The 110,553-nt window shown below is 43.3% G+C and overlaps 3 protein-coding genes and 2 non-coding genes across 15 annotated transcripts; 4 read left to right on the top strand and 1 right to left on the bottom strand.

Moving 5' to 3' along the window:
- Positions 1–9,798: 9,798 nt before the first annotated feature.
- Positions 9,799–9,899, top strand: mir27b (microRNA 27b). Its single transcript, NR_107089.1, has one exon. It is a non-coding gene; the product is annotated as a microRNA 27b (primary transcript).
- A 2,271-nt stretch (positions 9,900–12,170) lies between these two features.
- mir24a-1 (microRNA 24a-1) lies at positions 12,171–12,271 on the top strand. Its single transcript, NR_107090.1, has one exon. It is a non-coding gene; the product is annotated as a microRNA 24a-1 (primary transcript).
- Positions 12,272–27,771: 15,500 nt separating this feature from the next.
- s1pr4 (sphingosine-1-phosphate receptor 4) lies at positions 27,772–30,840 on the bottom strand. Its single transcript, XM_004068454.3, has 2 exons — positions 30,727–30,840; positions 27,772–29,424 (listed from the first exon to the last, which is right to left on the bottom strand). Exons 1-2 carry the CDS (start codon positions 30,823–30,825, stop codon positions 28,072–28,074), a joined length of 1,452 nt encoding a protein of 483 aa, XP_004068502.3. The 5' UTR covers positions 30,826–30,840; the 3' UTR covers positions 27,772–28,071.
- Positions 30,841–37,780: 6,940 nt separating this feature from the next.
- Positions 37,781–91,903, top strand: myo9b (myosin IXB). Of its 9 annotated transcripts, none has more exons than XM_023954634.1 (45): positions 37,781–38,272; positions 58,361–58,584; positions 59,093–59,312; positions 59,477–59,986; positions 70,367–70,461; positions 72,722–72,784; positions 74,956–75,055; positions 75,420–75,520; positions 75,750–75,879; positions 75,950–76,039; positions 76,170–76,286; positions 76,357–76,491; positions 76,682–76,803; positions 76,884–77,025; positions 77,413–77,608; positions 77,815–77,890; positions 78,310–78,402; positions 79,460–79,573; positions 80,176–80,215; positions 80,330–80,452; positions 80,540–80,620; positions 80,702–80,812; positions 80,969–81,094; positions 81,181–81,330; positions 81,444–81,604; positions 81,689–82,705; positions 82,809–82,884; positions 82,949–83,070; positions 84,513–84,631; positions 84,711–84,892; positions 84,959–85,066; positions 85,161–85,331; positions 85,402–85,443; positions 85,526–85,637; positions 85,714–85,787; positions 85,901–86,093; positions 86,888–87,016; positions 87,123–87,228; positions 87,382–87,513; positions 87,617–87,740; positions 87,899–87,949; positions 89,079–89,194; positions 89,276–89,424; positions 89,532–89,586; positions 89,864–89,980. In XM_023954634.1, exons 2-44 carry the CDS (start codon positions 58,424–58,426, stop codon positions 89,543–89,545), a joined length of 6,294 nt encoding a protein of 2,097 aa, XP_023810402.1. In that variant the 5' UTR covers positions 37,781–38,272; positions 58,361–58,423; the 3' UTR covers positions 89,546–89,586; positions 89,864–89,980. The 9 variants fall into 9 exon arrangements, with proteins under 9 accessions (XP_023810402.1, XP_023810403.1, XP_023810396.1 ...); XM_023954635.1 differs by having other exon boundaries at positions 89,276–89,412; XM_023954628.1 differs by lacking the exon at positions 89,532–89,586 and adding an exon at positions 38,974–38,976 and having other exon boundaries at positions 37,783–38,272; positions 89,276–89,412; positions 89,864–91,903.
- Positions 91,904–94,546: 2,643 nt separating this feature from the next.
- On the top strand, positions 94,547–100,349 carry use1 (unconventional SNARE in the ER 1). Of its 3 annotated transcripts, none has more exons than XM_023954637.1 (8): positions 94,547–94,690; positions 97,351–97,400; positions 97,508–97,586; positions 97,657–97,809; positions 97,897–97,912; positions 98,019–98,049; positions 98,117–98,279; positions 99,706–100,349. In XM_023954637.1, the coding sequence occupies exons 1-8, from the start codon at positions 94,592–94,594 to the stop codon at positions 99,886–99,888; spliced, it is 774 nt and encodes a 257-aa protein (XP_023810405.1). In that variant the 5' UTR covers positions 94,547–94,591; the 3' UTR covers positions 99,889–100,349. The 3 variants fall into 3 exon arrangements, with proteins under 3 accessions (XP_023810405.1, XP_023810404.1, XP_023810406.1); XM_023954636.1 differs by having other exon boundaries at positions 94,585–94,690; positions 97,894–97,912; XM_023954638.1 differs by lacking the exon at positions 99,706–100,349 and adding an exon at positions 98,402–99,052 and having other exon boundaries at positions 94,585–94,690; positions 97,894–97,912.
- Positions 100,350–110,553: the final 10,204 nt, after the last annotated feature.

Genomic DNA, 110,553 nt, shown 5'->3' on the forward strand with positions numbered 1-110,553 from the left:
CCAAATAGGTTTTGAAGCTAGGCGACAAGCAGAAGGCAACATGATGAACCAACAGGCCATTGGAAAGGCAAGGGCACCCTTCATCACCATGAAGCACATCTGGAGATCCCCCCTCATCACAACAGGCACCACGATTGACCTGTTCAACTCAAACATCATGCCTGTCCGTCTGTACGGAGCTGAAACAAGGACAACAACAAAAACCAACAACCAGCATCATCCATCAGGCCCTGGCCGGGAATGCCCAGAGGAAGAGAAAACGAGGAAGACCAAGGAAGACACGGTGGAGAAACTTGGAGGCTAACGTCTAGCCAACCGATCACAAACGAAGATCCACCAGGAGCTAAGACAACGGTGGGGAGTTGTTGCTGGCCTAAAACTGACTAACTCAATGGATTGGAATTGTTTTATGCATAGTTTAATGCTCATAAGACTGGTATGCTGTCATGTAAAATGTTTGGGTGTTCTTGGGTGGGTTAAAATGTTCTGAGATTTGGCTGAGACTGTTAGTGCGACGAACGACTCCCCTCATTTCCCATCATCCATCTGTTTACGTGCTCTCCTGCTAGCTTACAGCCCCTCACAACCCAACATAACTTTAGATCTATCCATCCAGTTCTGATCCAGATTCCAGCTCAGACCAGGAAAACAAAGACCTTCATGGATCTGTTGGTCTGACGGGGGATGACCAGAAAGGGGCGGAGCATTGTGGCCCGCCAGTTGTAGCACCTACATCACTGCTGGGCTTTTCGAATTTTTTGACTGCTCCTGATTTAGGGTTTAAATTAAAAAAATACTCAGAATTTTAAGCTTAATTTTCTTAATAGATGTCCTCCATCATGACAAAACCTCCGTAGGAACATGTTAAAAAACAAAAAACAAGAGTTTTTATTGGAGTGGGTCTTTAAGGAAATTGGAAAGATCAAAATTTCTAATCTCAATTTATGGTCAGAACTTTTTAAATATGTCATTTTCAATTTGTCTTGTGAAAAAGTTCTTCCTTTTGTATTTTGTTCCCCTCTGGTTCCAAAACATTTGCCTGGATGCTGCACCTCCTGAACCCTGAAGCAAACGGACGATTCTTATGGATCTGCACATGAACGTCCTGAGAGGAGCACCTGCACACAGAAACGCCACAGACGGTGTCTCTTTAAGGGATAACTCGCAGAGGAAGATGAGAAACTGCAAGGAAGGAAGAACAGGAGGTGTGCATGCATACGTGGACATGTCAAACTAATGGAGGGGGTGGAGGAGGGAAGAAAGACGGGGGTAAGGTAAAGACAAAAGCACAACACTGCATTAGACTCTAAGAGCCATTCCTTGCTCACTAAAGGCTAATGCAATTGCCACACAATAAGTGTGTCTCAGCAGAGGCTGTAAAAAGAAGTCGAGTAAGAGGAGAGGCAGGGAGGGAGGAAAGAATGGAGGGAGGGAGGAAAGGAGGAGGACTGGCAGCTCTGCCCTAGACTCTCAGATGGATCTCCTGGGACAGTGCCTGAAAGTCTCTCTCTGTCTGTACTGTAACTGTTGGTTGACTGAGTGGCTCGCCGCTCGCCGCCTCTCTGGGGGGATTTGTCAGCTTTGCCAGGAGGAGAGGCTGAGAGACACAACTGTGGTGGCAGACCGGCAGCTGGCTGCTGTGTTAACTCTGCATCTGACCTCCATGGGAACAGAGCAGCCTCCTCTGCTGCCCTGGAAGTCTGTGGGAACAAGGAGGACGGAGCCTTTCCTCCACAGTCTGCGCTCCTTTCTGGCCTCCTAGGCTGTGGGAACAAGGCAGGACCGGCAGACCTGGACTATGAGGAAACTGGATCACTCAAGCTGTTTTTGGTTAATAGCTGTTTAATGCTTGGTTAGTTGGTTAATTTATAACTGGCGTCCCAAGCAGGTCTTGGATGTCCTGTTTGTGCATCGCCTCATCTAAACCCTGAGGGAACACCAGGACCTGTGGACACGGTGAGTCAGTTTCTCACTCTGCTTCTTCCTCCTCTGAGTCTTCCTCTCTGTGCCGCATTCTTCTCACACATTTTGATCAGATTTGGATTGTTGTGCCTCGTCTTGTTCTTGTTTTTTGCAGCATGTCACGAGCACAGAACGGCAGATCTGATCAAAGTTCCTCTCTGCCTTCTCTGATTTTGTACTCGTCACACTCCAGCTTTGATCTTCTGCTGATGACATTTGGGAAGACGGCGCATCTGCTGGCGTGACGTGTTGCCGATGTCTCGGTCTCAGATACTTTGGTTGAGAGTTTAATCGCGTTGGTTTATGGAGAATTAAGGCACCAGTTTGTCCTGTTGAGCTGAAGCAACACAAATGTCATAAAGTTTGAATGAACCTGTATTAGATTCTGATCCCCGTGACAAGAAAAACAGAGAATTCACGCATACCTGCACACGCATACCTGCACACGCATACCTGCACACGCATACCTGCACACGCATACCTGCACACGCATACCTGCACACGCATACCTGCACACGCATACCTGCACACGCATACCTGCACACGCATACCTGCACTTCTGGCTGCTCGACCGCTGAACCTTTCCAGCAGTCTCCTGACTCCAAAGGGGGTTTTGCTGTGGGCCATCACCTCACAACTCTCCAAAAAAAGAATTTAGGTTGAAAAGCTTTTTAAAAGTGATTTTTTTTCAACAAATGGTGCACATTCTTGAGCACTTTCCAAGGACTTTTTTCTCACACATAAGAGACCTGTTACACAAGAACAACAATAATGGATTTAGCGGTTTAATGGACAGCCAGTGTAAATGCAATACTTGTAATGAAATCATCAGAAGTGATATATATCTGGATTTCTGATGTTGCTCCCCTGAAGGCCTGCATCTCTGCTCCCCTCATTCACAGAGTACTCTCACATTTCGAGTGTGAAATCAAACGCGGGACACATCGGGACACATCGGGGCATCAAAACAACAAAGTTCAAAAGCAGGAAATGCTAACATGTTGGCCAAAATGCAGTGAACGCCATGTTTCCATCCCGATCCTCCACAGATGCTGGCAATTACGCCGTCTCACAGACAACAGCTGTTTGCCATTTGGTTACAGGCGGCTATATTTGTCATTGATGCAGGTTTTGTGTTGCATGGAACACTCGGCCGTAGTTTGTTGCGTGCGTTCCAGCTTTGTGTGCAGCTGGACGGGCCTCTCTCATGGTTTAGCAGCGCGGTTCTCCTCAGCTGCCTCACCCGGGCCGTACGTCGACCACAGAGAAGTCCTGTCTGAGCCCAGGCAATCCCATCCAGAGCCGTCTCTGCCAGCAACCAAATGAAGGAGCCTTTGAGCTCCAACTGTCGAATATTTACTTTTTACGACCAACCAAGCAGTAAACAGCTCGCCTTGTTGGCTGAAAAACAGGCAAGTCCACAAAAACGTGCATAAACGCATCAGTGAAAAAAACACACAAAACTGGAAAATAGTTGGAAAAATATCAAATTAAAGGGAGCGTAAATCTCCAAAAGTGAGCGACAACCAGACATCGCTTGTGTTTGTTGATTTCATGATGGGGTTTGTTGTGCTTCGCCTGTCTGCAGCACAGGCAGCAACAGCAGCAGCAACCTCCAATTGAAGCCATGTGTGGTGGAAAAACAAGCCCGGTTTGTGGAGAGATTGCATGCTTGAAGTGGGAGGGAGCCTGTCGGTTACAGAGGTCACAAGCCGAACACGCCAACTCCTTTTGGGGGGTGCTGACAGATGCATTTCAATGGTTTCTCCCCAAAGCCACTTTACTCCCTTTGTACTTTCATTTGCAGCAATCGTTTCTTTTTTGCCGCCTTTTTAGATCAGATCAAAACACAGAGGAAAGAGTTCTTGAAGGCACAATGGAGGAGGGTTGTTCAGGGTGTGCAGAAAGGGCTTTGCTGAGTGGAGTGCTGCAGGAGACGTTTTATTGGCGCTGGCTGCGCTAATAGCCCAGTTGACACATGTTCTCCTAAGATGAACTCGGAGAACTTCACATTCTGAGTTCGGTTCCCTGTGGGTTACATCACACTATCACAAAAGCACCAAATCTTTCTCACAAACTCACTTATGCCATCCCGTGTTTCGTCACTTTGCTTTCTCTTCCGTTTCTCAGCGTTCTCTCATTTTCTTTCCCTTCTTGCCCAAATGTTATCAGCACAGCGATTAGCTAATAGCTGCAGCAGCATCTGCTATCAGGTTCAGAGATAGCCCCTGCCAGGCTGTAATGCGGCCGTGCCATTTCCCCTCATGCATTACCATCGATCACGTTCCTGTCAGAGGAGAGCCGGATCATTTCTTCAGGTCTCCATTCTTCCTGTGAGCTCTGACTCATTGGCTCTTTAAAGATTTACCTTTCTGCCCTCTTTGGGATCAAATTCCCAAATCTGTTTGGTCTCCTATGCTTTTTGTTCCTTTTCTTGTCTTTTTTACAGAAGTTTAGTGAAGATTGATTTAGCATCAAATTACATCCCTGGGAAATCCTATTAATGCTGTGTAACGTGAATCCTTCATATTAGTAGGCCACGTGAAAGGAGCTCCTGCGTCACGCCGGCTCTCTTCATCATGAGGTCCGAACTGAATGAGTGGAAATGAGTTTCTACCCATTTTTGCTCTTTTTCAACCCTCGTTCTTTAAAGACATTTTCTGTCTTTGCTGTTCCTCCTGCTGACAGAAGCAATGTGGCGTTCCTGCTTGGACAGCCTAAACCGGGGGTCTGCAACCGGGGGCTCCGGAGCCGCATGTGGCTCTCTCACCCCCCCACTGTGGCTCTCTAGCTTCATTAAAATAAAGTAAAAAGTAAGTAAGTAGTAAAGTAAAAAAAAAAGTAAAGTAAAGGTACCCACCCAAACTGTTTTTAAATGATTCAAGCACAGTTGAAGGAAAGTACCGATCACAAGTCAGACCAAAACCTTTGGACAGATTTTTGAGGTCTGTGTTCCACAGAAAACCAATCGGAGGTCACCAAGAACAACCGCAATCCATTTTTAAGGCAGAAGTTCTAAATTTGGACAAATTCAAGCATGTTAAATACAGTAAGGATCATTTACCTACGCTGGATCTGAAGTGCAAAACACTTCAACAAACCTGGAAGATTACAAGGAGAAATCAAAGAAGCAGAACAAACATTAAAAAACAGAAACCAGAACGTAAAAACAAAAAAGAAAAAACGTTCAGGAAAAAAAGTTTTCTTCCAGAAACCAAAGTGTGATGCGAAACAAAAAGGGAGGTATTATGGGATATCGCTGCTGATGTCCAGTATCGTTTGAAATGATGGACAAACGTCATCATGCAATCAGCGACATACTGACCTTTTTCTACTCTCTGACTGTGTTTTCTTTTGGAACATTTCAATTTGAATTCTGGAAATTACTTCTGTTTTCCGAAATGTTTTTTTTTTCGTTTTTGTTTTTTTACGTTTTGGTTTCTGGATTATTATTTTTTTTGTTTTTTTCTAAAATGTTATGTTTTCCTTTTTTTATTTAATTTGCTTTTTAATTTCTTGTTGCGATCTTTAAACTGTTTTTGCGTCGAGTGATTTGTTGTTGTGATTCCCACTTCTGGGCCACAGTACTTAATTAGCTACTTTTGGCTTTTATTAGTTCGATTTACACAATTTTGGCTGAGTTGCACCTCAAACGGTAAATAAACTGTGTTTTTTACTTTATTTTATACTTTCTACTACATTTTCTGGATTGAGAGGATCCTTTTTGACCCAGGGTGTCTTTTATTTTGAGAGGAAACTGCGTTGAGAGGTATAAACTATTTCATTTTTAGAAAAAGGCTATTTTCTCTTTATGTTCATGATTTATTCATGCCAAAAAATCCTGTATAGTTATCATAATAGTAAAAATGACATATTGAAGTGAGAAATTGCCGGAATGGCTCTTTAGACGTTAAAGGTTGCTGCCCGCTGGCCTCAAAGGTGGAGCGGACGGCTGTGGTTGTGGCTCACATCACGACATCTAAAAACAGAGAGGCTCATGCATTATGAAGACATCCATAAAAGGGCTTTTTCCTTTGCATTGAGCATGAAAGAGACCCAACGTGACGTTTAGCAGCACTCAAAATGCAGTGAAACACTAGACGTCTGTGGTATTTGTGTTGAAAAATGGAATCGGATGGAAAAAGTATTCACAATTATAAAATATTCTTTAAATTATACTGCCACAATGGTTTAACAAAAACACACTTTTTTAAAGGTGCACATTAAAACGTGCAAGAACAAAACTATTTTAGAAGTCCCACATCCCAGAATGTTCTTGCATTTGAACCACTTCATTTGTCGTTTATTAAAAATCACAACTCATTCCTCTCAAGAATATTAAAGAAAGTTTATTTTTCTAAGGAAGTCCCGCTACCATCTAAGTGTCTTTCTCACGCACACACCTTGTGTTCTGCCGGAGCGGGATGACGGATGGCAGTGGCGCAAATGTGAGAAATGCAGGATGACGTCAGCACAGCTCGGGCGCCACGTTTGCCAGCCGCAGATATCTCACCATCTCTGGCGTGAGGGAGATGAGGCTTTGCAGCAAATGGAGCGTGACGACTGTTGTTCTTGGAGGAAAGTTGGCGGAGGTGGAGGTCAGGCATTTAAGGATGTTTGTCTTCATAAATGTGAGCTCCATGGTTTTGGCAGCAATGTTATTTTTATTTATTATCCTTTAACTTGTCACCTACAAACAGACAGCATGACTGAGCTCAGTTTGTTTAGTCAAAAATCTCTTATTGCAATAAATTTCCTTTATTTTAAACCCTTTTTGTGACTTAAACTCACTCCTGATATCAGTTTTGCAGGTTTTCCTTTTCTTTTTTTGTGAAACACCTGATTCCATGCTCCTATGAGTAAAATTGACCCCCCCCTAAGAAGAAAAAGTTTTTTAATGTAGGTAAACTAGCACTATTTTATCTCCCACGACAGGTTTCATCCCATGAAGCCCAGCCGCTCCCTGCATTCACTCACACTTTCAACTTTCCCTTCCTTTATGTTAAAGCCCCACATCGTCCAGGCAAACGAGCAACCGGCTCAGGCGAGCCTCATTCCTCGTTACTCCTCACTGACGCCTAATGTCCCAGATTTCACAACCAACACAGACACATTTATTTGTGATTCCCTTCCAGGGAGGGGCTGACTGTTAACACAACAGTACAGAAATCACATTTTTCTGTCTGGGAGGATTCAAAGGCCATCATTAAGTTGTCCAACATGCACTGAATACGGGATCGTGCTTTAAGACGAATGCACAGAAGTCACTCTAGATTGGACTCTACTTTATTGTGAGTACACCTGTACAGGTAATCAAAGTGTGTGTCTAAAAGCAGCAAGTGCAGCATATAAACATGTAGGAAAGCTGGATATGAATACAATTCACAGCATAGTATTACCATAAACAGTCATGTACATATTTACAGGTTTGCTGGTTAGAAATGCACAGACATCAGTATATATTTGCATTTACAGATGAGTGTATTATCAGAGCAGTGAGTTTTTATCAGTGCTGTCTGTCATTAACAAAGGTTCGCTGTCAAATATCAATATCACTAAATTAAAGCAAGAAGCGTGAAGGTTGCGGGTTCAAACGCTACTTCCCAGCTCAAAAATATGCGGGCATACATGCTTTTTATTTTCAATTCATGATGAATTTAGCAGCTTTAAATTATAGTTATATGTAACAAATGAATCTATTTAATGTACCTGAAGTAAGAAAACGATGGGTAATGTCCAGAGCATGGCGGCCCATCACTCCAGGTTGCCAGGTTGGATCCAAATGTTCACAGAAAACAAGAATTTTCTGCTGCATAAAGCTATCTTTGTTAAGAACTGGTTCAGTCGCACACTGCAAAAGAGTTTTGTCTGGTTTCCAGTTTGAACATTTTATTAAACGTGATCAAAGACAAAACTAACTTCCTGTAACTTTACAATAAGATGTAACAATCTTGAAAATCCTGTTAAATCATTTGATCATGAAAACAACTTAATTTAATTGATATGTCTAATGAGACAAGTTCTTTTTTAACTTTATGTTATATTTTAAAGTTTTATTTGTGAATGGTTTTATTTCAAGAAACATATTTGCTTAATTTAGCAAAACTGAAAAGTTTAATTTGACTCATCAAAATTCATTTAACATCATAGGACAGAAGCTAAACAGTAAACACACATTTTCATATATATTTTTAAGAAAAATGTATTTTAAAATGTCCAGATCTTGTCTTCTTTCACCATTATTATGGTCTGGAAATGGTCTGGGTTGGTTGCAGCTCCTAAAATAGGACATATTTGGGTTGAAAGTATATTAATCAATACTTTAAAGATACAAACTATTTTTTTCTGAGCAATGTTATGTTTTTTTAGAAGATATAATATTTTTAATCACCAGAGTAAATTATACCTAAATGTGAGTGTTTATAGATATTTTTTGATGATTTAATCTTGAAAGGGCAGAACATCAAGACTTATTTTAAGAAATCTTTAGTAGTCAAATTGATTGATTTATTTGATCTATTCATTAATTGAACAGGGACAGTGCACATTAAAGCATACTCAGTCTATTGGCAGATTTTGTTTTACTTATAAAAAGAAAAAACCTTTTGTATTTAATGTTTTTAAACTAGTTTGGATCATTTTTTCAGTGCAGTAAACCTATTGCAATATGAACATGTGCGCCTCCATAAAGACTCATTTCACCTTTGAAACATCATTTAGTGACTCATTTAAATTCATCTAACCATTAAAAACTCCCGTTTTCCAAAGTCGATCCAATTTTAAGAACAAGTCATTTGAGCTCCGATACACAGACGGCGTTTGATAAGTGATCAAGGCGAAGGACCTAACCTCTTCCTCCTCCTCCTCCTCCTCCACACTGCAACACAGTCCTGTCATTATTCTTCCCCTTAAAGGGTGGGGTGTAACTTTCCCTCTAAAATGCTTAAAACTACCACAAAACAACAGATAATGACGTGCCAGAATGTCAACTTGTTTTTTTGTGTCCTCTTTTTGAACTCACCTCAAAATGTTAAACAGGTTAGATTACAAAATGTGTTTTTGCCGACCTGAAAAACGACTAAACTCACCTCTAATACCATGGAATCAAAGAGTGATTGTTGTTTCTGATTTGTAATAACTTTTTGGGGGGGTTTACAAACGGCTGGAGCAAAGGTTCTCATATTTATGACTTGCTGAAGTGCTTTCTAGTTGTGTCAGTCAGTAATGCGGGTTCACACTAAACTGGACCCCTCCTGGATTGTTGCAGTGTCTGATGCAAAGGTTTTGTGTCTGTCTCAGAGAAAATGTTGAATCCTCTCTGTCTGTCTTTCAGGCCTCAGATGCTTCCCAGATGCTGAGGAAGAAGACGTCTGGAGAGCTGGTAGGGGGCAGGAAGGGGCAGCAGACGCCTCCTATGGCGGTGGCGGGGAGGATTCCTGGTGCCGTGATTTGATGCACAAAAAGAAAGAAAAATCACATTGCCAGGGATTTCCACCTCTTCACAGCTCTGCATGGTTCGTGGGATATTTCCACAGTGGGAAACACTTTTTTGACGTTTTTTTAAATTGATTTGAGAGATGAATTTGTCATGAAGCAGTTGATGAGGAAACTCATTTTTTATGTTTCCGTTTGTATTTGTACCAGTTAGAACTCTGTTTTCTCTCTGATATTCCAGACTTTCATGATAGAAGAATAACTTGAAGGCAGTTCCTGTTTCAGCTCAGATGTCACCGTGTCGAGGCTTATTGTTCTAGATGAACGGTCCTCCAGTCGCTCAAATCTTTGAATCTTTGTGTTGAAGCAGGACTGCATCAGTCTGCTCCCACAAAACCCGCCGCTCTCTCGCTAAAGGCACAGAGCTTAGCTAATTGGTGAGCATTGATCCCTGCTGTGTGTTGTTCACAGTGGCTAAGTTCAGTGCCGGAGGTGAAATGATTCAGTTTGGGGGGAGTTGTTCCACTGGATGGACTCAACTTGAACGACATTTGATGGAAGGAAGACGAGATGTTTTTTCTTTTTTGGTGCAGCAAACGTCAGTTTTGCTGACTGACGGACGATTTGCATCTGCCAAAGATAACTGTGCAGATTAATGATGATGGAGCACTTTTTTGGTCGTGACACATGATGGTGATTTATGAAAGAGCATAAAAAGGAGACAGATTTTATCGCAATGAGGTCCTAAATGTCAGAGCAGTCTGCTGTCGCTGTCAGCTGAGAAGTAGTTTTGTAATGTTGGATCAAACCTGGAAAACAAGCTCGGTTCACTATAGTGCACACTGTAGTACTCAGAGAAACTATTGGGTTCACTAGGTCATGGGAAAAGAAAAAAAAAGAATCTGGGTAGAGATATAGATGCACTAGAAAGACTTCACCCTTAAAAAAATGAGAAAAAAAAGAAAATTACAGCAACACACATATAATCAACTGTGATTCTCAATGTCTTCTGCTGTCGCCGTCTTCAACCATTTCTTTTGGTCCTGCTCCTGCATACATGTACATGTATATAAAGTAAATTAAAACACCATCAATACAACATTTTGGGGGGAAACATTATAGGCACCATGAATTATTGTGTACCGGTAAGTTAATTATGGCCGATTTATTTTCTTCTGTCCAATGGAGAACCCATTCGGTCAAATTTGGCCCTGTTTTTATGTTTTTTAATTAATATTTCTACTTATGTATTTTTGTACTTATTTTTAATATCTTGGCTGCTGGTAATTGCTTCCTTCCCCAAAATGAACAAACAAAAACCATTTGTTTAATTAACTTTGAAAGCCCTGAAGAAAACTGTTATTGGGCTTTCCAGGATTCAAATCAAGTTCTAAAACCATTTTTGAAGTAGAACAGGAAAATGCATCCTTCTCTGCAAATATTTGAAAATGAAAAATGAAAACTCCTTTACTCTTTAGTAATAGATAAATACATGTCTTGAAAGGGATCAATCACACAAACATTACAATTCTTCACTTTGAGATGTCAAAACGAGAACTTCACAGTTTAAGATAAACAGTTTCATGAAGTTAGGTCCCTCTATTTTTCACATACTTGGGGAGCCATAGTTCTCTAGATCTTCTCGGTATCTGGGGAAGCCGTGATCTTTAATCAGAGCTGCGCTCTAGAGCTGTTTGGCATCGGATCCCAATTGAATCCTTTGTTCACATCGGCCTCATCAACTTGCGACTGGGCGGCCATTTCCAATGACAAGTCGACGTCAACTAGGGGTGTTGGAAAGAATCGATTCTGCGATATATCACAATGCTTCATTTGGCGATACTTGCATCGATTCACAATGCTGTCAGGACGATATTTCTTTAATTATTTCTGAGCGTCCTTCAGCGTCTGACTCTTGTTGTCCACTTCAACCTCTGACCGCTAGTTGGCAGCAGAGAACATGGTCACTGACCTTTGACCCATGAGGGACACGGCTTTGGTAGTGATGTTTAAGTAGTGTCCTTTTCAAAACACATAAATACCAACCGTATGAAAACTGATCATGGAGGAGAAATTAATAATGGTGGTTTGCGCCCGTCTGGAAACACAACACCAAGTCTTTCATATATCAGAATAGAGCTGTGAAAGAAAATACCTGGATCGTGGTTCACGTGATTTGCTCCGGTTTAACATTTCACTCTAAGACTCTATCAACTGTAGGTACATGCGATGGTATCGGGTGTTGACAGTCCAGTGTGAACACTAAATGCTCCAAACACATTCAAGAACGCGCATCAGATGCCAGAGTGAGCATAGCATGAGAGCTTTTTGTAAAATCTCACTGTGGAGTTGAACCCACGACCTTTCAAGCTCAGAGTGGACACTCCACTCCTTGGCCATTTGCTTCAAAACTTGTCAATAAATGTTCCTGTCACAAGAAATACTGAAATTAAAGCGATAATAAAACGGAGTCAGTTCCTCAGACATGACTTTCTCTGTTTATTTTGTATCTTGTTATTCATTTTAAAATCACGTTCTGGTTTAACTCTTTACTCACCAGCAAGATATTGTTTTTCAAGAGCTTTAGTCCTTTTTAGCTATTTCTTCCTCTTTGTTTACAAATGTGAAAAATCACATCAATCTGAGTTTGAGATTATTTCCGATTCAAACTGACTTTTTGTGCAAAATAAAGCTGGTGACATATGACAGTAATTGTGTGCTAAAATGCACATCCTTTAGGCTGCCGTGGGAGTCATTGCAGTGGACACTAGGACAGACTTGGGGCTGCACCCTCCCGTGCCTACTGAACTGGTATCAGTGTTTGACCTGAAAACTGGCTCAGTTCAGCAGGAACAGGAGTGGAGCCCACTGACCTGGACATTCAATTATTGTTTTTTAACTGAGAAAGGGGCTAAACACCCTATCCCAGACGCCGTTTTGGCTCCATCTCATCGTTACAGGGACGCGTCTAACAAGTCCTTGGCAGAAATCACACTTGAGCAGAAACCTGTCAGACAGCGGCGCTCAACCCTGAGACCATGCAAGGTGGTGCATGTTGAGTATGAAGAGTCCTTTTTTGTTGAAAATGAATCTTTCATGAGTTTCTTCAGAGTTTGATAGATGGGCTCCAGGAATGCTAGCTCTTGTTAAATTGCTTGATCTGCTCATCCTTCATGTTTCTGCATTCCTGCCTCTGCAAGGCTGCGTTTTCCTCTCTTTCGGTTCATCTCGCTGCCCACAACTTCTTCTCCGTCTGTGTTGTCAAAGGACAGACTGAACTGGAGTTCAGCACCAGGTATCCCCACCTGTTCGACCTGCATGATCCGTGTCGCTGTCCGCATCCCCTATTTGGCGACGGTCTGGTCACTGGCGGGAGAAGTCTCCGGAGTACTGAAAGTACTACATCTCCCAGCAACCCCAGCGCACACTTCCTGGAGGCCGCACACCTGACTCTCAGTCACTGAATCAACCACAGCATACTTAAGCTCTGCACTGAGCCTCACTCAGCGTGAAGTATTGTTGGTGCCACTCTGCCTTCCTTACCGAGCCTCATATCTGGATCTGATCTTCTGTGTTCTGACCCGGTTTCTGACTCTGTTTGCCTGCCCCGACTCTGGCCTCGATCCTGATTACCCCTGTCTCTTCTCTGATGCTCTCATGCCTGTTATCGACCCCTGCCTGCCTGACCCTGAATTATCTTTGTGGACTTTTAGCTGAGCTAATAAACCTGCTGCACTTGGATCCAGCCGTCTGCCTGTTCCTATGACACTGACTCTCATTCCTCACAGCTACCAGGAGAAAACTGGAACCTCACTGAATCGGATTATTATGAGAAACCTCTGCTGAGTAGGTAGATGCTAAAAATGATCTCAACATTTCTGAAATGCGTGCACCATAATGCTCCCCTCTGATCCAGAGGATATTACCTGGCAAAAGAGGAGAACCACATGATGGTACTTTGAAAGGGTTTGTTCTTGCCTTTCAGAGAAAACACTGCATATGCTTTTATTTTGAAGAGATCAATTTAATCAGATATTTGATCAAACTGAGATTTTAATTTATGTATTAAGTCTCAAATGGAGTTTCAGAATTTCACATTTTTGTCGTGCAGCTTTCAGTTTCTGCTTTTGCCAAACTGCGTCATGACTTTACTAGTTTTTAGTCACCAATGACCTCAACGGATTTGGTCAAATATTCCCAGTGCTGTAAATAAGCCCGTGTTTTTTGTCTTGTCAACTTGCTATCCAATCATTTTGAGGGGTTTTGGCAGAAGGATTTTATTTAGTTTTGAGTCTTTTTCCATTAATTTGTTAAAGTTGTTTAAAGTTCTGAGCACTTATTTCTTCTCCTTCCTGCATTTGGGGCCTCTGATAAAGCTTGTTTTGCTCGTTGAGTTAACCGTCAGAGGACTAAAGAATAAATTCAGGAATGTTTGTCTTCTTTGACAGGAGAAGCGTCAGCTGGATCTCATATTTAATCTCAATAAACACCTTTCCTCCTTCAGTTCCACGATGATTCTTTCATATCTGAACAAGACAATGTCCCATGGATTTGGTGAGAATAGACATGGCTGTTGTTAGGCACCCAGACCAACGCCTGCAGCACTTCTTTTAGTCTCCATAGTGATGTCAATATCCTTTTCATCTTTGGGCCTCAAAGGCTGACCAGATTTCATGATGTGGCTGTTTTATTAAGCCTGGTCTGCTTTTCTTGGCCCTTTCACCGTTCAATCAGCCGCCATGTGGTTGTGGCCTGTGGCAGTGAGCAGGGCTGCATAATTTGGTTTGCAGCTGAGCGGGAACATTCGCTCTACAAAGCCTCCTTCCGCTCCTCGGGCCTCGTGGAGGCAAACAAAAGGCTGGAATCCAAACCTTCTGAAACCTCAAAAGTGGACGGAAGACTAAAAGGAAATGTATTATTGTTCGTCTGTGAAGAGTTTTCAAATCCATTCATGTGACTTTTAAAAAAAGGAAATAAAAAATCTATTTTCTTTGGCAAAGTTCAGGACTTTGAGAGTTTGTTGTTCTGGAATGTAAAAAATAACACACCCCTTCTCAGATTTTGTTACTTCTCAGACCTTTTTTTGACAGTCAACAACTTTAGATGGCACGATTTTGTTAACTCTTGTTTACAGATCTGTATCAAGCTATAAAAATGGTAAACATTTTCTGAAAAAGTTATGTCAGCGTCACGCTGCACACATTGCTTCTTGTTTGGAGGGAAACTCCCCTGCAGTGTCCCTCCTTTAACCTTTGATCTATCCTATGGGGTCCAGATGACCCCCCCCCCCCCCCCCCCTTTGCATTGACGTGTTCTCCCTACCATGACAAAGGTGGATAAAAGTGGAAAGGATTTCCACTGAAGATCACAAATCATTGAAGAAAAAAGGTTCAGCGCACTGTCTAGTGGGTCTAGATGACCCAACTCCCAACGTTAAAGTGCCTAGGATAGCACAAGGGTTAAGAAAACAAACCTGCGTCTTTATTTGGGAAACTTGCAGAAACCAGTCAAATAATCCCCCTTGAAGCATCTTTTTCATCATCAGCATGATTAGTTAAGTGGTCACGATGCCGAGCCCAAAGCTCAACAAGAGTGAGGGATTAAGAGAGGAGGGAAAAAACATGCTCGCGTTTATTCCCAAGGTTGACAACAAAGTCAGCGCTATGGCAGGCATCCAGGCCTCCAGAGGAAACGTGTGCTGTCGTGTCTAATTGTGCTCTAAGTTTACAGGGTAGAAAGAACAAAAAAAAAGCACTTTTGTAAGCTTGGGGTAATTTCTTCTTTCTTTTTTAGGGGGGACGTGTTATTTTTAAAATCAGAATCCGTGTGGACAGTCTGTCACTTTCCATCACTTTTCTTATATCCGCAGCATGTTATCCAGAATCTGGTAAAGAGGAAACAGCTGGTTCCAGGGCTGGGGTAGATTTCTGCAGCCTTGCCTCTTCAGACAGAAGCTCGTCCTTCTGTAGACCTTCCTTGTTTTCCTCCTTGTGATGAGCTAACGATCCTAACAGATTCTGGGGATTATTTTCATTCATCCATCCATCTTCTAAACCCGTTTTGTCCCTTTCGGGGTCACAGGGCTGCTGGAGCCTATCCTGTGGGCGAAGGCAGGGGACATCCTGGACAGGTCGCCAGTCTGTCAGAGGACCACAATCACACACACATGCACACTCACATTCCCACCTACAGTAGGGGCAATTTAGAGTAACCAATATGAAGCATGTTACTAGCTACATTTAAATCATAAAGTTCATGAGACCCAAAGGCGATGCTGGATTCTAAGGAGGGATTCCTCGGCAGGTTCAGACGTGAACATCTGGGGTTTATGCAAATCAGTGTTAAACGCATGCCTGGAGAAAGGTCTAAACTGATAACACTGACATTTTTCCCAATGTATTTTTGACGTCTGACATCAGTCTGCTGGGCTGGAAAAATGTTTCCTGAGCGTCTGGCTGTCTAGACAGGACTACATCTACAAACAAGCCAAATGTAAAGCTGTTGTAATTTCAATAAAGGACTATCTATCTATTTGTTCTGGAGTGAGCGGTACAGGTGTGAGGTGTGAAGTGAATTTGCTCACTTGCCGACTCTTTTTCAACATCCGCTGAGGTTTATAGGGTTTTTCAATCCAGAAATTGGAAATGATGGTTTGAACAGGTTGTAGTTCGAGTCACACTCGACATGATCCTAAGCGTGGTCAAAACCGTCTTTATCGCTCAAATTCTGATGTTGATAAAGTCTTCACATGCACCTGTTGACCCATACGGATGCTGTAGGTTCTGGGGTGTACGGCCCCGCGGAGGGTCTTAGACAGGTACGGCTGCACCTTAAAGGGAGCACAGGTGTGTCTTGAGGATCCTTTGAGGCTTTTCTGGCTACCTCAAGGGGCGTCATGAAAATGGAATGTACCATTGTTGTGTGTGTGGTAAGTGTATCGTGAAGTACTTCCAAGGATCATACAAGTACAGGTGATGCCGTCATGCAGTGTCTTTAGCCACTCTCTAGTTGTTAGTAAGATGTGAGTCCTGGGTCCTTACTGACCCTGCACAAGTGCTGCACGCATGGGGTATGCCCGTGGTCCATAAGTGCCTGTAGGATGTCCACTCAAACTGCACTCTGATTGTCCAATTTCTTCATTTCTAACAGTCAGGCTGCGTACGAGGAGCATGCACGGATCACATGCACGGATCACATGCACGGATCACATGCACGGATCACATGCACGGATCACATGCACGGATCACATGCACAGATCACATGCACGGATCACGTGAACAGCACTAACAGGCTCCTTGCGCGGCCCGTTGGATTTAGGGACATCAAAATAAAGAAAAATCTGTACGCCTCATCTCCATCTCACCCTGTTCCCCTTTTCTTACTCTTGTTTAAGTGTCACTACGACCTGTGGCCCATAGCCTGCCTGTAGAAAACATGGGCAGTTGTGACTGAGACTTTATAGGCTTCAGTCACAAGCTGACAGATGAGATCAAATTAACTTGAATAAAAGGATAGTTTTGTTATTTTTACCATTGGATCACCGTGGGATTTACCTCTTGTTACCTCTAGTTTGTTTTTCTGATTTTCCTCCACAGACATCAGGCTGTAAATATTCCTGATTCATCCATAGATCAGAATTTTTGTTCAGTGACATTTCTGTCCATCTGGATGAAGCTCGTCTGCTGGACTATTTAAACATGTAGTTGTAGATTTAGATAAGTTAATTCTCTCTAAGAGTTCTGGTAAATCGCCTGTCCGTCCTGGGGGAGGATCCCTCCTTCATGTGGACGCCCCTGAGGTTTCTGCTTTTTTTTTTCCTGGAATGTGTTTTTTTTAGGAGTTTTTCCTGAGAAGGAGGGTCTAAGGGCAGGGATGACCAGTTTAGTTTAGTCTGTTTGGTTCAGTTTTTTTTGTACTTTATGATTTTATGTTTACTTTACAATTACCGGAACGAAGCCCATTGAGACGACTGCTGTTGTGATTTTAGACTAAATAAATAAAATTGAACAGAATTATTCATTAATATTTCCTAGTTTTTGGTAGACTGCTTTTCCTTTTTCAGACACAGAAAAGGTTTTAAAGAAACAGTGTAACAGTGTTGAGCTGTGCTGTTTGATGAGAAACAGGAACAGACCCTTCAAACAGGACAGGATCAGCTAATCTGGAAGAGGAATCACCAATCATCAGTTCTCTGAATCAATCAGCATATTTCCCTGAAGAAGGGATTCTCACTTCTTCCATTCCTCTTGTGCCCTGGCACATTTGCAAATGAGACATTTTTCAGATTAAGAGGAACCCAAAATTGGATCCAGTCTTTCATAATTTCCTAGGCTCTTATTAGATTTTTACGAGTTTTTTGCCAAACGGTGTGGAAGCATGATCACAAAGCAGTGCATTTATCCATTTGAGGTGGAATTTCAGGCACATTTAGACAAAACAGAGACAGAGATGCTGAGGGGGAGTTTGGAACCTATTGAGCTGTTTTTTTTGATGAAGGACCACAGCACAGACTTTCCAGAGTCCAGATAAAGCAGCTCAGTGTTTTTAGAGGCTCCTAAAAGTCTAGTGGTCTACTGACTGGTACAGATGTCTATTTCTGCCAGAAACTGTTCACAAAAGGAGGAGTATCCTTCAACACCCCCCCCCCCCCCAATTTCCTAATTCAGGTAATAGTCAGAGTAGAGCATTGTGGGACTGCTAGTAAATCAAAATGCGATTCACTTGATTTTATTGGAGTTTTATTGTTATTCATCAAGGCAGTTATAATGGTTAATTTACATTTCCCACCAAGCTGATGAATGATGGTTTGAACATGTGGCTCCTTGCCCTCACCTGTTGTCTTTCTCTCCTCCCAGACAGTTTATCGCTGGCTGTTCTGTAGCTGCACACCTGGAAGCAAAGCCAGCTGGGTAATTACAAAGGATGCAGTCGGGTCTGCACACATCCGTCATCAGTCACAGGAGAGAAAAGCCAGTGTTGATGTAGGAACAGAGAGCAACAAACTGGGCCGGTGATTATCCACCAACATGTCATGTATGATCCAACAAGCAGCTCCAAGCTTTCTGCTAATAAAGAATCTGCTGCTTCTCCATAACACGCCACACCTGGAGCTGTGCCAGACGCACAAGCGAGGAAAGTCTGTCCTCTTCACCGAAGAAGGAAGAGTCTGACACTGAACACCTACACACAAACACACTTACACACAAACACACCTACACACAAACACACCTACACACACACACACCTACACACACACACACAAACAAAACATGGACACTAGGAAGTAACCTCTTAACCCTTGTGTTATCCTAGACACTCTAACATTGGGAGTTGGGTCATCTAGACCCACTAGACAGTGCTCTGAACCTTTTTTCTTCAATGATTTGTGATCTTCACTGGTGTCCATGGATTACATGAAATCTTTCCACCTTTATCCACCTTTGTCATGGTAGGGAGAACACCTCAATGCAAGGGGGGGGGGGTCATTTTGACCCCATAGGATAGCACAAGGGTTAATAAATATCCCTATTTGAAAAAAAAGCCCCAAAACATCAAAATCATGGAACCTGCATATTTCTGCAGGTTCAAGATTCAAGAGCAACTTTATTGATCCCTGAATGTTTGCAGCTTTCTGCAATATCTGGGAATGTAACAATAATAAAATGTAATAAAAGCAGATAAATAACATTTACAAATGTATATGTATTCAATTAAGTCTAACACAATTCATTTAGCTGTAAATCCTTTTCTGCCTTCCTGAAAGAATAAAAATAATTTTTAGTTCTTTGATTCTATTTTTTTTCTTCTTTTTTTTTAGCACATTGAAAAGCATCTCTCCAAACGTGCGACTTAACCAAAAGGCTATTTTTCATCTGTTGCCCCCAGTCAGGGGTTAAAGTTGTCCCCCTAAAAACAGTGAAATTCAACAGAAACAAATACAATTAAATAACAAAAAAGTTAATTTCAAATGTTTGGTTTTAATGGAGGTTTAGAGAAAACATAAAGACATAGTCAGAAAAGCCAATTGAAGTCACTCTGCAAGGAAATGCTGAGACATTTTGGTATAAATGTCATTTGTATGCCGTTTACACAAAATACACATTTATTTTCAAAGTGACGAAAGGGTTTAGTTTTACTATCATGATTACAAGAACTTGTAATATTAATTGTAAATCCAGTCTTCCCCGTGAGAATATATTTCACAAATCTACACAAACATGAACAACATTTGAACCTTTTGAGCAGACTTGTTTTGGTGCATTGTGTGTGTAGGCAGGTCACCGGCAACCAAATAAAAACTGCAATAAAACACCAAGGCCTTTTAGATTGTCGTTATCATTTCATATCAATAGCTTCTTTTTTTTTGGTTGAACTTTTGATTTCTGCTTTCTCATCACAACAAATAACAAACAACAATTCCCTGAGATACATTTGACCATAAGTCCACATCCAATAAGGTGTACTATATTTCTTTTCAAGTTGAAACAAAAAATTGCATTCCATTGTTTCAATCTCCCTCTTAATATTTTTTCCAAAATTCACTAATAACCGGGCAGTCAAAGAAAATATGTGTATGATCCCCAATTTTTCCGCATTGCCTCCAACATACGGCTGTAGTTGAACCCTAATAAACTTAGAGATTGACAGAGGAGTGAGAAAGAATCGCATTTTGATTTTCCAATCAAATTCTTTCCATATTTGGCTTTTAGTTCCTTTATGGATTTCCTCACACAATTTGTCCCATTGTTCGTCTTCTATTATACAGTTGGATTCTAATTCCCATTTTTCTTTGATATTATATGTATTCTTTTTAGCAGCAGTTCAGAGTCTCTTATACAAGTTGGAAACGTGTTGTTGAGTTGGAAGTTTTTTTCTGCAATTGTAATAAAATATTGTTCTATGCAGTTTTTTTTTAATTCTGTCTCTCTCTTTGTGGTTCATGATGAAATGCCTGATTTGTAGATATTTATAAAAATCATTCATCAAGAGACCAAACTGTCCTTGAAGCTGTGAAAAAGACTTAAATTCTGCTCCATCCAACAGCTGTTTAAGAGTAATAAGGCCTTTAGTGGCCCATGTCCTGAAACCGGGTTCCTGTGTTGAAGGCAGAAACTCTATATTACCGACAATAGGCATTGCTCTGGAAATTGACCCTGTGTCAAGTAACATTTTTTTAACTACATTCCACGTCTTTAGAGTATGTTTGATCCAATCATTTCCAATTCTACCTTTGTTGACAGATTTTAGGTCAATAAGTGGAAGACAACCGCACCCCTTTAGTCTCCCCTTGTTCCACTTTAATCTATTTTACTACCTCGTCCTCTCTGATCCAGGCCACGATAGCTGTCAACTGAACCCAGTAGTGTAACATTAGATCTGGTAGAGCCAGGCCGCCTTTATTTTTGGGTAAAAAAAAATTTTTCAGTTTAATTCTGGGTCTTTTTCACTGCCATATAAATTGAGAAATCATTTTGTTCAACCTGCTGAAAGTTGATACAGGAATACAGGAATGTTTACCGGAAGAGATTGAAACAAAAACAGAAGAAGAGGAAGCACATTCATCCTCGCTGTTTTTACTCTGCCCATTAAAGACAAAGGTAAAATTTCCCAGCGGGTTAAGTCGTTCTTTATCTGGTTTAGTAGTTTTGTATTGTTGGCGTAATAAAGTTGTGTGGGTTGGGGTGTCAGAATGACTCCGTAATATTTGAAACCTTGTTTTGACCAATGGACTTATATCCAGAAATATTACCATAATTATTTAGACATTGCATAAGTTTTGGAATTGTGGTTTGAGGATTTTTCAAAAACAGTAATATATCGTCCGCAAAAAGAGATTTTTATGAATCGTCCCTCCCCCGTCTTTAATTCCCTCGATCTGGTCGTCTTGACGAATCACCTGTGCCAAAGGCTCAATACTAAGAGCAAACAAAAATGGTGACAATGAATCACCCTGTCTGATTCCTCTTTCTTTTTTTTCTTTTTTTTAACTTGTTCTGTCCAACAGCTGAGCAAACAGATTAGAGCTGAAAGCATTTTTGTGTTGGACAGGTTTTACTATCACAAAAAGAGGTTATATAGCTTCGAGAAACTAGAGTGTAGATTTGTATAAACCCCTTTTTGTCGTATTATTTTTTATTTATTTGTTACATTTAGTGTGTGTGGGGAGGGAGAGGGGAAGAATGTGAGGGGAGGGTGGAAGAGAGTAAAAGGAAGAAAGGTGAAAAGGTGGGGGATACAAGCACTGATTTGACTAAGTTATTATTTTAAACTGTAACAATTATACCAGATCTGCTGGAAAGACGAATGTTACATCAAAGGTGAAAATCTGACTGAAATCTGAAATCTGAAAGTCTGACTCCTCTTTCTATGTTAAAGAAATCGGAGCAGTGTCCGTTCACTCTGACTTTTGATTTTGGGTTTTTATACAATAATCTGAACCAATCTACAAACTTCTCCCCAAAGCCCATTTCCACCAATGTGTGTTCCAGGTATTTCCAATTCACCTGGTCAAAAGCTTTTTCAGCAACTGAACTGAGAAGCATAGATGGTTGGGAATTTTTGGCCATTAGTGATTGCAGATTTAGAGCTCTCCTTACATTGTTTGTTCCTTGACGACCTAGAATAAGTCCAGTTTGATCTGGATCTATAAATTTCTTAATGTATTTCTGTATCCGGGTGACTAGGATGGATGTTAGTATTTAACAATCCACACACAGAAGACTGATTGGGCGGTAACTCGAACACTGTAGTGGATCTTTTCACTCCTTATGTAAAACCGTAATGATAGCTTCAAACCATGACTCTGGAGGGCTCACGGAATCTAAAACATAGTTATAAAGTATGGGAGTCAGTCCGTTTACATATATTTTATATATTTCCCCTGCAAACCCATCTGTTCCAGGTGACTTGTTTTGTTTTAATTTGCCTATTGTTACTTTAATTTCTTCCTCTCCAATAGCTTCTGTCAGTCCAGAGGCCTCTTCTGGTGTTAATTTAGTCATTGACATTTTGTCAAAAAACACTTCGATTTTCTTTTGTTTTCCCTCCAAGACTTGGTTTTCAAATAATTGTTTATAATATTTAGCAAATGTTTCTGATATAGTTCTAGGATTGTTTAATCTCAGGAACTACTCGGCTTGCCTGTGTTTTTTTTAACTGAAAGGATCATAGTCGACTGGCTTTGTTACCAAATTCGTAGTATTTTGATTCATAAATCTAAGGCTACCTTCTGCCTTATGGGTTAGTATCTCATCAAGTTTAGTTCTTTTTTCTTTAAGTTTGTCCAGAATCGCTTGACTTCTCTGTTGTTTGTGTTCAAACTCCAATTTCTTTATTTCAGTTTCAATTTTTATTTTGTTTCTGAAGCCTATCTCTCTTTAATGCCCAATGGAAATTAATCTTCCCCTTATAGTGGCTTTTGCTGCGTCCCATAGAACTGAGGGCGAGACCGTTCCCATATCATTAAAATGAAAGTATTCTGCTATAGCTGATCGTATTTCCTCTCTAATTGAAGTATCTGTCAACAGTGAAACATTTATTCCTCAATATTTGAAACATGGTTCCTCCCCCAAATACAGTGTCATCACTACTTGGCTGTGATCTAAGATTGTAATAGGTTCTATTACACAGGTTTTAACTTTATGAATGTCTTTTTTAGTTATCCAAAAATAGTCTAGTCGTGATTAACTTCCATGAACTTGTGACATAAAAATGAAATCTTTATGATTTGGGTGGAGATGACGCCAACTATCAACCAACCCAAGTTCTTTCATCATTTTCAGTACACTTTTAGATGTTCTATTTGGTGTCTCAGAAGACGTAGGTAATTTATTTAATTTATTGTTCAGAACGCAGTTTAAATCATCCCCTGTAATCACAATGCCTTCCCCCTTATCTGCTACAAGATGTGCAGGTTTTTTAAAGAGAAGTGGGCAGTTTTCCTTTGGAGCATAAACATTTTGAATGCTCAGTTTAAGTCCTTCAATGGTTCCCACCACCATAAGGTATCAACCCTCTTTGTCTTGAAATACTTTTTCACAGTTAAAATACACAGATTTGTTAAAAAAAATGCCAACACCTCTTTTTCTTTGGTTTCTACAAAAAACTGTTATAAACGTGGTCCACCCATTCCCTTTGGCTTGAGGTGCTCTGTTTCTGAAAGATGTTTTTCTTGGAGAAACGCTACAGCGCATTGCAACTTTTTTAACTCCCCCAAGATTTTTTTCCTCAGAGACAATTCATTGTGGAGGTCGACGCTTCCAATTCGAAACAAACCTTGTGCTTATTTCTCCCGAAAAACTCTCGCCCGCTGAACAGAACTAAGATGTTGGCAACAGGGAACTCTTAGCTATAAAACTCACTTCAGAAGAGTGGCGACATTGGCTGGAGGGGGCTGAACATCCATTCATCGTCTGGACAGATCACAAAAATCTGGCGTACCTACGCTCGGTCAAACGCCTTAACTCTCGCCAGGCTCGTTGGTGTTTGTTTTTTGACCGTTTCGATTTCATAATCACTTATCGTCCCCGGCAGTTGCAATGTTAAGCCCAATGCTCTCTCCAGGAAATATAACCACTCGGAATCCAACCAGGATCCCAACCATGCTCCCTGTCCCCATGGAACTCTGGACGTACCCTCTTCCCTCAGGTCTGACGTCCTTACTTGGGGGCACTCCTCACGTATTTCCTGTCATGGTGGAGTGCGCAGAACACTCAATCTACTTAAAAGACATTTCTTCTGGCCCGCCATGGAGAAGGACGTACGTGAATACTTGGTGGCTTGTTCCACCTGTGCCCGCTCCAAGATGTCTAACTCACCTCTTGCTGGTTATCTGCATCCACTCCCCTCTCCCAGTTGGCCATGGTCCCCTGGACGGTGCCGCTCTTCTTTCTAGAAACATTTCTGCTAGCCTTAGTCTGTCAACCTGACAATCCAGAGACGAGACCCGGGTGCAGAGCAGCAGTGTAAAACGCTCCTCTGAGCCTCCCTTAGGGTTAGTGCCGGTGCAAAACCCATGCAGGGAAAGTCAAGCAGGTCCTAGTTTTCATTCAAATGAAAGGAGCGCGTCATAGAAACCTTACAGTGACAGACAGCAGTTCTCATAAGCAGAATTATGATGTCATTAAATGCGGTTTATTAAACATTCCATCCATTTCCTCCAAGTCCCTCTTAGTCAACGAGTTAATTACTGATAACAACCTTAGTCTTTTAGCCTTAACAGAAACTTGGCTCCATCAGGATGACTATGTTAGATTGAATGAAGCAACCCCCCCCACTTATGCTAACTATCAGAAATCCAGGATTTCAGGGAAAGGAGGGGGTTTGGCAGTAATATCACAGTCTAGCTTACTTCTCAGCCCTAAAGTTAAAAATGCTTAGAATTCATTTGAAAGCATCATATTGTCTATAAATCACCCAAACAGGAAAACTCCAAAACCTGTTTTACTCATAATTATTTATCGCCCCCCCGGCCCATATTCAGAATTTTTAACTGAGTTTTCCGACTTCCTATCGACTATTGTCTTAGATTCTGATCAAACTATAATATTAGGGGATTTTAATATTCATGTTGATGACCCCAGTGACTGTCTAGGAACGGCTTTTGCAGCTTTATTAGATGATGTTGGTTTCACCCAAAGTGTGAATGAACCCACTCACTGTCATAAGCACACCCTGGACCTTGTTCTAACCCATGGGATAGAGATCAGCCAGCTGAGTGTCCTTCCTCTTAACCCCATCATTTCTGATCACTTTCTGATTACCTTCCAGTTTACACTGGAACATCCTTCTGCCCCAGTGAATAAGAAACAGCTTAGAAGAACCTTAACTGACCGTTCTGTGTCTGAGTTTAAACACACAGTTCAGCCAGTACTTAGTGATATTCTGAGAAAATACTCTGAGACCAGCTCCCATAGTATCAGTCCTAGTATAAATGACCACTTTGTTAATGATGGCTTACAAGCCCTCACTGATACCTATCAGACAGATAGGATTTAAACCACTGGAGAGCAGATCCTCTGATCCCTATGTCCTGCTCTAATCTATGGAGTAAAATACCGTGGTCGATAGTGTCAAAGGCTGCACTGAGGTCCAACAGGACCAGAATAGAAAGTAGTCCCTTTTCTGAGGCCAATAACAAGTCATTAGAGACTCTAACTAGTGCAGTTTCCGTACTGTGGTGAGGTCTAAACCCCGACTGAAAGTCTTCAAAGTGGCTGTTGTCCTGTAGGTGGCAGTAAAGCTGCTTAACTACAACTCTTTCTAGGATTTTAGAAATAAAGGGCAGGTTTGATATCGGTCTATAGTTGGCCAAGATGCTAGGATCCAAACTGGGCTTTTTCAGAAGAGGTTTAACAACTGCATATTTAAAAGACTGTGGCACGTAACCCGTTTCCAGAGAGGCATTTATCATTGTTAATATGGGATCATTAATTAGGGGAAAAGTTTCTTTAAAAAGTCTAGTGGGAATTGGGTCTAACAGACACGTTGAGGATTTGGAGGACGTAATAATTGATGTTATTTCCGCTTGATCCACAGCAGTGAAGCAGTCTAATGTTACAGAGGTTTCTATGGATGCCTCCACTTCTACCGCTTCAGCCTGTTCTGGGCTGATAGTAGGAATAACTTGATTTAACTTATGTCTAATATTTGAGATTTTACTATCGAAAAATGTAAGAAAATCATCAGAGCTGAGAGAAACAGGAACATGTGGTTCTACTGAGCTCTGACTGCGAGTTAATCTAGCAATAGTGCTAAAAAGAAATCTTGGATTATTTCCATTCTCTGATATTAAGGTTGAATAGTACTGGCTTCTAGCTCTACGCAGAGCTTTTTTATAATTTAATAGGCTATGTTTCCAGATATTCAGAGACTGTTCTGAACCGGAGCGGCGCCATTCTCTTTCCAACTTACGGGTTTCTTGTTTAAGAGACCGAGTTTCAGCGTTAAACCACGGTGCTACTCGGTTTTGTCGAACGAACTTGGGTTGGAGGTGGGAGCTGGTCTCAGAGTATTTGCTCTGAATGTTACTAATGTGTGGTGAGAGCAGCCATGTTGTTTCCTAGAGACACTGAGGAAGACAGGAAGCAGAGATGAAGATGCTGAGGGTCTCTTTGGGAGGGACCAGGATGGATCAGGAATGAGGACATCAGAGGGACAGCACATGGTGGTCCTGGAGATCAAGCCAGACTGAGATGGTTGGGACATGTCCAGAGGAGACACTGAAGGATGCTGAGTCTAGAGCTGCCAGAGGTCCAGAGGAAGACCAGAGAGGAGGTTTCTGGATGCAGAGAAGGAAGACATGAAGGTAGCTGCTGGTAGAGGATGAAGAAGACAGACGGAGGAAGCTGATTGGCTGTGGAGACTCTGAAGGGAAAAGCTGAAAGGAAAAAAAGAAGAAGATGCTGTGGTGTGGTGATTGTTGCCTTATTTGCTGCGTGGCGCTTGTGTGAGTTTCTCCAGGTACTATTGCCTCCAAAATGAAGTAGCCAGTGCTAATTGTCCCTCTGTGATGGAGAAAGCCCCTGATGAGGACGAAGTGAATATAGATGAGCAGCTGTAAACAAATATTAAAAGTCAAAAACAGCAAGAGATCCCTCAAGTTGTGCTCTTTAGATGTGAAATACACATGCAAACCAATGCAGGATGTTCAAAACTTTTGTTTGGTGGAAATGCCTTCTGCATGCTCAAATGAAATCAAAGCCAATTGTTCCCCTGTTCAGTTGGCAGCGGAAGGATGGTACAGTAATGGGTGTAGCTCACATGTGTGTACTGTCTCCTAAACCTTATCTCTCCTCCGTCAGACAGTCATAATGAATTTATCCATTAGGCCTAGCTGTGCGTGTGCCCTTGGGGCTGCAGTCCCAGCACTGAACTGAACCTCCATCAGTCATCCTGTCAGAGAAGCAGGAAGCAGCAAAGAAAAGGGACTTTTGAAGCTCCACGATGAGAAAAATAAGCAGAAATGTTTCCTGCTATACCCTCACATGTTGCTTATATAGCAGGTTTTTGCAAGCGTGTTACATGTGGTGCCGTGAGGAAAATCCAAATCTAATTGGAGCATTTTTATAAAAAGGAGATCTACCTCACTTAGGTTTTGTTCAGACTGGAAACACGTGGTTCGCTTACAGTGAGCCAGAGTTCGGTTCCCCCGATTATCAGGGACAAATTTTCAGTCTGATTACACCCAAGTGGACCCTGGTCCGGGACCAAGAACCGCTCTTGGGCCCATCTTTGGAGGTGGTCTTGGTCTGCTTCCAACCGGACTGAACTCTGTGTGGCATTTCTAATATCTCTCCTGATTGAAATGCCAATCAGAGCTTCAGAGATGAACCTCCCCCAGAGGAAAACTGAAGCATTATCTACTGAAGACAAGGGTTTAATGAAAATAAACTTTATTTGTACATCTGCTGGTTTAATACAATCTTTCAACATCTTACAACACATGGTTTTATGTACATACTCAACTAAAGTTCATAAAAATACAGGCTGACATGGCAAAAGGAAACAGATTTTCAATGTTTGAGAAATATTTTGTACTTTTTAATACCTAATGACTGATAATTGTCACATCTTTTAACTGATAAAGTCATCTTTCATTCAGCTTTTACATTTAAAATCAGAGGAAGTGGGTTCACACGTTTCAGGTCTTTCTTGGGAGGGGAAACAACTTGTGGTTTAACCACTTGAAACTGACAAGCAGCTGGTTGTGGTGCTCAGTCGGCATTTTCTTGGTGTCTTCCGGGGCTTGCTGGGGGTGGAAGGCGGGGAGGCCACACTCAGATTCCTGACCTTGCTAAAGCTGTTCCTCAGACTGTCCCTCCTGCTCTCCGAGGTGCTGCTGGTCTCCTTGGATGTGAAGGTGTCGGGGCGACAGAGGCCGGCCCTCAGGCAGCAGCAGCACAGCAGCTCCGCTATGGCCTTTCTCATGTCACTGCTGCCCAAGGCGTAGATGATGGGGTTCAGGCCGGAGTTCAGAACAGCCAAAGAGATGCAAAAATCTGCACTGAAAAGGAGGGCACACTGGCGGGACACGCAGAAAAAGTCCACGATTAACAAGAGGAACAGCGGCCCCCAGCAGAGCATGAAGACTCCCACAATGGTGATGACAGTTTTGAGCAACGCTAGGGAGCGTTTGCGACTGCGCTGAGGACCCAGCTGGGCACTCTTGTGCACGTGGCAATAGATGGCACCATAAAGCACGCCGATAGCTAGGAGGATGAGGAAGAAAATGACAAGCGAGAAGAGAACGTAGGTCTTGGAGTAGAGAGGGAGGAGTGTGGAGCATTCGTCCAGGTTACACACACAGTTCCAGCCCAGCAGAGGCAGGAAGCCAATCGCCAACGCCAGCGCCCAGCACAGCGCCACCAGGCCATAGATCCGATAGTAGGTGTTCCTGGTTGACTTCTGTGGCAGGGGTGTCATCATGGTGGTGTAACGCTCCACAGCAATCAGCAGCAAGCTGAAAATGGAGGCCGCCAGGGCCACGAACAGCATGCCCTCCCGGAAGAGCCAGAGCGCCGGCGTGAGTCGGAACGTCTGCCTGCCAGACATGCAGATGTTGACCAGGTAGGCCGTTCCTGTCAGGAGGTCGCTGAGCGTGATGTTGGCGATGCACACGTAGACCCAGCGGCGACTGTGGCGGATCCGAGAGATGACAGCCAGCAGCACCAGGAAGTTCTCCAAGACGATGAAGAAGCTGAAGGAGAGGAAGACCGCCATGGAGACGCTGATGTGACTCTGGGCGCTGGAGAAGGTCCTGTTCTGCAGGCGACCCGTGTGGTTGTAATGCAGCAGAATCACGTAGCTGATGCCCGCGGAGGCGTTCGGGGAAGTGGTGTTGGGGTAGTTGTACAGATGGGGACAAGAAGACGGCGAGGTGAGGAAGGAGAGGGAATTCATGGCAAGAAGTGAGCGGGTCCGGATGGAGGTTGCTGGTGAACCGAGCCGCACAGAGACGAGTGCAGCACTCCTGTGTTCAACAGGCTGTTCCACTCTGACCACTGGTGCTCGCCGCTGACGCAACCACACCTGTGAAGAGAAAAAAACGGGTTGGCTTTATCTCCATGGCAACCATTTTATTTTTTGGTCACCTGGGGGTGACGAACAGTTCTATGTAGTTTTTACAAGAATCGGCAAAAGTAAACTTTTGGATTTCCTCGGCAACAGAGTTTTTTTGTTAGCCACGCCTACATTCCTAATATGTTCATATAAAATGTCATATTGTTTTAGCTTGAGCCAACGACTAATTTATAAATTTTTACAATATTCCAATAACAAATGTGCGAGCAACAAGGATACGCCGCTTTTTAGAGCTCGCCACGCCATCGCTGTTCAAGATCTACAAACTTTAATTCCAACATTCATCCCAATGATGCTCAAGGAGTTACGAGGCAGGAGATGGAATTCCCTCTGTAGAAGGCACTGAAGGGATTTTTGTTCAAGATCACAACTCTTTCCTGAGGTCAAAGGTCAACGAAGCTTTGAATTTCGTAAAGATCGCTGGAAAAAAGTCTTCTTTTCCCATGGGGGGTGTACCACTGGCGACTTGGTCCTGTGCCCCTCCCCATAAATATTTCAAACCTTTAGTAGATTTGGAATTTGTTTTGACCCCTTTAGGAGTTGTGTACCTGTGATGTCATCATTTTAGGGAGGGGGGGGGTCGTTCTATATGTCAAAAATTCCTTTTTTTACTGGTTACTAGGTGCATGCAAATTTCTGTGACGGGGTGAAATTTCTGTGGTAAGAAAGAAGAAATGCGAAAGGATGGGGTCCTTGGCGTCCAGAACAGAGTTAGCCTGAAACCTCCTGTGTTCACGGAGCGAGAGGGTCGCTTCAGTCTACGTTTAAAGGCATTTAAAAGGCAGTTAAAGCCCCCTCTGTGTGCCCCAATCCTCAACTGTCTGTGGTTAACACAGGATGAGCAAACAGCGAGGGCATTTAAATAAACACGTGGGGAAAACGCTCCACGTGGTTTTTGCAAAAACACAGAAAAACCTCCAAAGTTTGGTTCAGATTATTAATGTAGATTTAACATTTGACAAATCACTTACACATCAACAACTGATCAAAATGACAGTTTTCTTCTACTTTCCTCTGAAAATCCCATTCATCAAAATCAACAAGATGAGAATTCATTATTTTCTATGTACTTTTTTTTAAAAGACATGACAATTTTTGTTTGTTTTTTTAGATAAAATGACACTAAATTGTTTTTTTCTATTTAATTGCTGTAAATGATGTCATCAAATCTATAACAGGTCATTTCAAACTGAAATCTAGGAAACATCCAGACTAGTGAGGTGACACTTGATGAGCAGTGGAAGTACTTACTCTGGCTGCTGCTGCTGCTGCTGCTGCTGCTGCTGCTGGTGATGCTGAGTGTGACAGCAACCTGCTGCTGGCTGCAGGTTGCTGCAGCTCATTCTTCATAGGGAAGTAGGCAGTGGGTTAGGTTAAACGACCACACCCAATTCAAAGCAGCACATGCACAAGTGCACCTCTAGCACAGACTGACACTTCAGTTTGATCAAATGAGACTCAGAAAACAGGAGAGTTGGGCCGTAAATTACAATAAAAAGCTCAAAAATGGCTTGACAGCATATTAAGAAAATGCACAAAAATAGATTTTGATGCCAATAAGCATCATATAGTATTGCTCAAGCTGGACGGTAGTGACTTGTGTGGGAAATTCTGTTTCAAAAGACAGTTTTCAATGTTTTGTAAAGTGTCGTGGCTCAATATTTTTAAGGATATGTTGCAAGACTTTCACTTACATCTACAAGGCAATAGCACACGGATAAAGCTTTCTCACAAAGGCCTCACATTTTGAATTCTTTTCTTTTTTTACCTCAGCGTTTCTCAGAAAGTGCACGAGAAAAACAGGAACTCCCAATCAAATTTGAAAGACGCCCCTCCCTGCAGATAGAGGGTTTCATATGTCTCATCCCGCAGCTGTGGTGGTTGCTTTGGGTCTGCAGGCCGGCCGCAGGCATGGCTCATACTGTCATCATGCATGGCACACTGCACAGCAGGGATCCCTCAACCATCAACAAGCACATTTCACAAGGCAGGCGGGTCATTCGGGGAGAATGGAACCACTTTGGACGTCTTCATTAACGGAGAACAGATTCAGACAAACCAAACCCCAGGATTTGGAAAGAATGCTCAAAAATCAGCAAAACTTGAATTTGTGGTGAACACATGTGGCCTTTATTAAAGGACTTTACAGATTTATGCTAGTAAAGTTCAGCCTATGAACTGTGAAGTTTGTAATGTTGAAAACAGAACTGAAACATGTCAAATGCAACCTTTATCTAAATGCTCAAAAGTCAAAGCATCTCTGTGCATTTCAAAGCAGATCAGAGTGAAACTGATTGTCATGATTGCAATTAAATAAGTTTAAATCAAACATCAGTTTTACTGAGGATAAAAAACATATTTTTGAAATAAAAAAGGCATAAAATGTCTGCCGTTTCCCTAAAATTATTTAGGTCCAAAAGCCAAACAAAAGAATCCTTATCCTTTTCAAAAGCGTCACACATTGGTTGTTACTGAAGAATGACTAAACTTAAGAAGGACAAGACAAGCTAAAGCAACAAAAGGTGAAAAAAACACCCATGACTGTTGAAAACGCCCTGCTCTGAAAATATAACTTTAAACAGTTCTGCAACCGCAAGGTTTAACCACAAGCATGGGCGTGTGCTCATGGAGAAGGTAGACCTCTGCAGCGGGTTTACATCCCCGCGGAGGAAAGGACGACTGTTCGCTTCTCGTTGTTGTTCTGGAGGCTGACAGCTGTGTGCAGGGCGACCTTGGGTTCCTTGAAAGGCGCCTAACAAATAAAATGTATTATTATTATTATTAAAGATGGAGAGCAGGTAGATGAAAAATCCAGAAGAGCCTCTTCTCCATCCCTGAGCATCTCACTGGTTTTACAGGTTCAAAAACACAAACGCGTGTTCTTTTCCCCTGTAGGGTGAAAGTCAGCCACATCCATGATTCTGTAACCCTTGGATTGACTTCAGCAGCATGAATCGTGTTTTCTGCATCCTTCCATCAGCCTCCCGTGTTGTTGGTGGTGTTCTGCTCCACCCTTTGTCGGCTCAGTGAAGTTTGATGTCATTTGCACGGCTGCAGAGTCCAGGGCTGTGGGCTCTGACTGCATCACCTGATTCTTGCAGCTTTGAGCCTTTTGGTGCACTTGGGGTGGGGTGCTTTTGCATGAGTCATTTACCTGATGTTTGGTTTACAGACACATTTTCTTGAAAACTCTGGGGGACAAATATATTCTTGAAAGAGGATCTTAGGGGAAATCCCACAGACTGACGTTTTCAAACCATTGATATTTAAACCTCTGTTTGGTTTGAGGGAAATACTGTAAAATGCAAATTTGTTGCAGTTTTAATCAAAATACATTGGTTACACTTGCAATAAAAAATACATGTGTGGCTTAACTTGGTTGTTAATTATACAAATGATTCCTACAGAACAAAAATGTCCTTTAATTTCTGCATTTTTTGGTGTTGTTTTGTAGAATAACATCAGCGACTGTGTGGAGAGCTCACCTGTGACAGAAGCACCTGTGCAATGGTGGTGGATTCCTATCTGTCAAAAAAAAACTAAATAAAAACGGATTTTAAGATGAAGATTATTCATTTTCAGCTGTTTGAAAACTCCTTCTTTAGCAAAGGAATAAAATTAGCTAGAAGTGACATCAAACTTTACGCTGTTTGTTATGCTTCTAAATTTAAGACAAAAGTCCACGCTGGACTGAAAATGTTATTAAGGAGGTAATTTCATTTAGTTCCTATTTTAGGGAAGGCAGCAGGAGTTGAGGGAGGAAAAGAAAATGAAAACAAGAGTCTGAATGTTTTTTTAAAAAGCAGGTTGGGGGGTTTCTCACCTGTGCATGCACTAATGAAGCAGATTTCATTGATGATAGAAAATGGAAACTTGAAAATAAAAGCATTCAGTCTGTGAAAGATATGAAACTCATCTTTATTCAAACCTCCAAACAAAGCTGGTGCAGCGAAAACATGACAACTTAAACTGTTATAAATCACGCATTAGAACTAATTAACTGCGAATGTGAGTTCTATTTATCGTTCATTACTAAAATATTTAGGGAAACTGCTTATTTTCGTGTTGATTGTCAGGTAAATACACTAAATCACATAGTGACACAATTTATCAAAATGAAGCTCAATTTAATTCATGTAAAATGTACTTTGTCTGACATTACTGTAAAGTATGGATTAAATTAATTTTCATGTTGTGCAGGAAGATTTCATTGAAAAATGCTGGCGTTCTTGTTGGTTAAAGGGCGACACCGCGTGGCTGTAGGGGGTATTGCAGCCCTTCGTTTGTCAGAGCAAAGTGGAGCAGAAAACAGACTTTATAAATATACACTCTTTCCAAAAATGTAGAATATCATGTAAAAATGTATTCATTTCTATAATTCCTTTTAAAAAATCCAACTTTCATAGAATTTAGATTCAGGATCCACTGTTTACAGTCATAGATTTCAAGTATGTATTTGTTAATTGTATTGTAGTAATGTGTATTTAAATTAAGGTTCCAGCTTATTAATATGAAAATATGGTGTTTGATTATTTTTCTTTTGGAAAAGTTCTGTATTTCAGACCTTGACTCGTCAGTCTGGAGCACTTGTTGCCGTGTTTCTGCATCCCAGCGTCTGCAGTCTTGAGTCGCTCTGCCTCTTTCTACGTTAAAGGTTTGTTTTTCTGGCTGCACCTTTTCTATGAAGACCATCTCTGACCACAGTTCTCTGGAAAGTTAGAGGATGGGCCTGCATCCAACTGGTTCCTGCTGGTTCTGATGGACCCGGACATTGTAGGCTCGATGTGTCTTTCTTCTGCTGCATGGAGGTTCTTTTGTTTTCATGCTCCTCCGTGTTTCTTAAACCTTGTGCTATCTTAGATGACCCCCCCCCCCCCCTTCCATTGACGTGTTCTCACTACCATGACAAAGGTGGATAAAGGTGGAAAGATTTCATGTAATCCATGGACACCAGTGAAGATCACAAATCACTGAAGAAAAAGGGTCAGAGCACTGTCTAGTGCGGGGGTGTCAAACTCATTTTCCCAGAGGGCCACATCAGCATAGCGGCTGTCCTCAAAGGGCCAGATTTGACTTATACATGTAACTAACTTGTACTGACAAATAAAAGTAACTACTCCTTAATGTGAAATAACTCATTATTTATTCATTATAACTTTTTGAAGTGACAATTACAGTTGCATAGAAACAAATGTTAGCTTGTTACTTTAGCATAAATCCTTTAACATTTGATTCTGTTAGGTTAGGTTACATGGACAGTGTTTAAGTCCTAAAGGTTAGTTGCCCAATCCGATAGTTTAAGTACAATTCCCCCTAGATATGAATAAATACACACCAATTTTTCATTTTATTTTAAGAAATTAAAAACTTTTATGCTCTTGCGGGCCACAGAAAATGACATGGAGGGCCACATTTGGCCCCCAGGCCTTGAGTTTGACACATGTGGCCTAGTGGGTCTAGATGACCCAACTCCCACTGTTAAAGTGCCTAGGATAGCACAAGGGTTAATGCATCTTCAAAAGATCTTTAACATCTGAAAAGCTCAGTCTGCTGTGAAATTCTTCTCTGCTACAGATGTTGCTGATGCGGCAGAAACTGTCTTTCAGCAGAGTTTAGCCGCTCCTTTCACACATCTGCTTCTGCTTCAGTTCATGACTGAATTCCACTTGTGGGTCATGGATGACCATAAGCACCTGTTTGCTATACCTGGTTGATCACCTGACAATTAACATACGAAATCCCGGCTTTGTGCAACTTGACCTAAAAGAACTGATGCTAGTTTGATGACAAAGGTGGAAACACGTGACATTGACTTGATTTTCATGTTTCTTTTGTTTGCTCACTTTGCATTTTGTAAAAAACATCAAACAACAGTTATTTCTGTTTTTAAAGTATTTCTTGTTGAAAGTGCTAGATTCCCGTGCACAGAACTGCATATTGAATGCACACAAATCAAATGAATTCAAATCAAGCACTTTTCATACTTATGTAACACAAAGTGCTTTACATAGTAAAAGCATTTTTTAATTTAAAAAACAAAATTCAGTTAAAAACCAGAGGCGGGTAGGAAGGTAGGGTGGATGGATGGATAGGTAATAGGGTGGAACGATTCATGTTAACAGCAATTCAATTCCCATCATAATATGTGGTTGACGATAGTATTCCTAGTCATTATTGATTCATTTTAAACTGTCCGATCCTCTGACCTAAAGTGGATCCAGATCCTCTGTCCTAAAGTGGATCCAGATCCTCTGCCCTAAAGTGGATCCAGATCCTCTGACCTAAAGTGGATCCAGATCCTCTGACCTAAAGTGGATCCAGATCCTCTGACCTAAAGTGGATCCAGATCCTCTGTCCTAAAGTGGATCCAGATCCTCTGACCTAAAGTGGATCCAGATCCTCTGACCTAAAGTGGATCCAGATCCTCTGACCTAAAGTGGATCCAGATCCTCTGACCTAAAGTGGATCCAGATCCTCTGTCCTAAAGTGGATCCAGATCCTCTGACCTAAAGTGGATCCAGATCCTCTGACCTAAAGTGGATCCAGATCCTCTGTCCTAAAGTGGATCCAGATCCTCTGACCTAAAGTGGATCCAGATCCTCTGACCTAAAGTGAATCCAGATCCTCTGACCTAAATTGGATCTAGATCCTCTGACCTAAAGTGGATCCAGATCCTCTGACCTAAAGTGGATCCAGATCCTCTGACCTAAAGTGGATCCAGATCCTCTGACCTAAAGTGGATCCAGATCCTCTGACCTAAAGTGGATCCAGATCCTCTGACTTAAAGTGGATCCAGATCCTCTGACCTAAAGTGGATCCAGATCCTCTGACCTAAAGTGGATCCAGATCCTCTGACCTAGAGTGGATCCAGATCCTCTGTCCTAAAGTGGATCCAGATCCTCTGACCTAAAGTGGATCCAGATCCTCTGACCTAAATTGGATCCAGATCCTCTGACCTAAAGTGGATCCAGATCCTCTGTCCTAAAGTGGATCCAGATCCTCTGACCTAAAGTGGATCCAGATCCTCTGTCCTAAAGTGGATCCAGATCCTCTGACCTAAAGTGGATCCAGATCCTCTGACCTAAAGTGGATCCAGATCCTCTGACCTAAAGTGGATCCAGATCCTCTGTCCTAAAGTGGATCCAGATCCTCTGACCTAAAGTGGATCCAGATCCTCTGACCTAAAGTGGATCCAGATCCTCTTCATCCAAACTTCCAGCAGTGAGACTCAGACAGAAATTCCTGCTACTGAACAGTTTTCCAGATTCTTGGATTTCTTCCAGATCATCAAGTTAATGAAATCTGTGTCCAAACCAACCAGTAAACTAGAATGAATGTCAAATCCATTCACATGTTAGTTTCCTAAAGTTCACCACTGTTGTTTTTCCACATCCAAAGAATCCAAAGGGAACATTCTTAGAACATTCTAGACACTGGATGGTCACATGACTTTATTCACAGTCTGTCCACACGTTGGACTGGAATGATGGACTGATCCGTGTTGATGACATCACACGTGTTGTCTGCTGTGATTGGTGGTTTTTTAACAATAATCCTGCTGTACCTCAGTCCAGATGGTATTTTCCCACATCGCTTATCAGTTTATCAGTTTGGTTGAATTGATTTGTAAGTTGCCTCAGACAGATCGATCTGGTTGGATCGTAGGAATGCAATTGATTAATTGATTAAGTTGATCAGTCGTCACTCTTCTAAAAAGTAAGCAAATAAAATTAATAAACAAACCTGAATAGGTGGATATAAGTCACTAAGATTGCAATAAATAGATAAAAAGATCAAATCAAATGAGTAGAAAAAAATCATGAATACATTAAAGAATTTATATCAAATAAATATATTTCGAAATTTCAGCTAGAAGCTAGATTAAAAAGGGAGGTTTTGAGCCTTACTTTAAAAACATTTATATGAAGTTAGACCAATAAATATTACTACTATTACTACTAAACGATTTAAAGGTTCTATTTATGTTTTTAAAGCTTCAATTTAGTTGGATAAATGCATATAAGCATAGAGTATTATTTAAGAACGTAATATTTACTGATTTGAAGCTATTCAACAGTACAATTATGAACCAAAAATGTTTATTGGTATGTTTTTTGTAACAGAAGGGGACGCGTCTCAGTACCGCTATGATCCTTAAGGGGCGCTGTCCTGTAACTAACGCGCCTCAGTACCGCTATGATCCTGAAGGGGCGCTGTCCTCTAACCTACGCGTCTCAGTACCGCTATGATCCTGAAGGGGCGCTGTCCTGTAACTAACGCGTCTCAGTACCGCTATGATCCTCCAGGGGGCGCTGTCCTCTAACCTACGCGTCCCAGCAACAGGGCGCCGTCATTGCTCAGAATCTGCCTTTTCCTCAACTTTTTGTCCGCCGCTGTTATTAGGACGAGCGGAAGGGAAGTAGCGGCAGGCTAGCGCCGGTTAGCCGGTGGAAGCGATTTCTGGTTGGAAACATTCAGCTGTTTTTAAAGCCGTCCTTTTTTAGTCTTTTCTTTGGAAACGACTTCGTCTGACATTTTCCCTCAACGGAAAGGATGCGAGTTCGCCCCCGGCCGCCTCGGTGTTGGCTCCAGCGACCCTCCAGCTTGACAACACCGAGCTTTGTGTGACTCTCCCGGGACTTCTTCGTTTGGGACGAGGCAGCCTTCGGTCAACGGAGGAGCGGAGACCCGGGAGACGCTCCGACCGGCTCTGAAAGCGTTTTTATATAGTTTCCAACGGTCGCGGGCAGAACCGAGGACTCCAGCAGGACAATGAGACAACGACCCGTAGAAGAAGGTATGTCGGTGAAAAAAAGCTTCTAGTTTTCTTTTCTGTAGAATTTCATAGAAATGTGCAGTTTATGCGGAAATAAGTAGCGGCATTCAGAGCCCGGTCTGCTCTAGGAAGTGGCTGAAAGTAGCTTTGCTTAGATCTTCGGGGCGATCCCGGAGGTTGTCGGTGCGATGACGGTCCAGTCTGCTGGTCAGTGACGCACGGTGGGAAGGTCCCGGTCCCGGTCCCGGTCCCGGCTGTAATCTGCACCAAACCTGGACTGTTCCTGTTGGTGTTGGGACCATAAAGGCACACAATGACCCCGTGATCTACCCCACATGGGGCAATATGTGTGTCTGGGTGCAGCTTGATGGACTGGGTTTCTCTGGTTTACCCTGATGTCATAGTTATTAAAACATCAACAGAGGAAATGAGACTTTAGTCAGTAGATGAGTAACATTTAGTAAAAAGTAAAATAAAAAAACTGGATCCTGACAGTATCTGACAGTATTTCAATGAACTATCAGGTATTTCCTCATATTCCTACAGTAATGAAGTCATGTATGGAGGTAAACACATACATTAAAATTAGTCCAGTTTGTCCAGTTGACTGTCACTTTGAGTCCCTCTCTGATCAACTTTGGATCTGGTTCCCTAATTAGGATTATACCATTTTTAGCTGAAATCATAAAAACCTGTGGTTTTCTTGGACATCATTTCTGCAGAAGGTCCTTGAAATATGCACCTCTGAGTTGCGGATGGGGCTGTTGGCACGGAGTAAGCCCACCCCTGCTTCCCGTCATCCATCTGTTTACTGTCCCACATGCTTACAGCCCCTCACACCCGAACCGTTGACTATATAAGAGAGAACTGGACCAGGCGAGTGTGACGTCATCCATAAAGCGTGCTTTCCTTCTGGCTCCAGCAAAATGAGGCCAATTCAGTCACCTTTTTTCCGCCATACGGTCGTCGCCATGTTGGAGCCAGCTGACCACTGGTTGGTCATCCACTGGTTTCTATGGCATCTACTGTCACCAAATCAGAAGAAAGCTTGTCCACACCCCTTCCACTGAAAGGTGGGGGCCAACGGGCACAGGATGCTTTTATTGAGGCATCTGATTGGTTAGCTTTTAACTTAGAAAACAAGCAATAAAAAATATGATAAAGAAGAGGATTATCAAGAACATGTTAAAGAAGTACCAGAGCATGAATGGTTATTCTGAATAACTGAGTAACAGCTGTTTATTTCTCTATAGATATGGGATTTTGGCTGTTGGGGAGGGATCGCTCAGTGCAGTTCTCATATACAGTCTATCAACCCCCACCTAGCATTGCCATAGCAATCAAAATGGTAGCAATATCAGATCCATCCATCCGTACCGTTTAGATCCAGATTCCAGCTCAGACCAGGGAAACAATGGAACTGCTTGTCTGCAGGTGGATGATCAGAATGGAGCAGAGCAGGAAGTAGGGTTGTGCCGATGGACGATACCATCGTCCATCGTGATGGGTGACTGACCTCACGATGGAGAGACACCATCGTGATGCCACGCCCCCGCCACGCTGCAAGTCCACACCATAAGCTGCAGTTACATGTGCAAAATATCTTGATGGGATCAATGGTCGGATTAGAATCCAACCGTGTAGATGGCCCAGAAAAATGTTTTCAGAATATAACAAACGTTCACATGGGTCACACTTTCACTCGACATAAATCATTCGCACATGCGCAGCAGTGTTTGAAATACCGGAAGAGGAAATGAGTTCCGCCGACCGGCTACATACATAGACATGTTTCAGCCCGGTCATATACGAGATGATCTTCTAAACGTGCTTTCATTAATGTTATGAATATTATGAAGCGCCTGTTCGCTCATCATTTTAATTTTAATCCGTGTGGTCAGTGCTTTTTCTGTTGAAGAACGGAGCCGGAAGCCAGGATTAGCAGTATGCTAACACAGGCTAACAACATTAGCTTTGGATGGACATAAATCCATGCTGGAAATCCTGCAATCTGCATCTTGGCTGAACGTAAACATGTGGGAATAACATCAGCCTTTATTTAGTCGGGACACGACTGGAAACACAAATCCACATGATTGTTTGAACGGTTTCTAAGGACTGAGCCACATTTCTGCTTTAAGCTCACACACCGCCCCAAAGCCGCTGTGTGTGCTGGCGGTCCGAGCTCTGCCCGGACACACACGTTTTGACCCGGTTCTCCTGAGTTCGGTAGCTCGTTCACCTAGAGTTGCAGGACGGATCACAGTCCTAAATCTCCCACACATATCGCACACGTAACAAAGCATACTTCCTTCCCCTCAAACACACAGCTGTAAGTCCGCGCTCTACCGGTCCACTTGACTGATTAAATGCAGGAGCGGACCACTTCTTTTCTATTTTGTTTGTTATTTTTTTGTTAAAGTCACTTCCCTCAGTTTAGACTGGATCATCGCGGATGAGTCATTAGTCGGGAATAAAATAAAGTAAAATAACGAATAATAATTATAATAAAAACAATATCATCGTCCATCCCGATGGTTTACTGCAAACATCGTCAACGGCCAATTTAAGGGACATCGTCCAACCCCAGCAGGAAGTTTGGGGCCTGCTGTTCTACATCACACCTACAAGCTTTTTCTTCTGATTTGACATGATGTGAATAATGAAAAACACAGAAACCCAGTTTTAATCCTAATCGTCTCTATATATGGCAGCCATCATCAGAAAAATGCTACACGAGCTTTAAAAACACCAAAAACAGTTTTCATGGGAGTGGGTCTTTAAATAGATGTTCATGCCATCTTTACCCATCAGGCAACATGATTTATTTACTTTGTTGTCTCATTGGTTGTGACATGATGAGACTTGAGCTTTCAGGGGAGAACCAGAGAGGAAATAATCTGTTTATCCTCCGTGACATAGGTATATGTATATAGAGGTCACATGTCACTGTGTCACATTAAAAAGGCAAAACACAATGTGTGAGAAGAACAAATAGCAGTTACACATAAAAGCACTTCTCACTCAAAGGAACGTTGTGTCGTTTTTTTTTCAATCTGATCTTGTGGAATTTTCCTCATGACGGAGGACATAAATAGAGAAAATTAATCGTAAAATTGCATTTCTGAGTATTTTTTTATTCAAGTTGTAAATCAAAGAATGTGATTGGAAAAGCTTGTAGGTGTGAGGTGGAAGCTACAATCGGCAGACTGCAGGCTTCCTGCTTGGCTCCGTTCTTGGAGACCATTGGATCCACGTACGCCTTTGTTTTCCTGGTCTGAGCTGGAATCTGGCTCCAATAGCGCCTTCCATTATTGTAGCACTGGTAATGGTAGGTTGGGAGGGGCTGTAAGCTAGCAGGTGAGACTGTAACAGCAACAGTCGCAGCAGGGAAATTTCTAATAAACTTCTGCTGCCCTGCAGAAACTATGACCTAGAAAAAACCACCCAGGTTTGGATTTAGGCTAAAAACAGCATCATCATCATCATCATCATCATCATTTAAAGAGCACTGGGAAGCTTTTACAATAGATCAAAGAGGATGACTTTAAGTTTCATTGACCTTTTATTCAGAAATTATGAATACTTTAGACTTAAAACTTTTTGCAAATGAAGCAGGATCTCATTAAAAACTGTATTTTCAAACTAAAAAGCAAACTAGTTTTTAAACAAGATAATGACATTATTCTGCACATTAGGACTGACTTTTTCTGCATACCATTCTAAACTCCTGATGTTTGCTAGTAGCCTTCAGTGGAGCACTGTGATGTTTTATTCCTTCAGTTCTGGTGTTTCCAGCAGCACAGACTGCATTCTTTCTCCCCGACACAAAGCCTGTGACGTTAGAGGTGTGGGGCTGAAAGTTTCCTCCCCAGCCTTACCAAATGCAAGAACCTGAAGCTTTCTTCAGGGCAGAGATTACCTCCAGGTCTGCCAAAGAAACCCAACAATCCAGTCATTACCCTGGGAAATGTTTTAAACGTCATAGCTTCTGCATCAGACTCTCTGGGGGCCCACAGAGGCTCTCTGCCATCGCTATTGAAAGAAAAAGACCATATGGCCCCCCGCTAATGGTCTTTACTCTGTGACAGTGGTTATAGAGGGGGTTGGGATGGAGTACCGGTCAACCTTCAGCTCCGTTTTCAGTCAAACCGCTGATGTTGTTGAGAAAGCAGAACATTTTGTATGCCTTTCTCTCAGATCAGACTCTAATTAATCATTACCTATGTGTTACACTTTGCAAGTTTCCTAAATAGAAAAGCTTTTTTTTCCAGTTCTGTAGATTTAAAAATCCCCAGAGCTACTTCTTCTATCTATAAAAGTTATATCCTCTTAATAATCACACAGTAGTGTTTCTGCTACGTTTTGGCCTTTAGTGGATTTGGATCGTTAACCTGACCACATTAGAGGAAGCTTTATTTCCTTTTGCAGAACGTTGTGCTGTGACTCTAAAGCCAGCTGAATATTTTAATGCTAATCTAACAGAAGCGCTTCCTCAAGCGTGGCAGGAATGACATGTTTTCTGAAGCCTTTTTTGGACTCGCTTGCTTATTGACATCGATTTTTTAAAGAACTGTGTTTCTGTGTTTTTGTATTTTTAAATGGGTGATTTCAGAGATGCCGTTTTTTTGACAGCAGTTGAAGCTTAATGGTTGCAGAGCAAAGTATTTCCATTTTTATCTACAAAGAAGTGTTTTGCAGATGTATTTGAAAACAGGAACAGATGCTGACACAATCTACCATGGTACTAGAGTGAAGTTAGCAGAATATGAGCGGCTGGCTGAACTTGTTCAGTCTCGTTTCATTGTGACCACGTGCTGGTTCGATTCCTGTCAGTTCTATTGTTTTCATGGGTTACTGGTTTAGGTTTTACAGAACAAGGACAGGAACCGCTGTGGCAGCACAGTGAACTGTAACGAGTCCCTTAGCTGTATATATTGTCTCTATACTGGTGAAATCTTCTATGTAGGCTACATGTTGAATGATTTAAAGACCTGCAGTCCCTCAGCTTTGGAGTCCAGCCTCACAGATCCACCAGGTCTACTATCTTTAGGCAGAGGTATCATGGGAGTTTGCTAGGACCTGCCCATTCTCCTACTTTCAGCAGTGGACTTGTTGCTTCAGATCCCTTTTTTCACTCCAGGAATGGATGTTAATCTCCTTTAAGATGGTGGAGGTATGTATAACGTTTGAATGCTTTTTATTGGCATATCATTACACCTGTAATGAAAACAGGCTTTGCATATTTATTTGATCTAGCTATTTGAAAGTGAAGTAAATGAAAGTGAAGGAGATATTACGAGTAGGTTTCATACTCAGCTGCTCCTTTATTTTTATTTGTTAAACTGGATTTTTACCTCAGAAATCATGAACCTTTAAAGGCTGCGGTGTGGGCTCATTTAAAATGGCATAACATGAACACATGCAGAGACTTGTACTTCTATTTATGTGTAAAAATTGCTATTACTCAATGCCCTTACATTGTTGCTGAGTAACCAGCTCAGGCTGGTGTTCCCTGCTTCCGTAAACTCTGCGTTCATCTACTGCATTATGTCTTAGAAGATAAATCAGTTATCTAACACTTAACTTCCTTAACAAGCTGAAGTTGGTCTTTTCAGTAGATGTTAGCCTCTCAAAAGCAAAGGCTGCACAAATGCTCTCAAACTGCTCTCTTAACCACTACAACAAGCTCACTAGATGTGTGCTCATGGAAAGAAGGAGGTCAGGAAGGATAAATGGGACACCAGTATGGATTTTTTCGAATGCAAATTGTGGTTGTGTTCTACTTGATTGTACAGTCTCAGGAATTCTCCAGGACATACTTTATTAAAGCAAAAGATTGAGCTATTGTAAACCTTTAAGTTTCCTTAACATGATCAGATGAATGCAGTCTCCATTAAACAACTTTGAAGGTGACACACGTTGCTTCTCAAGGTTTTCCGACAGTCTATATGACATAAGCAGCCGATGACGTCTCCTCTTCAGCTGCTAGCATCTCTGAGTGGAAGCTAACATGGCCAAACGTAAGGTTGAGGACTCAATCCAGAACAAGTTAAGCGGACTCGGTCTGGACCAAAGGGTTTCCCCAGTCTGATGACAATCCCTTACTGTTTTTAATCACTTGGCTGCTAACATAGTCAGAGAAATTCCATTATCACTCTGCTCTCCCTCAGACCACTCAGGGTCACAATAAACATAATCAGGGGTGTGTTTATAAAGTACTATTATAGGCAGTAAGCCCATAAGCTATATTAATATCAAGAGATTGCATTTAACAATATTTGCATTCTGTGTTGGCCCACTTATTTCTGAGAAGCACTGTGTCCTGACATCATCAGCCAACTTTTTATTTTTTAATTTGACAACTGATGTCAGCCCACACAGCCAGACTGGAGTGAACTGTCAGCTGTGATGTCTCTATTTTATCCACATGCAGTTTATCAGCCTGTTTCTGAGTGACTTTTATTCATCCTTTTTTTCTAGAGATTTAGACTCGATCGAGTCATTTGACTGAGATCTGAGCATAGATGAAACATTTTCCTCTTGCACTGAAAAAGCAGATGTTTGTGGTCGATGGCAGATCTTGATGCTGCGTTGAAGGCAAAGGGGTCGAGCAAAAGGGTTTTGATTGCCTCAACTCCTTAGTAACTCTTTCCTAAAGTGTTCTTTCTCTGTGGTTAGGTGAATTTGTGGACCTTGTAAATAGACCCAGCAGTAATGAAAGGGTATAAAGTTGAAAAAGTAGAGGGCCCTATTGGGGAATGGCCTACTTCCAGTGGATTTCTTTGCTCGTTGTTAGTCCTCCCTGAGTTATCTGTGTAATGTTGAACACATCTATTCAGCTTGATGGGAAGAAGCCAAGATGTTAACAGATTTTACCAGCATTGCTCAGTTTATTCTGTTTTCATTTAAAGTCCTTCTCAACTATAATTTTATCCATTTTATAATCCCACCCAGGGGTCTTTTAATTATGATTCTTTTTATGATTTTTTGCAAGAATCAAAAAGCTTGTGTTGTTTTTTAAGACGTATTTTCTGCAGCGCAGCAGGAGCTCGTTAGAAATGTGTCTTTGGGTTGTGGACCGGCCTGTTGGCACTGTCCCGCTAGCTCACAGACCCTCACAACCCCAAGCTAACATTAGCATATCAAAGTAAAAACGGCCGGCAGTATTGGAGCTACACAGCCGCGCAGTTTGTAGCCAAATGGTAGCTCAGACTTTAATGGATCTGTTGGTTTTCGAGTGGAGAATCTGGAATAAGAGCAGAGCAGGGAGACTTTGGTGGCCTTTTATCTGCTTCTGATCATCACATTTTGAGGATAGAAATACTCAGAAATGCTGTTTTAATCTTAAACTCTTTTATATATGTCCTCCATCACGAGAAAAATGCGAGAAGAACATGTTAAGAACAATCACCATTTTCATTGGAGGGGTTGTTTTAAGGGTTTCAAAGCTGAGTCAAAAAATTACAATTCAGGATTTTTTTAATAAAGAAAAGATAAAATGTCATTTTCATTGAATATATTATAAAAGTTTATCGTGGGAAATGTTCTTGTTAATTGTTCCTCTTAATCATCAGTGTTTCACGTTCCGGCCGGTGGATCGTACAGCGTTCCATGTTTTACAGAATTGTATTGGTAGACTGCATTGTGGACTGAATAAAATGGTAATATTTTGGTGTTAACTTCAGTAGAAATGTTATTTTCCTTTACACTGTTATGTTTAATGCAGAGAGATGATAGTGGGTCCTTTCTCAACAAAACCTAATTTAAAAATGTCTTGTACAAATAAAGTTTTTAACACAAATATATTTATGTAAAGCTATATACAATAACCTTAAAGAGTGTGATAGAAGAAGCCTCTTTGAAATGTTCCTTCATGCGTCATGTTCAACGGTTAGTTCTGCTTCTCATTCTTCATTTAAACAGAAATTGCACCAGACTCACAGTTGCACCAGATAAAAAAAATCCAGTCACACAGAAAGATTTAATTTTTAGGTGTAATCTTTTCAGTAATATTACTGCTTTTGTCAACAACTCAATAAATCTAAAGGTCTATGACCTATGTTTGTGTTTTTTTTAATATCCACTGAACTGTGTTAATGACTCTGGGTCAAGTGTATAAAAAACTTTATTAGCTATTTTACTTGAACTAGAATTGTATTTGTTCAGCTCTAATAATGGAAAATGAATCCACTCATAAGTTAAATATTTGTTGCTTGAGTTTGTGAAGATGTCTTTGTTCTAACCAGATAATACTAACCATGCATCTGTACTTGGATACAACAGAAACATTTCCTAGAATCCCATTGGTACAGTTAGACCTCAGCATTTTAGCGTTAAAGTGAATAGTTTATCCTTAAGGCAATGATCAATAAACCCAGTTTTATGAGTGAAACTGTGCATGCACAGAAATATAACATTCTTTTTGTCGGGTTTGAGAATCTGAATGTTCTTGACATGAAAGCCAAAAAAAAAGAAGTGCAGTTTAACAGTCTGTGAAACTGAGACACTTTTCAACAAAGAACAGAAAACAAATTTAGTTCAATTTGTTATTTCTGTTTCACAAAGATGGCGGAATTTCTGAAAAGAAAGGTTTCCTGCTGATGATACGGTGAGAAAAGCTTCATACATCCTTTTTCTTGAGCTTTCTTACCTTTTTGCTTTTATTAGTTTTGGTTGTGTGCCTTTTTAGTGTTTTGTCTAAATGACACAAACTCCTTCTATCAGTGTTTTGTAATAGTCAACCTAGGCCTGCACAATTTACCGCAAATTTATCGTTATCACAAGATCAAGCTGTGCAATATGCATATCGCAAAACACAGCAAAATATGCAATAAATGGTTACCTTAAATGTGCTAAAACAATCTTATGGCAGCTTAAATTATTTAACGAATCAAATAAATCCCTTTATGCATTTGACCAATCGGATAGAGCCTTTAGCGTTGTTGACAAATCAGATGGAGCCCTTTTATGTTAGATGTTCCCTCCTATGTCAACGAGGGTCATTTGGAGTACAATTCTAAAACTGTTGCAATAAAATGGGAGTGATGTTTTTGGTTGTTTCGCTATTTGTTTATATACCGCAAATTATATCGTTATCGCAATATTAATCCCTCATATCGCATATCGCAAGTTTTCCTCATATCGTGCAGACCTAAGTCAAACTATTTTGAAAATTCACCCACATTCCCTTGGATATAGCATGTATTAAGCTAATATTCGATTACATTCTCTAATCCAGAATGTCAAGATTGAGAAAGCTTCTTAAAATGATGTGAAACGTCTTTAAATAATAATGACAGTAAAGCAACAATAATAATGATAAAAAACAGTTCACAGTCTGCTTTTGTACCTGTAACGTTGATGGAAGCAAACTGGACGAACAGAGGCTGCAAACAGATATCCAGATTGTGGAACTTCTGTGTAAATTTGCTGACTGCAGCTTCGTCTGACCACCAGATGCCTGAAAGGCTGTGAAGAGTGACAAGGGGAACAGAAAAGTACAGAAAATGTACTAGAAGTGGAAAAAGATGGAGAGAAAGAGACCAGCCAAAGGCGTAAAGAGAAAGAGACAAAGTGGGAGCAGAAACCCTGGCAGTGCTCTTGCTGTTAGCTGAGCTTTGCTCTGTACTGTTTGCTTTTGCTCTATTTTTAACGTTCAGTCTGACTCTGGTCACTGATGAATGACTTCACGTAAGTTCCTTTACATCTGGCAGAAATCATCCAGGATGCCTTGTCCAGGTTGTGCAAAACGGAGTGCGAAGAGGCGATGGTAAGCTGAGGAAGCAGAGAAACGTGACGATTTAAACCAGGAAGTAGAGGAACATGACAATTTTAACCAGGAAGCAGCGGAACTTGTGACAATTTCACCGGGAAGCAAAAGAACGTGACGATTTTTAACAGGAAGCAGCAGAACATGTGACAATTTTACCAGGAAACAGCGGAACATGTGACAATTTTACCAGGAAGCAGCGGAAAATGTAACGATTTTTTACCGGGAAGCAGCAGAATATGTGACAAATTTACCCAGGAAGCAGAGGAACATGTGAAAATCTTACCAGAAAGCAGCAGAACATGTGACAATTTTATCAGGAAGCAGAGGAACATGTGACGAATTTACCAGGAAGCAGCAGAATATGTGAAAATTTTACCAGTAGGCAGGGGAACATGTGACAATTTTACCAGGAAGCAGCAGAATATGTGGCAATTTTACCAGGAAGCAGCAGAACATGTGACAATTTTACCAGGAAGCAACGGAACATGTGACAATTTTACCAGGAAACAGCATAACATGTAACCATTTTTTACCAGGAAGCAGCAGAATATGTGACAAATTTACCCAGGAAGCAGAGGAACATGTGAAAATTTTACCAGAAAGCAGCAGAACATGTGACGATTTTTATCAGGAAGCAGAGGAACATGTGACGAATTTACCAGGAAGCAGAGGAAAAATTTCACCAGCAAGCAAAGGAACATGTGACGATTTTAACCAGGAAGCAGCGGACCTTGTGACAATTTCACCGGGAAGCAAAGGAACGTGACGATTTTTAACAGGAAGCAGCAGAACATGTGACAATTTTATAAAGGAGCAGCGGAACATGTGACAATTTAACTAGGAAGCAGAGAAACGTGACGATTTTACCAGGAAACAGCGGAACATGTGACAATTTAACCAGGAAACAGCGGAACATGTAACGATTTTTTACCAGGAAGCAGCAGAATATGTGACAATTTTACCAGTAAGCAGCAGAATATGTGACAATTTTACCAGGAAGCAGCAGAATATGTGACAATTTTACCAGGAAGCAGCGGAACATGTGACAATTTTACCAGGAAGCAGCAGAATATCTGACAATTTTACCAGGGAGCAGCGGAACATGTGACAATTTTACCAGGAAGCAGCAGAATATGTGACAATTTTACCAGGAAGCAGCAGAATATGTGACAATTTTACCAGGAAGCAACGGAACATGTGACAATTTTACCAGGAAACAGTGGAACATGTGACGATTTTTACCAAGAAGCAGCAGAATATGTGACAATTTTACCAGGAAACAGTGGAACATGTGACAATTTTAGTAGGAAGCAGAGAAACGCGACGATTTTTACCAGGTAACAGTGGAACATGTGACGATTTTAACAGGAAACAGCGGAACATGTGACAATTTTACCAGGAAACAGCGGAACATGTAACAATTTTTATCAGGAAGCAGAGGAACATGTGACGAATTTACCAGGAAGCAGAGGAAAGATTTTACCAGCAAGCAAAGGAACATGTGACGATTTTAACCAGGAAGCAGCGGAACTTGTGACAATTTCACCGGGAAGCAGCAGAACATGTGACAATTTTTAACAGGAAGCAGCAGAACATGTGACAATTTTATAAAGGAGCAGCGGAACATGTGACAATTTTACCAGGAAGCAGCGGAACATGTGACAATTTTACCAGGAAGCAGCAGAACATGTGACGATTTTAACCAGGAAGCAGCGGAACATCTGACAATTTTACCAGGAAGCAGCAGAACGTGTGACAATTTAACCAGGAACCAGCGGAACATGTGAAATTGTTACCAGGAAGCAGCAGAACATGTGACAATTTTACCAGGAAGCAGCGGAACATGTGACGATTTTAACCAGGAAGCAGCGGAACATCTGACAATTTAACCAGGAAACAGTGGAACCTGACAATTTTTCCCAGGAAGCAGCAGAATATGTCACAATTTTACCAGGAAGCAACAGAACATGTGACAATTTAACCAGGAAGCAGCGGAACATCTGACAATTTTACCAGGAAGCAGTAACACATCTGACAATTTTACCAGGAAGCAGCAGAAAATGTGACAATTTACCAGGAAGCAGCGGAACATGTGACAATTTTACCAGGAAGCAGCAGAATATGTGAAAATTTTACCAGGAAGCAGCGGAACATGTGACAATTTTACCAGGAAACGGTGGAACATGTGACAATTTTACCAGGAAACAGTGGAACATGTGACAATTTTTACCAGGAAGCAGCAAAATATGTGACAATTTTACCAGGAAGCAGCAGAACATGTGACAATTTTACCAGGAAGCAGCGGAACATGTGACAATTTTACCAGGAAACAGTGGAACATGTGACGATTTTTACCAGGAAGCAGTGGAACATGTGACGATTTTTACCAGGAAGCAGCAGAATATGTGACAATTTTACCAGGAAGCAGCGGAACATGTGACAATTTTACCAGGAAGCAGCGGAACATGTGACAATTTTACCAGGAAGCAGCGGAACATGTGACAATTTTACCAGGAAACAGTGGAACATGTGACGATTTTTACCAGGAAGCAGCAGAATATGTGACAATTTTACCAGGAAGCAGTGGAACATGTGACAATTTTACCAGGAAGCAGCAGAACATGTGACGATTTTTACCAGGAAGCAGCGGAACATGTGACGAATTTACAAGGAAACAGCGGAACATGTGACAATTTTACCAGGAAACAGCGGAACACGTAACGATTTTTTACCAGGAAGCAGCAGAATGTGACAAATTTACCCAGGAAGCAGAGGAACATGTGACGAATTTACCAGGAAGCAGAGGAAAAATTTCACCAGCAAGCAAAGGAACATGTGACGATTTTTAACAGGAAGCAGCAGAACATGTGACAATTTTATAAGGGAGCAGAGGAACATGTAACAATTTTACCAGGAAGCAGCGGAACATGTGACAATTTTACCAGGAAGCAGCGGAACATTCGACGATTTTAACCAGGAAGCAGCGGAACATCTGACAATTTTACCAGGAAGCAGCAGAACATGTGACAATTTTACCAGGAAACAGGGGAACATGTAACGATTTTTTACCAGGAAGCAGCAGAATATGTGACAAATTTACCCAGGAAGCAGAGGAACATCTGACAATTTTACCAGGAAGCAGCGGAACATGTGACAATTTTACCAGGAAACAGTGGAACATGTGACGATTTTTACCAGGAAGCAGCAGAATATGTGACAATTTTACCAGGAAGCAGCGGAACATGTGACAATTTTACCAGGAAGCAGCAGAACATGTGACCACAAAGAACTGGAAACAAACCTTTTGGACTTCCAGCACTAACAGGACATTCAGTAAAAAGTGTTCATTCGGAGACAGCGGTGTCTTGGACTGATGCCATCATGCTACAATGCTTTCATGATGTGATGTCATCACGCTATGATGCTTTGCTAATGAGCTGTTCTGTGTGTCACTTGCATGTTATCATGGACCACTTTAAAGTTGGACTATGTTTTCACCTTTCATGTCTGGTGAGTCAAAAGTGAGATTTTGGTCTTTAGTTGGGACTTTAAACTTGGAGCATCAAACTCTAAACAGCAAAATCTGTTTCAAGCTTGTTGCTCTGCCGAGTGGTTCTAGTATTTCTCTTCAGGAGATGATCAAGCTAGCGGTAGCTCCCAAAGCATCAGCAGCATTGATCTGCGGACATTTTTACAGCTTGTGTTTAGGTGAACTTTGGGTTAGAGCTTTGTTCAAACCTCAATTTATTTCATCACTGTTTGGTTCGATATGTGATCTGTGTATTACAAAACAAAAAAAATCCTCTTTTAAATTTGTTGATAATCAAGTAAAAACGATGTAAAACCTTTCAGGTAGCCTGGTGTAATGTATTAAGACAATAAAGCCTTACATTTAGCACAACACGTTTGTCACTTTCAGCATAGATGTGTGGTAGGAAGCAACGATTCGCTTTCCCCACCATTCTGTGTAGCAGTGTAACAGAAACCCAGAATTGTGCCATAACTACAACGTCTTTCTGCAATATTTTAGTTTTGCTGTCTGTTTTCATGAACTCTAAACCAATTTCAAACAAATGAGAATCCTTTAAAGACCTCAAAGATTTGATTTTTTGCATTAAATTGCATTATTTTCCCTCCAGTACATTGTATAAATCCAGATTTGATCATGCATGAAGCTCCCGCCTGTCCTGGTCTTTTTATTCCACCAAAGTGTGTCTTTGTCATGTAAAGTTGCAGTGAGAGTACTGGGTATTCAAACAGCCATTTATTTGGAGCATTGCTGCAACTATTTTGGTCTTACAATGGAGTCATGTGTTTTAATGCTGGTAGCCCACATGAGCGAGTAGAATAATCCCCTCTGTCTGCCTCTTTCCCTTCATTTCCGTTTGCCTTGTGTTTCTGATTTTTGCATACAGCTGCTTCACGTCTCCAGATTCTATGTTGGGTGTTTATTATTGGGGTCAATCAAACCTGGACACCAGTTCAAGACCCGCTCAGCCTGTTTTCTGCAACAGTTTTGTTGATTTGGCGTCTGTTTTACCAAACCTTGCCATAAACGTATGCAAGCCTTTGATTGAATTTTGATTTCTCTTCAGCTCAACAACATTTAAAAGCTGAAACTCACAAACATGAATGGTAAATGGCGTATACTTATATAGCGCTTTTCTACCTACAAGGCCCAAAGTGCTTTACAATCACACACACAGTCACACACCCACATTCACACACATTCACACACACACACACATTCACACACATTCTCACACTGGTGAACATGAGTTCTGAAGGAGCCTTGATTTTCCTCTGGTCTCCTCAGCAGTAACTACCATTTGTAACCAAAATTAGACACTTGTACATGAGTTCACTTAAGCGCGAGTGCAAAAAAACCCAAACTGCTCTGGTTTTACCTTTTAATGTATTTGTATTTATGGCAGTGAGTAGTCTGGATCTGCTGTCATTTCCTTGGAGCATGACATGGGAAATGAGCTGGCTGCTGGGTTGCATTAACTCAGACATGTCATGATCTCACTGCTTTGGTGTATAAACACTGCTTTAGGATACTGATTAAAAACATGTCTTTCTCCACATTTCTGCATTTGTGTTTGCACGTGCTTTTAGCGGTGCTGTACTTTGGGACAGTTTGAAACCAGATAGAAGGTATTTTAATGTAATGTAACTATCTTCTCTGGAGCTTGGCCTCTGCCTTGAAGATGAAGTTCCACAGTAATACAATCTTGTAAATCAAAAACACCAGACATTGATGTTTTTCCTTTTATGGAGGCAGTATTATCTCAGGTTTGTTCTTTAGCACTCTCCTTTCCTTCCTCTTCATCTGGTCTAGGTTAACACAGAAATGGAGAGCTGAAGGGGTTGCCAGTAGGGGGTCAATTGGTGAGGTAGAACTGTGGGAGATTCTGTGAAATAGATGCCAGGAGAGATGGAGGGAAAGTAACATACTTAAAGAAGTAATTTAAAACACAGCTGCAGCAGACGGTCGCCCAGACGACGCAGGAGTCATGTGAGACTGAACCTGGATCCACAATCCAACGTAGAATGGATTTAAAGTACGAGTTCACAACATTGTCAATAAAGTTTAATTTTATTTTGATGAACTAGAACAAGTATTAATGGATCCTTTAGAGCAGTTATACAGGATACAAGTCAGAGTAATATGAATGAGCTGCTTCAGTTTGTACATACATGACCTGTAGGTATGATAGTGGGAGTGGCAGATCAATGCAGATGATCACATGGTATTCATAATCTATTGGACCAGGCTGCTGTCCTTTCATTGAGCTTTGGTTTAGGAAGTTTATGAGGGAGATTTTTTCATTGTCTGTACTTTGAAAGACTCTATGACGGCACCTTCCCCTCTGTAGTTGATGCTGTTGTGGCGGCGTACTTGTGTCAGGGGAAAATAGCCTGACAGAAGCACAGGCTTTATATTGAATGGACGGCATATTTCACAAAGTCAAAGGCTGCTTCCCTGTGGCTTTTCTCTCTTTTATGCCTTCCTTCAGACTGAAGGAGCAGATGCTCCTCTGCTCTGGTGTTATTGTGTGCAACCGGCCAGCCTGCAAGCTGGCGAGAAGGCAAAGGGGGAGGAGACAAGCTTTGCGTGCCCCTTTTATTTGACCTTTTTCACAGTTCTCGCCGTTAGTCTTGTTCAGCTCATGCTGTCTGTAGGACGAGTAAATCTCTTATGGTGGAGGATGGCCCCTTTAAGCACAAGTCTGCACATTTTCATTGACCAACTGACAAGTTAAGGCAACCAGCAATCTTCCTGTAAATGCACCTAAAACTAAAATCTAGTGGGAATAACAAACAAACACTGACCGACTTTGGTTTGGTTTCATTTAACCCAGGGGACAATAAATGCCTCGAGTTGGTCCCCATATGTTCATGGGAGGACAGTTGTCGTGGCGATGGATACTTAGTGGTCACATCTCCATTTTCCCTGTTGGCCTACATCCCTGCAGCCATGAACTCAGATGCCCCTTTGGAAACGTTGCAATTGCATCCAGACTTTTATATTCTTTTAGAACAAATTGTTTTTTCTACAATTTCAAATTCTGCATCCTGCTGATTTTCCCAGTTTATGTTTCTTTTCAGCAAAAACAAAGACAGTTTGAAATGGAAACAACTTTTTTGCAACAGTTTGTGAGATTTACAAGAGTTAAGATTCATGAAACAATTTGGTGATTCAGGTAAAAACTCGGTGACTAAAAAAGAAAAGGCAGACCTGTTACGTCACAGTTTTTGTGTGCATGTCATTTTGTTGGCAAAGTCAATGTAATGCATAACAGTTAGAATGAAATGACAGCAAACAGTGAAAGCGTTCCTTCACTATTTTAATGTGTCCATTTTTACAGCTATTGACAGGAAAGCTTCATGTCAGGGTCTGATTCCATCACTGACTCAGGACAAGCAACATACTTCTTGGTTGTTTTGTTTCTATGGTTTGCATTAGCTTGTATGAAGGACTTGAAGTTCATTAGGACAAAAATGGACTTTGTGTAGAAAAGAGGAAGTACATAAAACCTGAGCTTCATAAACAACCTACCTACTAAAAGTCCTTTTGACTGTCCTCTGAAGACATTCAATCATTTCTCCTCATTATTCTTGTTCTGCTGGTGGAGGCTTTTACTGAAAGGTAAAGGAACCCAAATGTTTGTCAAAGGGCCAGCTTCAGTGTAAGTTAAAGTCATTCCTTATGATGATTATGCTTTTTCTTTCCTCTCTGTCAGAGCAGCAATATTCATGATAGATTGCATGACTGTTCTCTTAAATTATCAAAGATATAATGTGTCGTGTTTGATAATGTTGCACCTTTCTGTAGAAATCTGTAAGTTTTGTGGATAAGAGTTTGTCATCTGAAAAAAAGGTAAACAAAAAAAATCAATAAATAAAAAACAGATGTTGATTGTCTGGGGAATGACATCTTTGTGTTCTTTCTGTGTGCTGTAATTGTATTTATTGTTTCTTTTTAACTTATAAATAGTATATATACCCAAACATTTGCTAAAAAGGCTTCCTTATCTAGCCAAAAAGGGGTTTGGTAGGGATATGCCTAGTCTTTCATGAAGAATGGCGGCTTTTAAATTCCCGCCATTGCCCACGTTAAGCAGGTACACAGAACCCTCAGACTGTGTCTCCGCCGTCTCCCCATCGACCCCCATAAGCAGCTAAAGGGCCAGGCTAAGCCAACACAAAGCAGACAGCGCGGGGTCTTATCTGTGGAATGCCGGGCCGTCACAGAGGGTCTCCTCTGCATCGAAGAGCTTTATTATCTTCAAGCCTCTGTCTGCCCCCCAAGACCTCGTCTTTCTATCTCTTTAGATGTTTACCTTTCTATTTCTGTCACTTCCCTAGCCTGTCGTTGGTACATTCTGGGTTTTTCCTGCTTTTAAACTGAAATGAGTCTCGTCCTCTCATGTACACTAGCTTTGTATTGGCTGTGCTGTAGCTTGTAGACAGTAGAAGCAGATTGTGTCCGTGTTGGAAGATCCGGAGGCTGCAGTTCCCTCTGGTTGCTGCCGTTCTGCACGCCTTAGCATTTTTATAGACTTGCATGTTTGCTGCGGTCAGTCTTCCTGGCAAGACCCAATCTTATGAATGCCCAGCTGCTCTTTTTTCTTCCCGATTCTGTAATTTGACCTCGTTAATTCTGTATTAAGCTTTATTATTCTATTTTCTGCTGTTAAATGGGTCATTCAATGTCTTTTTTTAAATCATCACCATCAAGGCAGAAGCATTTTATGGGACTTTTCACAGATTTATATGAAAGCAGGAGCCGTAATGGGGTCACGTCAGGATCTCATTACTGGAGCTTGAGCTTCTAGCTCTGTCGCTCCACAGAGTTTTCTTGGAATTTGAGATCTTTTTAAAGATTGGCCCCTCATGGTCACATGACGATGGAGGAAGACCCCAACCTATTGGTCACGCTCACACAAATGTATTTTTTAAGAACTTTTAAATGTTTAATCTTATTTTCATTTGTAACTTAGCTACAGTAGATGAGACATGTATCTATTTCTGTGAAATACATGTTAAGATATGGAAATATATTGTTGAATCAGACAATACCGTTGTCTGAAACGTGACGCCACATGTGTAGCATCTCCTCCTGTGTGGCATTCATTTCTCTGGAGTAAATAAACACTCAGCTTTAATGACAGACATTATGCATAAACGGAGGTAAAGACAAACCCGGATGGTTTCACCAAAGCGCTGCAGTCTGCCTGCCAGGCAGCAGTTTACACCAGGTTCCCGTTTCCTTTAAGGACTTTTTCAGAACCCACCATTACACTGAACTATACGCAGCTTTACACAGCTATAAATCACAATTCTATTGAGGCTTTATGACAGGTAAAATGGGTTCAAATGACCATTTTTCTGTAGCTGTGTTCCTGCGAGATATTTAACCAAAAAAAACATACTTTTCAAGCTGCTCCATGTGACTCACATGTAAGCGGTTATGATGAGATAATGGTTGTGTGCATGGCTGCAAAGCTGTCATCAGGCCACTTTGGCACAATAACCTGACTTAAGATTATAGCCAAAATATAAATATATCAAATTAGTTTTCTTCTTTCTGGAAAGGAGCTGAAAACGTTTGAAAACATAAAAACTCAGGCTGTCGTCATTGTTCTCCAAGTTGATCAAATCTGACCTTTGTTTACATGAGTAGATGAGAAAATGTTTGCTTTGGAAAATTTAACAACTGTTTTTTCTATGGCTATGCTTCAGTAAACTGAAATTACCATCGGTACCATCCGTGCCATCACCACTCTCAGCCTTCCGGTGGGCTGTAAGAAGCTGATGGGCACTGGTGGGCCAGTTAGCATTCATTCATTCATTCATTCATTCATTCATTCATTCATTCATTCATTCATTCATTCATTCATTCATTCATTCATTCATTCATTCATTCATTCATCCATCTTCCAAACCCGTTTGGTCCCTTTTAGGGTCACGGGGCTGCTGGAGCCTATCCTGGCCACTTGTGGCCAAAGGCAGGGGACGTCCTGGACAGGTCGCCAGTCTGTGGCAGCCAGTTAGCATTTGACTGGATTTTATAAAGGATTTGAGAGTTCAGACATTAGCACACCTGTCATTCTTTTGGATTAGTTTGAGAATATCACAGCATTCTGCTTCTGCTACTTTGTTTAAATTGCAGTTCAAGGTTTAGTTTAGAATTTGGGGTAATGGAACAGAAACAAAAGCTGTCACAATGCTTACATTAACATGTATTTGTCTTTTTATGACAGAATCTGTGTTGTTATTAAAGGTTCCCCCCATATGGCGCTATATTTGTGGGGGGACTTAACCTGGTTGCACGGAAGCAGTCTTGTACCTGGAAGTGATTGTTTTGCAGTCAGGTGACTGTAGTTTACCTGCAGTGCTCTCTGCATTCTGTTATCAGAAAGGATCACGGCGGCTACCGCATGCTAAAGTTTCAGGCTAATTAGTAAAAAGCTTTTTAAGCGTACGTTGATCCTTCATATTTAACTTTTTGAAAAATTAAAGTACATTACAATTATTTATTATGTCTATTTGTGTATATTGTTACAGGTAAAAGCTAAAGATTTTAAATTAAAATTACATTTATTTTGATTACGTGTATTATGTGGAGGATTTTTATGAGAATGTAATATCCTTTCAGGTTCTGGTTTGCTTCCCACAAAAATAAAATGTTTAGCGTCTTATTAATAGGATAGCAAATAAGACTTTCTAAAAATGATGCAATGTCTTTGGATCTGCAATCTTGCACAGTCATCAACATGCATAAACAGGAAATTATTGTTACTCATCAATCTGCTTGTCATCTCTAGGTGCTGCTTGGTGAGACCGGCGGTGGCGGTGCGGCATGCTGAGGCCACTCCCCCTGGCTCAGGATGAGTGTCATAGATGGCCCTGCCACCATGGCAACGAATGGAGTTGGAGGGGGGGGCGGGCCAGTCGGCCCAGGTGGGCCTAAGGATGATGATGGCCGCACATACCTGCTTCAGATCTATCCGCGGCTGGCCGGACAGTCGTCTGCGTGCTGCGACCTGAGGTGAGTCCCCACCAGGCTGGAGAGCGTGATGCTGCACACGCCTGGAACACAACTCCTCTATACAATCAGTTTATTCTTCATATGTTCTTTTACATAGAATATTGTGATGCGTATTCTTTGTGGAGGAAAGTATTTCCCACACGGCACACACTTTTGCTCAATGGCACTCACACAGTTGAAAGTTAAATTGTTAAATGCTTGCCTATCATGTTATAATTAAAAACAAATCTAAGAAATAATTCCCAGATGTTCAAACTTTATGAAACTTGATTAAAAACAAAGGATTACCTGCACAACTGTCATGTTAACAGCTGATAATTAGTAATACATTAAAACGCTTTTAAAGATATGTGTTCAAACATTGGTTTATTATTATGTCATCACAGTGGGGGGGCCACTAAGTCAGGTCATGTGGTTGTTGTAGATCCACATAAAGAATGCAGAGAATCTGATTTCCTATTGCTTGTGCGTGTTGCTTGTGCGCGTGTGTTGTGGTTTTCCTGCTCAGGGTGCAGAAGGATGCAACGGCAGCCTCTGTGATCTCTGAAGCGGCGGCAGAACTGGGGCTGGACCCCGGCCGTCTGTACGTCCTGGCTGAGGTGAAGGAGTGCGGTGGGGAGGAGTGGGTGCTGGAGGCTGCAGACCAGCCCGTTCAGAGGTTTCTGCTGTGGCCCCGGAAAGCGCAGGAAAAGCATCCTCAGAGCTTTGGCTTTTACTTCCTGCTTCAGGTAATCACACGTCACTCAGTCTGTGAGGTTCGGTTGGAGGTTTTTGTTCTTTATGAATACAGAATAAGTTTCAATTTAAGCAGTGTGCTCTTTTGTACGTGTCTCCTGAAGCTTTATCCAACCACTGTACCTCTGTTTTTTGTCACGTCTGTTCTTTATTTCAGGAGAGGAATAATGATGGCTCCATCCATTACGTACACCTCCCACCTTTGACCAAGGAGCAGGAGGCGCAGCGGCTTGCTGCCAGGGGCTTTCTTCCTCCGCCTCAGGATGATTTTGCAGATCTCTGCAACCTCCCCGTCCTCAATGAGGACCGCATATTAAACAATCTGCGCTCACGCTTCTATAAGAAAAAGATCTACACCTACGCAGGCAGCATTCTCATCGCCATCAACCCCTTCAAGTTCCTCCCCATCTACAACCCCAAATACGTCAAGATGTACGAGAACCACCAGCTGGGCAAACTGGAGCCTCATATTTTTGCCATTGCAGATGTGGCTTACTATGCAATGCTCAGGAAGAAAATCAACCAGTGTATCGTCATCTCTGGGGAGAGCGGCTCAGGCAAAACCCAGAGCACCAACTTTTTGATCCACTGCTTGACCGCACTTAGCCAAAAGGGCTACGCCAGCGGAGTGGAGAGGACCATTCTTGGAGCTGGACCAGTTCTAGAGGTAAGATTCAGACGCGTGTAATTATTCCTAAATCCGTTATAACTATATCATTAAGTTGTCTGACTTCACATCTGCGTAAATCGGTCAGGTTTTGTGTCAGGGCTGCTGAAGTGCAACATAAAGACACGCAAGCACGTGTAGAGGAAGTGTTCAGGGAGAATGTAGTGAAGAATGGGCTCTCTCTGTCTTCCTGTTTTTGAACAAACACCATCTGTATGCTGGTCCAAATCTAGTTGTCTTTTTTAACTGTTTCAGTCAAGTCTGTGCTTTTTCCTCTCTGAAAAACTGCAATGACTTGTTCTCTGAGTTGCTGACAGGTTATTAAACCAAACTGAAACTTGAAACCCACCATCTCATTAACCAGACGGAGCAACTGTCTCTGCTGGGCCGGCACAATAAATCGCTCATTTATTGTTATTGCAAAAACGAATTCAAGCTGTACAATACATATATCGCTAAAGATGGGGAATATTGCAACAAATGGTTACCTTAAATGTGCTAAAACAATCTTATGGCAGCTTGAAGTATTTAACAAATCAAATAATTCAATTTATGCATTTGACCAATCAGAAGGACTCCTTCATGTTGTCGACCAATCAGATGGAGCCCTTTAATGTTTGATGTCAGGGTCATTGGGAGTACAATTTAAGTTATGTTGACTCTTACTTAAATTAAACCGTTGCAGTGAAATGGGAATGATGTTTCTGGTTGTTTTGTTATTTGTTCATGTATCACAAGCTATATTGTCCTTGCAATATTGATCACTAATATAAAACATGGCGAGATTTCCTCATATCGTGCAGCCCTAGTCTCTGTAATTCCCAAAGGAATAGATAGATTTGATTAGAAAAGTGAACACACATATTCATTGAACACAATGCAGAGTGCATCAGACATCTCTCCTTACTGCTGTTGTTTTTGTGTCTCTGTTGTGACTTGCAATGAACTGACCTCAAATACCTTCACTTTCAGGCTTTTCAAGCTGTTACGGTTTCAAATGATTAAGAACAATCCACTACAGAATCTGTATTTCCCCGTCCTCCCTCCTATGTGTTTTACTCGGGCCCTATTTGGCCGTGACCCCGTGCACACTGCTGATCTGGTGACAAAAGAATGTCGTGTGTGAATCGCTTACATGTTTTTGCAAATCGAGTATTACTTAACCTGTTCCGTGCGCATTCATGTGGCTGACGGATGGATCATTATTGTGCTGCTGAAACAGACAGAAAACCCCAGAAGTCGTCATGGCGTTTACCAGCATGTGATGTGACATTAACGTTCTCCAAACGCCTTATCATCTATTTATATCCTTTTTACTTTCACATCCTCCTCCATGTCCCTTTTTTATGTGCTTTGGTGATTTTTTTTTTTAGCCAAAGCTATGATAGTTTTTATAAACATCCTAAAAAACACTCACATGGACGCATTTATCAACTGTTTTGACTTGAAAATGCTAACCTTGCACTGTAAACATCAGCTGGGAAATTCCTAGAGACATCCTGTCTTTCATCACATCATAGGTACATCTAAATGAAATCTTATTTTATAAGAAAAATGTCCAGTAGGTAAACGGATCCTTTTTTGATCCATATTTGAATCAAAGTTTTGGAAATATAAAGTCCCCAGATAGCATTCTGGGAGGATTTGTAGTCTTAATGACTCTCCGTTCAAAAACTGTAACATTTAAGATAAAAAACCCTCAAGCCCCTTTTTCCATATTAGCATTTAGCTCCTTCTATGATTTTTTATTTTGTGGTGTGTAATCAGTACTAAAGCAAAAAGACAGGATAAAACACGAACATAATGAGGCACTGGATAAGACATTAGATCACAATAAAAGCCCATCACATGACAGTACAGCAGTAGAACTGCTTTGGTTGAAGTGACTTTTTATAATATTATTACAGTTGGAGCCTCTTGCAGACAGTTTACGGGAAAAAAAGAGAATCTAAACTAAGAAACAAAAGGCCTCATTCTGTTGACAAAAATATGAGTCTTTGCAGATATATTTTAGCTTTCATTTTTTATTCAAACAGCTTGCTCTGCATATTCTGTATATTTGTACTATCACAATTATCTTTGTATTTGAATTGATACCTTATTCTGCAACCTCTTTGGGTTTCAGGCGGAGCTTCCTGATAAGTAAACTGCTTGTTGTGTTGATGTACACCACTAACTGCACAAAAGACAAGTGTTGTTGTTGTAGAACGTCACTGCCATCTCCGTCATGTTATTTCACCTGGAACTCTGATAACGCTGTGCTGCTTGTATTCTGCTTGTATGTGAACACCTTTCCTGTGGGGAACAAAACTTGGTTTTCTGGATCCAGAAGTAAATCTCAGCCACAGACTTTTGAGTTTTATTTCACAGAAATGTGACTTAAAAATACACCGTTAGTCTGAAAGGAATGTCTTTCATCTGTAAAGTTCTTTTAAACATAAAATGTTCAAATTAGCATGAGTTAGCATGTTAGCAGGTCTACAGTAAAGCAGAACCACATTGGTCTTTACGTCTCCTCGTCTCCTCACATTTGCAGAACTGATGGAGTTTTCCAAAGCTTTGCATAAGGACAGAGTGGATGCTTGCCGTGCGTGAGCCGGTGGGAGGAATGAAAGCAGCACAGTTTCAGCACAGTTTCCGTCCCTTCGGCAGACTCGCTGCCACTGCTGCTCACGTGTAGAAAGCAGAGTATGTTTGTCAGCCCGCTCCATCTTTGTGGTCAGTGGTCACGGGCCCAGACGGAGACGGGCCGGACGGAGCTGCCCTGACAGAGGGCAGCTTTTAGACCAGATTGCAGAGGGAAACAGTCATGCAGGCATCTTCCCAGTAAAAAGCCTGAAACTTCTCCTGGTCTAGTAAAATATAATCAAGTGTTTCACTTAAAGATCTGAAAGAGTTCTTCAACACAAATGCTATGTTCATTTTTCTAGGCTGTCTAACTCTGGGTTATCTTTAGAATTTAATAGGTAGCAGAAAGAAAGAAAGTGTTATTATTTTTGAAGCCTTTGCCAAAGGAGTCGTAATTCAAGCAACACATCCAGTTTTACTTTGTCAACAAGTTTAATTAGCTTTTTTTCTTCTTGTAAAGCAACAACTGAATTAAAGCCGTTTGACGTGTGCACACATCAACGTGCACCACTGGAGAGCTGCTAGATTCTTTGTTTGGACCAATGCTAACAGCTCCTAACCAGCGTTCGACATAAGTGTTGTCCAAGACAACCAGATATGACGGAGGACAACCAAAATGAACCTGACGGTTGTCCGTGTGACAACCTGCTCTTTTATTCAACATTTTGGTATTTTTCCACTATTTTTCAAAGTTTTTGGGAAACCGACTTCCGACTTTTTAAGAAAAAAGCGAGTGTCATGTGACTTCCGGATGAACCGAGTACGCCCAAAGACATCATTACACCTGCATGTCTTGTTTAAAAGATCAGGGATATTAGTCTTTACTGCTACTCCAGCACAATGGAAACATGGTATCATGTTTATTTGAAATAGATGTTACATCATAACTTTTCATCAAATATAAATATTACTTTATATTTGGAATGCTGTACTGGTAAATGGTAAATGGCGCATACTGACAGACCCATTCACTCACGGGTGGCCGCTTCGCTGCCAAACACTGGCGCCAACCTCCCACCAGAGGCAAGGTGGGGTTCAGTGTCTTGCCCATGGACACTTCGACACATGGGCGTGCAAGGCGGGAATCGAACCTGCAATCTTACGATCATGGGTCGACCGCCCTACCGCTGCCCGTGTTCTGGTCCCAGTCCACACAAGTGTTCTAATTTTAAAAACACTCATTAGGTTACAGTGTTGGTTAATGTAATACATTTTCTGATACATTATAGGGTAAGATAAAGTATTTTCATTTGATCGTAACAGTATTTGATTTACATGGCAATACTTTGTGTAACCAGATGCTTCAATATTTAGTAAAATGTTTGTTTTTAATATTTAAAAAGTTTTTTAAATGTCCATCATAAGAGGCAGTTGATATTAGATGTATAGAAGAAATAAAGATGTAAGTACTGACATCTGAGTAGGTTTGGTTGCTGTTGAATATTGGTATCCAAGGACAACCAAAAATGACTTGTCAGTTTTTTCCCTTATTTCTAACACTGCTAACTATTCTCCTTCTTGGGTTAAGATCCTCCTCGTTCTCCTTTTGTGCTGTAAGGCCTTCCCTCCGTATTCAGCTGTCTTGTAGTTGTTAGCAGGAGAAGCAGTTTTTACGGGCAGTGTTCAGACAAAAAGGTTAACACCTGCAGAACAAGTCTGCAGCTCTCAATGCTTCCTTTTTTAGAACCGGTTGAGCTGGTTGATCCTCTTTCATGGAGTTACCCGTGAGACCATTCTGTTGCCTGACTTTCTTCATGAAGGTCCTCCTCTGCTTCCTCATATATGACTTATTGAATAAAAAAGGAAGTGGTGTTTCTGTAGCGTGTCTGGAAGCCGTGGTTAGGAGATGGTCAGAATGAGGCTACAGCCTGGAATAGACTCATACAGCGGATCCAGTTTATTATTTTAGTGTTTTGTTCCTTCAAACCTATTAAATTACAGAGTCAAATCACATTTGAATGAGAAACATTGACACTGCTCACTAGTTTGTGTCTGACCCTTTTAAGAGACTGGAAGGATGGAAGTTTAGCAGCTTTTGCTTCGATATGACCTTTTATGTTCATGCATCGCGCCTCGCGCCGCATCACGTAACATATAGTCCGCGTCGCGCAGCAGCACCGCTGCAGTTAAGATTCGGCGATATATATATGCTGATCGTCCCGATGGGTTGAATAAAGCATCAATTCAGAGGGAAAGTTAATCGCTTACCGCTTGTTTCTGCCCAGATGATGAAGCAAAAGGTTGTTTTACAGAAGCCGGCGCAGTGATACAAATCATTTAAGCTAGCCGACCGGAACTTCTTTTTTCACCGTGCGGTTATCAGGTTTTAACGCATACCCAGCAGCCAATCAGAATCGAGTATTCAACCGGACCATGGTATAATTCAGTTTATTGATCGTATTATTTATGTTTCCAGAGTAAATGTTCAGCTGCAGAAGATTCTCTTGTCAAATGATGACAAAACGCCAATTATTTTGATGCTAGGAGATCCAAATCTATAGAAAGACACTGAACTTCAGCGTTGTCCTCAAGTCAAGTCCAGATTCCTCTTTAAAGTTTCTGCCTTTTTTACAGCTTCAGACAGGAAGTGTCTATTTTCCAGAACCCCTTAACAGGAAGCTGCTACGACGAGGGAAGTAAAGGCTGTAGTTCCCTCTGTGGGCTAAAGGCCTGGAGGGGCGTGGTCTGTATTGTTGTTCAGGAAGTACAGAGTAGCAGGCCTTTCTGTCTGCTGATCTATTGTTGATCTCCTCTGGATTCAGGGTGGGTGGCATTGTGTGCAGGTCTGAGAAAAGCTGGCGTTAGAATGTTTATGTCATAGAGTCAAACCATCACAAACACAGATGGAGTTATACCTGCTGATATTTACCATGTATTTATCCCAGCATGCCTTTCCTTACAAACCAGAGGAGGCTGCAGGCCTCCAGAGCCTCCGTCCGTGGTCCTCTGACTACCAGATGCTGCTTGATGACTCGGGTTAGGCTTAGGTTTGACCAGACTAAATTACGTTAGTCTGATGAAAAAAAAGCTCAGACCACAAACAAAATAAATGGATGAAGTTTTAGTCCAACTTTTAAAACTTTTCTGTGTGTTCATGGAGGACGTGCTGAAGGCTTTCTTCACAGATGTTATGAGCTGTAATCCAAAGTGGTGGCTGGTTGCTGCGCTTAACTTCCTTCAGTTGTATTGAGCACAAAAAGGTTCATTATCACTTTTTACTGACTTTTCAATGGGAAATGAATCTACAAACAAAAACAAGCTGGAGTCGTTGAACCGTTTTGCTGCACTGGTCTGGATGAGCTTTCTGAGGTTTTCCTGGGATCGGCTGTACCCCCCCCTCCAGCTTGGGGGTTAAAGAACCACTGATGGAAATGCTGTTTTTGGCTTTTTAACATGTTCTTGTGGCATTTTGCTGATAATGGAGAACATATATTTAAAAAAAAGCTGAAAATTTTATTCCTGAATGTTTCTTTATTCAAGTTGCTATGAATTATAAGCAGATGGAGAAAAAAAAAGAACTTACTTATGACAAAAACCCAGGCCGGGCCAGAAGCTCTCCGCTCTGCTCCATTCCGATGCATCCGCTTGTAGAAGACCAGACTCGTGAACGTCTTTGTTTTCCTGGTCTGAGCTGGCATCTCAGCCAAAACTGTACAGCTGGATAGCTCTGATATTGCTCGCTATGTTTGTTGTGCCTGTAATCTTAGGTTGGGGTTGTGAGGGGCTGTAAGATAGTGGGAGGGAATGTCAATGGATAGCTTTCAGCAACAGGGGGGGTGGAGCAAGGTTCCTGCATGTCCGAAACTCAGAGGTGAATTTCTGATGAACCCCTGCCGCTCTGCAGAAACTACAGTGAGGTCAATAAGTATTTGATCAGCCTGTGATTTAACAAGTCCTCCCACTTAGAAAACATGGGGGGGTCTAAGATTTTCATCATAGCTGCATTTCCACAGTGAGAGTAATATACAAAAAAATTGTTTAAAAAAATCATACAACGTGATTTCTGAATGTGTCTTCAGATTCTGTCTCTCTCTGTGGAATATATTTTTAATCATTTTATCATAATCTGTCAATTATGAAGCAGCTATTATTATTATTATTGAATCAGTCAATTTCTTCATTTTCAAAAATTAAAATTTCCCATCAGGCTTGTTTACCTACTTGAGTGTTTTCAGTTCATCATTTGATAAACGTCTTAACCAGACCGTCGTGATCAGAAGCATCATGGGAACTGTAGTTCATGAAGGACACACCGATCAGGTGCTAATGAGCCAAAAGGGGGAAAACGGCCTCCATGTCATCATTCCACACACTGACAGAGAACAACTGCAGTCAATGAAACCGTCATAAAACCCTCAGAGTTGATGATGCCATCGATTGTACCTCATGGCGTCAGTTTCCCGCCTAAAGCTGGAGCGGCTGTTACTTATGCTCAGCCTGACAGTGGCGCACAGAGGAGGAACTGTGTAAAGATGTGGTTGCCTTTAGTCCCCGCCTACATCATGTGATTGCACCAAGGCATTTTCACACATAACACAACAACTGTGATCATTTTGTAACTCCTCACCACGGCTGTTTCTGCTGTCCATCACAGCGGCGTTCGGTTTAACCCTAACCTAAAAGTCTGAATTCAACCAAAGTTGGCATCTTGTCAGTAATCCAGTAAAGGCTGAGAGTTTCATCAATTCAAACACAAATTCCCTGTTTGTTGTTTTCTAACAGCTTGGACACATACATCATTGTGCTGCAGTGAGGTGACCTTTAACCTTTAGCTGAAGACTTTTAAGAAGAAGAGAGGATGTAGCCGAGGGTTCAGGACTTTACGTATCAGCTGCTAGTTTTTTGAGACTTTCTGAGTCTTGGAGACGACCCACTGCTTGGTTGTGTTTTTTTTTGTCATCCATGTCTTCTCATTGGGAATTTGAATCCCACATCAGGACCCACAGAAATGCTCTTCTCCCCACTCACACTGGTATCATAACTGTTGTTGAAGCTCTTTGGCAGTAGATTATTTATGCTTGCATACTTGTCCCCTGCTTTTGTGTTGAGACAAATGGCTCATAAACTCTGCTGTTTTAGAGACACGCCCACGTTTGGTTTCAAGAAGTTTGTTTGTGCTGTTGGCTAAATCAGTTTGTGAGCTTGCTGGTGGTTCTGACTACTGAACTGGAAAAGTACAGGGAAAATGAATTCAAGAAGTGCTGCCTCAGCACAGTTGGTCAACAGACTATTTTTCCGTGATAGAAATTATATCATGTGCACAAACTGCTGAGGCCTTGTGCGCCCCTTTTCCCATCACTCTCCTTTTCTGTGCTCCTTCGCCCCTCTGTTTGCTAACTCCGTGTCGTAAGACTGCTGATTAGCCTCGTCTTTCCCCGGCCTCAGTTTGGCAAGACCTCGGTCTTCTTCCTCATAGTTTCAGAGCCGTCCAGCCAATCAGAACGGCTGTGGTGAACATGTTTGAATATGAATGATTCTGGTAGATGCTTAGAATTCCCTCCGCGGTGTGACACTCTGCACATGAGGAGATTTCTCAGGGTTTGTAAGCAAAGGGGTTTGAGCATCCGCTCCAAATCCATTTACAGAAAGTAGCAGTTATCTAGATGGATATGAGCTGTTTAAATGGAAAAGGTTCAAAAGAAGCAGATACAAATATCTGGGATCTCTGAGAGCCTGCATCGAGATGGAAGTCATGTCTGAACGAGTCGAGTTAAGACAGAAGATAATTTTAGTCACAGACAGCTGAGCATCTCTGTCAAACTAAAACATGCAGCAACTGTGGCTTCATGCTCTCTCTTTTTAAAAACAGACCTGGCTTTAAACATTTCATTTAAATATCAACTTTTATCAATATCAATTTGACCAAAAAAAACAAGATCATGTTTTGCAAATTGTAGTTTTTGATTGATTTTAAACATGCAGGGATATGTGTGCTCCCATCAGCTACTGGACCCAATTAGTTCAACTGCTGTGAAAAACACAATGTGGGCCTTTTTAACATGCACCGAGTCAACTTCCTTTACTGTGTCTTTTGTTCAGTCTGCGTTTGTCTCTGTAACCATGTGAACACCAGCATCGCAGCGGAAGAAAGGCCGCCATTCTGTGAGCGTACAGACACGTGTATGTGTGAGCGTACAGAAGCACATGTATGTGTGAGCGTACAGAAGCACATGTATGTGTGAGCGTACAAACGCAAATGTATGTGTGAGCGTACAAACGCACGTGTACGTGTGAGCGTACAAACACACGTGTACGTGTGAGCGTACAGACACACATGTACGTGTGAGCGTACAAACACACGTGTACGTGTGAGTGTACAGACGCACATGTATGTGTGAGCGTACAGAAGCACATGTATGTGTGAGCGTACAGACACGTGTATGTGTGAGCGTACAGAAGCACATGTATGTGTGAGCGTACAGACACGTGTATGTGTGAGCGTACAGAAGCACATGTATGTGTGAGCGTACAGACGCACGTGTACGTGTGAGCGTACAGACACGTGTATGTGTGAGCGTACAGAAGCACATGTACGTGTGAGCGTACAAACGCACGTGTACGTGTGAGCGTACAAACGCACATGTATGTGTGAGCGTACAAACGCACGTGTACGTGTGAGCGTACAAACACACGTGTACGTGTGAGTGTACAGACACACGTGTACGTGTGAGTGTACAGACGCACATGTATGTGTGAGCGTACAGACAAACGTGTATGTGTGAGCGTACAAACGCACGTGTACGTGTGAGCGTACAAACGCACGTGTACGTGTGAGTGTACAGACACACGTGTACGTGTGAGTGTACAGACACACGTGTACGTGTGAGTGTACAGACGCACATGTATGTGTGAGCGTACAGACAAACGTGTATGTGTGAGCGTACAAACGCACGTGTACGTGTGAGCGTACAAACACACGTGTACGTGTGAGCGTACAAACACACGTGTACGTGTGAGCGTACAAACACACGTGTACGTGTGAGTGTACAGACACACGTGTACGTGTGAGTGTACAGACGCACATGTATGTGTGAGCGTACAGACAAACGTGTATGTGTGAGCGTACAAACGCACGTGTACGTGTGAGCGTACAAACACACGTGTACGTGTGAGTGTACAGACACACGTGTACGTGTGAGTGTACAGACACACGTGTACGTGTGAGTGTACAGACACGTGTATGTGTGCGCAAACAGACGCACAGGAGAAGGTCATGAAAGCAAATGGATGTAAGCAAAGGGAGGGGGGGTGCAAAGAGAAAATGAGTTGCAGATGCCGACTTAACCACACTGACATACACAGGCACATACACGCATACAGACACACAAATGCACATCCTCTTTGCAGTTTCATCTGATGCCTGAAGCAAACCCTTCCCTCTTTAGTTCTCAGTGGCTGTAGAGATTTGTTGCTGGTAGAATCATTATCATCGTCTTCATCGTTGTTGCTGGGACTAAACCAGCTACAGGATGACTTCCTTATATGGCTTCAAAGTCGACGGTTTGCAGTCAACATTGTTTGAAAGCTGCAAGAAATTCAAACTCATTTGTTTCAGGGGACTCTGATCAAATAACTCCCATCTTTTTGTCGTATATTGTTATACCTCTATATATTTTCAACACTTGCTTTGAATTTTTGAGAAATTACAGCAATATGTTTCTAAATATAATGAGGAAAATCATCTGTATGTTGCAATCACTCTCAAAAGTTTGTTCTGTTTTCCTTCTTGTTGATGTGTTTTTGTCTTTTTAGGCCTTTGGTAACGCCAAGACTGCCCACAACAACAACTCCAGTCGATTTGGCAAATTCATTCAGGTGAACTATCTGGAGAGCGGAGTGGTCCGAGGGTGAGTCATGGTTTGCAGGTACACGTTTGTAGTTGGAATGGATGGATGCAGTGACACGTAAAGGCGCTCTGCATCTGTAGGATCTACAGGTCACATGACTCTCTGCTCATGCATCGCCCCAAGGGGGGGCGAAACCTTTAACCACTCATGTTCTTCCTTTTCTGAGCAGTCAGACTAGTTAGGAGCTGCTGTAAAGTCTGCTAAGCCTGGTCACTTCCCTGTTTGCTCTTAAGGAAAGTGTAACAATGTGTTTCTCAAAGAAATGATGGTGGAGAACATGAATGACTTTGATGGCCTTAAAGCTTGTGTGCCACCAATCCCTCATCCTCTTCTAAAGGCCCGTTCACACCGGGACGAATTTCGCGCGCGATATTTGCCGGCGTTTAACGCCTGGTGACTAAACAAAGGGCACCAATGTGAGTGTCAAAGCGTCATTTTTTAAAAACGCCTCTGGTTCGTATTTTTGGTTTGACGCACCACGTCAAAAACTAAACGACCAATGAGAATGGCGCTTTTGCACACATGTCTGGAGCTTCTGAAGTTACAGTAAAACACAACTTGGGGGCGCTCAAACACAAAACTGCCTTGCTGAGCACACATACCAGCGAAGAAGATAGACGCCAAGTAGCGTCTACACTGCCGCAAAGAAATAAGACGAAGAAGATGCACTCACTGACGGACATTCTAAAATATCCCAGAAAACGCTCGTGATACATTTTCAGCTCTTGTACCAGTCGATAAAACTCCCCATGTTCTTCTCTTCTCGTAACTATGGGATGTACCCAAAATCGGCGTCTTTTCCGGCGTCTTTCATCATCAACAGAACAATAATTTCTTCATCTCTGGAACTGGAGCTACTGGTGATTGAAATATTCATGTTTTCTTTATTATTCTGACAAGCGCGTAAATACTTGCTCTCTTCTTCTGAGTGAAAAGCGACTTTAAGAAGCGTAAAGTTGCGCAGCGCCACCTTGTGTACAGGAGTATTTCTGGTTTACATTAAGCGCCATCTAATGTCAGGGATTGAAATTGCATGTTCGCTCGGCTCATCGTCGAAAATCGCCTGGGTGTGAACACAAAAAACGTGTTGGAAAACGCTGGCGAATATTTGTCCCGGTGTGTACGGGCCTTTAGTTTCAGAATTTCTCCGGTACATCAGCGCCTAATAGAGCGTGATTATTCTAAGTGGTGCTTGGTCTCACTCAGCTGCAATTTAACCTCCATTTTGAACTTAAACTGAGTCAATGAAACGAAGACAGTCGTCAACATTCTGTGACTTACTGTCAGTGATAGATAGTGATGGCCTCAGAGTTCTGCTCTGTGAACTGAACAAAGACGGCTGGTGTCTGCAGCCTCTGCAGAGAGGACTGCTGTGCTGTTTTCCTCCTCAAACATCGTCACCTTTTATGATTCCGTCTTTGGCTTTGAGGATTAACAGCTTTTGTTTGAGATCACAGTTCTTCTCATTTGCTTATTTTAATTTAGCTTCTATTGCAGATTGAATTATTTGTGATTCTGTAAACATATGATTGTTTTTCAATGGATGACCAATTTTAGGACTAAAACCTTTAAATCTACACAGGTGTTCATTCATGTCCATCCCATCATGCTTTGCGAGGGTTAAGGGGATTCTGATGGGATGTTTTTGTTGATCTGAAATCATTTAAAGCCTTTTACACAGAAAGTACTGACCGTTTTAGACCCAGTCAAGCTGCAGGTTCAGCTTTATTTCCACTCATTTATTCACTCTTTCTCTCATTACAGCCCATAATATCACTGATTGTCTGAGCTTTCTGTCGATGTGTGAAGATTATGACTTGTGTCAGGTTCTGTGTTTGTGGCTGTGGCACCATAATTAACACTTTGCTCCAGAATGGCTCTGAATGTAAACTAGCAGTGGTTCGTGTGATGACACTTTTTATAGCGGCTTCATGAAGCCAGATCTTCTCACAGCTGAGCTTTAATCTCAGCACATTATGAAAGGCTGGTAACAGTTTAGCTGTAGAGACATCAGACTAATATAATCTGATGTATTCTTGTTTGAATTCACGACTGATATGGAAATGAGGCCTTGGTTTCTTCTGAAGTCTCAGCCGTGGAGGTCAGTAGATGACTGGCTTTATGGCCTGTGATGTGCTTCAGTAAACATCTGACCACATCTGGACCTTTTGCTGCATTTTCTGTCTGTCCCTTCGTCGTCTGCTGTCCTTCACTCGGTCGCACACATTCTGACGGTGTTTTGCTTCTCTCTGCCTTTCAGCGCTGTGGTGGAGAAGTACCTCCTGGAGAAGTCTCGCCTGGTCTCCAGAGAGAAGAACGAGAGGTGAGGAGGGGGTCTCGACCTTTCACCCACACTGAGCTTAATGAGCAAAGGGCTTCCCTCAGGAGTCTGGGATTTTCACATGTTAGGCTTTAGACTTTACAACCTCCACACACAAAAACACTGTAAGTCAGTGTTTTTCAACCAGTGGGAAATTGCCCTCATTCACTGATCTAAAAACATTTCCATCTCCAGGATTTCAGCTCTGTGTTCATCCAAACAGGCCCTGATAACACACTGAGTAGTTAGGAATAGATCATGAAATACTTTTTTCTTTGTGTTTATTTGATTCTATTAAAAATTTTTGATAAGAATGACGGTACCGCGATTTAGCCACAGCTTCAGCTGTATTAGGAAAAGTCCCGCCCCTTTAACTATCTCCACCTATCATTCTTGGAGGCTTAATCACATGTCATCAGTCTGACCAATCAGAAGTGGTTAAAGTCTTCACTTCTTTATTCTGATACCAGCTAAAGCTCTTCTTTAGCGGTGTAGCTTTCCACAGAATCCGGTGTGAGACCGTGGAACAAGAGAACAAAACAATGAGTCTGTCTGCCATCACTACATCTCCCATGATGCATTGGGTTAATGTGACAGCGTCTTAGCGCACAATGAGTCTCTCCTCGAACACATCAAACAGTTTTTAAATCTTCTAACTTAACATCTTAACATCTTTTAGAAAAAACAGCTGCAGCTTCCAGCTTTTTCTGTCACAATTATCACTAAAATGCACGTGAGATCATGGAGGGACTGCAGATCAATACAGACTGATGAGTTTCTCCTTTTCTTTTCTTTTTTTTGGATGCTTGTGTACCGCGGGATTTTTGTCAAGGTCAAAGTGTGCCGTGGCTCAGAAAAGGTTGAAAAACACTGATCTAAGTAACCTCTAGCAGCAGATGATCTTATTGAAGAAAAACCAATATAAGTTCTAGATAGTTCATGAGAGGGTTTTTCCATTTTAAGGTAAGGATTTGATATCTGTACTGAAAAACAGAACAGTAACAGGAAGTGACTTCATCGTCTGTCACCTCTGGAAGGCTGCCTCCTTTGTTTTGTTTCTGCTCTCTTTTTTCACAATATGCAAAGTGTTGTTTTAACATCAGTCACTTAGAGACTAGACTGCAAGTCTGCAGCTACTCGGATGACTAATCCGCAAACAAATATCTAGTCTTTGGTTAAAGGGAAAGACAGAAATGATGTTTGAACTGATCTTCATTTTCTGAGAGTCAAGAGACAAACGGATCTCCATTAGAACCACTTAAAGGCTCATAAAGGTGTCAGTAAATCATTTATTGTTGATTATTAATTTTTAAATGAAGTTATAATTTAATTAGTGACTGCCTTGTAGAAAAATAGTTTGAGTTTTGAGGTGGCAAACGCAGTAAAGTTCTTTGGTTTCTGACTAAAGTGGTCCATCTGCAGGAGTTTGTCTTTGTAATCACTAGCAGCTGCACATTCAGCAGGACTGCTGCTGTTTGTCAGTGATAACTGGAAACTCATTAGTCCTGTGTGTCTTTCCTACACCGTCTGCACACAGAAAACTGAAATGATCAACTCCCAGAACTGATTTTTCCTTGTATTGCCTTTTATAGCATGTTTACCTGCATTTAATTAGCAGAACTTGTTCTTGTGTATTATTAGACTCCTATAGTAGAAACACCTTGTTGGATATCATCAAACGGATCAGTTTGATTATTTATTATTTCACTCTCGTAAAAGAACTTTAAAGTCCCACTCAGTCACATTTTAATATGAAGTGTTCCCAGTGGTCCTTTAATTATGATTCTGTTGTTTTTAGGCAAAACCAAAAACCCTGTGTTGGTTTCTAGGACATAGTTTCTGCAGAGCAGCAGGAGTTCTTCAGAAATGTGCCTCCAAATTGTGGCAGAAGTAAGCCTCCACTGACATCCCATCATCCCTTTGTTTACACTCTCTCCTGCTGACTTACAGCCCCTTCCAACCCCAATATTCGAGGCATCCAGCCGGACACTCAAAAACAGTTTTAATCTTAAATATTTTTATAAATGTCCTCCATTAGAAAATGCTGCGAGAACATGTTAAAAATCCCTGATGGTTTTTTATGGTCTTTAAACCTGTGTGCAGGAAGCTTCTTACGTTGCCGTAAGTCCTTTCAATGACGTACCGAGTGTTACAAGTGTTTCATTGTTTTCCAGGAACTACCACGTGTTTTATTACCTGCTTTTGGGTGCTTCAGAGGAAGAAAGGAAAGAATTCAAATTGCTGCCACCTGAAGAATATTCCTACCTCAAGCAGGTATGATTCTGTCTCCTCTGGCCGCTCAGTATTTCGGATCATTCGCTTTGATTCATTTCGTTTGTCCTTAAGCGTCTCGACAGTGAACATCAACCTGATGAGCTGTGTAGATTTGGCCTCAGGTAGCCCTGCAGCTGATTTGGAGTGGCACTTGTATTTACGAAGGCCGCCAAGCCTCTGAATAAGCTGCTGTATAGTCCCTGGGCTTACTTCTCTCCATGTGGACAGCATACTAATAAGGCGCTCTTTGTTTGCTCGCCTCTTTTGATTCCCCACTTTTTCAGCCTTGGTTTTTTTTCTGTTCCTTTTCTTTGCCAGTGTTGGCTTTCCTGCTTTTATTTTGAAAACCTTCTAACTCTTACAGGAGAATTTCAAGATTGAGGATGAGGAAGATTTGCGTCATGATTTTGAACGGCTGCAGCAGGCGATGGAGATGGTTGGCTTCCTTTCAGCCACCAAGAAACAGTGAGTGAATCCATGAAAGTCTTGAAACAACCGTTCTGTTAAAGGTTCATCCTGAAGGAGTTTTGTCAGATTTCAAATTGCACATCAGCCTAAAAAAGAACATTATTCGAAAGAACCCTTTGTTTTATGTGTTTCTGTGAACAAGTTAATAGGAAATGAGAACCTCCTAGATTCTGCTTCACTTCTCTTGCTTTCAGGTCTTGTTAGAAATATTTTTGCTGTGTTTCAGGATCTTTTTGGTTCTTTCTGCAATCCTTTATCTGGGTAACGTGACATACCAGAGGAAGTCAAACGGCAGAGACGAAGGCTTGGAGGTGGGGCCCCCGGAGGTCCTAGCAACCCTGTCTGACCTTCTGAAGGTAACTCTTCTGGCTGTTCTGCCAGGTTGTTGTTGGGGTCGGCAGCATTCAACTGTGCGTGCTCTCATAGGTTAAAGAGGAGCTGCTGGTTGAAGCACTGACCAAGAGGAAAACGGTGACGGTCAATGACAAGCTCATCCTGTCCTACAGCCAGTCTGAGGTGGGCTTCTTTCACATCTCTGCACCAAAGATTTTCATTTCCTGGCTATAAATGTTCAGTTTGTCGTTGATGGCGTTCCATTGGTGGTAGATGATGAAGCCAGAGTTCATTCCTCTCTGTGTCCCACCAGGCCATCACAGCCAGAGACTCCATGGCCAAATCCCTGTACAGTGCCTTGTTTGACTGGATTGTCCTTCGCATTAACCATGCATTACTCAACAAAAAAGACATGGAGGAGTCTGTCCCAGTAAGACATTGGACTCACTCACACTCAGCAGTACAGAAGCCCAGTTGATGAACACTTCTCTGCTTTCCAGTGCTTGTCCATCGGTGTTCTGGACATTTTTGGCTTTGAGGACTTTCCCAACAACAGCTTTGAGCAGTTCTGCATCAACTATGCCAACGAGCAGCTGCAGTATTACTTCAACAACCATATCTTCAACCTGGAGCAGGTGAGACGCGACATCATTAGGCTTCTTGGGATAAAAACCTTTGCTGTTTTAGTTTATACTCAGCATTCACCAAAAGCTTTGATTGCATCGAATCAATGAGCTGCTACCACTGCAGTTATGCTGCAATGTTTAGTAGGCATGAACAGCCCCTTTTCAATATTTCTATCAATGACTGCACTGCTTGATGTAGGAGGAGTACCAATCAGAGGGAATCACCTGGCACAACATCCACTACACAGACAACGTAGGCTGCATCCATCTCATCAGCAAGAAGCCCACAGGCTTGTTTTACCTACTGGACGAGGAGAGCAAGTAAGGGCATGCACTCATTCAGTCATGCAGGGACTCTGGACGCTTTCTTCAGATTTTCCTCCTTCCTTAACTCTCTGCAGCTTCCCACATGCCACGGATGAGACCTTGTTGGCTAAATTCAAGCAGCAGCACCTGGGCAACAAGTACTTTGTGCCCACGCAGGTCATGGAACCGGCCTTCGTCATTCAGCACTTTGCAGGGAAAGTCAAGTACCAGATTAAGGTGAGATGCCGAGAACAATCTAAGGCTCCTCTTCACAGTTTATATTCAAACAAATCACTATCTTTAAAGACAATTATCTTTGTAAAGGTTTTCCTAGTGCTCTTTCAATTATGGTTATGCCATTTGTAGCCAAAATCAAAAAACTGTGATGTTTTCTAGGACATAGTTTCTGCAGAGCGGCAGGAGTTCGTTAGAAATTCCCCTCTAAATTGCGGGTGGGACTGTCGGGCCCCCAGTTGTGGTTACACGCTCTTCCACATTTATTTGAATAAGGAAATATGAGAATTTTAAGCTGAATTCTTTTCGTCTGTTTGTTAAAAACATCAAAAAGACAGTTTTCATGGAGCTGCTCTTTCCTTTTTTCTTCGTTCTCTCTGACCTCACCAGGATTTCCGTGAGAAGAACACTGACCACATGCGTCCAGACATCGTGGCGCTGCTGAGGAGCAGCGACAGCGCCTACGTGCGGCAGCTCATTGGGATGGACCCCGTGGCCATGTTCCGATGGGGCATCTTACGCGCCACCATCAGGGGTATTTCTGCTTTTAACGAGGCTGGACGCTCCTGGGCGGCTAAGACGTCAGGTACAGAAATCCTAATGTAAATACGCATCACATGGTTGTTTTCCACCAATTAGAGCTTTTTGTTGCTTTGTCTTCAAACATTTTTTTTAAAGTATTTCTCAGCAAATAAATGTTTTAGCACTTTTATGAAAGGGAAAGCTCTACAGCAGCCGTGTGACTTTAGACTCCTAAATCATCTGTGTTTGTGCTTTTGCTCAATATTTTAGGCGTTGTCCGTTCAAAATCCAGAAGTCCTCTGAGCGAGCTTCAGCGGCCCAATACCCCCATAGAAAAAATGTACAAGTAAGTGCAGTTCTTGCAGGCGTAAGCTGCTCTCTGGTCTGTTTGGTGTCTCTCTTTCTGGAGCAAATGTTGGGTTCCCGTGCGTTCAGAGTGAGACCACTGCCGTCGTTTGTGGTTCATGGCTTTACTCGCTCACACAAAACAGTCAGTACACTCACACGATGAGTATTTGAAATGGTCCTCCTCTAAAAAACTGATTCTCCTCCCTTGAAAATCTCCAGTTTGAAGGTGAAGGAATGAATTCTGTCTGAAAGGAACCTTGTGGAACCATAAAACAGCAGGGCTCCTTTTTTGTCTCATCTGTTCTTGAGCCGTTTGCAGAAGCCTCGGTTCCCCGACAGTTACGTTCTCCTCATCTCCTCTCCACCTTTTGGTGACCCTGGTGTGTGCGGTTCTCTCCTTTCCTCTCCCCTCCACAGACGAGCCTCTTTGCTCGATTTCTACTTTGATCACTCTGAGGAGCGCCCTCTAGAGGCCTTTGAAGACATCTTTGCTAGCTATGAGAGGAAGAAGTAAGTGGATTTGATTGAACAAAGGGGAAGAAATGAGGACGAGGCCAAGCAGGCAGGAATGAAAAAACATGCATTTGCTTTTTTTCTAAAGGATTTTAAACTTTAAAAACGCTACTCTAATGAGTTATCAGATGTCCAATCAAAATAGATCAGATGTTAAATGTTTTAATGCTTTAGTGTTGTGGTCAATAAAGCAGAATTAGGCACTAAAATGAGGCACAAAGCTCTCTTTTAGCTTTCAATTCCCCCTTTTCTGACTGTTACCTTTATTTTCCTTTTTTCTTCAGTTTTTAAAGTACCTACTAGTACTTTTAAGCATACGAAAGTGTTTAGCAGATGTACTCCCTCAGATGACCCATGTCAGCTGCAGAGAGAGAAATAACCAAACCTTTTTGAAAACCTCTGAAATGTTCGTCACCTCAAAAGCCTGAATAAATAAACCAACATTCTTCAGATTCTGTCTTTTAGATAACTCAGAGATTTAGAGCTTAGGTCCAAGTCTTTCCTTCCCTGCTTGACCTCTGTCTGTAAGGTCAGTGTCTGTTGGTTTACAACGGTTCTGCATGGACCAGCACTGGAATACTGATGATTAACCTCACCAGAACCAGCTCAAAACCTCAAAGCAAGGACTCTATATACAAAAACTCCCCCTTGTAACCACTCACAGTCACAGAACGCAATAACAGTCGCAGCATGGATAGAAAAAAACAAGGGTTGATCCGACCCGGCAGACGTCAGCTCAGCCCTGCATGCTAACTGTCACAGTGGCAGGACCGCCCTGACTGTCCCAGCGGGTCTCTGCGTGTGGGGGTCCCTTCTGCAAAGGGGTTTGGCTGCATGGTTGGGTGGTGGAGCGTGTCTCATTGTTTCCTCTTTTCAAAAACCGGCTGTGGGGATCACAGATGAGCAGTGCGGAAAACCTGACGTATGAAAGCTTTCCTGGATATCAGAGCCTCAGCTGCCCTGCAGTGTGTGGGTTGCTGTCCTGTCTCTGTCCCCCCCCCAGTACTTTCCCATCCTTCTATATTCACTGTGCTTGTCTGTGTGGGGTGCTTAGAGAAATGCATGCAGAGATGATCAGCTCCATTAAGAACTTGCAGCTGGATGGGGAGGACCCGCGCAAGCTGCTGCAGTCATGGGGTCGCCTCCGCTTCCCCCGACACATCCTCCAGTGAGTCTGCAGGCGGAGCAGGCATCAGCTCTCTGACAGAACATTTAGCTTTCTAATAAAATAATAAAGCAGCTGCAACCGTTCACTTTGCATTTATCTTTCCTAGAGCATAATTAACGTCTCACATGACTCACTCTGAAACTATCACACTCTTACTTCCTCTTTATGCAAAATTAGTGTTTTTAGACATTTTCAAGGGTTTTTAGGGCTGATGAGATGCCAGGAGTTCTTTAAATTTCCAGTATGAACCTTTTTGAAAAGCGTCTTTTGGAAAATGTGTCTGTCAATACAGCATGTCAGCATTTACGCAAAAGTCTCAGGCTGAAAAAGGGAGAGCATCTGACCAAATTCACATCATCTTGTTAGTAGTCTGTGTTGGGCTGATGATTGCACACCCGTGTCCTGCATCAAACTCCTGCTTCCTCTTCGTCACCTTCAGCCTCTGGGCATCACTCACCTGAGTTCAGGCTGAAGCCATCATTTCATCACCGACTGACCTTGCATGAAGGAGAATTCCCTTCATACTAACATCCACTGATTCATCTCAAAGCCTGACTTAGAGCCTCTGGAACATCCTGAACTTTTCTTCTCCGTTCTGACAGGAAAAATAAGAGCATCAAGCAGAAACAAGCCATCCCAAAGGTAACTGTGAGCGCAGATGGGTGTCTGTCAGCTTTAGTGAGGCAGATCAGTTTTCTTAGACTGAATAATTACAATGCGGGAAGGAAATGACTTTATGTTGTTGCTGTTTTGCAGAGTCTGCTGGACTCACGGTCTTTGAAGCTTATTGTGAGTCTGACCCTCCATGACCGCACTACCAAGTCTCTTCTGCACCTTCACAAGAAGAAGAAGACTCCCAGCATCAGCGCTCAGTTCCAGGTGACATAAATAAACCACAGCAGGTAGCTCTATCTTGTCTTAGACCAGCATTGGTTCAATGTTTGCTGGGCTCTTCTCTCTCCTCAGAACTCTCTGACCAAACTGTTGGAGACTCTTAATAAGGCTGAACCTTTCTTCATTCGCTGCATCCGCTCCAATGCTGAGAAGGTAAAGGTCACCTGTCTGTTTTTGGGTACAAGGACAGGAAACGGTAAGAATGTGGTCATGTCTGCGTGCTCCTGTGAGCAGAAGGAGATGCATCTGGACGAGGCGCTGGTGCTGCAGCAGCTGCATTACACAGGGATGCTGGAGACGGTTCGCATCCGGAGGTCAGGCTATGGAGCCAAATACCACTTCCAGGTACCCCCCTTCTACTGTACCGCCATGAAAGCAATGATAAAGGCACATGTAAAACATACGTTTTTTAGTGATATTAATAATTTGCTGAACTTTCCTGTTTTAATTTCAAGTTCTTAACTTTTCTCAATGGAGGCCATCTTTTCTTTTCTCCTGCAGGAGTTCATTCAGCAGTTCAGAGTTCTGCTGCCAAAGAACCTCTCGGATTCTAAAGAGGACATCTCTTTGCTACTTGAGAAGAAAGTGGGCCTCGACCCCACCATGTACCAGATCGGCAAAACCAAGGTAATCTCACAGCACGCTAGACTCGTTTGGCTGCAGTTTCTCGTCTTTTCTTCTATTCTTGATTGCATTTTGTTTGGTTTCTTCAGGTGTTTCTAAAGGAGCTGGAGAGGCAGAAGCTCTTGGACATGCTGCACAAGGATGTGATGCAGAAGATCATCTTCCTACAGCGCTGGTTCAGAGCTCGCCTGCAGAGGAAGCAGTTCCTCGAGATGAAAGAAGCAGCTGTCGTAATCCAAGTAAATCCAGGCCATTTGTTGGGTTTTTTGCACCAATCCTTCTGTTTTCTACTTTGTCATAACTAAGAGGCAGTTCAGGCAGGCTCTTGATTTCTTTCTGCTCCGCCTCCCAGCGCTCGTGGCGTGGGTTCTGCAAAGATGAGCAGATGCGACACGCAGCCAAGTTGATCCAGAGCTTGTGGAGGGGCCACAGACAGAGACTCAAGTACCAACGACAAAGACGAGGAGCCACAAAGATACAGGCGCTGGTCAGAGGACACTCTGCACGAAGACGGTAAAGAAAAAACTCCAGGCTAACATTTCAAATGATGTGTTATGTCACAGCCGAGTGACATGGTAAATGTCTTGTGCATTTCAGATGTCACTCCATACGAGAGGAGAAACGAAAGAAAGAGGTGGAAGAAACTGAGATGAAAAGGAGGGAAGAGGAGGAAGAGGCAAGAAGACGAGCAGAAGAAGTTGCAAGGAGACTGGCTGAGGAGGAGGAACGGAAAAGAGCTGAAAAACTGAGAGAGGAAGAGGAGGAAAGACCGGCTGGAGAACCTCAGACGAGAGAAGATCCAGATATAGAGCTGCTAGCAGAGGAGACGCTGGACAGAAACCTCCCTGTCCTGGAAGTGCAGTTGGAAGAGGACAACGAGGAAAGAAAGCAGCAGAGCGAGGATGAGGAGCTCAGGAAAAGGTCTGAGGCTGGACCTCATATGGGTGAGGATGAGGAGGAAGAGCACCAACAGTCCGACTCAGAGGGAAACGCATCCTCTGCTCTTCCATCCTCATCTTCACCTGAGCAGAAGGATGAAGAGGCCAGCGGAAACTCCACAACTTCTGCTGAAGAAGCTGGACAGAAGAAGGAACAATTTCATCCCATCATGCGGCGTGTTTCCTCCCGGAACCAGGAGAAAAGGGAGCTGAGGAGACAGAGAGGCTTGGAGCACAATCAGAGAGAGACTGAACGTGCCGCCTTGACTTCCTCCTCCTCCCCCTCCTCCTCGGCCACAAGCCAAGACAAGACGTCTTCGAGGAGCAAAAGCCAGGAGAGCTTGGTACTGAAGGAGCGGTCAGAGAGCAAGGAGCTGGACCAGTACACCTTTGTTGCTTGGAAAGTGAAGGAAGACAAGGGAGGCAAAAAGGAACCTAAACTACCTTCCGCCAACCCCACCCGTCCATCTTTTCTACCCCTTCAGTCAGCTGACTCTGAAAACCAGAAAAACGAACTAGGCGAGGGTTTGGGGGCTATAAATCTGCATCGCCGTCCAGGAGCCATGAAGGAAAGGCCAGAAAAATGGAGGGGAAAGAGGAGTAATGGGGAGATCCCCTCAGAGACCTCCTCTGCTGCGCCTCCAAACAAAGATGAAAGGATGAAAGAGGCTCTTGTGTACGTCTGCTGCTCCTGGTCCTCACATTTACAGATAATGAACCAAACATGCTGGTGTTGTCACTGTTATGCTGAATATGACTTGTTTTCTTGTTCTCTGCAGAAGCAAAGCTGCTGCTCCATCCTCTGACAGATTGTCCCCCGGGTCTGAAGGAGCTAACTTTGTCTCAGACAGAGAGGTGAGCGCCGTTCTTCACCGCCGTAGATGTGAGGTCCTTCATGTAAGGCGTGTTCTGTGTTCAGCAGGTTCTTTCCTCGTCAGAGAGTTATGCCGACGGCTCCAGAGGAAGCTCCTTCAGGAGAAAGAGCCACGAGAGTTCTGCTAGCCAAGACTCCGCCCACTCTTTCCCAGTCACACCTGACAGGTAAACCATTTGTGAAGACAGCTTTCCTATTTAAAGACCCACTCCCACGATAATAATGGATTTTTTGGTTCTTGTGATGATGGGGACATTTATAAAGAAGATGAAGCTCAAAACTGCATTTTTGAGTTATTTTTAATTCAAATTGTTGTGAATCAGGAGCAGATGAAAACATGCAGGTGTAAAAAGCTTGTAGCTGTGACAGAAAAGCTCCAATATTGCTCGCCATTTCTGCTGCACTGTTAAGTTAAGTTGGGGTTGAGAGCGGCTGTAAGCTAGTGGGAGAACATGTAAACGGAGAACTCTCACTAACAAGAGGGAAAACGGCGGCGGGGTTGTTCTGCCCACGACTCAGACGTGAATTTCTAACGAACTACTGCCGTTCTCCAGAAACTACGTCCTAGAAAACGACTTTTTTTGTTGTTTTTTGATAAAATTGACATAATCCTAATTGAAAGGCCTCTGGGAACGCTTTGAAAATAGATCCAAAGATAATTGGGGTGGTTCCGTTTGTGTCTGCTGCGCCACGGTCAGTCCATTCTGCAGGTTTGCTTGTGTTTACAAAAATAATCGGGTTGCTTTGTATGATGAACCTGATGACACATAGCAGAAAGAGGTGACTGCATAGAAAGGTAGCCACAAAATAGTGCTCTCCAAAAATAAACCTCTTGAACTCGTCTCCCGTTCAATGCCGAGTGCCGCTGTGCGAGCGCTTATCAACATGAGAAACTCTGCCCGATTGACTCCGGTGCGTCTCTCTTGCGTTGCGTGGGGAGTCCGTCTCACAACTGTCATTTAGTTCCCATTGCCTCTGTTGCCCCCCTGGCTTCTGGGGGAGGGGTTTGTCCTGCCACCCGTGGCGTAATGAGGCTCAAAGTCCCCCTCCTTCCTCTGAGTCCTTGTAGAAGCCGTGCTTCTGGTCTTGAATGGTGTTTTTGTACTTCCAAAGTTACACTTCCATTGTCCGTGGTGACAGTAACATGCGTTATTGTGTGGACACGTCCTCTTAGATATAAAATACAATAGTATACATTCTTTTTTTGAAAGATCAACAGATGTTTTTATGTTGAAACCTGGACCTGTTTCCCATTTCTCCGGCTTTTTCCCCCCAAAAATCGGCACATCGACGGGCTGGAAATAGAGAACTCCTGCGTAAAGCTGGCATTGCAGAGGGACGGATGTCAGGCGCACACGAGGGCGGCGATGCAAACATTCTGATTTGTTCATGAACGTTCTATTTTCTCTGTCAGTGAAATGCAGCAGAGGCACTCTGCAGACAGACAGACGGACAGTGTTAATCAGGTTAAAATACCTGAGGAAATGCGCAAACACCATCTGCAGCTGAATAACTGCTGAGGAAGAATGTTTTTCAGCCCATGCACAGACACAAAATAGGAAAAATACACAAATCTGAAGATGTGATTCTTGTGCTTCTGTGTCTACAGGTCAGGTGGTTTTCTCAGCAAAATCCTAAAAAAACGACCCCACAGGGAGGCTCAAACTCCAGATAACGGCGAGCTGACATTGGCTCAGAGTCTCAGTGACAAGTCAGCCTCAGGAGAAGGTAGAACAAACACCACCTTTTTCCTCACATCCACGGAGACCCGTCTTACTTTGATTATCCCAATCTTTGCTCCTTTCAGGACACTCATCCAGGTCCGTTTCCCAGCCCCACATGGACCATCCTGGGAAGACGATGGGCAGAAACCCCTCCATTAAGATCAGTCGGGCCACACGGGTCTCTGAGCAGCTTAGCGCCTCGCTGGACCGAGAAATCACAAACACCAACGAGCTGCGACACCTCGATGAGTTTCTGGCCAACCAGGTAAACACCACAGACCTACGGCAGATAAAGAGGCCATTTTACAGAAATAACGGGGTTTTTCCGTAGGTTAATGATTTCCGCTCCAGAGGCAAGCCCCTGTCAGATACGGAAGCCATCTTTGTCTCAGCCACCAAAGAGTTCAGGGAAACCATCAAGTCCATGTATTCTGTTCCTGTAAGTTTCTGCACAGGCTTGATGCTCTTTGATCAAAGCATTCCTCGCCGTCTTTTCCTCATCGCGTGTTCTGCGTTTGGTCAATCTTTATCAGAAACTAACAACTGGCTATAAAGGCCTGATGGCAGGTTACCAGAACAAAGTCAGCCACCTAGCAGGCAGCAAAAACAAGGAAGAAGTCAAGCTGGTGGTCAACCTCTTCCAGACCATGCTGGATGGCTTCATCAGAGGAGAGATCAAGAAGGAGGAAGCTGAGCCTGCAAAGGTGAAACACTGACACCAACCATGGTTATGGCCCAACAGAAAACACTCATTCACTCACTTATTCGTTTCAGCCTCTGAAAACTCGAAAGAAAAGAAGAAAAAAGGACAAAAGTGTAAGTGAGGCCTTTAAAGGTTGACGGGACTTATGTTTTAGGTAGTTTAAAGCCTGACTGTGTGGACCGCTTGTCTTGGTAGATGGAGAGTCCTCTGGATCACGTTTTCATTAACTATCAGGTCAGCATTGTGCAGTCATGTGACCAATGCACCTCCTACATCTGGGCCATGGATAAAGCCTACATGTGTAACTGTGAGTACAGACTAGAGCAAAGAGCACAGCTTTACATTGACGTCTAAGACTTGAAAAGATGCTTTTGTCTGTACAGATTGCAAAATGGTTTGCCACAAGAAGTGCCTCTCTAAAATAGTGACTGACTGTTCCTCCTTCTGTGCCAAAAAGGTACGTCCTCAGTGTAAAAGCCAAACTAAAAAGGAGGAACACACTAATGTGACATAGAAAGAGCTGAAAAGTACCAAGGCAATGTCAGCAGCTGTTGTCTGCGTCCTCCTCAGAATGAGGAGGAGTTCAGCGGCCAGCACTTCGGGGTGAAGGTGTGTCACCTGGTCAGTGAGAAGAATCCGGTTCCCACGGTGCTGGAGATGATGCTGGAGCACGTGGAGATGCACGGCCTCTATACAGAAGGCATCTATAGGAAATCTGGATCTGCCAACCGCATGAAGGAGCTGCACCAGCGCTTAGGGACCGGTTAGACCCCTTCCTGTCTCCTAGGGCCGTGGATCCTGGCCTCGCTTGGATTCACGGCTCAACACCAACAGATCAGACCGTCATTCTTACTGTTCAATGCGTTATGTCTGAATAGGTGCTGTATGTATGTATCTTTAATCCTTGTTTAGAAATGAAAATCATGTGACTGGAATCACCATTATTTATATTTAGAACAGAGATCAGAATCACCTTTGCTGGTTTTAGCACTTTAATCGATGTCATACTCAAAGGTTTTTCCGTCAACTTCCTGTTTTTCCGTCCTCAACGTTTAGCTGACTACAGTTCCAGCAGTTCGAATATGAGAAGTTGGTCCATGAAGACACAGCAACACGTCAACACAAAGGAGAAAACGCTCACAGTCCCTTCAGAAACAGACAACCGTCTTTCCAACACACGTGTTTTGTTACCAGACTTTTTTCCTCTTAGGAGGAAAAAACACAAAAAGCTCCCAAACTTTACATGAACATGTTACAGATGCCAGTTTCCCATGATCCCTTTGTTTGCTAGCTTACAGCCCCTCACGAGCTAACATTATCACAGATCTATGGAAGACTTTGGCCCACCCATCGCCGTTTCTATGTCACAACTGAGACCTTTTTCAAACGGCATAGTTTCGTCTGGTCCTGATTGGCCACGGTTCTTTTCTTTATGTCCTCCATCATTAGAGACATTCTACAAGAACATGTTAAAAACATCATTTACATTGGAGTGGGACTCTAAGGCTTCTCCTGATTGTGTGACACGTGTTTCCCTTTTGCGTTTCGTGCCTTTAGACCCCCATCTGGTTTGCCTGGAGGACGAGCCCATCCACACAGTGACAGGCCTGGTGAAGCAGTGGCTGCGGGAGCTGCCAGACCCTCTGATGACCTTCACGCTGTACAACGATTTCCTGCACGCAGTCGGTGTGGAAACATTACATTTATGATTTATGACCGGATCTTATTTTGGGGGGGGGGGTTGAAATGAAGTTGATTTGTGTGGACTTGTGTGTTTTTTCTCCTCATTTAGAGCTGCCAGAGAAGCAGGAGCAGCTCCAGGCCATTTACAAGGTGCTGGAGCAGCTTCCCTCCTCAAACTTCAACACGTTGGAGCGACTTGTGTTTCACCTCGTCAGGTCTTCATCCCCTAAACATTTTTAATGGTGTCAAAACATCTGCAGATCTTTGTAAATCAAGAGTAGACGGAGCTCGTTTTCTAATTTAGATTGTTTTTTTTGGAAGAATGTGGAGCTTCACGATGGATGTGTGTGTGTAACGATGCTCCACAGGGTCGCTAAAGAAGAGCCTCACAATCGCATGTCCTCCAACTCGTTGGCCATCGTGTTTACCCCGTGCGTCCTGCGCTGTCCAGACAGCGAGGACCCCTTCCTCAGCATGAATAATGTCAAAAAAGCAACCATGTAAGCATATTTACAAAAGTCCTCTGACTGTTTTACCATCTCCTGACTCACACTAGACTCTGAACATGTAGAGCTTACATGTCGCTCCTCTTTTTCCCGGAAGGTGTTTGGAGATGCTCATCAATGAGCAAACCAGGCGCTACAATGAAAAAATGGAGGAGATTGAGCAGCTGGAATATGCTGAAGCTCTGGCCGTCAACCAGCTGAAGCTCCGCAGACAGAACACGGTGAGAAAGCTTTGAAAGGAGCACCAAGATGTGCTGCGCTAACTCTACAGAAGCATCCAGATAGTCCAGGAGTTGAGTTTGACGCGTGGACAGCCCTGGTCAGTAGATGTTTGTAGGTCACATGGGTAACATGGCCAATGTTCCTTGTCTCTCTTTAGCCCTTCCTGCATTTACCTCTCAGATTCTCAGCTCCTTACAAAGGAGTGGTGGTATGTATCTCCCAGCTCTCCTGCTACTGTAGATGTAGTAGTTGTGTGGTAGTCCATCTGCCTGTGCATGTTAGATGTAGAGAAGCACATTAATGCTGTTCACTCTTTCATACTAACTGGGACTAGAATGCATGCTGCTGGTAGTCTGGTTCCTGTTCTGCTGGTCACATGAGGACTTTGTGGTTCTTCTTTACCACAGGAACTCTAGGATGGACTTTCTGTCCTTAGAGGCCAAGCCCAGCATTAAGCCTTAGTCACAGCGGTCCTCCTGGGTGGATAAGGGCAAACCTGTACGGCGCACAGGACATATAAAGATCATAGACCGCTCAGAGAATCTCTGAAACGAAAAAGCTCCAGCACATTTTTTCTATGAGCATCCTCCGAGCGACAGGCCAAAGCCCACACTTCTAGCACATGCAAGGTTAGGGGGACGTACATGAGACGCAGGCGTGTCGTATGGCTTGTTGATTTTTTAACCCCCAAACCTGTTCAAGTCCTAAGGGCAGCCTGACTGTTTAGACAGAGCGTGGTTTGTGTGGACATCGTACAAGCGTCCTACATGCGACCTGCGCGCTCCGTACGTGCAGCATTTGAGCTTTGTGTACCAACTAGAGTGTGGAACCGTACGACGGCATCACCAAACGTCATAAGTGTGTCTAACTCCCATCATCTTTATGGATACTTCACTATACACCTGCCACACCAGCAACAATGGTACGTTCCTTCAGATGTGCCTGTAGGAGGCCTAAAGGCAGCAATGAGACACACCTGTGCTCCTCTCTATGACCCCGGATAACCCCAAACCCATACAGGTCAACCCCTGTACGTGTGCATGTGACTAAGGCTTTATGGATGTCATCTAGAACTAAATTATCGGTTTGTGGTGATGTATGTGGTAGCTGTAGTAAGATGGGAGATCGTTGACTCTACACCTGTTCTTCTGTTGTTAAAAAATGGCGGTTCACACATGAAGATGCATGAAACCAGAGGCTCCACCCACCCTGCTTTCATCAGCTGACTAACAGTCTTCAGTTTACGTTTTCGGTAGTCGTGTTACTAATGACGGGTGTTTTCTGGCATTTCCTGGGAAATGGCGATGTTTTAACATGACACGCCGTGTCCTGTGCAGATGCACGAGAAGGTGAACTCGGATCTCAGCGTGGTTCCGGAGAACGAGCCGCTGGACTCGGACACGGAGGCCGAAAACAGCCTGGTGGAACGCATCAAGTCCATCAGACACGAGAAGTAAAGCTGCTCTTAGCTCTTAGTGTGCGATCATCGATTGTCCCGTTTTGACCCATGTTCTTGTCCTCTGTGTCTCATCAGGGACGACCTGGCCTGCAGACTGCCAGAGATGGATCAGCCTGGTTCTGACCAGGAGAACCTGGACTCGGAAGCCTCGCTGAGCTCAGAGAGTCTTCTGGATGAACAGCAGCGTACGACCTACAGCTCGGAGCCGGACGGTCAGTATCAAGGCGCGTCTGGACTTTCTTTCCTTCGACCTGTTCCCGTCACTCGTCTGTGGGTTTCTGACTGCGCTGCCGGGCCACTGGGTTGGGCCCTTCCTGTCTTTGTGGTACAGGTCTGGACCAGTGATGGGGATGTGGGCGCTGATGTCTGCTCTGTTAACAAAGCAGGTTGGAGGAACAGCAGCCGTGTTTCTGTTGTGTTTGTGTGCATGTGGTTTGGCGTGTGGCACAGGAGCATGTTTGCACAATTCATTTTCTAAATCATGGAGCGTTTAGAGGCGTGCTTGAGATTCCAACACCTCCAGCACCCTTTCTCTTGGATAGCATGGTTGCATGATCTTCAATTTGGTGTCATCTTCTCAGCTCCTCTGTGTGTGGATTCAGCAGTTCAACACAGTTTGTCTTCCTCTTTAAATTTGTTTTTTCTTGTCTTTTTCTTTTCTAGGTCGAAGTGGCCAACAGATCAGGAGACACAGACCAGTTTTTCCTACCAGACCGTCAGACCTCACCCAAAGGTCCAAAAACCCAGACCCGTCCCCGGGAAGCCTCACTCCTTCCAGCTCCACCTCCTCGCTGTCGAGCTGCACGTCTACGACGTCCGAGTCCTCCAAGTCGTTTGTACGGCTTCAGCTGCACCGCCGCAGCCCCATCATCCCAGACACGGTGAAACTCCCCCTGGGCGTCCTTTCCCAGCCGGCCGGCTCGGGTCCGCCTCAGACCAGCTCTCCTCTTGGAACTATAACATTTCAGAATGCGGTCACCAAGAGAGGAAACGCCGCCCGGCGCAAAGACAGCACCCGCTCGCTGGTCATCGACAGCTCCGAGTGTGACAAGTTTAGGAATTTCTCCTCGTGCCCTCCTTCAGCTTCCTCCTCCTCCTCCTCCATCTCCATGGTTACGCCGTCTCCTCCGCTCCAGCAACTCAAGATAGGTACCTCAGCAGGACACAGACGCTTTTCTGACCCAGACATACCGTACATGGATGAGGATGTCTGACCGGGCCGGACGACGCTCATTTAGGAGCTGGAAAGATCCAAATCCCAGCAGACAAAGGAGCTGTGTGTGTGTTTGTGTGTGTTTGTGCACACGCACTTTGTTTGTCCCACAGCTTCACAGACTGGTTTTCAGAAAGGTCTTTAGATCAAAATAACTGGACAGGTTGTTGCCAAGCACCTTTACTAACATTTGAAAATGTTTGGGTTTCCTGAACCTTGAGCTGCGTCTTCCGCAGTTTTTTTTTTTTTTTTTTATTTGTGCTAAATTGAAAAAATGATTGCAGGTTTCATTTGCACTCTCCCTTCCTTTGTTTTTGTAAGGAGTAAAACTGCTCACTGAACGGCGACTTAGTGCCTTTTCCATCCAGTTGATTATATTTCCCATAATGCTAAGGGAGGGAGGGAAAGCCGGGACTTGTGTTTTTATTGCGCTGAAGTGGCCAAAGTGCCTTCATCCTGAGGACAAACTTCTTCTTTTAGCTTCTGCACCACCACATGTCACTGCTTTTAGACGGCAAAGGGAAACGGGAGCAGCACACGCCACTTTCTCCATGAAACGAAAACACGCCGCCATACCTGTGAGGCTTCCTGAGCGCAGCCTCTCCCCAAACGAACGCACGCGTGTGGACAGACCACGTTCTGCTGGCCGATGTACGAAATGTAATACTAATGCTTCCTGTCTGGGTTTTAAGGACGACGTCTGCCGTCTTATCAGTGAATGTCTGAGTGATTCCAGCTGTTGTTGGTATTAAGAAGAAAATACACAACGTGATGCTTGTAATTCCCTCCATTGTGTCTTTAATGCGTAGAGATGCTGAACGTGTAGGTCTGTGAGGAGAAGCAAAGGAGATTGAAGGAGTCGGAGCAGCTAAGGGTAAAGAAATGGAGACAGCTGAGCTGATCCGTTGGGATTTTTCTGCCTTTTCTCCCTCAAGCTGCAAAATGAGTCTATGATCCATTTAGATGCTTTAGGAATTTAGCATTGTAGACTTCAAATTAGATGTTGGAGCAGACCAGACAGCAGTCATTCTACTTTTATAATATCTATAACATCTAATTCCTGATAGTCTTCCTCTGTAAAAATGTAACAGCCAGAAGTTTCTAGAATAAAAGCCAAACTGAACATTTGTTGAACCTTTAGGTGAATTAAAGCTACGAACGGCAGGCGCTACCCCTCAGGGGTGTCCACATGAGGGAGGGGTCCTCCCCCAGGAGGATTGACTAATTCAATGAAAAAGCACTTTTTTCAAAATGCCGCTTTTCTGTTGGTTTATCGCCATAGCAACCATTTTATGTATTGGTCACCTGGGAGTTTTTTTTAACCACGCCCACATTGTTGATGTGTCCGTGTCGTATGTCACATCATTTCATTCAGCAGGAGCCAACGATTCATGTATCGACAATGTTCCAGTAAAAAAAACACGTTTGAGCGACGGGAACGGCCCTTTTGAGAGCTGGATAATAAAGATATGATGGCCTTGATCAACAAAGTTCCAGGCTTGGGTTGTGTCCAAATTCCTTCACCACGGACTTCTTTGCAGTGCATCATATAGCTTCTATAGATCTCTGGGTCTGTTCTTTACTGGACATCTCCTGCCTTTGCTTATTGTCAGACCAGCTCACAGAAACCTGACATCGTTTGAGAGCACAAGATGGTGGGGGGGTTACTGTGGCGGATATAGACCACAATGCATTGCGTTTGAACAACCTTTGTGAGAAAAATGTATATTAATCTTTTTGTTTTTTATAAACCAGCGCTTTCATCATCAGTAGGCATCATAAATAGCCTCCGTAAATGGATCCGTTTTTACGCTGGGAAATCTGTGACACCAACGTTAAAAAAAAGTAGTGAGCGGAGTCTCCGAATTGTTTTTAAAATCCAGATCTTTGGATATTCCCTCCCTGTTTGGGGAGGAGAGAGGGAATTCGGACAGCTGCTGGGATGTGTGGGACATTTTGGGAAGGTTGCTTGAATTCAAATGTTTTCCCATATTGTGGAAAATGTGAAAATCACCAAATTTCACACTTTGACAGAAAATGGGTGCCAAGCTGTAGATCCTGTGGCCATCCCATAATAATGTCATCCCTAGATATCCCCAACACTTGTGTTTTGGTTTTCCCACTGTGATGTCATCATTTGGGGGGGGGGGGGGGTCACTGTACCCAAAATTCATTTTTGACCAAGTCCTACATTTCCCTTAAAGGGTTAAGGTTTGCAGTAAGAATTGCTAAAGGATTCTGGTCCTTGTAGTACTGACAGAATTCTAGCTCCTCTAGAAACTTTGATGTTTCTGCTCCTCCATTACCCAGCAGCCAATGCTCCTCCTGACGTCTGCAGCCTTTATTTTATTACAGATGTTTCCTAGAAGTGGCTTTTCTCTCACAGCTGCACTTTCATTTCCCCTTTAGCGGTTCAATCTTTGTCTTCCTGCTGCTCCCTTCAGGATCACCACGTTAAATCCTTCATCTAACCCCAGGATGGGGGCCTCCAGGGCCAATGTGTCTGCGCAGTTTCCAGCTCTTGTTAACCATGACTGCTTACCTGGATCAGGTGTGTCTTAGAACATTTCAGAGCAGCCCTCGCTCCCCACAAACCTCCTGCAGCCTCAGCATGTTCCTTTTTCTCAAACCGTCTATTTCCCTGCATTTGCAGAACATGAGCAGTCTCTTTTAGTTCTCAAATAAAGGAAATAAACTGAAACTTTCATTTTTTAGCCACATTCTTGTGGAGCAGAAGGGATTTTTGAATTCAGAGAGCTAAGTATCTGCAGCTTTCCAAAACACCTTCATGTCTAAAAAATGGTTTTCTCCTAGTTAAGTCGTTTTGGAAATACTACAGATGATGAGCTTAAGCACAGGTCATTGCTGCCAATCATCTTACAGTTTTGTTTTTTAAAAAGGTGAAGAGCTCAAAGAAGTAGTCGTTTTAATAAAATAACATGGTGGTGTTTCATCAGTTTGGGGTATTCTGAGTTTGCCTTTGGTGTAGAAAAGACTTTATTTTAACATGTTAATTGGTTTTTTAGGTTTTTGCTTTGCTTCCAATTATTTTCAAAGTAAAAAGGTCATTGAAGACATTAATGCAGAATAACCGGCTGAACAGGATTTGTGGAGTTCAGGTAAGTCTCTGTTTTGGTTCACTGTGTTTAGAAAAACTCCCTGAAAATATGTCCAACACAAGAGGCCCTCAGTTCTGGACAAGACAAGTTTAAAAAACAAAAAAAAAAAACTCCCTGAATTCTGCCTTTTTGAACGGTGACCTTTATTGCACTTTTTCTGCAAAAAGTCACACTAAACATCCATTACTAACAGAACCTTATGTGTGATTAATCCATATTTGTCTTTTATACTATGCACGTTTGAAGTATTAAGAAGCTGTACACTGGAGTCACTGAACCGGGTTTTTTGCCAAGTCAGCAAAATACTCTGAGAAGTACTTATTTAAATATATAAATTATTTTAGTCATATGCATGGACTAGTGAGTACTCACATCGCAAAAAGTAGTCTATTCAGGTATACTACGAGCATGCTTAGTTTACTACTAACTAAGGCCGTATACTTGAACTTTACTTTTTATGTACTATCTATATATTTTGTAAACTTAAAATATTCCAATTTAGTCTGAAGAATTCAGTTAATTTACTTCCTAAACTACCCACACATGGTAAAAAATACTATAAACATATATTTTATACATGGTATAAAATGGTATGAAATAGCTTTACAGAATACTTGCTATACTTTTACTAAAGTATATTTAATTTAAAAAAAAAACAAGTGTATTACTTTTGGCTCTGTTTTTTTTTTTCTAACCTCTAATCTCTTTTTGGTCTGAAAGGGAAAATTGGAAAATTCAAGCGTCCAGAAATGCTTCAACATTTATTTTAAAACACGAAAAGTTTATTGCAACATGAAGACTTACAAAGAAACAAAACAAAAGGCTTCCTTCCTGTTGTGAACATAGAAATACATCCACAGATTATAATATTTCTATCTAAAATACATCTACAGAGGAAACTTTAAAAAAAATTATTGATATATTTTTCAGTGGTAACAAAGTGTGTAGAGATTTAGAGAATTTAGAATTTACCTTTCAAAATGAAACACCCCCCCCCCCCCTCCTTAGCGGTCTTTTCCTGTGACGTCAGATTTCCGCGACCGTGTGTCAGCGTCAAACATGGCTTCAAGATTGGAGATTAATTTCATCAGATTGTTGTCTCGCTGTGAATCTATAGCGTCTGAGAAGCGAGGGGAGACAGAATGGAGGCTAGAGAAGGTAAGGAAGTCTGAAATTATGGGATGTTTTAGCAGCAGAACTGAATAGTGGGTGTTGTTGGGGTTAGCTGTGCAGCTATTAGCCGCTGTTAGCCACGTCGTCACTAAAACCAGACTGGTTTCTTTGAGCTGTAGTTTATGAGTGCTGCACTGAATTACTTTAGTTTAACCAGATTTCTTAAGGAAATTTGCAGAGTATGATACACATTGTGCCTAAAAATGCCAACAGTCATTTAGTAGTTTATTCGCGGGAAAACATTCATTTGTTTTTTTCTTTCCTCTTTCTTAAGTCCTCGTCTACATGTGCAGCTGTTTACACCGTTCATTCATTTTTCATCTTCTAATCCGTTTGTTCTCTTTCGGGGTCACGGGGCTGCTGGAGCCTATCCCGACCTCTCACGGGTGAAGACAGGTCGCCAGTCTGTCATAGGGCCACACTCACACACCCACGCACTCTCACAATCTCACACTCACACACCCATGCACTCTCACACTCACACTCACACACCCACGCACTCTCACACTCACACACCCATGCACTCTCACACTCACAATCACACCTATGGATAATTTAGATGGACCTGTCAAGCATGTTTCTGGACGGTGGTAGGAAGCCGGAGCTTGCTCCTCTTCTGTTGTTTTAGTGCCAAACAGTCCATTTTGTGTCTTTAGTTCAGAAAAAGGCTTTTCTTTCACATGTCGTATTTTTCTCAGGTTCCGGCTCGTCCTGGTCGTGTTCTCAGGGTTCTGGTCTCCAGGTCGGCTGCATTTTAAAGGTTGATCCAGAATCTGTTTGGCTGATCTTCAGTTTCAGCTGCTGATGGAGAACTTAGGTTAAAAATGTCCTGAAAACGTAAGCGGTGTAGAAAAAAGAAAGAAAGATGAAGTGAGTAATATGTGAGAAGATGCAAATGGATGAGGAAGGTCGGCTGATGTTCTGAAGGTTCCGTACCTTTGCCGACATAAATATCTGCTCGCATAGCATCCGGTTGTTAAACTTAATTAACCTGAATTCTTTAACAGCAGGTCTTCTAGATGAAATGTGAAAGTGTGGCTGACCTGAAGACCAGAATTCTGGGATTTTTCTAGAAAGATTCAGACATCAAACTCTTCCAAAGTGTCGAACCCAAACATTTTCTACTGCTTCTTTCCTTCCTTATACATATTTTTCTTGTCTGTTTTGTTTTTTATTGCCTAAATAATTATTTTTGTCTTTATAGTTTTTCGCATATTTAGATTTAAGATTGAACTCAAATGCTGTTTTTAAAGTTAAGTTATAGTTTTATTGCAACGGCGGCTGTGTCCCCGGGGTGCCGGCTTCCTGGGCCCGGCGGTGCTCTCTCCGCACGGTGGGGGGGTTCACATTACATCTGAGCCGGGGGTGTCTGGTCCCTGGGGGGTGGGTTCTGGTCCTCGCTCCTGAGTGCTGGGCCCCGCCAAATTTCCAACTGTGGCCGAGCCTGGTCGGGCGATATTTATAACACCCCTTGTGGGCCCTCTTTCTTTCCCCGGGGTTCCCCCCTCCTGGGCGGGGGCGGCGGGCCCCTGCCTCGCTCCTCCCTGGACCAACCGTGGGCCGGGCGGGTGGCTACCTGGAGTGCGGAGCGGGTCTCCCTTGGGGGGTCCTGGCTCGTACCTGGGGTTGGGGCGGGGGGTTGCCCGGAACTCCTGGGTGGTGGTGGGGTGCTCGTTTGGGGCTGTGGGCGTCCTTCTCCGGTGGGGCCCTGCGTTGGGTTCTCCCGGCGCGGCGGGGGGGCTGCTCTCCTGGTTGGGCTGGGGCGGCGCTCTCTTTCCCTCCGCGCCTCCCTGGCCTCTGGCTCTGGGGGCCTTGCGGCGGTCCTGCTGGTCCTGGCCTGGGTGGCGGGCTTGGTCGCCCGGGCGGCGGTTGTTCCCTGCCGGTTCCCGTGTGGCGTTGGGGGGATTCCGGCTGCCGCTGCTGCTGCGGTGGGGGTCTTGGTGTGGGGATGGCTGGGCACTCTCCCTCCTTCTTTTCACATTCCACCATCCATTTTAGAAGAACATAAACACTCACCTGAGCACAGGTGTTAGCTCACCTTTGCACTAACAGTTTGCATGACTGAAATATTTCACACTAGTTGGTTTAAAGGCATAAGTATGCGTGTGAACACTATCTGTTTTGTGTACATGTCGACAGGTGGACATTTTTGCAGCTAGCAGGTGTGTTTAATACATTTCAGTGTGTGTGTGGACAGGCTCCGCCCCCTTTTTTTTTTTTTTTTTTTTTTTTTTACTACTACATTTGAACCTTACCATAATGATTAACAAACAGTAAACTTGTTGCTGTATGCTGCTTCATGGTCTTATCCCCCTTCCCCTCCTATTATCACCCCCTACCCCCCCCTCTCTCTATCGTCCCTCCCTCTTCTTCCCCTCTTTCCTTTTCCGTCCGGTCCAACACCAAAGATTTTCAGACATGTTTGAAATTAATAAAGTTTGGCCTCAATTACAAAGGGGGTTTATTCAGACATACCTTTGGTTTGTCTGAAGATTAATAACCCCTGTTGTTAAAATAAAATATGTCCAACACAAGAGGCCCTCAGCTCTCATCTGTCTGCCCAGCTGTTGGACAGGACAAGTTAAAAAAAAAAAAAAAAAAAGTTATAGTTTTAAGCTAAATAGACAAATCTCTGTTTTTTTTAGTACGTTGGTGCTCTAGAGGAGATGCTGGTAGCCTTGAAGAAAAACCCCAGGTAAAGTGGCTTTGTTCTATTTTTACTCGTATATTAGCTGATGGCACTGATTTCTAATTAATAACCAAACAGAGATGGCGCTTTGTTGACGATCTGTCTTCATTCAGCAAACCCACACCAGAGATCCTGACTGAATACATCAAGAAAGTGGATTTTCTGAAGGGACTCCTGGAGGCTGAGAAGCTGGTGAGATGTGGCTCTGAAGTCCTTTGTGGCTGACTTTTCTGCTCTGAATGGTTCCTTGTTGCTCCTGCAGTCCTCACCCACGGAAAAGGCCTTAGCTAACCAGTTCCTGGCGCCCGGTCGGACTCCCACTGTAGCCAACGAAAGGAATTCTGCCACGAAGATGGTCCACATGCAGACCAAGGCCAGATGCACAGGCGAGATGAGGGACGAGCTGCTCGGCACGGTGCGATGCGGTTCCCAGTAATGTCTGTTGTTTACTGTGTTTGTCATATTTGTGATGCTCACATGTGGCTCTCTTGTGTCACAGCAGCAGGCCTCAGGCAGAGGTTAGCATCTATTTGGCTTTAATATCATTTACAGAAAACAAACAACTTTAGTTTCTATTCTGATTTTCCTCCCTTTTAAAATATTTTCTTCTTTCTTGACCTTCAGGACCAGCAGACAGAGATTTGAGAAACAGAAGGTAAGCTCAAATGTGGTTTCTGGAAGAGTCAGCTTCCTTCTCACGCTCTGCTTTGGAAATCTGCCAGAGGACTTCCTCTCGATGAACGCCAGTCTGCCGCGGAGCTGGACGCCGTCCTGCAGCACCACCACAACCTCCAGGAGAAGCTGGCAGAGGACATGCTCAACCTGGCCAGAAACCTGAAGAACAACTCTCTGGCGGCGCAGAGCATCATCAAACAGGACAACCAGGTGATTGGTGGGAACCGGCCCACAGGGAAGGAGCACTGATGGGACTTAGAAGCTAGCTAGGAGGTTTTCTCACAGCCAAAATGAGCTGAACAGCTTCTTCTGTTTTGATCACTTTGTTGCAGCTGATGCAGCATCTAAAGCGGCGTTCACACCGGACGCGGTTCGCACAGCGGCCAGTTTGAGTTTTAAGTCCAAGGGACGGACGTGATCTGAGGTTCTGCGGCAAAATTCGAGCGGCCGGCGCGAAGGTCTGGCAGGAGCGGGACCTGAGAGGCGTGTGCGCGGCTGGCCAGAGTTTAGGAGGTCGTAGCATCAGCCAATCAGGGACTGGACCTTGGGCACGGATTCAGTGACAGCGGGTAGAAAACATCCAATCTAGGGAATGGATCCACAGATCTGAACCTCCATTCAATTTCTTAACCCGCTCTTTCTCTTTCGGGCCAGCTGGGTTTCAGGAAGCGTCCTGACCGCCTTTGGGACGGTCTGTGGCAGGGCGGGGGGAGCGATTGATCTCGCTAAGCGGCTCCAGATACGGCCCGCTCTGCCTCCTGAACTCAGTGATATTTTCCTATTTTCATCGAGATAATAATTAAAAAGGTCCCTGATTTTATTCCTGTTTTTATTTTTTCCCTCTCGGGTGAGCGCGGGACAGCGAGCCTTCAAACTCTGGAGAGAAGCTCGCTGAACGAGGAGAATCTGTTCGCAGACGTGGAGACGTGATTACCCATGTTTTTGTAGAGCTCTTCCAAATAAATGAACCTGATTTCTCAACATCCTCCGTGTTTTCCATGCATAAACACCGCTCTATGTAGCCATCAGGCTAAGGAGCTGGTAGCTCCTCCCACACGCGGCAGTGAGCTTATGAACACTTTTTGGGACAGGCGGCGAGCAAAGAACCGCCGTGCGGTGAAGGAGAGGCGTTTTTGCAGCTTATGACGGCTTTCTAGGAGTTTTAAGATGAATTATGGGAAAATGAACCCTGTATAGTCTCACTCTGATCATCTTTTGATTGACTTTCAACGCGTCTTTTAATGATGATGCTGTTTTTAGCCTAAATCAGAAAACCTCTCATTTTCTAGGACATCGTTTCTGCACAGCGGCAGGAGTTACCGCGTCTCTTCTACCAAATACGATCTTTTTCAAACAGCCTTTTTCTTCTGCTCCTGTTATACAATTTGAACAAAGAAATACTCAGAAATGCACATTTTGAGCTTAATTTTCTTCGTAGATGTCCTTCATCATCAGAAAAAGCCATAAGAACATGAAGAAAACAGCATTTTAAGTGGAGTGAGTCTTCAGGGATCAAATTGGAGACTTATTTTATAAACCAGGTGGAATGTGGTTGCTTCATGCTGTCCACTAGGGGGCAGCAGAACCTGAGAAAAGCCCGTCTTCTGCTGATCCATCTTCTCCTTGTGTCCTGCAGACTCTCAGCCAGTCCATGCGTCAGGCAGACCTGAACTTTGAGAAACTGAAGACTGAATCGGAGCGTTTGGAGCAGCACACCAAGAAGTCTGTGAACTGGCTGCTGTGGATAATGCTCATCCTGGTGTCCTTCACCTTCATCAGCATGATCCTCTTCATCAGAATCTTCCCCAGGCTCAGATGATGGCAGCCCAGAACGCTTTTGGTCCAACTGACCTCCACAGATCTGCTGCCTCTAGGGCAAAAACGAGTCCCAATGAAGGAGGGAAGTGCCGTCACTTAAAAACAGGTGAACTGGCTTTGAAGTCCACCTTCAGCTGAACTTGGAGGACATGATGTCAAGAATTAGTGCTTAGAGCTCAGCAGCAGCAGGAGGAGCTGCACAGATGCAAATCCCTCTTCTAGAAAACCCGACTTCTTCCCGCTGTGTCTCAACGAGCCGCCGTTATGAACTTTCCATCAGTTACTTTATCGGATTAACCCAGTTAGGCCTCTGAACATGAGTTAATATAGACGGCATCAGGAGGTTCTGAGAGTCACAGAACCAGGCCTATAGGTCTGTTGTAGGTCCACAGCTCCATGTTTGTGTTCTTTTCATAAAGACACGGTTAATAAAGATGTTCTGTCTGGAAACGACAAGTTCTTCCAGCTGTCTGTTGGGTTTTGTCTCTGGTGTGTTTGGTTCAGTTCATTGAGAAATGCTGGTTTTCCTGCAGAACTGTTCGGTTTGGAGATCGATGAATGAGGAACGCACAAAACACATCACGCACGTGTCCCCAAAGACCAAAACTTCACACGTGGAAGATCCACCAGATGTGGCTGACACGGCCTTAAGAAACACTAAACATGAGCCTTTCAATGAAGACTTCCCTGTTTGTATGCAATGCTTTAATGACTAGGGGCCTCATTTCTAAAGCTTTGCGTAGGATTTGCGTCAGAAGTGGCGTACGGATGAAACATAGGATGTGCGTACGCACAGAAATATTCGGAGTTATAAAACCGTGCGCACGCACATCCTACGCATCTTTCTCTTAATAAATCACAACCAATTCTAAATGCTGCGCAGCTTTTGCGGCTTCATGACACGCCTATAGTTGCCCATAAATAGTCCGTGAAACGCCCACAAATGAATATTCATTGATTGCGAAACCATGCCAAACACGGAGAGAAAATCAAAAAAACGTAACTTCTCTCAATGTGAAGTAGAAGTTATCGTTGGCGAGGTGGAAAGGAGGAGAATAATGTTGTTTGGAGGGCACAGTGTGGCCTTACTATTGCCAAAAAGGCACGTGAGTGGCAGACGACGAAAATGCTGTAGCCTCACAACCTCGGACCGTGGCCGAAATAAAAAAGAAAAGGTCGGACATCAAAGTCAAGGCAAAAAAACGTCTAGCGCTGACCCCCCCCCCCCCCCCCCCCCCACACACACACACACCCCACCTCCACACACACACACACCCGTGTCTGCCACGGGTGTGTGTGGGGGGGGGGGGGGGGGACACCGGAGCTGACCCCTCCTGATGAGAGACTGGCGGCAATAATTGGGGAATCCCTTTTAAGTGGAGTGGTGACTGAGGCGCAGGGGGACACCGACGCGCCAGATGCACCGGCTGACACACCCCCAAAAGCCAGCAGAGGAAGTCGGATCGGCTCATAAGCCACTCGTCCTCATTTGCCAGCACGTCTTCTTGCTGTCTAAGATGCGTTCACTCTGAATTCTTCCATTTGCCACATCTTCTAAGAGCGCAAGATCAGCCATTGTGCGTCATTACGCATTGTGATGGGGCATTTTATTTCCCTCCATTTTATTACATCTGACAAGCTACAGATGTCGGTAATAATCGACGTGGAAATGGGAAATTGATCAGCAAATGTAATTTCTTGTTGCTTTCTGAATGGTCGAGACATACGCCATACATTGTTTTATCAAAAATAAAACAAACTAAAGGCATATGCATGAATACCATAATTCTGTAGCTTATGAAGAAATATTTTAACATGAAAACAACTTTCCCCAGTGGACAATTAATGCATCTCTCTATCTATCCATCTGTCTGTCTGTCTGATTGCACCTATCTGCTCCTCCAGACGGACACACTGACGAGAATATCAGTTTTGTACATTATTTCGTTCTGTTAACTATATTATTTATGAGGATGAATTGCACAACATGCCAATATTGCAGAACATATTTCACTTTTCTTTTTGCAAATATGTTTTCATTTGAATTTCTGTTGTAATTTTCGTTTGATTTTTTTTTGTTTGTTTCACTGCTGATCGATCAAACGGGTGTTGGTGTAGCTGTTAATTGTCAGACTTGCTTTGTGAAGTCTTCATGTTATTTCTGAGAGGCAGTATTGTCATTTTCACTTTCACGTGTTTCTTCCATCTGCCGACGGTGTCGCCATTTCTCATTTCACCTGTTTTTGTGCGTACGCCTGGGTCAGAGCTTGCGTGAAGGACCGCACATTTTCCCGTCAAGTTTGCTTTTTATAAATCTCAACTATTGCGTAGAGAGTGGCGTACGCCTTCTTTTGTGCGTACGCAACGTTTATAAATGAGGCCCTAGATCTTTACAGATGAACCGTCTGCAGCGAAATGCAAACATTGTCTTCATCATTCCAGCTCATTGTGGGGGGGTCCTCTCTTGCTGCACGTACACAACTGAGTTTATCAGATAGCGAACAGCCTCATGGCTTCTCGCTCACATGTTGTGGCTCGCACAATCATTTCGTGTTGTCTGCAGACGTGTGGACCCGTGTGTGCGTGTCTGCAGACGTGTGGACCCGTGTGTGTGTGTCTGCAGACGTGTGGACCCGTGTGTGCGTGTCTTCAGACGTGTGGACCTGTGTGTGTGTGCATCTGCAGACGTGTGGACCCGTGTGTGTGTGTGTGTGTCTGCAGACGTGTGGACCCGTGTGTGCGTGTCTGCAGACGTGTGGACCCGTGTGTGCGTGTCTGCAGACGTGTGGACCCGTGTGTGCGTCTGCAGACGTGTGGACCCGTGTGTGCGTGCGTCTGCAGACGTGTGGACCCGTGTGTGCGTGTCTGCAGACGTGTGGACCCGTGTGTGCGTGTCTGCAGACGTGTGGACCCGTGTGTGCGTGTCTGCAGACGTGTGGACCCGTGTGTGCGTGTCTGCAGACGTGTGGACCTGTGTGTGTGTGCATCTGCAGACGTGTGGACCCATGTGTGTGTGTGTGCGTCTGCAGACGTGTGGACCCGTGTGTGCGTGTCTGCAGACGTGTGGACCCGTGTGTGCGTGTCTGCAGACGTGTGGACCCGTGTGTGCGTGTCTGCAGACGTGTGGACCTGTGTGTGTGTGCATCTGCAGACGTGTGGACCCATGTGTGTGTGTGTGCGTCTGCAGACGTGTGGACCCGTGTGTGCGTGCGTCTCCAGACGTGTGGACCTGTGTGTGTGTGCATCTGCAGACGTGTGGACCTGTGTGTGTGTGCATCTGCAGACGTGTGGACCCGTGTGTGCGTGCGTCTCCAGACGTGTGGACCTGTGTGTGTGTGCATCTGCAGACGTGTGGACCCATGTGTGTGTGTGTGCGTCTGCAGACGTGTGGACCTGTGTGTTCGTGCGTCTCCAGACGTGTGGACCTGTGTGTGTGTGCATCTGCAGACGTGTGGACCTGTGTGTGTGTGCATCTGCAGACGTGTGGACCCATGTGTGTGTGTGTGCGTCTGCAGACGTGTGGACCTGTGTGTTCGTGCGTCTCCAGACGTGTGGACCTGTGTGTGTGTGCATCTGCAGACGTGTGGACCTGTGTGTGTGTGCATCTGCAGACGTGTGGACCCATGTGTGTGTGCGTGCGTCTGCAGACGTGTGGACCTGTGTGTGTGTGCATCTGCAGACGTGTGGACCCATGTGTGTGTGCGTGCGTCTGCAGACGTGTGGACCCGTGTGTGTGATTGATTGATTGTGTCTTGATCCCACAGTACTGAATAATTACAGACCTATCTCTAATCTGCCATTTTTAGGAAAAGTCCTTGAAAAAGTTGTCTACCAACAGCTCACTGATTTTCTCTTATTAAACAATTCATTTGATGTTTTCCAGTCAGGTTTTAGACCCCATCATAGCACAGAAACTGCTCTTATCAAGGTAACCAACGACATCCGCCTGAACACTGATGATGGAAAAGTCTCTGTCTTAATCCTGCTAGACCTGAGCGCTGCCTTTGATACTGTTGATCATGGGATCCTTTTGCACAGACTCCAAGACTGGGTTGCATCTCTGGATCTGCCCTAAATTGGCTCAAGTCTTGTCTAGAAGACAGGAAATACTTTGTTGAAATTGGGGGTTGTGTCTCAGACTGCATGGCCTTGACTTGTGGTGTGCCCCAGGGATCGATCCTGGGACCCCGTCTGTTCAACCTCTACATGCTGCCACTAGGGCAGTTAATACGCAGTGATAACATATCACAACTATGCAGATGATACTCAGATCTATGTGTCACTGACAACAGGTGAATATGGGCCAGTGGATTCACTCAGCCACTGCCTCCTACAGATCAGCGCGTGGATGCAGAACAACTTTCTCCAGCTAAACTCAAACAAGACCGAAGTTATTATTTTTGGCCCTCAGAAACAAAGAGAAAGTGTCAGCAGCTACCTTCATTCTTTGTCTCTTAAACCCTCAAATCAAGTCAGAAATCTAGGGGTGATCATGGACTCTGACCTGAACTTTAACAGCCATATCAAGTCAGTAACATCAGCGGCATTTTATCATCTGAAAAACATTTCCAAAATCAAAAACATAGTGTCAAAGCCAGACCTGGAGATACTTATTCATGCATTTGTCTCCAGTGGGTTAGACTACTGTAATGTAGACACAGGGGTTGCAAGCCAGTTACTTCTGTGCCGGTCCCAAGCCCGGATAAATAGAGAGGGTTGCGTCAGGAAGGGCATCCGGCGTAAAAATTGCCAAAATAACCATGCGAATCATCCACAACACTTTAGACATACCGGATCGGTCGAGGCCCGGGTTAACAACAACCGCCACCGATGCTGTTAACCTACAGGGTGTCGGTGGAAATTTGACTACTGTTGGTCGAAGAAAGAGGGGAGGCAGAAGGGTCCGTGGCCAGAGAGAGAAGGGAAAAGGCAGGAACATAGGTTTGAGAATAGGGACTCTTAACGTTGGCACAATGACAGGGAAAGGCAGAGAGCTGGCAGACATGATGGAGAGAAGGAAGGTAGATGTACTGTGTGTGCAGGAGACAAGGTGGAAGGGCAGCAAGGCACGTAGTATTGGAGGAGGATACAAACTGTTCTATCATGGTGTTGATAGGAAGAGAAACGGGGTAGGAGTGATTCTGAAGGGGGAGTTTGTAAACAGTGTTCTAGAGGTGAAAAGAGTCTCAGACAGGATGATGAGCCTAAAGTTAGAAATTGAAGGGGTGATGGTGAATGTAGTCAGTGGGTATGCGCCACAGGTTGGCTGTGAATTAGAAGTGAAGGAGAGATTCTGGAGTGAGTTGGATGAGGTCATAGAGAGTTTCCCCAGAGGAGAGAGAGTTGTTATTGGAGCAGACTTTAATGGGCATGTTGGTGAGGGCAACAGAGGTGATGAGGAGGTGATGGGCAGGTTTGGTGTGAAGGAAAGGAATCTGGAGGAACAGATGGTGGTGGACTTTGCGAAGAGGATGGAAATGGCGGTAGTCAACACTTACTTCCAGAAGAGAGAGGAACATAGAGTGACATACAGAAGTGGAGGTAGGAGTACTCAGGTGGACTACATCCTATGTAGACGAGGTCATTTGAGAGAGGTTAATGACTGCAAAGTGGTGGTAGGAGAGAGTGTAGCCAGACAGCACCGCATGGTGGTGTGTAAGATGACTCTAGAGGTCAGGAAGAAGAAGAGAGGGAAAACAGAAAAGAAGACCAAGTGGTGGAAGCTACAGAATGAAGAAACTTGTGAGGAATTTAGGCAGAAGTTGAGACAGGTCCTGGGTGGTCAGGATGAGCTTCCAGATGACTGGGAAACTACAGCAGGGGTGTACAGAAAAGTGTACAGAAAAGATGGAAGTAGTATATTGAGGAGCTGATGAACGAGGAAAATGACAGGGAAAGAAGGGAGGAAGATGTGGTTGTTGTGGAGCAGGAAGTAGCAGAGATTGGAAAGGATGAGGTTAGGAAGGCTCTGAAAAGGATGAAGAGCGGAAAGGCCGTTGGTCCTGATGACCTACCTGTGGAGGTATGGAAGTGCTTAGGAGAGACAGCAGTGGAATTTCTAACGAGGTTGTTCAATAGGATTTTAGAGAGTGAGAAGATGCCTGAGGAATGGAGGAGAAGCGTTCTGGTTCCGATCTTTAAGAACAAGGGTGACACGCAGAACTGCAGCAACTATAGAGGAATAAAGTTGATGTGCCACACAATGAAGCTGTGGGAAAGAGTAGTGGAAGCCAGGCTTAGGAAGAAGGTGGAGATTTGTGAGCAGCAGTATCAGCAGTTTCATGCCCCGTAAGAGCACCACTGATGCCATTTTTGCTTTGAGAATGTTGATGGAAAAGTACAGAGAAGGTCAGAAGGAGCTGCATTGTGTGTTGGTAGATTTAGAGAAGGCGTATGACAGGGTGCCGAGGGAGGAGCTGTGGTACTGTATGAGGTCGTCTGGAGTGGCAGAGAAGTATGTCAGAGTAGTTCAGTACATGTATGAGAGAAGTATGACGATGGTGAGATGTGCTGTAGGTCAGACAGAGGAGTTCAAGGTGGAGGTGGGACTACACCAAGGATCAGCTTTGAGTCCTTCTTTGTTTGTTATGCTGATGGACAGGCTGACAGACGAGGTAAGACAGGAATCTCCCTGGACAATGATGTTTGCGGATGACATCGTAATTTGCAGTGAGAGTAGAGAGCAGGTGGAGGAACAGCTAGAGAGGTGGAGGTTTGCTCTGGAAAGAAGAGGCATGAAGGTCAGTCGTAGTAAGACAGAATACATGTGTCTGAACGAGAGGGATCAAGGTAGAAGCGTTAGGTTACAGGGGGCTGAGGTGAAGAAGGTGCAGGAGTTTAAGTACTTGGGGTCAACAGTTCAGTGTGATGGGGAGTGTGGAAAAGAGGTGAAGAGGCGAGTGCAGGCAGGTTGGAGCGGGTGGAGGAAAGTGTCAGGAGTGTTGTGTGACAGAAAAGTGTCAGCAAGACTCAAAGGAAAGGTGTACAAGACAGTGGTGAGACCAGCTCTGCTCTATGGGTTAGAGACGGTAGCAGTGAGACAGAGACAAGAGGCTGAGATGGAGGTAGCGGAGATGAAGATGTTGAGGTTCTCCTTAGGAGTGACCAGGTTAGACAGGATAAGGAACGAGTACATCAGAGGGACGGCTCATGTTGCCTGTGTTAGCGACAAAGTCAGAGAAGCCAGACTGAAATGGTTTGGACATGTTCAGAGGAGGGATAGTGGATATATTGGTAGAAGGATGTTGGAGATGGAGCTGCCTGGCCGGAGGGCAAGAGGACGGCCAAAGAGGAGATATATGGATGTCTTAACAGAGGACATGAAGTTGGCTAAGGTTAGGGTAGAAGATGTTCATGATAGAGTGAGGTGGAAAAGGATGATTCGCTGTGGCGACCCCTGATGGGAAAAGCCCAAAGAGAAAGAAGAAGGTTAGACTACTGTAACGGCCTGCTCACCGGCCTCTCCAAACGAGCTGTAAAACAGCTTCAGTACATCCAGAATGCTGCTGCTCGAGTCCTGACCAGAACCAGGAAGTATGATCACATTAGTCCTGTGCTCAGGTCTCTGCACTGGCTCCCTGTACCTCAAAGAATAGACTTCAAAGCTCCTGTTCATTCCCAGAGTCAGAACTAAACAAGGGGAATCAGGGTTTCAATATTCTGCAGCTAAAATCTGGAACAGCCTCCCTGAAGTCGTAAGACAGGCCTCTTCTATGTTCATGTTCAAATCTAGACTTAAAACATTTCTGTTTAGCCGTGTATATGACTGAAAGGTCCTATCTGCACTTTTCTTTCCTTTCCTTCCTTTGTTTTTAAATCAATTTTCAAGTTTTTTTCTTTTCTTTTAAAGTAAATTTTACGTTGATTATTTCCATGATGTATTGTGATTTTGATGCATTTTTCTGTTTTGTGAAACACCTTGAATTACTTTGTGTACGAATTGTGCTTTACAAATAAACTTGCCTTGCCTTGCCTTTTATTTTGAAAGGAAGTCACCCAAACTTCTGTCGAAAACAGTTTCACATTTTGACAAAAGGCTTGTTTCTATTTGTATTTCTGTTTTTATTCTCTCTCTTTCTCTCTCTCTCTCTCTCTCTCTCTCTCTCTCTCTCTACATATAATACATATATGGAACAAGATGAAAATGGACTAGATGTGAGAACAAGGTTCTGTTAAAATGCTACTACTCAAGTACTTTACCAGAGGGGTTACATGCAGAGAATGTGGAATGAATGGATGCTTGGAAACTCACAATCAAGGCAAACTGCCAAACAACTGGTCGCCCAATGCTCTAACATCCACAAATGGCAACTCCTATCACAACTTGAGATTGAAGCGATACAATACAATTCCAAGGGAGAGCCAAAACAGCAGGTCAGAGAGGAGGTTATACCACACTCCCACCCTGAGCTTGGGTACACAGCCCCAACAACTACAGATATCCTGAGCGAGGCAGCAACTGACCTGAAGGACAAGATACTGTCTAGAATGACCACTGACCCCGACACAAGCTACAACGGTTAAGTGATGTACCGCCTGAAAGTCTTCTGGAAACTGTGAATGAGGCATTGAGGGCAATTCCTACCACAACCATCACAGAAACCAATGAACTGGTTTACACTTCAGCAGCAGTGATCCTTGAGATGCTTGGTTACAAGAGCAACCATGGAAGAAAACAGTACCCACCATGGAAGCAACAATAAGAGGCCAAACTCAAGGCAACTTGGAAGGATGTGACTAAGCTGACAGAGGGTAAAAGAGGTGTAATGAGAAAGCAAGTCCCTAAGAGATACAGCCAGATGCCCATACCTGAAGCACTGGAAAATGCCAAACAAAGGCTCCTAGCCTTGAGCAGCCGCCTAAAGAGGTACACAAGAGACAATGAAGCCAGACGAATAAACCGGCTCTTCGCAACTCAACCTGCGAAAGTGTACGCTCAGTGGCAGGGTGAAAACAGCCAAGCAGACCCACCAAGGCTAGAAACTGAACAGTACTGGAAAAGTATATGGGAGAAAGAGACAGCATATAACAGCAATGCCCAGTGGCTGGTCTCTCTGAGAAAAGAACATAGCAACCTCCCTGAACAGAATCCAGTAACCATCACAGTGGCAGACATCCAAGAAAGAGTCTCAGGTATGAAGAACTGGACAGCACCGGGCCCTGACATGATACATGCCTACTGGCTAAAGAAACTCACCGCACTTCACGAGCACCTGGCAGCACAAATGAACCAGCTGCTTAGAGATGGGACTCACCCCTAATGGCTAACGGAAGGGCGAACGATCCTGATCCAGAAGGATCCTTCAAAGGGTGCAGTCCCATCCAACTACCGGCCAATAACCTGTCTCTCCACAACATGAAAGCTCATGTCAGGCATCATTGCAACCAAGATAAATAGGCACATGGATCAATACATGAGCAACACACAGAAGGGCATTGGTAGAGACTCCAGAGGAGCCAAACACCAACTCCTGGTCGACAGAACAGTCGCTCAAGACTGCAAGTCACGACACATCAACCTGTGCACAGCCTGGATTGATTACAAGAAGGCCTATGAATCAATGCCACACACATGGAACACTGAATGCTTAGAGCTGTACAACGTCAACAGGACTCTAAGAGCCTTCATAGGAAACTCAATGAAGCTGTGGAAAACCACCCTTGAAGCCAATGGGAAGTGTCCATCAAATGTGGGATATACCAAGGTGATGCTCTGTCCCCACTGCTGTTCTGCATAGGTCTGAACCCCCTCAGCCAAATAATCACCAAGACTGGCTATGGATACCGACTCAGAAATGGGGCCAACATCAGTCACCTCCTCTACATGGATGACATCAAGCCATATGCTAAGAGCGAGCGTGACATTGACTCCCTGATCCACACCACCAGGATCTACAGTACTGACATTGGGATGTCATTCCGGCTCGAGAAATGCAGCCGGATGGTGACAAAGAGAGGCAAGGTAGTTCACACAGGAGGGGTCTTACTCCCAGAAGGAACAATAGCAGACATCGAGGACAGTTACAAGTACCTTGGAATTCCTCAGGCAAATGGCAACCTGGAGCAGGCAACAAGGAAAGCTGCAACAGCTAAATACCTCCAGCTCAATGGCAAAAATAAGACCCGGGCAATGAACAGCTACGCACTGCCAGTTATCAGATACCCTGCAGGAATAATAAGATAGCGAAAGGAGGAGATACAGACCACGGATGTTAGTACACAAAAGCTCCTCACCGTGCATGGAGGGCTCCATCCCAAATCCAGCACCCTGAAGGAGGCTGAGGACTAGTGAGCGTAGAAGCCACTATCCAGGATGAAACATCCAAGATGCATGAGTACATCAAGCTCAAGGCCCCAACTGACAGTGTGCTCAGTGAATGTCTCAGGCAATGGACAGCAGAGGATACAGTGCTGGAGGACAGATCCTCATGGGAGGACAAACCCCTGCATGGGATGTACCACCGGACCATAACTGAAGTGGCTGATATCAAGAGGTCCTACCAATGGCTATAAATGGGCTGGCCTACAGGACAGCACTGAAGCGCTCATCCTGGCAGCCCAGGAACAAGCCCTGAGCACCAGAGCCATAGAGGCTCAGATCTACCACACCAGACAAGACCCAAGGTATAGATCTACCACACCAGACAAGACCCAAGGTGTAGATCTA

Source organism: Oryzias latipes, chromosome 4 (genome assembly GCF_002234675.1).
Source record: "Oryzias latipes chromosome 4, ASM223467v1".
NCBI lineage: Eukaryota > Metazoa > Chordata > Actinopteri > Beloniformes > Adrianichthyidae > Oryzias > Oryzias latipes.

Excerpts from the sequence above, each read along its gene's own strand:
- s1pr4 (XM_004068454.3), bottom strand. The coding sequence starts at position 30,825 with ATGAAGAATGAGCTGCAGCAACCTGCAGCCAGCAGCAGGTTGCTGTCA. Across the intron at positions 29,425-30,726 it reads CAGCAGCAGCAGCAGCCAGA|GTGTGGTTGCGTCAGCGGCG; the intron begins GTAAGTACTTCC and ends TTCTCTTCACAG.
- myo9b (XM_023954628.1), top strand. The coding sequence starts at position 58,424 with ATGAGTGTCATAGATGGCCCTGCCACCATGGCAACGAATGGAGTTGGA. Across the intron at positions 75,880-75,949 it reads CCCTGTCTGACCTTCTGAAG|GTTAAAGAGGAGCTGCTGGT; the intron begins GTAACTCTTCTG and ends GTGCTCTCATAG. Across the intron at positions 87,017-87,122 it reads CGATTTCCTGCACGCAGTCG|AGCTGCCAGAGAAGCAGGAG; the intron begins GTGTGGAAACAT and ends CTCCTCATTTAG.
- use1 (XM_023954636.1), top strand. The coding sequence starts at position 94,592 with ATGGCTTCAAGATTGGAGATTAATTTCATCAGATTGTTGTCTCGCTGT. Across the intron at positions 97,587-97,656 it reads TCCTGGAGGCTGAGAAGCTG|TCCTCACCCACGGAAAAGGC; the intron begins GTGAGATGTGGC and ends TTGCTCCTGCAG. Across the intron at positions 98,050-98,116 it reads AGAGATTTGAGAAACAGAAG|AGGACTTCCTCTCGATGAAC; the intron begins GTAAGCTCAAAT and ends GAAATCTGCCAG.